Source organism: Suricata suricatta, chromosome 12 (assembly GCF_006229205.1).
Source record: "Suricata suricatta isolate VVHF042 chromosome 12, meerkat_22Aug2017_6uvM2_HiC, whole genome shotgun sequence".
NCBI classification, from domain to species: Eukaryota; Metazoa; Chordata; class Mammalia; order Carnivora; family Herpestidae; genus Suricata; species Suricata suricatta.
The window spans coordinates 76,316,237-76,458,646 of NC_043711.1; the positions used below are offsets into that span (position 1 = coordinate 76,316,237).

The 142,410-nt window shown below is 46.8% G+C and overlaps 4 protein-coding genes and 2 non-coding genes across 13 annotated transcripts in view; 2 read left to right on the forward strand and 4 right to left on the reverse strand.

Moving 5' to 3' along the window:
• Positions 1-749, forward strand: part of SLC23A2 (solute carrier family 23 member 2) — a 104,052-nt gene extending 103,303 nt beyond the window's left edge. For all 3 annotated transcript variants that reach the window (XM_029915827.1, XM_029915828.1, XM_029915829.1), the window contains one exon: positions 1-749. This exon is cut by the window's left edge and continues 3,987 nt beyond it. The gene's annotated coding sequence lies outside the window, so the exon portion shown is untranslated.
• A 22,366-nt stretch (positions 750-23,115) lies between these two features.
• LOC115275620 lies at positions 23,116-23,306 on the reverse strand. The gene has a single exon (XR_003901678.1). It is a non-coding gene; the product is annotated as a U2 spliceosomal RNA (small nuclear RNA).
• A 6,959-nt stretch (positions 23,307-30,265) lies between these two features.
• On the forward strand, positions 30,266-75,233 carry RASSF2 (Ras association domain family member 2). Of its 6 annotated transcripts, none has more exons than XM_029918291.1 (12): positions 30,280-30,312; positions 31,735-31,773; positions 56,967-57,057; positions 59,423-59,498; positions 61,775-61,926; positions 64,225-64,313; positions 65,552-65,712; positions 66,518-66,619; positions 67,966-68,017; positions 68,731-68,852; positions 70,068-70,165; positions 71,645-75,233. In XM_029918291.1, the coding sequence occupies exons 3-12, from the start codon at positions 56,999-57,001 to the stop codon at positions 71,712-71,714; spliced, it is 981 nt and encodes a 326-aa protein (XP_029774151.1). In that variant the 5' UTR covers positions 30,280-30,312; positions 31,735-31,773; positions 56,967-56,998; the 3' UTR covers positions 71,715-75,233. The 6 variants fall into 6 exon arrangements, with proteins under 6 accessions (XP_029774156.1, XP_029774151.1, XP_029774154.1 ...); XM_029918290.1 differs by lacking the exon at positions 30,280-30,312 and adding an exon at positions 31,263-31,484; XM_029918296.1 differs by lacking the exon at positions 31,735-31,773 and having other exon boundaries at positions 30,266-30,312.
• Positions 75,234-93,525: 18,292 nt separating this feature from the next.
• Positions 93,526-93,632, reverse strand: LOC115275544. Its single transcript, XR_003901615.1, has one exon. It is a non-coding gene; the product is annotated as a U6 spliceosomal RNA (small nuclear RNA).
• A 12,897-nt stretch (positions 93,633-106,529) lies between these two features.
• PRND (prion like protein doppel) lies at positions 106,530-110,264 on the reverse strand. Its single transcript, XM_029917484.1, has 2 exons — positions 110,185-110,264; positions 106,530-108,214 (listed from the first exon to the last, which is right to left on the reverse strand). Exon 2 carries the CDS (start codon positions 108,201-108,203, stop codon positions 107,667-107,669), a length of 537 nt encoding a protein of 178 aa, XP_029773344.1. The 5' UTR covers positions 108,204-108,214; positions 110,185-110,264; the 3' UTR covers positions 106,530-107,666.
• Positions 110,265-125,106: 14,842 nt separating this feature from the next.
• PRNP (prion protein) lies at positions 125,107-140,691 on the reverse strand. Its single transcript, XM_029916572.1, has 3 exons — positions 140,451-140,691; positions 137,792-137,889; positions 125,107-127,485 (listed from the first exon to the last, which is right to left on the reverse strand). The coding sequence occupies exon 3, from the start codon at positions 127,473-127,475 to the stop codon at positions 126,714-126,716; it is 762 nt and encodes a 253-aa protein (XP_029772432.1). The 5' UTR covers positions 127,476-127,485; positions 137,792-137,889; positions 140,451-140,691; the 3' UTR covers positions 125,107-126,713.
• Between the last annotated feature and the right edge of the window lie 1,719 nt (positions 140,692-142,410).

Consider the following 142,410-nt stretch of genomic DNA (forward strand, 5'->3'; position numbering starts at 1 on the left):
GGCCTCAGAGAAGTGCTCCGGGTTTTCACACGCTGTGCGTGTTGTGCTCTGTCCCCCTGAGGTTTGGACACAGAGAACAGGACGTTTCCCACCCGCCACTTCACCTGCAGTCACCTCCCAACTAGTGCGAGAAGCCCGCCTGTTGTCGCCAGCATTCGGCTTCTCCCTGTGGACGCGGAAAGCCCGTTAGCGCTGGGCACCCCCTTTCAGCAGCCTCACACACATTCCTGTCCTTCTAGGTTGTTCTGGACTATGCCCGGCCGTCCCTCCGCGGAAGGAACGCCGGCGACCTTAGACCCACCCCCGCACGCAGGGCGCCATCCCCAGTGTCGTCCTACTGACAGTTCAAGTGAATACCCCTCTCTGTTCATTGGCAACAACCTCTGTTTGACACATTAATAAATTTCTGACTGTCCTTAAAGCAGTGGGGATGCCTATACTTTCCTTGCGTTTTTGTGACTGACTTTGGCTATATACCTTTCTGGGGTTTTGTTTGTTCGTTTTTTATTTTTATTTTGCATACCGAGGGTATTTGGGGGTGGGGTTGTTTTTTGAGATGTGTAATTCTTTTATGGAGTTTTTAAAAAAGAATTTTCATATTGTTTTTCTAACATGGCTTCATTAAATGTTTAAGTATTTTAAAAATATGTAATATTTGGACCAGATGTTGTGAATAATAGTAGAGATAAAGCTATTTTATTCTGTATTTTTAAAACTGTTCCGTACAAATAAAAGCTCTGCTGGACGCAGCTCTCTGTTTACTGTGCCTCCTCCTTTGGTTGGTCTGTAGGAAATTTGTCATTAATTAAAAGTCCTCAGCCAGGGGGCAGAAATTGACTAAATAAACCCGATTCAGCAAGTCTCAGATGCGACCATTGTCGGGACCTGGGAGAGTCTACAGGAGGAAAGCAGGAGCCAAAGTGTCATCTCTCCCCATGGGCAGAGAGCCACAGTGGGCTCCTTGGGGGGGTGTCCAAGCCATTCTTCCATTATAGGATGTACCCTGTTGCACTGTGGGCAAAAACAGGCGCTTCTTGGGGTGCCTGGGTGGCTCAGTCGGTTAAGCGTCTGACTTCGGATCAGGTCACGATCTCACCGTTTGTGAGTTTGAGCCCCACATCGGGCTTTGTGTTGACAGCTCAGAGCCTGGAACCTGCTTCAGATTCTGTGTCTCCCTCTCTCTCTCTGCCCCTCTGCTATTTGTGCTGTTTCTGTCTCAATAATAAATTAACATTAAAAAACAAACAGGTGCTTCTTGTTAAGTCAGCGACATCTGGCGGCCTAACGGAGAGCCAGCCTGTCCACACGGTGGAATCAAAGTCTTCCAGAGCAGACTAAGCCTTGTGGAGTGTTTAGGCGGGGGCAAGAAATGCAGAGGCATGGGTGCCAAAGAGGCCCAGAGCCCAGCTTGAGAGCAGCTGGTGACTGCTTGTTCCATCAGACCTCGGGCGGGGCTTGAAGATGGGTGCCGACATGTTCAGGTGGATTTCTTAATGTAGAGCAAATTTTGCACTCCCCCATTCCCATCTCCAGCCCTGGTTCACCTCTGGCAGTTTGGGCCATGCGTGGCCACCCGAGCGGTTCCCATCAAGTGTGCAGCCTGCTGCCCCCTGTTCCCAGTATCCTGACCTGAGAGCTGCCACAGGGGAAATGTTCACCTTACACTATATATGTGCTGAAAAGACATATAAGGTATTAGTAGAATATCCATGATCCCACCTCCAGTGGGACAACAGCACATTACCGATACTTAGACCCTCCACACCCCCCACCCCACGGGCCTCTCTTCTGGTGCACTCCATGCATCAAGAGAGAACCGCTGTCCGGATTTGGGGTTTACTCTTTCCTTGCTTTTCTTCATTATTTTGCGATGGATATATATATATATCCATCCCTAAACAATTTACCATTTAGTTTGATTTACGTGTTTTTTTAATATCATGTAAACTAGAATAGCAGTTTATATATTATGTTTCACTATTGTGAGATTCTTTCATGTTGGTACATGTCTATAATGTAGTTTATCCATCTTCACTGCTGGGTAGTAAAATTTAAGATAAACAACGACAAAGATCATTCTGAAGTTTCCGGAGACCAAGAGCCAGAAGCAGACCCTAAAGAGCCAGGATCGATGGACGTCAGATATTTCAGCAGCAACCCTGTGTGTGGAGTTACGTTTTGAAGGAAGGAAGGACTTTGGAGGAAAAGAACTTCAAACTTAGAATTTCATGTCTAGTCACTCAAATGCCTTGACTCTATACTTCAGATAAAGTACTCGAATATGAGGAGAAAACAAATGTAGGAGGCATTGATGAGAGTGAGGTGAGCAGTAAATAACTTGGTAAACTTGACGTCTTGGTCCATTCTGGCTGCTATCACAGAAAACCATAGACTGGGGGGCTTAGAAACACACATTTCTCAGTTTGGGAGGCTAGAAGTCAAGGTACCAGTACATTCAGTGTTTGGTAAGGACCTGCCACCTGGTGCACAGATGCCATCTTCTCACTGTGTCTTCAGTGGTGGGAGAGGCAGAGGATATCTTTGGGGGGGGGGCTCTTTTATGAGAATGCTAATCCCACTAGTGAGGAGTTCACAAATCCCCCATCATGGTCATGACCTGATCACCCCAAAGGCCTCCACTTACTGGCATCGTATTGGGGATTAGGTTTTAACATGAATTTGTGGGGTAGGGGGACAGTCTATAGCACCTGTTCTCAAATTGTAATTCAAGGCCATATGAAGTCAGTGGTGGGGGAAGAGAGGAGTGTTACAGATGCCAGAGAAAGTGGACCAAAGGCACCAATAACAATTATTGGACTAAATTTGCTAATTAGAAGATGTTGGGATGGATAGGACAAAATCCTGACATATGTTAACAATACTCGTGTTCACCGGCTCTGTTGAACCTGCAAGGGGATGTTTTTGGGAGCTGATAACATCTTAGAAACTTTATAAAGCATGTGTACAATATATATACATGTATAACGTGTGTAAAAGTTTCTAAACAATTTGGCAATCGTTTTATGTGTGTTGAGTCTAATACTAAACTATCTTCCCTGTATTTTTGCATGTCTTTAATTCCAGAATCTTATAAATCTTTTAAAGCATATTTTTCTTGAAAGTCTTAGGCTATAATGGATTGGGGGGAAACAACAACAAAAAAATCCTTCACCACAGATAGATTTAGAAGCACCTTTCACCAGAAATTGGTTTAACTTAAGGATGTGCAAAATCAAAAGTAAGAGGATGGGGGGAAAATCACATGGGATAAATACTAACCATCTATTTATTATATTCTTGAACAAAATAAAGCTGGAGACAGCATTGTTAAGGGTCGGAAAGTTTATGGTGTAATGATAGGAGGGGTCAGTTTACAAAGAGTCCATTTTAGACACAGCCTCAAAATTCATGCAGTATAAATGGCTAGAACTATAGGAAGAAACTGGTAAGTCCACCTGCCGGTGGGAGATTCTAGCACTTACTTTTTGCTATGGCGGACAGGTAAAAAGTGAAGCAAAGCATAGAAGTGAAAAGTGGCCAGAGGGCATGGTTAGAACTCTCTACCCAGTGACTAGAGAATACACATTGTTCACAACCACTTGGGGATGTTTCTAAAAACTTCTTGTTCTAGGCCTTAAGCCTCAAAAAAATATCTGAAGCATAGGTATTATGCAGAACACATTCAGTAACTATGTGCAATTAAGTTGGAAGTCAGTAATTAAAAGTTGAGTTTACAAGGTTGCATATTTGGATGTTTTATACGTCTATTTAGGTGTCACCAAATAGCTTCATGGTCAAAGAAGGAACCAATGATGGAAATGTTCTTTAATGAAGTGTATTGCATATTTTCTGGTGGTTCTGTACACACCTCCTGGACTTCTGATTTTACATCCACACTGCATCTTCATATAGTTTTACTCATGTTGTCTTTTTCCATTTCCACTAAGTTCTAAGAGAATTTCCTGAACAATGATCTAGATTACTGACTGGGATTTCTAGAATACTGAATCTCTTGCTCATGTCTTCTAAACAGTTTATTTTGGTCATTTTCAAACATAAACAAAGATTGAGAAAAACATAACCACTCCCCACATTAACAGGCATTGCCTCCCTGGCCCGTCTTGTTTCATCTGCGCCCCTCAACTTTCCCTCCATTGTTCTGATCAAATCTCTGACAACTCACTTCATCTAAAAATATTTCAGCAGTTACCACCAAAAGATAGTTTAAAAACAATCTTTAAAAATTAACAGTATTTAATACGATCAAATGGTTAGTGTTCAATATTGCAATTGTCTCATAGATGTTTGAGATAGAAATGTTTGAGTCCACATAATGTTTATACTTTGTCATTGGTTAATAAGTCTCTCTCTCTCTCTTCCTTGGAGTTTATTTGTTGAGCGATTTATTTGTCCTGCAGTTTCCTACAGGAAGTGCTGAGTACAGCCGCTTAAATATGTTCTTTGGCCTGAATCTGGTGTTGGTAGGGGAGAGCACCACTTTGTAAGTGGCTGTGTGTCCTGTCAGGCAGCACACCGTCTGTCTGTTTGTGATGTTTACAGCTAGTGGTACTCCATTCCCAGATTTGGTAGTTTATTGGGGGACATTGCATTTTTTAAAATTTGGTTCTGTAATTTCATTTCGAATTCTAACACTTTCACGAGATGTCTTCATAGATGCAAGAGCCTCTCAAATCCCACCGAAAACATACCTTAGGAACTTTGTTCCCATTACATATGTTTGATTGGGAAATGTTTCTTCCAATTGCTCTAAATATGCCCTTCTTTGGGATTATTGAGTATTTTAATGTATCTGGTAATTTTTTTCTGACCACTTACGCTAAAGAAGGAGGTATGTGTTTGTTCAACAATAAGATTTATGGTGGATTTGGATGATTGCTTTTCCCCCAAAGCTTATGAGTTGAAATTAAAATCCTTTAGACCTTTTGAGTTGACCTCTCCTTGGACTTTTCATCAGTTTGCATCCATTTACTAGACTCTTATTTGTTCAGCAATAACTCACCATAGGTATTCTTCCAACATTTCCATTTTACTACAAACACCTTCATATTTATGTGAACATGTGCTTAAAGGAAAGTAACAAATATGTAGCCCAAGATCTTTGATCATTATCTTTGGGAAGTGGGGTTGCAGGTTACATTTATTCCATTTTTCTATCTTAATTTTTTTTTATTTTTAAGCTATCTTAAATGTAAATTACTCATATACATGTTTCTTCAAATAAGATGAAAATTGTATTATAAATACTCACTATTATCACAGTTGAAGAAATAGGAAAGTCCCTGTACTCTTCTAATACTAATATAAAACATTGCACTTCCTCAAATTGTACTTGACATTAACAGTGGTAGCCAAATATACCTCAGTAAAAATATGAAAGTTCTAAAGCTACCACTTGGCTGTGTTCACTACCATGTGTGTCATTTTTGCCTCATAAATGACACACGTGGCTTGGTGGACAAAATCTTCCAGAACATTCCATCCTGAGGGACCAGGAGGAGAGGTCAGTTGGGGAAAGCACAATGGGGTCTGAAAGCACGTTCAAGCTGAATGACTCTCAGATGGTGGACTTAAGGCATCTGCCCCTGAGCTGTGCACTAAGGTGTGCACTCCCATACCATGCCCTGTCCCTCCAACACACACACCAAGGCAGCACTGGTCTGAACTGGGCTGATGTGATCTCTGGACACATGCCTGGGCAGAGCAACAAGAAAACTCTCCTTCCGTTGCAGCCTCAACTTTCTACCACTACGGAGATGCTGAGCCTCAAATTCTCAGTTTATATCAACCATGAAGCAACTGCATTTGGAGTATGTACAGTTTGTTTTGTTTTACCTCTTGGGCAGCAAGTGATCCACTGTGGTCTCAGGAAAATTATGGGAATGACTTTGAAGCAAGAAGAATCACCCTCAGATATTCCTAGGAACGAGCCTCTTGGACAACAGACTTTTTTTTAATAAAAATATCTCATCTCAAGCTGGAGTCTAACTACTTTTATTGTGGTCCAGTGATCAGATAATGAGCTGTCAAGGTATATAGATCCATGCTCAGATCTCCAGAGTCCTCTTCTCCTTGTGGTAGGAACTGCCAAGTGTCCCTCAGGATCTCTTCTCCCACTCTGTCGTCCTGCAGTTTCAGGAGGGCACAGGACCACACTTCCTAGTCTTGCTTGTACTGCCTACGGGCGTGTGACCAGGCTCGGGTGAGTGAGGGGTAAGCAAGGCTGAAGGTACAACTTCTAGGTTGTGTTCTTAAAGGGTAGATGTTTACCTTTATCCTTGTCTTCCCCCACAACTCCCAACCCTCCCTGCTGGAAGGTGGAAGTGGTGGCCAACCAACGTGGCCCATTTCAACAAGGACAACACCCAGGCGGGCAATACACTATGAAAGAAAGACCCTGAAATCCTAATGACAGCAGCACAGACTGATGTGAGAGAGACACACTGGTTTAAACCATTTTTACTTGTGTATCTGTTGTAGCAAGCAAAATTGTGCCCTATTAGAGATTTTGTAGGCCAAGAACAATCTAAAATTGGACTAGCAAATCTTAACGTTTATGCCCTGATCATTGACCAGCCATATAATCTTGAGCATGTTACTCAACTGTTTTCTTCTCTCTAAAATGGAAATAATACTCATCCAGAGTATCCAAAGTATTAAAAGGTATTATAGGGGTTAAGATATAAAGTCTTAAATGGAGGTTCCAGTCTCCTCAACTCCTCTCCAGCCTTGTAGGCACACACAGATAGGTTTATTGAGCCACAATCATGGTGTGCATGCTTTCACTGGAAGAGCTGGCCAGGCCAGTGCCGAGACTTGGGAAAGTCTATCTGTAGAATCGTGGGTCCCATCCCTAGTTCTGTGTTCTCTAGACTAGAGAAGTCCTTAAGTAGCCCAGAATTTTCAAAGAATCTCATAGAAACCCAGACACATTCCCTGAATTTGACCACCACCTGGAATTTTGTGGAAGGTAACCTCAAGTCTCTCTATAAATGGGACAAGAATACCTACACATATACAAAGTGGAGTGAGATGGGGCGCGGGGTGCTGGGCTACATCCAAAGCCAAACATTCAGGACAGATGAAGATGTAAAGAGAGAGCAACCTGTTATTACTTTAGAGGTGTTTTTCCCTCCTCTATTCATGTTTTGAAACTATCAAAGTAATATGTGCTTATGTGACTGGCGAAACAGCTCAATCATAGAGAGATGTGAAAAATGAAAACTGTTCCCCCCAACCCAGCCCAGTTCTGCCCCATCTCGCATAACCATCATCACCTATCTGGTGTCTCTTCCCACAATATTCTTGTTTGACAAATGTATGTAATCATAAATAGACATAAAGAAGTGTTGCACTGGCTGATTTGTTTTTATTGAAATAGAATGGTAGCCTACTGCATTCTGAAACTTGCTGTTTTTCATTTTACAGTATAGCATGAGCATTCCTACAAAGGGGAAGAGATCTCTATTTCCTGACATTTAATGCCCTGAGATACAGCTTAACATAAGTAAGATCTTATACACAACAATTGCTTTTTAGCCCCGCCTTCTTTACATCTTTTCTGTTTGCTTGCTTTTCTTTTTCCATTCCCCTCCACCTCTGCCCATCCTTCTGCATTGCTCTAGTAATCATGTTGGCAAGCTGCTTTGTAGCATTCATATATTACTCCGTGTTCCTACAGCTATGCAAACTGTCTCCCTACCTACCTGTACACCCATCCAGGCATCAGCACCACACACACACACACACACACACACACACACACACACACACACACACACATTCATTCATGTTTTGTCAGGTTTTGCTCTAAAAAAAATCTTCTTAAACACTTTCCACACCTTGCATTATTGTTGCAAGTCTCTCATTGATGAGCTCAAGCCCTGCCTCTCTCTCTCTCTCTCTCCCTCTGTATCTCTCTACCCCTTGTGGGATGCGTTCTCTTTCTCTCTCTCCCTCTCTCTCTGCCCCTTCTCTGTGCCTCTTGCACATGTGCGCCCTCTCGCTCAAAAAAAATAAATAAGACTATGTGTGCTTTAAATATTAAGGGATCTAACCAGATTGCTTTCTAAAAGCCATAATAATTCTATTTCCATGAGCAAGGTATGAGAATACCTCACCCCTGCACTCCTGCCAGCAATGATGTTACCGTTCTCCTAATTTTTCTTAGCCTAATAATTATTAACAGGATAACTCATTGGACTTTAACTTACCTTTTCTTGACTATCATGTGTTTGAACAGCTTTTTAAAAATATTTCTCAGCCATTTTTATTTTCTTTTCTATGAATGGTCTATTTGCAGTTTTTGCTCATTTCTTCATTTAGGTTATCTTTTATTTTGTGAGTTTCTGGTGTATTATGGATATTTAACTCCTCATGGGTAGCACAGTTTCTTTCCTCAGATGTTTTTGTTTTACTATTTCTTGGCAAGAAATATCAGAAACAGTGTTAATAGACAAATAAGTTTGGGGGAGGGGAATTTCATGGTACAGATAGAGTTAAATATTCATAATACATAAAGAACTCTTATTAATGTTTATATAGTTAACTGTGTGTCTGCAGAGCGAGTGTGTTTCCTGTTTTGGTTAAGACAGTCTCCCCACCCCTCGGCTGCATGTGTAGTCCGAGATTTCCTTCTTGATTTTTACGATTTAAGTTTTTACATTTAAATGCTGAATGCCTCTGGAAGTTATTTTTACGATTGGCTATTCTACTAATCTGACTCTCCTTATTATAATAAGAAGGCAAATCCATGCCTACTATTCTTTTCTGTATATTTATTATATTTCTCAGACTTTTATTTTACTTTTAAAGACTCCATTGCATCATTACTACCAGCAGGAGTGGCCTGCATGGGGTGGTCGGTGCACTGGGCTCAGAGTTTGAAATGTGAGATGTTGGTGGGGAAGCTGGAAAGAAAGGTTTGGAGGCCACGCCCAAGGGTTCCTCGGATTGGTTCCTGGGAATGGGTAACCATGCTAAAGGAGTTCTGGCAAGCCCCCGTCGTGCCGCCACGCAGACTGAGAAACATCTGGAAATCTGGCTACCCTTCACAGCTGAGGTTCCATTTCTCCATCAGGTGGTCAAGGACACCAGGGTCTTTCTGGCTCTTTGGGAACGGAGCCAGTTTCATATTCAGGACACTTAGGAAGTTCCTCTTAGAGGGGCTTCGTTTGTTACCGTTCCTCCCAGGATACTTCTGGAACTCGGCAATCCGGGACTCAGTGCACCACTCAGTCTCTGCAGCGCTGATGATCTTTGCCTCGTTGGAGTTGAATCAGAGGCTGGGACCGGGAGCGGCTCAAAGAGCTCTGAGCAGCCTCTGCTGTTTGTTTATTAACACTGTATTAATCACAGTTTATCCAAATCCCTAAGAAACCCTGTTAAGATGCTAACTGGAATTACAGTATATTTATATATTAATCCCCAATAAAGTGATACATCCTTTCATTTGTTTAGAATCTTGTTTTTAAGACCTTCAAAAAGATTTTGTAGTTTTTTCATATATGTCTTATGCCTCTCATTTGATTTATTCATAAGAAATTAATCATTTTGTTATTGTATATGGAATATTTTATCCAGGATCTGTATCTCTATGTGTATTGTACACATCAGTTACTAATTTTTACATATTTATCTTATATCTAGCCAGCTTACTACCTTCCTTTATTCTTTTAGTTTTGATAGTCAGGTTTTGAATTCAAAGAGTGCGTTGTTGACAAAAATAAGATAGTTTTTACTTTTTCTTGACTGATGCTGGGATTCTTTTCTTTTTCTCTGATCATACTGCAAATTCTAGGGTCCAAGTCAATGTTGCATAATAATGATGAGGTCAGACATCCAATATAGTTGCAGATTTAGGTTGAGTGTCCATTTAGAATATTTGCTACTGGATCTTAGTAAATAGACTTTTTAATATATTTAATTAGTTTGCAGTTTTATTTAGCACTTTATTTTTGTTTATTTTTGAGAGAGTGAGAGAGCATGAGCAGGGGAGGGGCAGAGAGGGAGGGAGACACACAATCTGAGGCAGGCTCTAGGCTCTGAGCTGTCAGCAGAGAGCCCGACACAAGGCTTGAACCCACAAACCACAAGATCTATAAGAAATATATTCTCTACTCAAAAAAAATTAAGTAGTTGTATTATAAAATTCTATCACTTTTATTTTACAGTTATTTAGACATGTCAAAATCAAAAGTTGTATTTAAATTCCTAACAATTATTTTTAAATGGAATTCTCCTCACATTTCTTTTTTTTAAATATAATTTATTGTCAGATTGGTTTGCATACAGTACCCAGTGCTCATCCTAACAAGTGCCTTCCTCAATGCCCATCACCTACTTCCCTCTCTCCCCCACCCTCCATCTCTCCTCACATTTCTAATAACTTTTGCTTTATATGTTTAGTTTCCCTTTTTTAGAGTAATCTCTGTGCCCAAGGTAGGGTTCAAGTGCTGCACGCTCTGCTGACTGAGCCAGCGGGCACCCCAGCTTCCATGTTGTTTTGTGCTTACATGTTTGCAGCTGTTATGTCTTCTTTGTGTTCTGTGACATGTACCACTACTCTCCCTACTCTATTTAGTGCTTTACAATTTAAATTTTTATATTTATTATAAAAATTATCACTTTATTTAAAACTTTTTTATTTTCTTATTTATTTTAGAGAGAGAGAGAGAGTACACAAGCAGGGGAAACGGGCAGACGGGGGACAAAGGGAGAATCCAGGCTCAGCATAGAGTGCGACCCGGGGCTCCATCCCATGGCCCTGGGATCATGACTTGAACCGAAATCCAGAGTTGGATGCTCAGTGAACTGAGCCACCCAGGTGCCCCTATCATTCTGTTTCAACTGTGTTTTTTGTCGACAGCATAAACCTAGGTTTCACATTTTAGCTTTGACATTTTGTTATTTTCCTGGGATAATCAGTTCTGTTTGAACTTACTGTATTAAGTGATATTCTTGGTTTTATTCTTTATTTTACTTATCACTTACTTAGTTGTATCTATTTTACTTTTCTAAAATTTCTTATTAATTTGATGAAATTGTATTCATCTCCTCCTTCCTTTCCCTTCTCTGCCTGGCTAGCGAGGGAATATCGTTGAACTTTTCACAGTTTAACAAATATAATTCTACTATAAAACAAGACACCAGCCATTCCTCTCACTCCTCCCATCTCTTCCCCTCAATCAGTTGAGACAAACATAATACTTGAATTTCTTCATCTTCCCAGATGAGACATTTAGAAAACTTCTACTTCCCAAACCCCACCTATCACCCTGTTAACTCCTCTAAGTTTTGCAGAGGAAGTTTAATACCCTTCATTCTGCCTGATTCCTTGAATTTCTATTACAGTTTGTCTCTTCTATTTTTAAATCCTTGCTGAATATTTATACCACACAGTTTCACGCTGCATGTTATTCTGCTTAATTTGACAGTGTGCACTTTTAAAGGTCCACTGCTCACTACTGTTTCCTCTTTTCTTTACCCTCTCTCAACTTGAAATCTCTGTTCTGGGTCATTTCTCTTTGGACAGAGGTCTTTCTTGAGAACTTTCCTAAGGAAGGGGACATTCTGGTGCTTCTCATCTCCACAAATACCTTCATCTGCCAGTGATATCTTGGCTTAGTAAAGGATTCTTGGGTTGCTGAGGTTTTTATTTTTTAATTTAAAAAAGTTTTTTTAATGTTTGTTTATTTTTGAGAGAGAGACAGACAGAGTGTGAGCAGGGGAGGGGCAGAGAGGAAGGGAGTCACAGAATGTGAAGCAGGCTCCAGGCTCCGAGACATCAGCACAGAGCCCACTGCAGAGTTCAAACTCACAACTGTGAGATCATGACCTGAGCCAAAGGATGCTTAGCTGACTGAGCCACCCAGGTGCCCCTACTTTGTAAATTGTTACTGGTATATGTTATTCCACTGTTCATTAGCTTCCTGTGTTGCAGATTAAAAGTCTTGTGCCAGTTTGATTATTTTTTTGGTGTTAAGTGCCTAGTTCCTTCTTTCAAATCTCAACATCAGCCATCCTTCAACTCATTTACTGAAAATTTTAATTTAAAAATCACATTTTTATAATTGTGATTAGATGGTAAGATGCCCGTAATTTTTTAGAGAGTTGGCTTTAAAATACTTTTGCAAAGTAGAAAAGTAGATGAAGCAAGTGTTATGGTTAAAGAGAGCAAGTATGTATTTTTTTAGAGATGCATACTGAAGTATGTAGGGGTGATAGGACATGGTGTCTGGAATTGGTTTTAAAATATTTACTGGGGGAGGGGAACTCCTGGGTGGTTCAGTCAGGTGAATGTCTGACTTTGGCTCAGGTCATGAACTCGTGGTCCATGAGTCCGAGCCCCGCGTCGAGCCCTGTGCTGACAGCTCCGACCCTCGAGCCTGCTTCAGATTCTGTGTCTCCTTCTCCCTCTGTCCCTCCCCTGCTCGCTCATTTATTCTCTCTCTCTCTTTCAAAAAATAAACATCAAAACAAATTTTAATACTTAGTAGGAAAGAAAAGAAAGTAGATGAAGCCTGTGGCAAAATCTTTACATTGCTGCATCTGGGTAACAGACATATGAGAATTCCATGGTGCTTTCTACTTTGTATATGTGAAGATTCATAATAAGGCTCAATATTATAGTTCCGCATTTTTTTGTGCTGCCCTTACGTCTTGCTAGGTGCTGTCATTGAATTTTTTTGCTCATATTGGCGTGTGATGGCTAACTGAGCACAGTCAAGGAAGAGTGAACCGGGAGAGCAATCACAGGGAGTGACAAACAGTGTGCTGGGAGCCTTCAAGTGTGAGCCAAAGAGAAGTCAGTCATGAAAACGGAGGCTTAGGTAAGAGCTAATTAATGGACAAGCTTGTAGGCTGGCGTAGATGCTGTTTATGCTTCATTTCCTAGCCCCTGGGCCACCTGAGTTCATCTGCAGCTGCAGAGAAAGACGGTTTCCGGCACACTGACAGCTTCCTACCTCAAGCACATGTACGTTTTGCTTTTTCTCTGCTTAAAGCTTGGGTATCACTCGTGTTTGCTCCAGGGGTACCCAGAAGTGGGAGATGCAGCGATTTAACCTCAGCCCATGCAGGACTGGCAAAGGTGGGTCACGCCCCAGACTTCCGTCCTCCAACAGGATGGCACTAAGGCACGTCCCGGTGTTTCAGAGAACTCACAGGACTGAGCTCCAGTCCCCCACAGCGACAGCTTGCTTATTATTGTACCTTTAATTCACCTTCCTCTCTCCCTCATCCCACTTCCTCACTCTCTCACTTGGAGAGATTACTGCCCAAATAAAAGGTATGGTGATTTCAAAATCTATTCACAAATTCTATGACACTCCTTCCTTCAAAAAGTGGAGCTAATTTCCCTTCCTTGAGGGTGATGGCTTTCAAAATTTCTTTCTTTCTTTAAGTTAAAAAACTGTGTATTTTGAGAGAGAGGGGGAGGGAGGGAGGGAGAGAGAGAGAGAGACAGGGAGAGAGAAAGAGAGAAAATGAGTGGGGAAAGGGCAGAGAGCGAGGGGGAGAGAATCCCAAGCAGGTTCTGCCGTGTGGGGCTCAATCCCATGAACTGAACTACAAGGCCATGACCTGAGCTGAAATCAAGAGTCAAGAGTTCACCCAACTGAGCCACCGAGACACCCCCTTTTTTAAAAAATATGTATTTATTGGGGCACTTGGGTGACTCAGTTGTTTGAGTATATGACTTCAGCTCGGGTCATGATCTCATGGTTTGTGAGTTCGAGCCCCACATTGGGCTCTGTGCTGACAGCTCAGAGACTGGAGCCTGCTTCAGATTCTGTGTCTCCCTCTCTCTGCCCCTCCCCTGCTTTCTCTCTCTCTCTCTCAAAAATAAAAATTAAAAAAATTTTAATGTGTATTTATTTTGATGGGGCACTTGGGTGGCTCAGTCAGTTAAGCCTCCAACTTCGGCTCAGGTCAGATCTCACGTTCGTGGGTTCTAGCCCCGCATCAGGCTCTGTGCTGACACCTGGCTCAGAGCCTGTAGCCTGCTTCCGGTTCTGTGTCTCCTTCTCTCTCTGCTCCTCCCCCTCTCATGCTCTGTCTCTCTGTATCAAAAATAAAATTAAAAAAAATTTAAAAATGTGTATTTATTTTGAGAGAGAATGTGCACACTTGCATGAGCTGGAGAGGAAGGAGGGGGAAAAGAAAGAGAATCCCAAGCATGCTCCAAGTTGTTAGGATATAGCCCCATTCAGGACTTGATCTCATGAACCTGTGATCAGGACCTGAGCTGAAAACAAGAGGCAGATATTTCACCAACTGAACCTCTCAGGTGCCTTTTTTTTTTTTTTAAAGTTTATTTACTTTGAGAGAGAGAGGTAGGGGAGGGGCAGAAAGAGAGGGAGAGAATCCCTACAAGACTCCACATTGTCAGTGCAGAGCCTGATGTGGGGCTTGAACCCACAAACCACGAGATCATGACCTGAGCCAAAATCAAGAGTCAGACACTTAACCAACTGAGCCACCCAGGCACCCCCATAACTTATTTCTGGAAGACACACATGATCGCTGCACGTGCACCACATGCCCCGTGTTGGTGTTCCTCACGTCCCTACTCGCCATTCCCACCTAAGCAACTTGCCCTTGTCTCTGTATCTTGGGGTCTGCATTTGAGGGAGCCCAAATTCTGACACCCACCCACGGTTATCACTGAACTTCACAGGTGCCTCATCCTGGAAGCGGGAAAACGGGGAGGTTGTATAGTGCTCCGATGCTCCTTATTTTCTCAAACGAGAACAAACATCCTCTTTCCAGCCCCATGCAGGTTATCTCCTCTTTCAGCTTCTCTGAACCTGACAGAGAATTGCGCTCTCAGGTCGCAGCGTGGTGCTTCTGGAACTTAGTCACATGGGGTCTGATGTCTTCAGGGGTCTGTGTCAGGGTGTGGGGGAAGGAGGACAGATCTCCCATGGCATCACAGAGTTTGGCCACGAGCAAGTACTTCACCCCACTGGTAGGCTTCGGTAAGCTGATGGCTGGCCATTCGAAACCTTTATCCAGACCATGTCTCCAGGTTCCTGGCCTGAGAGCTGACTGCTGACCTGACATAACCACAGGCTGCCTCTCAACCCGGAGGCACCACCTTCCCTCTCCACCAAATATGTCTCTTCCAGCTTCACTGCACTCATTCACGAGTCCTCTCCTCTTGAATCTCCTGGGCCCAGTCTATCACCAAACCCTGTGGGTCCTGCCTTGCAACCATTTCCTGAATCTATCCTGTACCCTGAACACTCACTGTTACCTCTGTCACACTGCTTAGCGTTATGTGGTGTTACCACTGGTAACGCTGAGAAGGGATTGTATCTGCCTCTGCCCAGAGTACATAGCCTTTGTTATGTGACTGTAGTTCATCTCACCAGGGGTGGGGTGTTCTTCCCATGCCTTGACTTTGGGCTTGGCTGTGTGACTTACTTGGGCCAATGAGATGTTTTAAAGACTTGAAGAGTCCCTGTGGGGTGAGACATGCTCTCTTGTCCCCCGGCCATCACGATGAGGAAAACATAGCCCTGGCTAGCCCATGGGTCTCTGGAAGAGGAGAGAATGTAGAGCAGAGCTTGAGGACTACAACATGAAGCAGAGCTGTCCCAACAGCCCCCTGCAAATGATGAGTGTTCTTAGCCCTGAGTTTTTGGGGTTGTTTGTTGCACAGTAGTATTGTGGCAATAGGTGACTGACACACCTCTGTAGTTTAAATGTTCACAATTTTGCTCTTTGACTTCAATAGTAACCTTTTGACCAATTTCCACATTCTACTCTTACCCCTTGCTAATCCACTCTTTAAACAGTAGCCTGAATACAGAGGTGGCAGCCTTTTGTAGATTTCTTCATCATTTCCCCTATTTTGTGGTTTCAGTCATGGGACAGTTTCTGATCTCTCAACGACCTTCTTCTAGATGTTGCATCACCAACTTCTCCCACAAGGGCAGTGAGGCCCAATGACTACAAGAAGTCCATGATTTAAGGTTCTCACTGCAGTATGGATGCAACCCAAGCTCCTCACTGGCCTGCGGCATGTGGCCTGGCCTCTGCCACCTATCTGTGCCCATCTCCCCAAGCCCTCCCCTGGCTCATCTGCACACGGCTTTCACCACTGCCTCCCAACAAGAGCCAATTGGCAGGATTAGCTCTGTCTAGTCACTCAGCTGCATCAAGACCCAACTCCCCAACCTTTCCCTATGGCCTGGGGCTGGGGAGGAAGAGGTTAAGGTTGTTGGGAGGCCTGGACAGCCCAGGCCTGTTCTCAATCAGGGCTCAGCAGGAAGGCGTTGCTGGGTCGGGGAAGTCTCCATTGCAGGGTGATTAGGTGGAGTGTGGGAGAACACGCTGAATGTTCTGAATGTTCGTCTCTGCACAGCGGAGGGTGGGGTGGGCCAGGGCCAGGAATGAGGGGTGGTCAAGGCCTCAAAGTGGTAAAAGCCCTGAGAGTTGGCTTTGTGACTGCAGAGATTTGGCCAGCTCTGGGTGGAGGGTCAGCGTCTCACACAGGCCGGGAGAGGCTGATGAGCTGGTCCTGCTGGCTGAGCTGTCCTGCCCTCCCCTCCTTGGCTCCTTCCAGAGGTTTCTTGGCCCAGGAAGCATGTTTGTCCTCCAAGAAACTTCCCCCAGCTGGCTCCTCTCAGCCGGTCTGCATCTCTGTGAGAGAGGTGGCATTGGCTCCCAGTCTGGCCCTGCAGTATGAACAATGTTCAAGCTTAGGGGCAGGAGAGCAGTGTTCTTGAAACACCACAGGAGCTAGGGGCCTCAGCTCATCTTGAACTTTGTCTCTTGGCTGCATAAGTGGAACATAAAACACATTTCACCTCCCACCTTCTGTTCCAGCCACAGTGGACCACACACCGCTCTCTCACATGGCCAGACTCTTCATTGCTTTGAACCTGCCATAGCTCTGCCCGGAATGCCGTCACCTAAGGAACTCCTGATCACCTTGAATACTCAACCCCGATGTTCCTCCTTCCTGAGGCCTCCTTCATATACCTAGTCCTGTCTTTCTAGGTGCTTCCATATAGTCCCCGAAACTATCAAAGCAGGGACCTCTACTGTTAGCATCCACCCAGAGCACCTGGACCACGTTATTGAAACTGAGCATGGCCGGAAGGCCTGGTCCCATACTTATATTCAGCTCCTAGGTGAGTCAGTGCTGCCGGTCCATGGACCACACTCTGAGAAGCAAAGATTTAAAGCATTGATCTTGTTCTCTCACTTGAATTTTTGAGCCAAGTGCTCTGATGTGCTACACGTAAAACTTTAAAAAATACAACTTAGGGGCTCCTGGGTGGCTCAGTCGGTTGGGCACCCAACTTCGGCTCAGGACATGATCTCATGGTTCGTGGGTTTGAGCCCCGTGTTGGGCTCTGTGCTGACAGCTCAGAGCCTGGATCCTGCTTCAGATTCTGTGTCTCCCTCTCTTTCTGACCCTCCCCTGCTCATGCTGTCTCTCTCTCTCTCAAAAATAAATGAAAATAGTAAAATAAAAAATAAATAAATAAATAAATAAATAAATAAAAAATACAGCTTAGCCTCTACTTTGAACTTTCATTCAGCTATTAACAGAAAACATGCTGGTTAATTTCGGGTAAACTTGGGTCATTCCAGGTAAAATATTCCATTCTGCCTGTCCCACCCCCACATTCTCTCTAAGATCTTATCTCAATTTGCTGCTGCGGTGGCTGCTACTGGTGGTTTTACAGAACATCTTGGCCGTTGGAAGGGGTGGGGGTGTGGGAGGGAGCCTCTGATCATGGGTGTAGGTCAGGTTGGTTGTGGGTACAGAATTCCTTCCACTGGCTCCCCCAAGATGTCCGAGTTCCCATGTGGTCCCTGGCACAGCCCAGACCACTGTCTTTTTGTGGGTCCCCTTGTCCCACCTGTGAGGTAACCCTCAGGTCCCTCTGCTTTCTCCCACCTGGGTTCCATGCCCTTCTTTGGGGTCTGGGGGATGTCAGCTGCCTCTCACACACTCTGGTGCCCAGAAGCTTTCTGGATCTGCCTAGGTCCCTCCGCTCCTGAAGATGCTTAGGCAGCCCCCATCCCATGGGTACCAGCTTACTCCAGGTGCCTGATGGGAAGTGGTACAGTTCCTTCCCACTCGCAGGTCCCAATCTGGTCTGAAATCTGAGGGTCTTCTAGTCCATTCTCCCATTCTTCTGGATGTAACCCTAGAAAGGAGGCAGGTTTCAGACACCCCAGAAATCCCCACCAGTGCATAACTGACCTTCCTCACCACCAGCTCACTCTCCCTGCCCCCTCCCTACCTCCCACAGGGGTATGTTTACTTTTTAATTTTTTTCGACTAGTTAATATATGCAAATGGACAAGTAATTCATGCAGTACAAAAGAGCACTCAAATGATTGCACAATTTAATTAATCCCCTCATCTAAGGCAATATCATTTGGCTCTCCACCACAGATGACAAAATCCACGTCCTTCCACCCCGTCCCACGCCTCTCTCTCCTCTCTTCTCTCATTGCTGTTTGGTTGTTACCATTGGCTCCAGTGCTTTATTTCTCCGCGGGGATGAATTAACGTGTTTCTGTGAGACACATCTTCTTTGTGCAAGGCAGTGGAGCACTTTGCAGTTTGCTCATAAGCTTTGATCCGGTCGTGCTGAATGGAATGAGTGTTGCTCAGGCTCCAGGACCACCAAAGATGCAGACACGCCCCCTGGCTGAAAACTGATACCTAGTGGATACTTGGACTCCTTGGTCTGTATCTCTATTATCTGGGCTACCTACTTTCAACCTGTCGTTTCATCCCCTGCTGTTAAAAAAGGAAGAAGTTGGGAAACTTAGCAAAATGTCTACCTCCATTCATTTTATAGTTTCTATATCATAACAGTGTAGAACATTTATGTTGTAATTTAGAACCATAATTCCAAAAGTTGTTTTAACTTTAATCCCAAACATCAATGTATTTCGTGTTCCCTCGGTGCTTTTGCGTCTGTTTCTCTATCCGTTTGCTCACCAGCCTTTGTCTTTAACAGTGTTTTCTTCAAGATGGCTGAGGTTTTGTAGTTTTGAAATATTTGCATGTTTTATATTTGGACTACAGTTTGGGTTGGTAGAAAGCTGTTGGGTCACATTTCCTTTCTCTGTGGACACCATGGTGTTATATGAGGTACAGTTGCTTCATGGTTTTCTAGCTTTGAATGTTGCTGTGCTAAAGTTTGTAGCTAGTCTGATCTCTGTGGTTTTGTTTTTTGGGTTGTTTTTTTTTCTCCAAATGGGTGATTTGACCTTTCTGCTGGGTAACTAAAGAAATCTTTATCTTCGAAGCATGGTGACATTAATAGGATATGTCAGTGATAGTTGGTCTCTTCCCTTAGGAATTCATTCAATCAATGTTTATTGGGGATTCTGAGGTGCCAGGCGTGATTTTGAACACTGGGGACACAACAGTGAGCAAAAAGGACAAGAAGAATCCCTGTCCCTACACTTCATGGAACTTACATTTTGGTAAAAAACTTAGGAAAGAAAACTATGTCCATGTTTTCCAAAACATAATAGGCCTTTAAATCTATAAATTCAGATTTTTTGTTTAGGGAAGTTTCCTTAATTCATATATTGAATGCCAGTATACATACATGAGATGTCCTTTGTTTTTGTGCCATGTCTATTCTTTATTCCCTTCCTTTTATTTAAAATTTTTTTAATGTTTGTTTATTTTTGAGAGAGAGAGAGAGCATGCAAGCAGGGGAGAGGCAAGGAGAGAGGGAGACACAGAATCCAAAGCAGGCTCCAGGGGCGCCTGGGTGGCTCTGTCGGTTGAGCATCCAACTTCAGCTCAGGTCAAGATCTCCCAGTTCGTGGGTTTGAGCCCCGCATCGGGCTCTGTGCTGACAGCTCGCTCAGAGCCTGGAGCCTGCTTCAGATTCTGTGTCTCCCTCTCTCTCTGACCCTCCCCTGCTCGTGCTGTCTCTGTCTCTGAAAAATAAATAAAAAACATTAAAAAATTTTTTAATAAAAAAAACAAAGCAGGCTCCAAACTCTGAGCTGTCAGCACAGAACCGGACATGGGACTCAAACCCACAGACCACAAGATCATGACCTGAGCCAAAGCTGGACATTCAACAGACAAAGCCGCCCAGGTGCTCCTGTTCTCTTCCTTTTAAAATTCATTGTTAGGGCACCTGCGTGGCTCTGTCAGTCAAGTGTCCGACTCTTGATCTCAACTCAGGTCTTGAACTCAGTGTCGTGAGTTCAAGCCTGGCACTGGGCCCCACGTTGGGCTTGAAGCCTACTTAAAATAAACAAATAGATAAAATTCATTGTTATTCTCCATTTATGGCGTTCATTTTTCTGGAATTTATCTTTGACATTCTGAGCTCAATTTTTCTATTGTTTTTCTGCTTCACTGGTCCTTCATTTCTGTGAGGATTTTGTTTTTCTCTTTCACTTCTTTCCTGGATCCTAGCACCTTAGATTTCTCCTCTCTCCTTTGTCTTACTTTTTTTCCATGTGTGCTTGTAACATTTCTTTGAATTATTGTTTATATGTGATTTTTCCATTAAGCTCTTGAATTTATGAGAAAATCATCATCACAGTTTTTATCTAAGACAATTTCTTTCCCAAATGGTAGCAAGAAGTCTCTCTCTCTGGCTCATTGGAAAGCTCTGAACAACACAGGTGTGTGTGTGTGTGTGTGTGTGTGTGTAATATATATAACACTAATAGTAATATAGATTTACAGTGGTATTAACAGTAGTATATATTTATTTCTTACTTCTTACTTACTTCTTTCATACACTGCAGTAACTTGACAGGGCTTTGTCTCCTGAGTGCTGAGAACATCTCTGGCATTGTTCATATTGATCAAAAGTTTGTTGAATGAACCAGAGACTGACAGAGTCTTCTATGTCACAATGAAAGAGAAAATGGGGATGTGGGGTAGGAAGGAAAGACAGGGGTGAGGGCAGGGCCCAAGGCCAACTTCTGCCAACTCCACAATTTTTTCAAGACTGGATAGGCGTTGTTTTCTCCTGCCAAGAATTCTAAGGTGATGCTTCTTCTGCTTCCAGTGCCTAGCCCTTAGAGACTACAAAGAAGCAATAACCTGATTTTCTCCCCTCTCACCTCAGGATCTATAGCAACCTCCATTTCCCCATTTTGTTCCCAGTTTCAATTGAGGCCAGCAGGGTGAGGACCAGCAAGTGTCGTTCTCTGCCTGGCCTGGGCTGCTGAGGAGCATGAAGGCTGAGAGACACTTCGGGTAGATAGCCTCGGTGCATTTCCTTGCTCTCACTCTTGCTGGCCATGATCTCGGGTGAGTTACCTCACCACTCCATACCTCAGCTTCCTTTTCTGTAAAAATGAAGATAATAATAATACCACCTCTGAAGGTTATATGAGGATTAAATGAACTAAAGCTTGTGGCAAGTAATGTGGGAAATAATGGGATAGGATTCACTTTTTTCTTTTCCTTGATTCGTCGGGTATGCGTTGAATACTCACAGTATAGCAGACGGAGAAGGAGATGAAGTGATAAATAGGAGGCCATCTGGCCATTGGGCCGGTTGATGGGAGGAAGTGTAGATGCATTTTGAAACATTGCTGTGAGAACACTGAAGACGTGATGGAGTGGGTGGGGAAAGAAGTGTCACTTGAGCCAAGGTTCAATGAGCAGGCATCCAGAGCAGCTCTAGAATATGGGAAGGGATTTAGGCAACGTTCCAGAGGGAACTTAGGGGACACATCAGATGCTGATTGAACTGATCTTTTACTTAGATTGTATGTTTAAGTTGGGAGGATGAAGGGTGGAGGGCATTGATGGAGGTGACATCAAGTGTAATGGGAAGGGCGCCTGGGTGGCTCAGTCAGTTAAGTGTCTCACTTCCGCTCAGGTCATGATCCTATAGCTCATGAGTTCCAAGCCTGCATTGGGCTCTGTGTTGACAACTCAGAACCTGGAGCCTGCTTTGGATTCTTGTCTCCCTCTCTCTCTGCCCTCCCCTCTCTCATGCTCTTTCTCTTTCTCTCAAAAATAAATAAACAGTAAAAAAGTTTTTTAAGAGTAATGGGAGAAATAGTCCAGCAGAGAGGGGAGGTAAGGGCTTTCAGGAGAAAGGGAAGGCTTGGGCCGATACACAGAGGTGTGAGAAGGCATGGCACAGGCAGGGAGCCCAGCACCCAGGATCTCTGAAGAATGCCCAGGAGCCAGGGGCACCTGGTTGGCTCAGTCGGTTAAGCATCTGACTTTGGCTCAGGTAGTGATCTCACTGTTTGTGAGTTCAAGCCCTGAGCCAGGTTTTGTGCTAACCGCTCAGAGCCTGGAGCCTGCTTCAGATTCTGTGTGTGTGTCTCTCTGCCCCTCCCTCATTCATGCTCTGTCTCTGTCTTTCAAAAATAAAGTAAACATTAAAAAATTAAAAATAATAAATAAATAAATAAATAAATAAATAAATAAATAAATAAATAAAATAATGCCCAGGGGCCAGGATCCTGTGGACAGGGGTGATCTCGTCTGGCCACAGACCTGGGCTGCCAGGGATGAAAGGGCCAGCAGCGGGGAAATGAACAGATTCTGTGATCACTCAGAGACTCCAAGCATTTTTCCTTTCCCCCTCTGCCCACCGCTTCCTGTTCTGAGGCCGCTGATCCATCTTACATGCCCACCTGAGCCTGCTGCAGGCCACAGCTGATGACACCCAGAGACTGCGCGAGTTGATGGTGGGCACAGGATCTGTAACTGCATGTAGACTTTGGGATTAAGGCTGCCATCTGGGCAGACTGGAGCAGATATGAAGAAGAAGGCAATAAAAGAAGCAGCCAGGAAGTGGGACACCTGGGTGGCTCAGTTGGTAAAGCGTCTGATTTCCCTTCAGGTCATGATTTCACAGTTCACAAGTTTGAGCCCCGCACTGGACTCTGTGCTGATGGCTCAGAGCCTGGAGCCTGCTCTGGATTCTGTGTCTCCTCTCTGCCCCTCCCCTGCTCATGCTCTGTCTATCTTTCTCTCTCTCAAAAATAAATAAAAACATTTTTAAAAAGCAGGCAGGAAAAGTGAGAGAGGGAGAGAGGGAGACAGGTCGGGGGCAAGAATGAGAGAAAACTGTAGGTCATATTCTTTTCTTAAAAACAATTTTTTTGGGGGGGGGCACCACTCCTGGAAGCACTGCAATACCAGAGTGATGCACGGAGTGGATGGAACGAGTTCCCAGTCCAGCTCCTGGCTCTAAAAATTCACCTAATATACTGTCCCCTAATAGAAGACACGTCAGATATTAAGCTGACGTGAACAGATACTACGCTTGATCTTAGCCAAAACGCCGAGAAGCGATTCTTAAAAATTTTTAATGTTTATTTATTATTGAGACAGAGAGAAATAGAGCATGAGTAGGGGAGGGGCAGAAAGAGAGGGAGACACACAAAATCTGAAGCAGGCTTCAGGCTCTGAGCTGTCAGCACAGAGCCCAACGCGGGGCTTGAACCCCTGAACCGTGAGATCATGACCTGAGCTGAAGTTGGACGCTTAACTAACTGAGCCACCCAGGAGCCCCTGTAGGTCATATTCTAGCTGGCTCACTTTCTTCCCATGAGTTCTGCAGGAAACGTTTGTTCTTTAAAAGCAGTCTCTCTTTACTTAGTTAGGCTGGCCCAAATGGCTTTTGTTTCTTGCAGCCAAAGGGTGTAGTGAGTTGATTTCTCTAAGTCTCAATTTCTGAGTCCACCAAACATGTTGTTGGATTAGATGCTGCTTGATGCTATTTTTCGCTCCATGATTCTTATATTTCTTTTATTTCTTTCTCCATGCCTAACGTGGCACCTAGCATACCATAGATGCCTAGTAAATATCTATCAACATAATATTGAATGTGTATTCAGTTTGTATTATGACAGGATAACATTTTCACACCAAGTAATTAGTATTTCAATATATCCAAAAATGGAAGGGGTGCTTTGATGGAATGCAACCTTGGGGTTAGGAAACAAATAGATTCCTAGAAAAATTATATGAAATCTCTCGTCTAATCTACCAAATTCTGTTTATAAGCACTTCATTTAGAGGGATGGCTGCCCAGAGAATTTCACCTGCAGCTTCCTTCCAAATACTTACTGGGGGAAAAAAGCATATTTGCAAGAAATGAACCAAGTCTGAGTTATATACTTTGCTTTCCCACTTTCCTCTCACCAGCCCCTGTCTACACTTTAAGTGGAGGAGGGAAAAATCTAGAAAGATAGGTCTTCTGTGTGTGGGACCTGAGACTCGCGCACCTGAGCCTACTTAGATGCCAACTCTTTGAGAGCTTTAATCCACCCTCCCATCTCCAAGGATGAATCCAGACACTGTCCTCTATAAATATTTAAGACGCTGTGGAAATTTCTTAGCGGTGGATAAAGTGGACTCTTTTAATTAAGATAGCCCTTCTCCGTGAAAGATAAACCTGTGGGGTTCAGTGACAAAGTCTTTGTTACTCAAATTTCTGGGTCTCTCCACTTTATGAGAACAAATGGTCACATTAGCAGCCATAAATAGAACTTTCGCCAGCTCCCTGGGACTTCAGCCATCCATACGTCTATACTGCTTTGGAAGGGGCGTTTCTGTGGGGGAGGAATTTCCAGAGGCTTCTCTTACAAGCTCATAAACCGATCCAGGAGGCTCCAGACTCGTGTCCACCAACATCCTGGTCATGTAACCACAGCCACTTTATCCCATTATGTTCTTTTCCTTCCTTTGGATTAGAGGCTTTTATGTTTTGTGTTTTCCCCTCTGGCTTTACTAAGATATAACTGACATGCCACATTATATAAGTTTAAGGTGTATGTGATGATTTGATATATGTATATGTTGCAAAACAATTACTCCAGTAAGGTTCGTGAACACATCCGTCACCTCCCAGTTACTTTATTTATTTATTTTAATCCTCTTAAGTTCTTTAACAGTTAGCTGCCATTGTATAATGAACAACCAGGACTTTAGTGGCTTACAATGACCACAAACTGTTTAGCTCATGCTTCCACTGGTTGGCTATTTGGGCTAGACTCAGCTGGGCTCCTTCATGTGTCAGGGTCGCCTGTGGACTGGGTCGAGGGCTTTCCTAATTTTGGTTGGGTCTTTCACACATCTAGGGCCTTGGCTGGGACAGCTGGGTTGCCCCGGCTCTGGGTCATGGGATCCCTCACCCTCCAGTGAGCTCAGGCTTACTCACGTGGCGGAGTAATGTCCCAGTGGAGAGAGTAGAAGGGTGTAAGGCCAGCCTCTGAGGAGGTCCGGTATGACTTCTGCTGCATTCTACTGGCCGAAGCAGCTCACAGTGCCCGCTCAGATTCGAGGTGGGGAAGTAGGCTCCCCCTTTTTGTGGGAGGAACTGCAAAGTATTTGGAGGAAGGGGAATATTTGTGACCATTTTTAAAAATGTTTATTTCTTTATTTTGAAAGAGAGAGGGGGGTAGGGGCAGAGAGAGAGGGAGAGAGAGAATCCAAACAGGCTCTACACTGTTAGCACAGAGCCTGACATGAGGCTCGATCTCATGAACAGTGAGATCATGACCTGAGCTGAGATCAAGAGTCAGATGCTTAACCAACTGAGCCTTCGAGGCACCCCATAATTGTGACCATTTTGGCAATCCATCTACTACTTTCTCGGTAATGTCAACATGCCAAGCCCTTGAAATAGAGAAGCTGAGTGTAGGAGTATAGGTCCCTAAACTGTTACTTAGCAGGAGGGACCCTAAAGCATAGCTGCTTGAGCCCCAGAGTCTCCCTGTGCCTTATGAAACAGTCCTTTGAGTTGTAACTTCTAGAAACGTCTATCTTCCTAGGATCCCACAAAGGGCCAAGTTGGGGACAGAGTTGAATGACCATTTCATCTCCCTTCTGTCAACTAAAACTTTGTTACTAGACCAAACCAAACTTGGTTTCTTCTTTCCTTAGAATGAAATTATCTTCCAGGAGTTCCTTTTTATACCTCTCAAGCAAATAGATATGCAGCCCTCCTACCATGCTGTGTGCCAGACATGTCGAGATACATTCAGGTCCCCGTGGCAGGCCTCGCTTAGTCTTCTTTATTTCTCCATAACTCACTAGAGATTCTTTTGTAGATTCTTACCTCCTGGATAGCAGAGGAGGGGGAAAATGGAGTCTGAGGCAATAATTCTGTCTCTCCGGTTTCCTTAGAAACTCTCCAAGTTCTTCCTGTAGGGGCATGTGAGGTAACGCTTCTGGGTCTTGTGGGCCAACCAGGGATCATCTCTTGAAAGCAGAATGCTGAGGGGCGATGGCCCCATTCCTGAGTGTTTGGATGTCTGGCTTGTGCACCTGATGGTCTAGGTGCTCCGTGCTCATTCAGAGCTCTGCGGTGCTCCCCAACTTCCACAACAATGACGTTAACTCAGGCCTCACCGATGTTCCCTCTGAGTGCCCATCATGTCCTCCTCCCGCCAGCCCCTGACCTAGCCTCCGGGATCAACTGGCCCCTCTCCATGCCAGGTCTTGGAGCAGACGGCTTGTGTGTTCTGTGTTATATCCCTCAGCCCACCGCTCACCCCAGCTGAGGTGGATAGCTCCAGGCACAATGACTCATCCCACCTTTAGCCAGTGGCTCCTGCTCTTCTGCCTCAGATGTTTCCTTAAGGCCAAAGGGGGCCACACAACCAGGAAGTAAGAAGAAGCTTTCCTGAGTGTAATCCTCAGCTGGTGGGAGGTGAGATAAAGTCCCAGACCCCTGACTTTCAGAGAGGACAGTCCTGAGGCACGTTCCTCAAAGGGTCCCCAGAAGAATGAGGCCCCAGCTGTACACTCTTTATTAGCTTCTCCTCCCTCCCTATCTCACTTTCCTTTCTGGGATCAGCTCCAAGTAAGTGACCTGTACCTAAGTCCTTATCTCACGTTGTGTTTGTGAAAGAACTCAATTAAGACGTCCCAATGGGAAGCCTGTAACTCACAAGTTAGCTTCCTCCGGAGGCCATCGGTGCTTGAGAGGAGGTGGGAACTTCTGCATCATGTCTGTGCCTCATAGGAATTGTGGTGGTGGGGGGGGTGACTCCAGAAAGCTAAACCCAGGCCCTATCTCTGTACAACTATGGTGATCAATTAAGTTGACTTTAACGACACAGCCTCCTCTCTCTTAGGTCAGTGCCTGAGAACAGGGGAGGAAGAGGTGGGCAGCCCGTGGGGCCAAGCCCTCTATTTAGTCTCAGAACTCCCCTTAACCCGGGGACACACCTCCTCACTCTGGTCAAAGGTTGCATTCGAGGAAGCTGCAAACTTTCCTTCCAACTATTTGTCCTACTTCTTTCTCTCTTTGCCCAGAATCCACAGGGAACACAAGAGTGGGCTTTGGGGGACTTCTTTTCTTCTCTGCATACCTCCCTTCACCGCAGGCGTGTGGTAGAGCTCTCCTCCAGGGTCAGAGCCTGCCTCTTAAAATGTTCTATGGGGACATAAAGAATTTGGAAAATCATTTTCTCTCTCACCATGCTTGTCATTCCTGTTTTGCTAAAGAGAAGAGGAAAGTCGGCTTGTAGACTCTGACTGCATCAGTGGCTTCCTTGCTCTCTAAATTTGCACTGTCCCTATATGGTAGCCACAAGCTACATGTGGCCATTGAGCACTTGAAACATAGCTAGTGCCACTGAAGAACTACATTTTAAGTTCATTTAATCTTAATTAAAATTAAAATTTAAAAACTGATACTACTCAATTCAGTGACTGGGCAACTTTATTTAAACAATTTTTTTTTGAGAGAGAGAGAGAGGAGAGAGAGAGAGAGAGAGAGAGAGAGAGAATCTGAAGCAGGCTTTATGCTCAGAGCAAAGCTCCATCCCACCACCTTAGGATCATGACCTGAGCCTAAATCAAGAATCCAACACTCAACTGACTGAGCCACCCAAACAGCCCAGCTACTGGGTAATGTTAAAGTATGTTTGGAACAACTTGGGTATGTAAATCTACTTTTTTCAGATAGAAATCTTATAAAACCTAAATACAGATCAAGTATTTGTGATAAAAATTTAACCTCTGAATTGAGATGTGCTGAAGTGTAAATACACACCCGATTTCAGTCTTAGTACAAGAATAGAATGTAAAACACCTCATGAATAATGTCTTTATATTGTTTACATGTTGAAATTATATTTTGAATATATTGGGGTAAGTAAAATATAGTATTATGATTAATTTTCACTGGGCCTTTTTTTTTGTTTTTACTATTGTTACTGTAGCTAGAAAATTTTAATTGCACCTGTTGCTCACACTATTTCTAATGGAGAATGGGTTCTAGACAATGCTTACCTGCTGCTTCCCTGGGGCCATGTGCCTCTTGGTCCAGTCCCCAGAGGTCGATAGTGGCAAGAAAACATGGCTTGAGGGTGGGCTTTCATGTACCAGTTTAATAATTGGAAAGTATTAAGCCTGTTACGAGGTATTGTCCCTACACCACTGGAAGGAGAAGAACATACTCCTTTCTCTTCTGTGGCTTCTGTATGGGGAAACTGATGGGGAAAAAAGATGTTTCCTGGTATCTTGAACTAATGAATCAGTTTATTCACCAATGTGTAAAATATAAGTAGAGGGGAATGGATGGTGGTTTTTTTTTATGTTTATTTTTTGGGGGTGGGGGTGGGGTAGGAGCAGAGAGAGAAGGAGACACAGAATTGGAAGCAGACTCCAGGCTCCACGCTGTCAGCCGAGCCCAAATGCGGGGCTGGAACTCACCAACCCCAGGATCATGACCTGAGCCAAAGTCAGAAGCTTAACCAACAGAGCCATCCAGGTACCTCTGCGCTTTGTTTTTTTGTTTTGTTTTTTTGCACTGTGTTTTAAACAGGGCCGAAGGGCAGGGTACGTAGGAGCTCAGTTTGTGCAGTAGGAGTCCTCCACCCCAGTTGATTGGTCATAGGATGGTCACCTGACTCAAGCTAGGCCAATGAGCTGCTCTCTTGAGAGACTGGCGTAGAGACTAAGGAATTCTAGCTTCGCCTGGCTGCTGTTTTCAATAGCGGAGCCCCAGGCCCCTATGGGTGGAAATGGGGGCCACCCTTTGTCATGTGTCTGGGGCGCAGGGAAGACCAATCTACCATGAAAGGGAAGGGCTGGCCCCTTAGAGAAGACTTCAAGCTCTGGATTTGCCTCTTACAGAGCTCTTTCCTGCAGTTTGGACTTTGAGGTCACAGAGCAAACGCCGTGTCCTCAGAATACATTCCGCCGATGGTGTTCATGTTACCTGCAAACCAAAAAGCTTACCAATACAGAGTTCTGGCTGAGGGTCGGGGAGAACATTAACGGGAGAGCTTTGTGTTTATAGGTCATGAAGTAGTACAAGTAGATAATTTTTTTTTTTTCCCTACAGAAAACGCTGATCAGTGGCCTCCTTGTTCCAGGGTAGCTGACACAGTTCTGAGCACCACCCTACAGCTGCATTTTGGGTTCAAAGGCTTTTGTGGCTGGGCTGGGAAGCACATCACCATTTATAACATTGTTTCTAAGGGAGACACATTCCAAGATCCAAACAATGACTTTAGTAAAGAATGCTTGGCTTCCAGGAGGGATGAGCAGACCCGGTTGTACCCTGGGGGCTGGCTACCCACTAACCATTAGGCCCCCCCTTTTTTGGGCATGGAGACTCACCCTGCAGGGTTGGGGTTTGTATGTGTGTGTGGGGGTGGGAAGAATTATGATTAGAGGGAGGAAACAGATAAGGGGCCCGGGAGCTGGGGTGCTGAGAGCCCCAGGAAGTTCAGAGATGGATGAGAGAGGGAGGTGAGAGGTGGACAAAGAAACTTGGCCTTCTTCACTGTCACGTCTGCCCCCGCCCCGTTCAATCGAAGGGGCCTTGCTTAGCCCCTGCTCAGCGCAAACCCTTTTTGGAACAAGGCGGGGTGTTAGAAAATGAATCCCACATCCACTGTCTGGGGACTCCGAGGCGCTCAAGATGGGCTCAGCGGGGCAGCGTGACTGTTCCCTGGGAGTGGCTGTCACAGCGCAGGGCGAGCCATGGGGCTTGGGCCGAGACTCCATCCGGCTTGAAGAGGGCGGCGGCGAAGGGGATGAGCGAAGCCAGCCCGTCCTCCCCCACCCCAGCACTCCTACCGGCTCCTTGTCGCGCCCTCCCCCGGCCCCCGGAGCCCGGAAGAGACGCGGGCAGCCGGAGCCCCGACTCTCAAGCTGGGAAGGAGGGGACCTGCAGCCCTAGCATTGTCTGGGAGGGTGGGGAGAAGCTCCGCCCCCCAGGGGGAGGGAGGAGGGAGGGACGGCGGGAGAGGAGGGGAGGAAGAAAGGCAAGGGAAGAGGGGCGGGGGAGAGATGGAGAGCTAGAGAAAAGCGGGGAGAGAGGCCGATCCGACGCGGTAAGGACGGATAAAGGCAGAGGGGCGGGAGGGGCGGAGGGGAGGCGAGGAGGGCGGGACGCTCGACCCCCAATCGTGCGGCCGCCACCGGCATTGCCCCACTGGATTTGAGCCGGGCCCGCGGATCGCTGACCCAGGCGCGGGCTGGAGCGACCCCCGCCCCCCGCCGAGGCACCCCCACTTTTCAACTCCGCGGGCGATGCAGCCGGCTGGGGACGCAGGCAAGGCTCGGGGCGTGGGGCAGCGGGCGCGGGATGCTGGGCGCAAGGTGCCGGGCGCGGGCCAGTCCTCTCTCCCCTGCCTCCCTCCAGCCTCGCCGAAAGTTTTCCCGCGGTGTTCTCCGTCGGGTCCAGGTCAGCGCCTATGTCCTCGCCTGCCCTGGTCTTCTCCCTCCTCCCCGGACGCCGGGGTTCTTGGGCGTGCGGACTCCCTGGAGGCCGCCTAGGCGCCAAGCCCTGCACGCCCACCTTCTGGTCGGAGAAAGTTGTGGCTCCAAGCTCGTCTTCCCCCGCGACCCCTAGGGTTCCTTCCTTCTCTCCGCCCCGGGAACGGCGACAGGAAGGCGCCCCCAGCCCTTCTTCGGGGTTCCCGGGACTCCCTGGAGAGCTGGGGCGGGGCAGCAGGTGCAAGGATGGCAGGCCCGGACAACGCTGGGGAGCGCCCGACCCCAGCGCGGTCCCCATCTTCTCTGCCCCGCGGACGGTTCCCCAGAGGCGGGTTCCAGCACCCAGCGGGGGCGGGCGGCGCCCCCGCGTCTCCTCCGGGATGGCGCAGGGGCACGGGGCCCTTGGTCCTCGTGGCACTTCCCCTTTTCGGTCTCCCCGCTGGCCTACGGAGTTAGTGCTGCGGTCGTTGGGGACCTCGGCTTCGCTCCTCTCTCTCCCGAGAGAGGCGGGTGCCTTGAGCGACCCGGGCTCTTCTGCATTTCGGGTGCCTGCTTTGCATTCCGCTTTTGAGCTGGGGGGACCCTGGGGACCGCACAGAAAGGCGAGGTGGCCCGATAGGGAGACCGGGGTCTCCATCTGACTCTGGGGCTCCCTGTGGGTCCTGGGTTGTTCACAGCACCTCTGCCCCTCAGTGACAGCAGGAACTGAGCGCTAGGCTTCCCAGGTGTCCGGAATCCGGGTTATCCCAGAGGCCGGAAGCTGTGACTAGCATTGGCCAAGTTTATAGTAAGTACCTTGATGTGATGAATGAAAGTTTGAAACAGCGAGCTGACAAATAACAATTCATCCCGGGGTGAGACTCTGTTCCTGCCCCGGTTGATCTTGGTACAATGGGAGGAAAGAATTAGAAACAATGATTCTTTTAAACAGTTGTGATTCAGAGCCAGGGGCCTTCTTGCCAGACTGTCTGGAGGAGAAATGTGGGATTTATTTTACTTATCAGTCTGCATTTATTTACTGGGAACTCTTTCTGCAGGTGGTCTGAGGAATTGAAGAAAGTTCTCACGGCTAAGAGGTATTGATTGCTTTGAGGAGAAGTGTTTTGGGTTTTTTGATTTTGTTTGGTTTTTAGCTTGTGTGGAATGCAAGCGAGGAGTCAGCCTGGGAGGGGCCCACTTGGGAGCAGAGACCCTGGAGCAGCTGAAGGTGGCCACCAGCTTTCTGCTCTGGATCAGGCAGTCTCCTGGACCCTGGGAGGCTACAAGACCGCCTCAACTGGTGGCTGAGCTCAGAGAGGTGGGGTATGTTGGGAAGGACAGTAGACAGTTCTTGCCCTGGCAGAAGGAGAGGAGGCCATAGTTACAGCCTGCCTGGGCACCAGGGAGTGTGGGCTGGGACAGTTGGGGATTCCCTGTGCTGGGGACGGTGAGCAGGGAATCCTGCCTGTCCTTCAGAAGACAGGAGAGCAGGGGTGCCTATTGGGAGGCAGGATCATCTAGCCTGGGTGTGGCCTAGATGTAGCCATGCTCCACGCCCTTGTTTCTGTGCTGGTGAAATTGGGTAAAATGAGGGGTATCTTCAGAGAGCCTGGCTGAAAGGAGGCCAGGGGACCTGGCGCCTCCAGGGCTGCCCCCCTCCAGGGGAAGGTAGGGGTGTGCCCTCTGCACCTGACTGCCTGGGCCAGGACACCTGTGCCCGAGTTCCTCCGCAGGCAGCATCCCCATCTTCCTGAGAGGGTCTCCTTCTGCCTCTGGGGCTCCAAGCCTGCCCACTTCTCTGCCTGTCTACATGGCTTCTGTTTGGGGCTCCAGGCCCTCTCTCGAGTTTGTGTCCTCTTAGAAGTCAGTTAGGAGTGGTAGACACCATACACCTTCTTCTCAGTCCCTCAATCCTCCCTGTTCTCAGAGACGCTGTCCTACCTGGGGCCTGCCAGTCACCCACTGGTTTGGCTTTGACTTCTTGGTCTATTTCCTGGGGCCCCAGAGCCAAGCTTCGTGTCTGCCTTCTGTGCGTGAGCTGCTTAGGAATGGCCGAGAGAGTTGGCTGGAGCCGTGCCCAGGACTGCACATCCTGGCACCTCTGCTGGAGTGCCAAAGGCTGTCCTGAAGCACAAAAGAACATTGGCCTGATTCTTGCCTTCGGTCCATCCTGGGTACTCGGGCAGGAAGTGTCTCCACTGGGAGGAGTTGTGGAGGCAGGACCAGATTGCTGGAGAATCCCCCTGAGAGGCTAGGAAATGGACTGAGACTTGCCTGTGTCTCCCCCAGGGTGAGGAGCTGGGCAGGTCTCAGCAGTGTGCTTGGAACAGAAGACGGCCAGTTTCTCTGTCTTCAAGACATAGTTGCTGAGAGCTGCGACCATGCGGTTTACAGAACGAGGGCAGCGGTCCCCCCCTGCCGCCTCCCTGCTTCTCCCACCACTCTTTACAGTAGGGTCCAGTGATTTACTCTAATTACACATTGCCCTATTTAAGCACCTCCCTGTGTCTCCAGAAGAATTTTAAGTAAGTCCTTAAGATGGGATAAGTTCCCGCAGATCAGTGATTGCTGGTTTCATTTCTTTGGCCCGCTTGTGGGTTCCCATGGAGGAGGTATCTGGGTGAGGATGGAGGAAAGCCGGGCACAGTAAACAGAACCGGCGGGGCGTCCAGTGGGTCATTTTTGATCAGCCCTGGGATGGCAGGGAAACTCTGGAGCCTGTAATCACAGGTTGGCACAGCTGCTCAGGGCGACGGCTGGAGGATGTAGAACTCCTGTCCACGCCAGCTGTTGCTGAATCAGAGAGGGAAACCTTTCCCCGAAGTAGGGGGCAGGGAGGGCTTAGAAGGACTTTGCCTATTCATTCCATTGATAAAACTTGATAAAAAGATACCTTGTGCTGTCCTTGGGCATCTCGACCCAAAGTGATTTTGCAAGATAGGTGTACTTGACCAGCATGGTGCTTTACTCATACTTGGCACTCAGTTAAGTGTTTGTTAGATTAAGTGCTTGTTTTTATTTTTTTATTGTTTGTTTATTTTGGGGGGGATGGGCAGAGAGAGCGGGAGACACAGAATCCAAAGCAGGCTCCAGGCTTTGAGGTGTCAGCATGGAGCATGACACGGGGCTTAAACCCATGAACCATGAGATCATGACTTCAACTGAATGAAATTGGACGCTTAACTGACTGAGCCAACCAGGTGCCCCTAACTGCTCATTTCTAAAAGACCAATGCAGAATATTGGATTTGAAGTCTGAATGCTGTTTTACCATTTACAGCGGCATGATTTTGGGGCATGTAATAGACTGTCAGCATCCTTCCCGTGCTCCCTTGGCCTCAACCAGTGACTGATGACAGGAGGTGTATAAATACCCCAGTTCCCTCACTTCTCTGCTGGCGTGACTTGGGGCATGTGCTACGCTGTCTGCCAGAGTTGCCTAGTAACTGGCTCTCTTCACTGGCTGCTGTCCTTCCCTGTTTCACTTTCCCAGGCCCCTCCACTTGCACTCAGATCCTTGTTTGAGGGACAACTTCAGGTGAAATCAACCTAGGATAGGATTTAGTTCTCAGTCCTTTAACAGTAAATGTAGACAGTAATTTAATGTGTCTGAGCCTTATGTTTCCTAATTGTAAGATGGAAATTATAACTATCCCACAGTGATATTGTGATGTGTGTTCAGACAGTGGCCCACCATAGAGCAGGCATTCAGGCAGACGTTTGCTGCTCATTGATTAATATAGAGGGGCCATGGTGGGTTGGGAGTGGGTATTATGAGGGCCCATGGATGGCCAATTATAATGCTTTGGAAAGAAGCTATCCTCAAGCTAGTGAGGAAACTGAGTTCATCTGCTCATGGCTTTCACATCTAGGTTGTGACCAGTGATAAATGTTGGACAACTGGGCTCTCCAGAGGTTGGGGAGATTCCCTGCTTTGCAGTATTTGTTGATTTCTGTAGTGTAAACATTCCCACCGTAGCTGATTTCAAGTTTGGTAACTTGGCGCCATGAACACTGAGTTGAGAAGAGATGTACATAGTCAGCTCCTGAAAGCCAGTAGGAGGAGCTCCATTTCGTAGCTGATCATGACTGAACTGGGATGTGGCCTCAGTGGTCTTAATTTTCAATTTTGTATACCAAGGGAGGTGGGTAAGAATTGTACGAGGCATCCAGAACTTGGGGTAGGTTCAAGCTCTGCCCTTGAATGGCCAGCTGAATCACTTTGGGTGAGACACTTTTGGGGTTCATTTAAAGGCTATTGAAATGTTTATACAATAGTCTTTCGTGGTCTCAGGTTCCCCATCTGCAGGGTAAGGAATTAGATGATTCCATTAGGTCCTTTGACAACTGGGTCTCTTTAGGAAGAGTCCACTGCATTCTTCTTGCGTCTACTCAAGAACAAAACCTTTCACAAAGGAAAATCTTTCATGCGTCCATACTTCTGTTGCCCACCCAGGGCGCCCAGCACTGGGCCCTCAGCACTGGGCCCTCTTAGAGTCTTTTGCTGTAGTCTTCTAACGCGCTGGCTAAAAGGAATTCAGTAGAGATTAGCCCAGCCATGTTCTGCCTTCCTTGTGTACCAATTTCTCTTCATGACACAGGCAGGGTGTGTTCCCTGAGGAGGCCTGGGTGGTGGGGAGACAGGAGCTGGTATCTTATGGAAAAGACTGTCCCCACTTTCCTGAACCATAGTGCAGTGTCACAGACCCCCAAGTGAAAGCCAGTAGTCCACCTGGAGAAGGAGACTTCTGTATGACAGAATTCAACATCCCTGGTGCGATTTTACTCCTAAGTCTCTGTTGACCGTCCTCCTGAGGGAATCCCTGACTCAGCAATTCCACTGGTTGGAAGTCTTACCCTAAGGATATAATTGGACAGGTGCAGGGAAATAACGTGCACAGAGATGTCCCTGGTAGCATTATTTGTAATAATAACAACAACAACCAAAATGGAGACTAAATCCCAACAAAAGTAAGCTTGTTAATTATGGTACAGGCATCCCTCACTTTTCGAAAGTTGTTTGCCTTGTGCTGCTTGGCTTTTATGAAAGACCTATGTTAGTACCTGTTTTTTTTTCCCTAACAGAAATCTGAAAGGGATTTTCATTTTTATGAAAAAAGGGGAAAAACAAAAATAGCACTGGGAGTGGTCTTGCCAAGCTCATTCCGCGGGACCTACACTCAACATGTCGGCATCGAGCCTCAGAGCTTTGAACTGTGTCTGTGAGCACCTGTGCTGATTTCAATTTATTTTGTGTTTTCATTAGCAAGATGTGTCCTGAGGTATGGGGAAAGCCTAAGAGATGTTATTTTTGGGGCCTGGGGGTGCTAAAAAATTTTCCATACAAATTAATGAGAATTGCTTCTTCACTTTATACTTTGGCTTACAAAAGTTTCATAGGAATGTTCTACTTTTGGATGGCAGGGAAGACCGCATATCTATACATTAGAATACTGTGTGGCTACAGAAAATACAGGGTATAATTGTACATCTATTACTATGGAAAAATATGATATTTCTAAAAAGCAGGTTACCAAACTGTGCTGTTTGTAAAATGTATCATATCCTTTTTTTTTTTTTTGTCTCTGGAAGGATGTACGGCAAAATGTTCATAGTGATTGTCCCTGGTGAAATCTGGGGAGGTAGCAATCATGGTCTTTTTAAAAAAATATTTATTTGTTTGGAGAGTGAGAGAAAGCACAAGTGGGGGAAAGGGCAGAGAGAGAGGGAGAAAGACAGAATCCCAAGCAGGCTCTGCACTGACAGACATGGGACTGGATCTCAGGACTGTGTGCTCATGATCCGAGCAGATATCAAGAGTCAGACGCTTAACTGGCTGAGCCACCCACAGGCCCCTGATCTTAGTCTTTTTTTAAGTTAAATACTTATATTAAAAATTTTTAATTATGGTAAAATATATGTGATATAAAATGTATCCCTTCCATCACTTTTTTTAATTTTTTTTTTTTTTTGAGAGATAGAGACAGTGCAAGTAGGGGAGGGTCAGAGACAGGGAGATACAGAACCTGAAGCAGGCTCCAGGCTCCGAGCTGTCAGCACAGAGCCCGACGCAGGGCTCAAACCCACGAACCGTGAGATCATGACCTGAGCCGAAGCCAGATGCTTAACTGACTGAGCCACCCAGGCGTTCCCCTTTCATCACTTTTAAGTGTACAGTTCAGGGGCTGTCTAGTCTCTTTGGGCTGTTATAACATGATACCACCAATTGAGTGACTTAAAAACTACAGAAATGAAAAAAAACCTACAGAAATGTATTTCTCACAGTTCTGGAGGCTGGAAGTCCAAGGTCAGGGTGTCAGCACCAGCGGGAGAGAGCCTCTTCCAGGTCTCTGACTTCACATTATATCTTCATGTGGCAGGAAGGAGGGGGGCTCCACGGCATCTCTTTTAAAGGGCCACCAATCCCCGTTGATTGGAGCCACCCCCATGAATCATACCCAAAGGTCCCATTTCCTCATCCCATCATTTGTCTTTAAAAAATTTTTTTAAATATTTATTTTTGAGAGAGAAAGAGAGAGAGAGAGAGAGAGAGAGAGCACTAGTGGGGGAGAGGCAGAGAGCGAGGGACACACAAAATCCAAAGTAGGCTCCAGGCTTTGACCTGTCAGCACAGAGCCCAACGCAGGGCTCAAACTCATAGACTGGGAAATCATGACCTGAGCCAAAGTTGGACAGTTAACCGACTGAGCCACCCAGACACCCCCATATGCCATCACATTTTGGGTTAAGATTTTAGCATATGAATGTGGAGGGACACAAATATTCAGACAGCAGCAGTGACATTAAGTGCATTCCCATTGTTATACAACTGTCACCAGTATCCATTTCCAGAACTTTTCCATCATCCCAAACAAAGACTCTGTGCCCATTAAACATTAGCTTCCCATTCCCTATCCTCAAGCCCCTGGCAGCCTCTATTCCACTTACAGTGAATTTGCATATTCTAGGCATCTCAGAATTGGAATCATTCAATAATTGTCTTTTTGTGGATCATAATCTTTTTGCTTATCTATATTTTAAAAAGGTTTTAAATGTTTATGTATTTTTGTGAGAGAGACTGAGTGCATGTGTGGGAAAGGGGCAGACAGAGAGAGGGAGACCCAGAATCTGAAGCAGGCTCCAGGCTCTGAGCTGTCAGCACAGAGCCCAATGCAGGGCTTGAACCCATGAACCATGAAATCATGACTCAAACCAAAGTCGGGTGTCCAACCAGCTGGGCCACCCAGGCGCCCCACTTATCTATATTTTTTAAATGAATAAAGATGTGTGCTTTGCTGAGGTCATAAAAAGGAAAGAAAGAGAAAGCCTTGCGATGGAGTGGTGGCATTTGGTCCCTGGTGGTTTCATTTCACACAGGGCCACGAGGTCTTGGCCATCCTTCACGCCCCTGCCATCACCACCTGGGTGGGGGGCAGGGTCTGACCTCCCTGTCAGCCCATCTGGGCAAGAGAGGCGGCCAGGCACCGACAAATGCAGCCCTGCCAGCCTCAGGGCCGACCCCGGTTGTGGCTTGCTGGTCACTGGCAGCTGGGCCTCTTGTCGCAGATGTGGCTGCTGTGGTGGGTTTGAGGGGGTGCCCGTGGGGCTCACTGTGCCTTGAGTCTCAGAGCCGTCCTGCGGTGAGTGAGGTCCAAACCAGGTGGAGGTGGGCTGTTGAGGCCGTCTTCCTTGAAGATTGAGAATGAGACCCTCGACATTTCAATTTCAAGCATCCTTTGTGGGTCCCAGGCTCAATCTGACCTGCTAAATGCCCATCACGGTGGCCGTAGATATGGCTGCTGACTGTTCTGTCCATAGGCAGGGTGGCCTGGCTGGCAGGCAGGGAGGACTTTAGTTGGTGGGGGTCCATGAGGCCCCAAGTGCTCTGGAGAGATGGGTGGTAGTCTTAAGATAGTGGGCCCCCTCTTCCTAAAGCTCCATACGGGGTCTTACAGTTGGTCATATAGACATTTGGGTCGAGGATTACTTCCTTCACCAGGGACATGGTGTAGTGGGGTGGGGAGCGGGGGAGATGGTGCATACGCTTCAGCTTCAGGTTGAGTCTGAGGTGAGGAGTCGGGAAGCTTCGGGACCCAGCACTGAGAAACCAGGTCATGTGTTCAGGCGTCACAGGAGTGAATCAAGTGGCTTTTCTCTGGGACACCTTGTTCTGTGGGAAAGGCTTTAGGTTCCTTGGTAAGTGAGTTCCTGGAAGGGCCTGTCAGGCTCTCCAGGAAGTCAGCGATAGGATGTAGGTCTGGGAGGGACAGCCTTGCCCACTGGACTCTGGAAGTTTCTTTACCTGGCTCTGCCTGTTTTCTCTCTGCCCTGTGAGAGGCTGCTCTTTTAATCCTAGACCGTTGGGAAGGTGTGAAGAGTTTACAGAGACGGCCTTTGAAGGGCATTTTGAGGAGAAGTCCTGTTTTTCATGGTGTTGATCTTCCTTTAGGGTCATTTGGTTGGTTGTAGGGCTGGCAGAGGAGGGTGTGAATGTGGTTTCGTGGAAAACTTCCCCTTCGCCTCCTGGAAATGTTCTGGAAACCCCCAGATGAGCCATCTCTCCTGGTACTAGGAAGGGTCTGAGATCTGCTGGGCAAGAGTGAGTTTTTCCACACACACGGGGTGTTACGGGGCTTAAAGGAGGGTGGATGTGAGATGCCCCAGCATGGCTGCCCCCAGGGAGGGCCCAGCGCACACTGGACTCTTCCTTAGCCGTCCCTTCCTCGCTGCCTTTGAGTGTGAGGAACCTGCCCATTGTGGGGGGCAGGAGGGGTGAGGGAGGCCCACGATCCTGGCTCTTGGGTTTCCAATCCAGGCCCTAGGTAGCACAGAGCAGAAACCCCAAGATCTCTCCACACAAAACTCAGAATCTTAGCCTAGAGCACCAAAAAAGGAAGAACTGCTGGGGTCCCCTGAGGAAGGGGAAGTGAGGTCAGAGATGAGTCTCAGAGAAACCACTCGATAAACAGGAAGAGTGGCCAGAAAGAACCTGTGCTTGTCGGAAACAGGGAACTAAAGGCAGCCCCTCCCCACCTGCCCAGATCAGTCAGCAGGTCCCCTCAGAGCTGAGATGCTAACCACAAATAGCGAGTGGGGGCTCCAAGCTCAAGGACTCATACAGAACTTGGGCCTTCCCTGTGCCCCGGGGCTTCACCTCAACCCCATCGTTACTGCGCTGGAGGAAAGCCTAATTTGCCCTTCCTGTGGTAGGACATTAAACCACCCTATAAAACAGCTCTTGGTTCTGAGAGATGCAGGTCAAGGAACGCTCGGTCTTATTTGCTTGATTAGGGCCAGTGTTTCCTGCACCAACTTCCCATCCCTTTCCTCAGGCCAACTCCACCAGACAGAAATTTCACACATTCATGGAGTTTAGCCCCTGAACGGGTAACCTTGGCAAGGCCCCTCTGGTCTAAGGGAAGGAAGGTGCTGCTCTAGGGAGGTCGATGCAGCCAGGCCCTTCCTTGGCAGGTCTGTCAGATTGGAGGGTTAGCTTTCTAAGGCTTTGGTTTTGCTGAGCCAGAGTCTAAATTCTATACACAAGCACACATGCGTTTTTTTACTCCCTTAATGCCTTTTTTTTCTGTCCTGCTCCAATACCCTGGTTCTCTGATGTGAGCCTAAGGGCCTTTGGGTTTCCTCCTCAACATCCATCCAGAAGGTCAAAAGCTCGTGGACACCGGTGGGACTTTCCTATAAACAAGTAGTTGCTCATCCGGGCCGGGAGGTGATTGTTTGGGTGAGTACCCGCGGTGACTTTCCGGGTCACTCACCTGGCCGCCGGCCCGCTGCTGTGGAGTGGGAGGCGGTCCCTCCTGGCAGGAATCCCAGGACTATTTCCTCCTATCTGCCCCAGCCGCTCTGGGCACTCAGATCTGTGCGCAGGAGGCCTGAGAGGACAGGCCAGGGTCCCAATTGGCTGTGGGAAGAGCAGGGGTTTGTGGACTAAGCTGCTTGAGGGGGGAGCCCCATGTGGCTTGAGTCTCAGCTCTTCATCTGGAGGGTGGGCCAGGCAGGGGCTGCCTCCTGGGATGGGAGCCATATTTCTTGTCACAAAGGCCTCGTATCCGACATCAGTCAGGCCCCCAGGCTTTTTCTGGCTTGGGTGAGCAGGCGGTTTGTGGGACCCACTAAGGTAGTTCATTCTTTAGATGGAGGGTGGATGTGACTTAGGGTCTGTGGCTCTGCGATGCTGCAGGTGCCCAGGTCCCTGGCCAAGGTCTCCATCCTGGTCTCTGCAGGGCCTGCTTTACCCATGGCTTGTCTGTCCAGCCATCCACTCACTTACCTCCCCTCCCTGGGACTCCTGGACCCACCATGGCCGGTGGCTAAAACCAGCCTATTCCTGCCTGTCCTGCTCAGCCCGTTCCCCCAATATACGGTGCTTAGCCAGGGTGCCACGGAAGGAGCCCTGGGCTTCTTGTCAGCCCTGTGACTTGGGGCAAATTGTCTAACCTCTGGGACCTTCTGTTTCCTCATCTGTGAAATGATGAAAATAAAGCCTTCCCCATGGGTTCTTTCATGGGAGGAATAAGATGGAGCTTCTAGAGCTTTGTTACCGGCAAGGCCAGCATCACTTCGGAGCCTGTTAGGAATGCACATTCTCAGGGGTGTCTGGGTGGCCCAGTCGGTTAAGCGTCCGACTTCGGCTCAGGTCATGATCTTGCAGTTTGTGAGTTCGAGCCCTGCACAAGCTCTGTGCTGACAGCTCAGAGCCTGGCGCCTGCTTCGGATTCTGTGTCTCCTTCTCTCTGACCCTCCCCTGCTCACACTGTCTGTCTCTCTCTCTCAAAAATAAATATTAAAAACTTAAAAAAAAAAAAGGAATGCACATTCTCAGGCCCCATCCGGAAGTACTGAATCAGAAACCGGGGGGTGACCGGGTGTGGGGGGAGGAGGAGAGGGGGAAAGGCGTCTGTGTTTCATGAACCCTGCAGGGGATTCTGGTTCACACTCCAGTGTGAGAAGCACTCCTCTGGTTATGGCTGGGTTCGCTGATTTGTAGCTGAAAACCCTTTTTTCCCCTTCCCCTCGAGAGAGGTCTGCTCTGAAAACTCGCGGGCATCAGCCTCTGAGCCCCACAGTCATAGGTTCGACTCCAGCTCCATCTCTTTCTGGCTGTGTATTTTGGGACAGGTTACTTTGCTTCTTTGTGCCTCATTGGCTTCATCTGCAAAATGGGGATAGTAAGGTTTCTTTCTTCATGGGGTTGTTTTGGGGATTCAACGGGTTGAAGCAGATACTAGGTGGCCATAGTAAACTCTTATTTATAGTAGCTGGGTATGATTCGCATTTGGTATTTTCTTATTAGCTCAGCAATAATATTGTGATTGTTCTTTCCCCTATTTGTGGGGGAAACAGGTGTCAAGGTGCCTCCTGAGATAAGTGTTCTGCTAGTTCTCTTGAGCTAAGCCCTTTGCTACCTGCCAGCCTCTTCCCAAATACCTTCCACTCCCCCTTACGTGATGCTTAGCATGTTTTCGAGGTGGAGATTGGCAAAGCCTTTTATTCACAGCCAAATGTAAAGCTGAGAAAGTGCAGTAAACACACTTAGGACACTTGACCTTAAACCTGCCTCTCTTTGGTGGTGTTTGGTGCCAGGCTCTCAAGCAGAGTGATTGGGAGAGCTCTGTGGGTGGGTAAATGGAGGCCTAAATGCCTGAAAAAGGGGACAGAGGAAGTGCATTCAGAGAGGGGAGGACCAGTGGAGTGAATGGGTCCCAGAGAGGATGCAGCCCTGGCCAGTCAGTGGGCTTTTTATTGAATAAAGCGTGCAGGTGGAAGGCAAAGTGTGGCTGCCCTATTTCCTTCCCAGGCAGCCTGGATTTTGCCCATGTTTGGGACAGGATCAGGTTCAGTTTCAGGAACCAGGAGGTGGAATCTCTTGCAATCTCTAGAACTTGGCAGGGTCCCAGGCCACGACTCTTGTCTCCTTCCTCGTGTGGTGCAATAGGGCTGGGGTTTCCTGTTTGCCATCAACGCTTCTTCCTGCCCCTGGACCAAGGAGCTGACGTGCAGAGGGAACAGCCCTATCTCCTCTGTCACTGCTTCGTTACAAAGCAGAGTCCCTCAGCAGACCTGATGAGAAAGTCTTTAACACTATAGTATGAAGCACTGTGGCAGATAGCTTTCTACTCCAACCAACCCAGGGATTCCAGATTGTCCCCAGGAGGCAGGGCAGGACTCAGAGAAGAGGTGGGGACAGGCCCCAAAAGGGGAATCTGTGGACCTCCAGGGAGCATTTCCTTTGTATCTGGAGCCTGAAGCTGGCTTCCTGGCTTCTGTGGTATGGTGCCCTGGTTTGCACAATGGAGCCCTTTGCATCAGTGAGCTCTGGCCCTGCATACGCTGATCCTCTGCAATGCTCTACACCATCTCCTCTCTCCTTTGAAAGATTAGTAGTGGTGAGGGGGTGCTAAAGACCCAACTTAGTTTGCTTTAGAAAATCCCGTTCCTTCCATTCTTGAAAGGCTGCTTTGGGGTACATTTGGCAGTGTCCTCTGTCTACATAGCTCTGTCCCTATCAGATTTTACGATCCTTCTCAGTCCTGTTTGTCCATCGGTGGCACCACCTGGGAAGGCTTTAAAAATGCTCATACGGCGTGCCTGGGGGGCTCAGTTGGTTAAGCTAGGCATCTGACTCTTGATCTTGGCTCAGGTCATGATCTGGAGGTTTGTGGGATTAAGCCCCGTGTCAGGCTCTGTGCTGACAGCGTGGAGCCTGCTTGGGATTCTCTGTCTCCCTCTCTCTCTGCTCATGCTGTCTCTCAAAATAAATAAGCTTTTTGAAAAATGGTCATGCCTGGGCCCCTTTCAGAGGGTTTCTGTAATCAGTATGAGTTGCAGCCTGGACGTCAGGAGTTTAAAATCAACTTCTCTTACCCCCTGCCCCCCACACACCCCCTCTCCCGTCCTCAGGGAGAGTTTGATGAGTGCTAGAATGAGAACCTCTGAGATGTCACGTGTCTCAAGGCAGCTGCTTCCCCTTCCCGCCTTGCTTTCAGCTGAGGCCTGAAGACTGGCCAGAAGGCAGCTCTGTGGGTTCGCCCTCCTGGGAATTCTCTGGGGCAAGCCTTCCCCTCCCCAAGCTGGTCTCATTCTCCTAGCTATACTTTCTTAGGTACTGGGACTGCCTGGGTGTTGGAAACCGGCCGTTACCCCCCACCCCATCCTACCCTGGCTCCTGCTGTGCCACCAGGAAGAGTTTGGGAAACAAAGTGGGGCTTTTTATCTCACTCTGGACTTTCCTGCCAGGGGTTGCCAGCCTTTCTGTTCTGTATTTGCTCTTCTCTTTCTAGGGGCTTCCCAGTTCCTTCCCAGTTCTCTTCTGGTGTCTGGACCAGAAGAGACACCGTAGGGATTAGCCAGCATCCTGGGGATGCTCTGAGACCAGATTAACCATGGCATGTTCTGCAGGCTCCCTGACAGAAAGAGAGTGAGGGAACCGGAGTCTGGAGCAACCAAGAACTAAGGACACAGGAGACCTTTGGATGCCGTTTCCCACTTCCTTGAGCTTCTTCAGGGCTTAATGTTTGCCTTCCTTACAGGAAGCTGGGCTGGTGACTTTCAAGGGCTTGCACGGCCCCTCATTTATTCTCGGGGAGGCTGGAGACACCTGTGATGTGGCAGTCCGTGAACAGGAAGAGGGAGGGAGCCTTCGTGCAACAGCTGCAGGGGTTTGGCCCAGAGCTCAGGCAGCCTGCCCCCCCCCTGCAGTGTAGCCTTGAGCCTGCATCACCTGGCTGTCTGGTGCCCACAGCTGCTTCTGCCCAGCCTGACGGCGGTGGGAGAAAGTGGATTGCTCTCAAGTCTTAGCAGCTTCCTGGTCCCGGGAACTAGTCTTGGTAGGGCAGTGCCTGGGGGCTCACCCCCTCTTCCCAGGGGGGCTCTAAGCTGATGACTGACAGCTCAGGGACTGCCTAAGGTGGGACAACTCTGGGGAGATGTTCACACCCCGGAGTTCCCATGGGGTCAGGCTATGGCTGGACTCCAGCAAAACCCTGGTGACCCAGCTCCTTCCCTGGCTCAGCCCTGCTTCCCTCACTTGCTTACAGGTTTCTCTCGAAAACACTTCCTCAGTAACTCATGTGCCCAGAAATCCTTGTTTGGGGCTCTGCTTCTAGGAATCCTCTTACCCAAGACAGCAGGGACCCATTCCCTCCCTGGAAGAAATCATATAAGGGGAAGATTCACAGGCTGGGAGCTGGGGCCCAGAGGAGGGACGCTCCAGTCCCAGCGGGGGGGCGCGGGGGGGGCACCAGATGGTTGGTTTCGGTGTGGTGCTAAGTGCTGGAATGGCAGACCGGCTGAGGTGGGTGTGCCTGCCCCACAGCACTGCCCAGGGGCACCGGGGATGCTTTGAAGGAGGAGCTCAGTTTTGGACCAGGGTCTGGAGAGCATGTGAGTTTGCTTGGGTCTGTAGAGGAGCATGGATACACTCACAGAGCATGAAAAGCAGACCCAGAAAGTTCTCTGTGGCCGGGGTGCCATCCTCCAATTGCGTAGGAACCTTTCCTCAGTCAAAACATTCTCTTGGCTCTTAAGGAGGGTTGTGCCCCCAAATTGTCTTTGGTGCAAGCAGGAAGTAATGGATGGGCCTTCACGTGAAACATATTAGGTTCCACTAACGAGGTACATGGTATTGCCCTGGCAGCTGAGGGGAACCGAGAACATTCCGCCAGGGCACAATGTTGGGGCCAGTAGGAAGGACTGACTTGACTTGGCGGTGGTCCCAACGGGTCGTCAGTGTGACTAAACCCTGGGGGGGCCATGATGGGGCAAACCCAATATGCATATCTTCAGACATTTTAGCAGATGTGGTTCAACATAGGCTTTACCTACAGGGAAGTTGTACTGATTTAGAATTTGTGAGGAGCGACTATGTTCATAAAGGAAGTTCTGTAGGTGTAAATAGGATTTAGACTTCCAAGGAGCAGCTCCACATTAAAGAAATATTTTTTATAAATAATCTTTTATAAAGTTATTTTTCTAGAACATTTATGTTTGGGGTCAAAGTTGTCCTTCATTTGTGTCCCCTTCTCTCCCCTTCTTTTTCTGTGTGGGAAGCTGGGAGCTGGGAGCTGTTTCAGGTCTGTGTGGGAGATGCCACCTGCGAGGGAAGCCCCGCCCTCCTCCCCGCCTCCCTCCATCTTCCTCCAAGAGATGGTGGCCCCCACTTGCTTGTTCTCCAGGCATCCCGGAAGCGTGGCTTGTAAATGGTTCTTATGAGGCATTCTGGAGTCCCGGAGCGCTCCATAAATTCTTGATAATAACAGAGAAGGCAGAAGAATTGCAACAGCCGCTGAGCAAATCCCTCTCTCCCAGGCCACAGATATTGGCAGGCGCCCCCAGAGGAAGCGTCCAATTGAATCCACATTCCAGCCCCATCAGCCATCTTCCTCTCACCCCTCCTTGTGTAAGGAACAATACTCTGCTGAAGGAGTATCGGACTGGGCTCTAAATTTCCGGCCCTTCGTTAGCTCTGCGGCTGTGTTTGCCTTAAAGTGAATGTTAATGTAGTTGGCTCCTACCCTCTTCCCCGCATCGAACCCCCAACTAGTTGGAGTTGGCCAGTCATCTGTGGTGATAGTTGCAAAGTTTGTGGAGATGCATGTGTTGGCCTTGAGACAGACAAAGAATTGGGTCCTAGAATCAGTTTCTTTTCTTTTCTTTACGTTTATTTATTTATTTTGAGAGAGAGTGTGCAGGCAGGAGAGGGTCAGAGAGAGGAGACGGAGAATCCCAAGCAGACTCCATGCTGTCAGTGCAGAGCTGCATGTGGGTCCCAATCCCACCAACGGCCAGATCATGACCTGAACCAAAATCAAGAGTCAGATGCTCGCTCAACCCATTGAGCCACACCAAAGCCCCAGTTACCTGTAGTTTTAATTCAATGATATGGTAGGCTATGAAGTATTTTCCTAACACCCCTAACTCAAGACTTGTAAAAGTAAGAAAAAAGGTGGGGAGAGGTTCAGGTTGGAGACAAAGATGGAGGCAATATGAGCCAGTAGGTCTGATACGTAGCAATGACCTGGCTAACATCACCCAACATAGGTAGAGTAAGTAATGGGACCTTGGAGAATCCCCACATTTGGGTCATCAACTGTTCGATTCATATCAAGTAATTCGATTCATGGCAAGTAAAAAGATAGTGATTAGGGAGGTTGACCATCTTTTTATACATTTGTTAACTATTTGTGTTTATTTTTCTGTAAATTCTGTGAAAGTCTTCATGTTCTTTGCCCAATTTTCTGTTGGGTATAGAATCTTCTTATGGATTTAAAAATTTTACATATTAATGACATTAGCTAATTTTATATATTAATGACATTAGCTAATTTTACATATTAATGACATTAGCCTTTTGTCCCATGTATTGTAAATGCTTTCCCCCAATTTGTCACTGACTTTTGACTTTGGATAGGGTAAAATTTTTTTCTAAACAGAAGTTGAAAATCTTTACAGATTGGTTCCATTTTGGTTTTTTTCAAATATGCCTTCTGGATTTTTAGTCTTTCATAAGAAAGTTTTTTCCCACTTCAAGTTTATATATATATCCTACATTTCCTTCCAGCATTTTATGTTTTAATGTTGCATTTTTTTATTCAGCTATCATTTCTTTTCGTGGAAGGAGTAAAGTAGGGATTTAGCTTTCCCATCCTCCCCTTTCCAAAGGCCAACTGATTCTCCAGCAACATTTTTAAAATGTATCTTTCCCCTGCTATTTAGGTGTGACCCACATTCTATATTCCCAAATATATTTGGGTCTGTTTCTACATGCTGTATTGTTTCATTGATCTGTCTGTTCTTTCCTCAAGTACCAAATCATTTTAATAACTGTAGAGAAGACTTAAATTGTTTAATGGGGGGGGTGCCTGGGTGGCTCAGTAGGTTAAGCATCCAATTTCGGCTCAGGTCATAATCTCACAGTTCATGAGTTTGAGCCCCGTGCTGGGCTCTGTGCTGGCAGCAAGGAGCCTGCTTGAAATTGTCTCTCCCTCTTTCTGCCCTTCCCTTGCTCATGCCCTCTCTCTCAAAATAAACGAAGAAGCTTAAAAAAATTCTTTAATTGGTGTGTTCCATAGATTTAAGAGGGCATGCTCTCAAAGGGACTAGTCTTAAGAACAGGACTGATTGCCTTCAGATGCAAAACAAAATTTCCAAATTACAGCTTATGAGGCAGTGAACAAGAGAGAGTCCTACAGAAGACCCAATCTGTGAGTTAGATTAACTGTAGAATTCTTTTTTTTTAAGTTTATTTATTTATTTTTTGAGGCAGGGGAGAGAGAGAGAAAACACACATGAACATGGGGAGGGCAGTGAGAGAGAAAGGGAAGGAGAGAGAATCCCAAGCAAGTTCCCCGCCAGCATCTCAGAGCCTGACTTGGGGCTCAAACCCATGAACCATGAGATTATGACCTGAGGCCGAAACCAAGAGTTGGACGTTTACCTGACTGAGCCACCCAGACACCCCAGATTAGCTGCAGAATTCTAAGGAAAAAGAGATGGAGGTTTGAGTAAAAATGATACAAGACTTGGGGGACAGGAGTAGGGACAGATGGACAGATGGTGCTGGAGAAAGAGGATGGAGACATTGCCGAAGAAGAACCAAGAATGGAAGGAAGAGAAGAGTATCAAAGAAAGAATAGAATACCATTTCCCTGGTTGAAGAAGGACTCGAATATTCAGGGTGAGGTCTGTCCATGGTCCGGTGCCACTAATCTGGTTCCTGCTCAGCCCAGTGGTGGCACTGGCTCTGGCTGAGGCTCGGCCAAAGCTACTGTGGGTTTTCTCCTTGGGCTCCTACCATCAGCTCCCTTTTCAGGACAACTTTTCCTCTTGGTTCTCGGGGCACCGTGTCTCCCTGCTCCCCTTCTGGGACTCCTTTTCCTCGCTGACCTACTGGGTGCTTTGGAGCCCTGCCCCCTCAGCCTTCTATGTTTTCCTGACCTCCCTTTCTGGGAGCTGCATGCTGGAACTTTCCTGGGCCACAGACTGGCTGTGCTTGTGGTCATCTGCACCAGAGGGTTCCAGAGGCATGTCTCAGAGTCAGCCCGTGTTCCTCAGCTTGGCACATGTGAACATCCTTGCTGACGGCAGCCTGTGCGCATGCATCGTCCTGAACTCTGCCTTTAAGCCCACAGCAAGTCTGCCAACGTGCCCCCTTCCAATCTTTTTCATTGATGCCTCATGACTTTTCCATCTGCCTCTCTAAACGTTATAGACACTGTGACTCCACCCCCACTGTCCCCTTCCCTGGGTTAGGACCCTCTAGGGGTCCCCTTGCCACAGTTCCCTTCCATAATCCTTTCTCAAAGTAGAGGCGGGCAGTGGGGCAATTGCTCTGAAGTTCAAGTCCCATCACACCCTGTTCTTGTGTTTCTGTTGCCACTGTAAACATGATCCCAGACGCGGTGGTTTAAAACAAATTTACTCTCTTCCGTTCTGGAGGCCAGAAGTCTGGAATCGTTTTCACTGGGCCCAAGCTATGGGGTCAGGAGGGCTCTGGGAGGGAAATCACTTGTTTGCCTTTTCTGACTTGGAGAGCTGTATTCCTTAGCCCATGGCCCCTTTCTTCTCCATCCTCGGCCAGTGTAGCACCTTCAGATTTCTCTCTCTCTCTGCTGGGGTTGTCTGTAGCAGAATCTCCCTCTGCCTCTCTTAGAAGGACACGTATAGTTACATTTAGGGCCCCCCCCAGGTAATGTAGGATGGTCTCCCCATTTCAAGAATTTAATCACACCTGGGGACTCAAAGTAACATTTACAGGCTCCCAGAATTAGGACCTGGGTACCTTTGGGGCCATTACTCAGCCTACCACACTTCCCGTGGAATCCCAACTCCTTGACATGATGGTCAAGGTCCCACATGGGCACCATCCCATCTTGCTCAGCTCTAGGGTGCATGCTGCCCCTGTCTGGACCACTGTGCCCTTCACCTTTACCTTTACCGGCTGCACCTCGTCACTGAGGTCTTAGCTGAGAGGTCACTTCTCCAGAAAGCTCCTGGAAAACCCCCAAGTCCAGACTAAGCACCCTTCTGTGTGCCACTATACACCTGTCTTCCTTGCTAGAACAATCTCCTCCTGTCCATCTTCTGGAGGGCAGGGCTGTGCTTGTTGACTTTGCTATTGAATCTCCATCAGGAAAATGTGCGCAAAATGTGGCACACGTTAGGCATGCAATACACTTTTGTTAAATGTGTCCATTTAAGTCTGCATAGAGAGGTACTTAAAAAAAAAACAACTCACTAGTTATGAGTAGTTGTCTTTTATCTTTTTTTAATTTTTCATATTTTTTATTTTTGAGAGACAGAGAGAGACAGCACAAGCAGGGGAAGGTCAGAGAGAGAGAGAGAGATACAGAATTCGAAGGCAGGCTCCAGGCTCTGACCTAGCTGTCAGCACAGAGCCCAATGCGGGACTCGAACCCATGAACCAGGAGATCATGACCTGAACCAAAGTTGGACGCTTAACCAACTGAGCCAACCAGGCACCCCGAGTAGTTGTCTCCTAAAAAAATAGTAACTTTTTCACCAGTCTGATTGTCTTTTTTCCTTCTTTATTTTCCCCCTGCAGAACAGATGTACTCCTATTTTTATGATTGTTTTTCCTCTTAGGAAAACTTGAAAAATGAATATTTATAATTTAGAGAGAACAGTTGTGTTCTGAGGATTCCACTTTTGGGTATGCAGGTGGGGATTGAATTTTCTGAATGGGGCTCAGCCCTTCAGCTCCCCTCCCCGCACTGATGCCCCTCCTTTCGGGGGCCTTTTGCATTGGTTTCCTGTGGCCGCTTTAAAGTGTTGCCAAAATGTAGTCCCTTAAAACAACACAAATTTATTATCTTAGGGGTCTTTAGATCAGAACCTACGGGGTCTCACCGGGCTCAAATCAAGGTGTCAGCTGGGGCTGTGTTCTTTTCTAGGGGACCCAGGGGGAAATTCACTTGCTTGTCCTTTTCAGCTTTTCACGTTCCTTGGCGTGTGGTTGTCTGTCTCCAGCTTCGAAGCCAGCAACGGCAGATTGTGTCCTTCTCACGTTGTATCATGATAGCGCCGGCTTTCCTGCCTCCCTCTTCCATTTTGTAAAAAGTCTTGGCAAAACACACAGAAAATGTATCAGCTTCGTCATTTTTAAGTGCGCAGTCCAGTGGTATCAAGGACAGTCACTACCATCCGTCCATGTGTCACTACCGTCCATCCACAGAACTCTTAATGTTGCAAAACTAAAACTGTCCTTGCTAAACACGAATTTCCCCACCCCCCACTCCCAGTCTTGGCAGCCTACTTTCTTTTTTCTTTTTAATTTTTTAAGGTTTATTTTATTTTTGAGAGAGAGAGAGACGGGGAGAGAGAGAGGGTGGGGGGGGAGACAGAGAGACAGATCATGAGTAGGGGAGGGGCACAGAGAGAGGAAGACACAGAATCTGAAACAGGCTCCAGGCTTCGAGCTAGCAGTCAGCAGAGAGCCCAACGTAGGGCTCAAACTCATGAGCCATGAAGTCAGGCCGAAGTTGGACCCTTAACTGACTGAGCCACCTCAGGTGGCTCCTTGTGGCCCTTGGTGGTGTGGAAACAGACCTTTTGGAAAAAAGATTGTGGGGTGCCTGGGTGGCTCAGTCAATTGAGCGTCCGACTTTGGCTCAGGTTGTTATGCCCAAGTTTCCAATATTGCCCCAAAAGGAACCAGAGACTACCAGGGAGACCAAGTCACGCATGCAAAAACAAAGGCTTAAGCTTGGGCTCACAGACTCCACCAAGCCGCTGGTCACGTGGAGAGAGCCCTGAACATGGCGCTGTAGGGGCTTTTTTAGGAAGGGCCGTTACAAAAAATGACACCGGTAGGGGGATCCATTCCCTACCCCCCTATCAATACTGGCAGTAGTGGGAGCCAACCACAACATTTAGGGTATCGACCAACCACAGAGTGGGCCCAGGACCCTCACCTAGGGCTTGACTAAGACCCTCACGTAGGGCAGGGCGTGACTAGCCTCCATCTTTAGGCCCGCCCCTAGAAAGGTCAAAGGTGTTAGCCGGCCTCTCCTGATTGGGTGCCACAGGAGTTTTCTCTCCTTCCTGGGCAATGTGCACCCTTTCATTGGCCAATGATACGGAGAAGCTGGCACCTTCCCCTTTAAAGTACAGGGGAAGGCTGAATCAGACCTGCGTACCTATATGGTCATGATCTCATGATTTGTGGCTTTGAGTCCCACATCGGGCTTTCTGCTGTCAATGCAGAGTCTGCTTCAGATCCTGTGTCTCCCTCTCTTTCTGCCCCTTCCCTGCTCATACTCTCTGTCTCTCAAAAATAAATAAATGTTTAAAAAAAAAAAGATTGCAAAGGTAATACATACTTGTTATGGACAATTTGGAAAATAGAAGAGTTAGAAACCTTGTTCTGTAAGGGGGCAGACAGTAAATATTGTTGTCTGTCACAGCTACTCAACTCTGCCTTTGTAGCCCAAAATCATCCATGGGCAATGACAGTATGGAAATGAATGTTTGTGTTTGTGTTCCGATAAAACTTTATATACAAATCAGAAAAAAATTGGAGGCACCCCAGCAATCAACTTTCTACCTTATGTTTCTGTGATACTGACTACTCTGGAGACTTCACGTTAGTGGAGTCAGCCAGTATTTGTCCATTTGTGGCTGGCTTATGTCAATCAGCAGAATGTCCTTGAGGGTCATCCATATTGTAGCAGGTGTCAGTATTTCCTTTTTGGGTTTTTAATGTTTATTTATCTTTTGAGAGAGAGAGAGAGAGAGAGAAGGAGAGAGCAAGGGAGCTAGGGAGGGATAGAGGGAGAGGGAGAGAGAAATCCTAAAAAGGCTCTGTGCCGTCAGCACACAGCAGGGCTTGAACTCACAAACTGAGACCACGACCTGAGTGGAAATCCAGAGTCAGGCGCTTAGCCAAGTGAACTACCCAGACACCCGAGAATTTCCTTCTTTTTTAAGGCAGCATAATATGCCACGGAATACCACACAGATTAATCCATTAATCTGTTGATGGACATTTGAATGGCTTCCACATTTTGGCCGTTGTGATCAGTGATGCTATAGACATGGGTGTATAAATATCTCTTCAAGATCCTGCTTTCAGTTCTTCTGGATATATCCCCAGAAGTGGAATTGCTGGATCATATGGTAATACTGTTTTTAGCTTTGTGAGGAACTGCCATGTGGACATGTCCACAGTGGCAGCACCATTTGATATTCCCACCAACAGCGTACAAGTGTTCCAGTCTTTCCACATCTTCATCAACACTTGTTATCTCGTGTCATTTTTTTTTAAACATCCATTTATGTTTGAGAGAGAGAAACAAAACATGAGCAGGGGAAGGTGGAGAGAGAGAGAGAGAGAGAGAGAGAGAGAGAGAGAGAGAGAGAGAGAGAGAGAGATCCAAAGCAGGCTCCAGGTTCTGAGCTGTCAGCCCAGAGCCTGACCTGGGGCTCAAACTCATGAACCATGAAATCATGACCTGAGTTGAGGTTGGACACTCAACCGACTGACCCAGACTCCCCTCATGTGCCTTTTTGATACTAGCCATTCCAACAGGTGTGAGACAGAGGTCTAATGTCATTCTTTAGCATGTGAGTTTCCAATTTTTCCAACATTTATTGAAGAGGCTATTCTTCCCCCCTTGAATATTCTTGGCTCTCTTGTCAAATATTAATTGTATATTCATGGGTTTATTTCTGGTCCCTAAATTCTGTTTTATTGGTCTATGTGCCAGGATCATACTGTTTCGGTTATTACAGCTTTGTAGTAAGATTTGAAATCAGGAAATGTGATGCCTCCAGCTTTATTCTTTCTCAGGATTGCTTTGTCTATTTGAGTTCTTTTATAGTTCCATACACATGTCAGATTATTTTTTCTGTTTCTGTGAAAAGTACCATCGGAATTTTGATAGGGATTATGTTGATCTAGAGATGGCTTTAAGTACTATGAACATTTTAACGGTATTCTTCTGATCCATGAACATGGGATACTTTTCCATTTATCTGTATTTGTTTTCAATTTCTTTCATCATTGTCCCTTAGCTTTCAGTGTACAAATCTCTCACATCCTTGATTAAATTTATTCCTAAGTATTTTATTATTTTTGATGCTATTATAAATGGGATTGCTCTCTTTATCTCTTTTTCAGATAGTTTGCTGTTAGTGGCTAGAAACACAACCAATTTTTGCATGATTTTACATGCTGTACCTTTACTGAATTCATCGTTTTAGTCTAACAGTTTTATTTTTTTGGTAGAGTCCTTAGGATTTTCTACATATAAGATAATATTTGCAAACAGAGACAATTTTATGTCTTCTTTTTTTTATTTGGATGTGTTTTATTTATTTGGACTTCGGCTAGGATTTTCAGTACTGTGTGGAATAGGAGAGGGGAGAGTGGACACTCTTGTCTTGCTCTGGATCTCAGAAGAAAAGCTCTCAGAGTTTCACCACTGAGTGTGGTGTTTGCTGTGGGCTTGTCATTTCTGGCTTCTTTTATGTGGAAGAAGGTTCCTTCTACACTCAATTGGTGGGAGTTTTTGTCATGAAGAGATGTTGAATTTTGTCAAATGCGTTTTCTGCATCTGTTGAGATGATCATATGATTTTTATCTTTCATTCTATTAATGTGATATATCACATTTATTGATTTATGTATGTGGGAAACATCCTTGCCTCCCAGGGATAAGTCCCACTTAATCATGCTCTATGATCTTTTTTTTTTTAAGTTTATTTATTTATTTTGAGAGCGAGCACCAGTGAACAAGGAAGGGGCAGAGAGAGGGAGAAGTAGAGGGAGAGAGGGAGGGAGAGAGGGAGAATCCCAAGCAGACTACATGCTGTCAGCACAGAGCCTGATATGGGGGTTGATCTCACAAACTGCAAGGTCATGACCTGAGCTGAAACGAAGAGTCAGATGCTTAACCAGCTGAGCCACTCAAGTGCCCCTCGTGTTGTATGATCTTCTTAATATAGTGTTGAAATTGGTTTGCTAATATTTTATTGTAAAATTTAAATTAGCATTCATCGGGTATATTGGCCTGTAGTTTTGTTTTCTGGCCAGTAGTGTGCTTACCTGGCCAGGAGGGTATCAAGGTCACACTGGCTTCATGAAATGAGTTTGCATGTGTTCCCTCCTCTTCAACCTCTTTTGGAAGGATTTGAGAGGGGTGGATAATTGATTCTTCTTTAAACGTTTGGTAGAATTCACCAGTGAAACCATCTGGTCTGGGCCTTTCCCTTCTTTTCAAAACCTGGGAAATTTATAATTACTAATTCAATCTTACTCATTCTTGGTCTATTTGGATTTTCTTTTTCTTCACGATTTTGTTGATAGATTATATGTTTCTAGGAATTTATCCATTTCTAGGATATCCAATTTGTTGGCATGTAATTGTTCATAGTATTGTCTTAAGATCTTTTGTGTTTCTCTGGTATCAATTGTAATGTCTCCTTTTCATGTCTAATTCTGTTTGAGTCTTTTCTCTTAGTCTTACTAAAGTCTTGTCAATTTTATTTCTCTTTTCAAGAAACCAGCATAGTTTCATTGGTCCTTTCTATTGTTTTTCTCTTACTTCTTTCATTTATTTCTGCTCTGATCTTTGTTATTTCCTCCCTTATTCTAATCTTGGGCTTCGTTATTCTTTTTCTAATTTCCTGAGGTTGTTTATTTGGGATCTTTCTTTTCTCTTAATGTATGTGTTTATTGCTATAAACTTCCCTCTTAGAACTGCTTTTGCTGTATCCCATAACTTCGATGTGTTGAATTTCCATTTTTGTTTGTTTTGAAAATATTTTTGACTTCCATTTTGATTTCTTCTTTGATCCATTGGTTGTTCAGGATGGTGTTGCTTAATTTCCACATATTTGTGGATTTTCCAGTTTTCTTCCTTCTACTGATTTCTAGTTCATACCCTGTGGTTGGAGAAGACACTTGATATGATTTCAGTTTTCTTAAGTTATGAAACTGTTTTGTGTTTAGTCTACTTTGAAGTACATCAAAAATAAGATGGATCGTTGAATAGAAAAAGGAGTGTATAGCTGGACATATGTGTGATAAAGAAGGATAGTATAAAGGTAGAATAGCCATGCATACACGACTGTTCATTGTCTTATTCTAAATCGTTATGTTTGAAAATGCTCATAACAAAATGTTTGAAAAAAATTTCTGGTAAGCCATTACTCAGAAGAGCCAATCCTTCATTCTTTTACATACAGATATGCATATACCAGGGGTTCTAAACTGGGGGCAATTTAGCCCCAAGGGGACACTGGGTTATGTCCAGAGACATTTTGATTGTCATGACTGGGTGGTGCTGCTGGCATCATGTGGGTAAGGGACAGGGATACGGCTAAACATTCATCACTGCACTGGACAGCCTCCACAACAAATGATCTAGTCCCAAATGTCAGTAGTGCTGAGATTAGAAAGCCTGACATGTAGATGAGTATCTGAATATAGATATCCATTCATATAGATGTTTATATGTGCATATTTTATACTTACATATATTAAAAAAATTTTTTGTGTGTCTTTATTTTATTTTGAGAGAGACAGAGAGTGAGTGAGGGAGGGGCAGAGAGAGAGGGAGATACAGAATCTGAAGCAGGCTCCAGGCTCTGAGCTGTCAGCCCAGAGCCTGATGTGGGGCTTGAACCCATGGACTGTGGGATTGTGACCTGAGCCAAAGTCGGATGCTTAACTGACTGAGCCACGCAGGCGCCCCCTTACATATATTTTAAACAAAATTGGACTCAGAGTTTTATAACCTTTGTTTTCATAATGTATCGTCATGTTCCCAGGTAACTCAATTGGCTTTAATGTTGTCATATTTTAATGGCGATCATAGATGTATATGCTCTGATTTATTGGGCCCAGCTCACTCTGGGGACTTTTAGGTGGTTGACCAATCTTTAGTCTACTGCAGTAGAATTTGAGCCTTTGCTATCAGACAAATCTCTATCCTTTGTTGTGAAGATCTCTTCAGGAAAGACTCATTGGCTACCCTTGGTACCACCTTGGGTGTCAACATTCTCTGTGACTGGAACATTTGTTCTGGGGCTTTCCAAGGGCTGTCGTCTTTGGGTGTTTTCCCCAGTGGCTGAGGCCAGCAGAGGCAGTAGCTAGCAGTGTGGCATCTCACCAGCCATGGGTCAGCATTGGGCTGTCCCAGCTGTGGATCTGGGGTGGGAACAGACAGCCGTGTGCTCCCTCTCATGGTCCAAGTTCTGCTGAGTTCCTAAGGATACAACCTGACTTTAACCTGTGTCTTCTTTCGAATACAGGTCTACCCTTCTGATGAAAAGAGAAAGGAAGAATGGATTATAGTCACCAAACGTCCCTAGTCCCATGTGGACAAGATAAATACATCTCCAAGTAAGATTTTCTTGCTGTCATGTTGTGTCCCCAGAGGCCTGTCCCACATGGATGGAAGCCCCTGACACAGGAGCCTCTTCTGGACCTGGGAGAGCAGGGGCTCCTGTGCGGGGCAAGTAGCAAATCCCCTGAGTGTGAGCTAGGGAAAGCACAGCAAGGTTGGGGCTCTAGATAAAAACGCCTCCAGAGCCCGGCCATAGACAGTGAAATAAAGGAGATCTTCAAGACACAGCACCTGTGGGCGCTCAAAGGAGATGGTATCCTAGAGGGCTTCCAAGAGGAGGAGTTAATGGTGGTGGCTCACTGTGCTACCTGTGGTGTCCCCTTGGGGGAGTCTCAGCCGGGTTGTGTCCCTGTGCTGCTGGAGTTCTGACTAAAAGTTCAGGTGCCCCCTTGAACAGAAGGAGACGGTTTCATTGCTCTGGATGCGCGAAAATCTCTTGAGCTTGGATTTTTGGCTAGTGTGAGCCAAAGTGGGCTTTTTCAAGTTATATCTTTGAGGATGTATTTTTATGTCCAGCTCAGAGATTTGTTCATACTGGATGCTCTGTGTCTGAGCTAAACGTTGAGCTTATCTGACACCAAATTGTTTTAATTCCTTTACCCATATTTGGCCATATACAGACCGGCAGTTGTGTGAGATATGGATCGTTCTTATCTCTTCATTGACAGACTTCCCCAGGGACTTCTAGTGACTGGTAATTGGAGATCTGCGTTCAAAAGCACCAAACGGCTTTCGAGCTAGGTTATTTGGAGTCACATTTTTCACTAATTCACTTAGGCTTGCATAGAATTACTCTGATTTTTCTAGGTTTAACTTGGCGGGAGAGTCTTGGAATTTCAAGCCAGCTTTGACCTCGGGGTGGCCCCGCATGGCTTTGTTGAAATGACTGGAATCAGAGGGACCAAACTTCATAACCTCTTGCCTGAGGCGAGGCAAAAGCACACAGCAGCCTCTTCCCTTCCCAGCCCCCAAGCACTAGCACGCACTTTCTGATAACACCAGAGTAGACTGTTCTCAGGTTTGAGGTGGGCTCATCTTGATCATGAAGGTGGGAAGTCCTTGCTCTTTCTTGTTCAGGAGAGCTGTGTTTCCAGAAGGCCACCTGAAAACCAGGGTCTAACAGCTCAGGAGGCCTGAAACGAGGCTTCAGAGGAAGATTTGCAAGTTCAAACATTTTTTTTTATTTATTTAATCTCCATACCCAAGGTGGGGATTGAACTCATGACCCTGACATCAAGAGTCATATGTCACATGCTCCTCCAACTGAGCCAACCAAGCACCCCCAAAACATTTTTAAAACTAAACTGAAAGGAGCCACCTGGGTGACTCAGTTAGGCATCTGACTTTGGCTCAGGTCATGATTTCACAGTTCATGAGTTTGAGCCCTGCATCGGGCTCTCTGCTGTCAACGCTGAGCCTGCTTCAGATCCTCTGTCCCTACTCTCTCTGCTTCTTCCCCACTTGTACTCTTTCTCTCAAAAAGGAATAAACACTTAAAAGAATAAATAAAACGAGAAATAAACTGAAAGCATCTAGAATAGAATAAAAAGATAAACGTTTGAAAAAATAAAAGTTTGTAGATAGAATATTACCAGAGCCCAGAACTCCCTCCTGCCCCTGTGGTCACTGCTCCCTGACGTGAACCACTATCCCGAATTCCAGCATCATTTTAAACTTTATATAAATGGAACCATCCGATACGTGGTCTTTTGCGTGAGGCGTCTCTTACTCAGCATAGTGTGTGGGCGGCTCGTTCACGTTCTTGCTGCTACGTAATGTTCTACCATGAGACTCAGCCTCCTTTATTCATCCAGTCTGCTGTGGTGGGGAGTTCGTAGGTTTTTAAACATACCCTGACCTCATGTCTATGAAGCATAAGTCAGTGGGGTCCAGACCTGTTCCTTTTAACGTTTTGAAAAGCCTAGAAGTTTCTGAGTCTCATGAAGACCTACAGGGATTGTCCTGTCCTGACCACAGGGACTGTTCTGTCGTAGCTCACAGCACACGTGAGGGAGGACAGACCGTGGAGACGTTTGCCTCTGTGAATCTGTGCCTTATCGAGGACTGTGTATTTAGCTTCGGGGACTGTGGTCAGAAGGCGTGGCCTGCCTTGGTTTTCTGGAGTTGTTCCTTATGCTTGGTGTGTACTCTTGACCTCGATCTTGTGGGAACATGAGGATGGGGGTGGTGGCTCTGTGTGTGTGTGTGTGTGTGTGTGTGTGTGTGTGTGTGTGTGTGTACATGTGGACGGACACCCAGACTGGAGTGGCTGAAGGCCAGGGTAGAGGTGAGAAAAGAGGAAACAACGACATTCAGTGGCTGCAGCTGAGAGTGTTACACCTTTTGTATTTTACCCCTAAGGAATGAACTTCTTCTGCATCTGAAGACCTACAATTTGTACTACGAAGGCCAGAATTTGCAGCTCCGGCACCGTGAGGTAAGGGGTCCCCAGGGAAGACCTGTGGGCCAGCCTAGTCTTTGCCTCCACATCTCCAGGGTCTAAGAGTCCCTGCCTTTCCTACCCTGGGAGTGGCCTCTCCTTTAGGATGTCAGCGGGAGTCCCTGGAGTTCTTTGGAAGGAGACCCCAGGCTCCTTTTGTTCTAAAGAGGATGAGCGGTTCTGTTCCAAGGACATTTCTGGGGATGTGAAGTTGAGAAGGGGGTCCTCCAAAGGGAGGTTTTCATGAAACGGGCAAGCTATGTGAGGTCTGCGTGGAGACGCTCTGCCCTTCCCCACCGCTGTAGCGGTCTTCCTAGGTCGCCTTCCCGGGATGGCTATCTGTCCATCTTCCCCAGCCCCCATCCTGAATCTAAGCTTACTTATCCTGTATCCATTAGATGTTATCAGGTAGATGTTGAGTTATCTAGGAGCCTGGTAGAGTAATTTATACTCAAGTGTTCTAGACTGATAAGAAGATATGTATAATTCTAAATGCATTTTCAGGTTTTCTAGCCATGGCGATTTAATCCATAAAAACAGATATCAGATGGTAGGATTTCAGCTACTAAGACAGGCTGGCTGGGGATAGGATGTGACATACTTTGACATTTTCTGTGGCCCTTAAACCAGTCCACTTAAGCAAAGTCCTACTTTGCCTAAACCATGTAATGATGCCAGGCTTGACCATCTAGAAGACCATATATATAACCTGTTCTTTTTTTTTTAAATAAAAATTTTTAATGTTTATTTATTTTTGAGAGAGAGAGACAGAGAAAGAGAGAGAGAGAGAGAGAGACAGAGTGTGAGTGGGGGAGGGGCAGAGAAAGAGGGAGACACAGAATTCAAAGCAGCTTCCAGGCTCTGAGGTGTCAGCACAGAGCCCAACATGGGGCTTGAATACATGAGCCGTGATATCATGACCTGCGCCAAAGTCGGACGCTCAACCGACTGAGCCATCCAGGTGCCCCTATGGCCTGCTCTTAAATAAAGCTTCCCACCCATCCAAGATGGCCACACGCCTGAAAGTTGTTTCACTTCTCTCCTGTCTTCTTTTATTCTTCCCCCATTTCTCTGAGGATGACCCGGAATCCTGGTAAGTGGTTCACTGGACATGTGTCTCTTTATCCATACGACATGTCCTAAAGACATGGCCGTGGCCCAGATCTGATGTCTGGATTTTTCTGAGACTTGGGGAAGAAGGTCTAACCCTTTTATGCATTGTCCTTAAAACTTCTCTTAATTAATGACTGGGTCATTTGCAAGATTTAGGTCCTTGAACAGCTTTTCTGGGCTGTGTCTTGGAGAATAAATTCTCAGAATGCTCTATGATTAAAGGGTTTCATGGGCCTCATTTCTTTGGGATTAAACATGCAGATGCCCTTTAAAGGGTTTCACATTTAATTTTTTATCAGTCAACCACCCTTGAGTATAAATTAGGAATTCTTGCAGGATCTGTTCACCTCTTGGAGAGCCGTCATGTAGCACATTAGCTAATTAAAGGCTCTGGGAAGTTCTGTGGGTAAGAAATCTGATTAACACATCATTGCCCAAGTCATGATCACTTGACAGCCTTTTAAAGGTAATAGTTGATTTGTTAGAGGAGCTAGTTTTCTGTAGAATAAACTTGGGGAAATGTTACTTTAAATCTCCTTCAACTGGCAGGTCAGATTGGTAAGCGTATGTTATAACTAAAGACATATCATTTTCCCTGGTAAGGGAGGAGAAAGTAGCTAATGCAGGAATCTAGCTTCTGCTTGGTTAGCAAAGTGAGTCTCACTTACTTTAAGAGATGTATGCTGCTCTTTGTAAAGTATTTAAAAAATACGCCATTTAAAAAAATTATTCATTTTGAGAGAGAGAGAGCAAGAGTGAGTGAGCATGAGCCGGGGAGGGGCAGAGAGAGAGGGAGAGGGAGAATCCCAAGAAGGCTCTGTACTGTCAGCTCAGAGCCTGATGTGGGACTTGAACTCACAAACCATGAGATCATGGCCTGAGCTAAAATCAAGAGTCAGATGCTTAACTGGCTGAGCCACCCAGGTCCCTGAAAAAATACCCCATTTTTATCCTTTATGTGTGTACTTGGATTTCAAGGCAACTTTTGCGTTGACCTGTGAGATCCTCTTCAGGGCGTCAGGGATAGTTTCCTGGGGTGTGAGTATGACTGGAGTGTGCTCAGCAAGGACACATCGAGGGTGCTGTCAGCTGTCTCCAGCGTGGTGCTGGCAGGCTTTCTTTCCTAGGCAGGCTGACCGTTCCGGCTGCTCTGTGGGCAGGAGGAAGATGAATTCATCGTGGAGGGGCTGCTGAACATCTCGTGGGGGCTGCGCCGGCCCATCCGTCTGCAGATGCAGGATGACAACGAACGCATTCGCCCCCCGCCGTCCTCTTCCTCCTGGCACTCTGGCTGTAACTTGGGGGCACAGGGGTGAGTGGGGAGAGGTGGGCCTGGGGGTGACCGGGAGTATCTGGGGGTTCTGTTCTCAAGTCGGTAGATGCCACCTTCTTCCAGCAAGCCTTGACCCTAGCTCCCCGTTCTCCTACCTGCACCGTGGGTGCACCTGTTCTGGGCTTAGGAGGAAGAGGAAGGAGCAGATGTTGGTGTGATCTGGCCACCATGCCTGTTACCACAATCACCGGGTGAGAGTCAGGGGAGACACAACAGTGTCTGGCTGAGCGGTGTGTCTTCTCTTGTGGAGAATTCCCGAATCTCTGAGGGGAATCGATAGTGGCCAGCCAGGCCAACTGCAGGTTTCCGATGGGACGCCTGGTGTCCCAGCATCTCCCCATGGGGACCACTGATCATTGAATGACCCTCACCCAGAGGCACTTAGGGCTCCAACATTCTCTCCAAAGTTCTCCGTGTCCGGGGGGAGCCGGGAAGAAGAAGAAGAGCATCAGGCCTCGTCCAAACCAGGCAAGGTCAGCTAGTGGGCTGCTCCCTTCAGGCCACACCTGGAGCTGGTGACAGTGTGCGGTCAGTAGTCTGGGAGGCCCCTTCCTCCAGGTCCCCACTGGGAGGTCTGGGAAGGTCTGCTCCTTCCCTCCCTCCACTGCCAGATGCAGGCTGAGCTTATCCAGTGAGGCCCGCCCTCTTTACTGGGACTTCTTTCTGGGACTTCAGTTCTCAGTATCAAGTGACTCGCTGTGTTCCATCCAGAAACTTGTCCGTCCCTGCTGCCCTGGGGCCGGAGAGTGGGTGGGGTGTGCCCACCTCTCAGCCAAAACCACAGTGATGTGTTTTCTGTTTTAAACCAGAACCCAGCCCTCTCTGTTGGACATGCTGAACGTTCTGTTAAACTCCACAGCCAAATCAATCTTTTTGTGCAGTGGAGAGAAACCCACATCGTGGCCAGACCTTGGAGCTGATCTGCTTGCTTTGCAAGGGAGATTTAGGAGGGAATTTGTTGCCCATCCCCTCAGATGCTGCGTTGTCTCGTCAAGGTTCTCTGGTTTCATCTACCTTTGCTGGTTTCTCGCTCTATTTTGGTTTCAGCACTTTTACCATATCTGGTTTCCTGTGGCCCAAACCCTTTCCACAGCCACATGCCAATCCCTGGACTCTGCTACCTTCTGTCCCTATGTGAGAGGATTTTTGAAATGCCATTTGACCGCATGGCTTTTGGCTGAGCCTGCTGAGGGGTGCTTCACACTGCACACTTGTTTCTTCTCCCATCCCTGCAACATCAAGCGGTCTTGGATGGTTCTTGAAACTACCAGTACTTGAGAGAGTTGTCAGGAATGGTAATAATGTTAGCTCTGATGCCTGCTGTAATAAAGCCAAGTGCCTGGACCACTGTGTCCAGCAGGATGCTGAGGCCAGTTTCTGCCTTGGTGCGGGAGTGGACGGTGGCCACCGTTCCTGAGAGGCTCTGACCAGTACCACTCTGGAGTCAGAAGTCCAGAGTCCTACTACAATAGGAAGTTCTTTCAGGTTTTCAATTTTTATTGTCTTCTTTTCAAACTGTCGTCCCGGGACCGTAGGTCCTATCTCTCCCGGGTGCCAGGGAGCCCGCACTCTTCTCATTACGGGATAACTCTAATTGGTTAAGTATGATTCTCTTTTCGGGCCAAATCCTCCTTTTGGGTGTACTTCTCCGAACTGCTGTCATTATCCTTTTTGGTTTAGGGGAGTCACTTGTCAGTTACCACGGCAACACTGGGACTCTGCTCAGACTGCCTGCTTGTGGTCCTTTCTCCAGCGTGGCGGAGCATTCTGTCCAGCGACCCCAAGCACGCCATCATCAGTGACCCTTCCAGCACGGCCCTGACCCTCACGGCAACCAACTTGTTACTTTCCATTTCTTTTAGATGCCAGAAGCAGTTTTGGAGTTACTCCTCCGATAGAAAAGGGCTTGGACTGGAATTTTGTCTGGAGAAAGAAATGTCTGTTATTAGGGTTTTCCAAATAAGCCATAGGACCTGTGTGTGCTTAGAAACTCAGCGCATGCATTGCACAGATTTTGTTCTTTGGGGTTCTCCACTCTGTGCTTGATGAATTGGGTGCTTGTGTTGCTGGGAATGAGCATCTTCTCCTTTGAAATACCCCCTCCCCAGCCAGCGCTCAGCCCTGGAGCGGGGCCAGCCTCATGGGACACAGCACTGGCCGTCCATGCTGGTGTGTGCCGCTCCCCTGCCTGGCACAGGTGAAGTGCTCCCCTCGCAGGAGAGGGCGTGTCCCCTGCAGGGGCTGAGCCAGGCTCCCTTTTGTTTCCTGCCTCCCCAGCACCATCCTGAAGCCCCTCACCGTGCCCAACATTCAGATCTCAGAAGCGGATGCCCCGCCCGAGAGTGAACAGACATCAAGTCCCGCAGGTACGAGCGCGGTGGGAAGGGCTCCTGCTTCGGGCCCACGTACGTGAAGACTGATGCGGTTACAGACGTTGTACATTGAATAAGTGAAATTCACCTGGTTCAGGATTCAAAGAGGATTCCAAGGAAAGGGGTGAACAGTCCCCATTTCGTCTACTCCCCCTAGAGGTTCTCTCCCTAGAAAAAACTGGAAGTCATGGTGAAACTATCTTGCCAATATACTCTGCATGAGTACAAGCAAATACACAGCAACATAGCTTTATTGTCGGATGTCATTTCTTTTCTTCCTCGTTTCCATAAGTGGTAGCATTTTGCTCATCTCAGTTTCTATTAGTTTGTTTTGAGGACTGTTCCATACAAATCCATGAAGAACTTCTGTGTTATTTCCATTGTGTGGAGAAATGATAGGTGGCTCACTTCCTACGGATAGACATTGAAATTATTCCAGTCTTTTTTTTTAATTTTGAGAGACAGAGAGCGTGAGCATGTGAGTGGGGGGAGGGACAGAGAGAGAGAGAGAGAGAGAGAGAGAGAGAGAGAGAGAGAGAGAACCCCAAGCAGGCTCCATGCTGTCGACTCAGAGCCCCACGTGGGGCTTGGTCCCACAGAACCATGAGATCATGACTTGAGCCGAAATCAAGAGTCTGACACTTAACCGCCTGAGCCACCCAGGTGCCCCGAGTCATTCTAATCTTTTGCTGTGACAAATGAGGTTGCAGTAGGTGGCCTTGCACATGTATCTTTTCACACATTTGTCAAGTGTCTGTAGGATTCTTTAAAGTGGAATTTCTGGGTCTGAGGCTATGTGCATTTCTAATCTTGAAGATATTGTCAGCTTGCTATATCTTGCAAGTCCTTATGTCACACTTATCCTGTGCCAAGAATTATTCTAAATGCTTTGCGTGAATTAATTCACTAAACCCTCCCAACAATTCCGTGATGCCCACTTTATAGATGAGGGAACTGAGGCACAGAGGGGTTTGTGATACATGGCAATGGTGAAGTTGGGATTTGACCCTGGGAATCTGGCTCTGAACTCTGTGCTCTAAACCTTGTCACTGGATTGCTCCTCAGTACATTATATCATGTTTTGCTCCCAGGTGGGAAATATTGTTTTTATGAAATTGTTTTGGGGGATGGCAGTGGTGGGTGCCATAGCATTGGCCACAAAGAGGGTACTGTGTGCCAACCGCCACACCCCCGGTCCAGGCAGACAGAGCTCATTTCCTCCTCCCTCTTAGACTCCAGGGGCCTGAAGACCGTGCAGGAAGACACCCCACAGCTGATGCGCACGCGCAGTGATGTTGGGGTACGTCGCCGTGGCAATGTGAGGACGCCCAGCGACCAGAGGCGAATCAGACGCCACCGATTCTCCATCAATGGCCATTTCTACAACCACAAGGTAGAGAGGATGGGTGGGGGAGGGGTTTGGGAAACCTCAAGGGAATACGGCTTTTTCTTGAGCAGCTGCCACCTCAAGGCTGCAGACGTGGGAAGCTAAGTGTCTGCTGTCCCGTCTTTGGGTCGTGGGTGGGCTTTAGGCTCTGCTGGCTCCGTGAAGGATGAGGGACCCCAAATCAGGAGCCCCCCAAAGGCGGTGGGTGGGATGAAAAGCATCAGAGCCATTCCCCACTCTGGGGAAAATCCACACGTTACCCACTTCCTACACCACATGCACCTCGGCTGGTGTGGAGCCTCCCTTTTCCATGAGCTAAGGGCCGCCTCTGACACAGAGCTTCAGGACTCAAGTCAGGGGTGCCCCTGCACTGTCTGCCCCACCCAAAGCTGGCTGACTCTCTTTCTTCTTGCTGCCTGATCCAAACCCAGCCCCAGAAGCAAGTGCATCATGGGAGAGCGGTCAGAGACCTTGTGTTGAAGTCATAGCGGAAGGGGCCTTGTGGGTGTTTTATCTGGAGGGAGGGTCTTCCTATTCTGGGTCGATCACCCCCCGCCCCCCCCCCCCGCCCTGCCACCTGCCGAGCTCAGACCCCCCAGCATCCCTCGGGTGCAGTGAGTGGACAATAAGCTCCTGAGTTAGGCAAAGCCCAGGGCAGCTTGCCAGGCTGTCAGGGGGCTGTCAGGGTACACAGGGTAAGTGCCACTGTCACTGTGCCCTTTATCCCAGGTCACGGGGCCCAGACACCCAAGTTTCAGTGCCCCAGTCTTTGTCCCCACCGCCAGCCTGAACCAGACCTCTCTGTTGACAGACGTCCGTGTTCACGCCGGCCTATGGCTCTGTCACCAACGTCCGCATCAACAGCACCATGACCACCCCGCAGGTTCTGAAGCTGCTGCTCAACAAATTCAAGGCAAGTTCCTTCTGCTGGCTGGCCTGGGATGGCTGGCACGTGTGCCTGGGGGGCCGGGGGGCGGGGGGCTGTGGAGCGTGTGTGGTAAGGGGGCGCCGGGCAGGAGGTTTGGGTTCTTCAGAACCTACGGCATCAGTGTCACGTGGGAGCCTGTCAGCAAAGCAGCTTCTCAGACCCCAGGCCTGAATTAGACCTGCGGAATCCGAAGCCCAGACGTGAGACCGGGGGGCCTGTTCAGCAGCTTGTAGGAGACCCCAGGCCTGATGACTGCTTGGGGCTCTGTGCACAGACTGATTTCTGAAACACATTTGGGCAACCGACTATGGAAAAGGAACTTCAGGGGCACCTGGGTGGCTCGATTAGTTGAGCGTCTGGCTTCAGCTCAGGTCACAATCTCACAGTTTGTGAGTTCGAGCCCTACATCGGACTCTCTGGGTCAGCACAGAGCCCACTTTAGATCCTCTGTCCCCTCTCTCTTCCCTGCCCCTGCCCATGCTGTCTCTCTCTCTCTCAAAAATAAACATTAGCAAAACATCTTTTTTTAATTTTTTTAAAATTTTTTCTGTTTTTTATTTATTTTTGAGAGACAGAGAGAACCAACACGAGTAGGAGAGGGTCAGAGAAAGAGGGAGACACAGAATCTGAAACAGGCTCCAGGCTCTGAGCTAGCTGTCAGCACAGAGCCCGACGCAGGGCTTGAACCCATGATCCATGAGATCATGACCTGAGCCAAAGCCGGATGCTTAACCGACTAAGCCTCCCAGGCGCCCCGAGAAACTTTTTTAAAAAAGGAACTTCAGTAGACATGCAAATTATAGTGCACGAGTGTTTTTAAAGTCCTGTTACTCCGTTTGTTTTTCCACAATCCCTGTAAAAGGAATCATCCCCTTATCTATTGGAGTCAGAGATTCTTTTTTTGTGGAGGCCAGTGTCGCCCAGTGGCCTAAGGACACGGGCTCCTGGTTTGGATCCCTAACCATCACCTGCTGGATGGATTAGCTGAGCAAGTCAGTTAAGTTCCATGTGCTTCTCTTTCCTCATCTGTAAAATGAGGGTTAACAGGACCCCACTGAGGGGCTGTCGGGAGCATTAGAAGAGTGGACGCATGCAAAGTGTGGAACACGGTGCTTGGCAGGTGCATTAAATGTTTGCCCTGATTATCTGTCACGACTGGTGAAGTTCCCACCTGTCCCATCCCCTCGTCACCTCTGAGAGCTCTAGATAAATAGCTCCCTTCTCAAAAGTTGCCTAAAGTTGATTTAGCTTTGCGGTGTGCAGGAAGGAATGGCTCGGGGTTGGGATGTGTGTCTATCTGATCCTCCAAGCATCTTTTGTTTCTGATTCAGATCGAGAATTCTGCAGAGGAGTTTGCTTTGTATGTGGTCCATACCAGTGGTGGTAAGTCTGAAAAATACCTTGTACTCGAACACCTTTACTTCACTCAAAACAGCAAATAAGAAAACACATCTGCCTCATTTGCTTGTTGTTTGGCCTTTGGAAACTTTCAAATGTTGTTTGCCTCCAAGGCTGGTGGGCTCACTGGCTATCTCCTGGGGAATGCCATATGTGGCCAGGAAACAAGCACTAAAACCTAACTGCTGATTTTAAAAGGAACTGGATTTCCTTGAGAGGTAGAGAAAAATCAACTCCTCCAATATAATATCTTCTAAAGGATTTGAGCATGGTAGGGTTTTTTTTAATGCTTTTTATTTATTTTTGAGAGAGAGAGAGAGACAGTGCGATCAGGGGAGGGTCAGAGAGAGAGGGAGACACAGAATCTGAAGCAGCCTCCAGGCTATGAGCTAGCAGTTAGCACAGAGCCTGATGCAGCGCTTGAACCCACAAACCGTGAGATCATGACCTGAGCCGAAGCCGGAAGCTTAACTGACTATGCCACCCAGGCGCCCCTGAGCATGGTAGTTTTGTTAGGGAGAAGGGGGAGGGAATGGTTGCTTCAAACAAGGATTATTCATTCACTGTTCAGTCTCCTGACTTATGTGGCCACATCTCCTAAGGTGCCTGGGCCATTTGGACCACTGAGTTGGCTACTACTTTTGGTGAGAAGGGTCTCAGGCCAAACTCAGGGCTGCTTCTGGCTGTGTGTGTTTCAGAGAAACAGAAGCTGAAGAACACCGATTACCCGCTTGTTGCTCGGATCCTCCAGGGCCCATGTGAGCAGGTCTCCAAAGTGTTTCTTATGGAGAAGGACCAGGTGGAGGAAGTCACCTATGATGTGAGTCCCCTTTTGGTCAGGTGGTCTCTCCTCAGAAGGGCGGGGATTTGGTTGGGTTATAGCTTGACTTTTTGGCCAAGGGCCATGCCCCATTTTGCTGCCATTTCTCACTACCAGGTTTCCTGGAAGCAGTGATGGCCATGAGGCAGGGAGAATGAATGCAGAGGCTAGACTGAGGGTGTGCCCTGGGGAGTTGTTGGAGGCATGCTCAGGCACCAAGTGGTTTCCATAGGAGGAGTAAGTGCCTTCCTGGGGCACCGTAAGAGGCCTGAGATGTTTCTGCAAACCTCTCTTAGTGACTTAGCAGTGACTTTACCTTATCTTATGCATCAGTCAGTTTTTGCTACAGTAACAAACAGCTCCAAATCTTAGCTGCTTACAACAGCAGACATTTACTTTCTTTCTCAGGAGGCTGCAGGTGGTAGCAGCAGTTCTGCTATGGGCTGCGGGATGAGTTCAGGTGTGCACTGCATGTCTCATTCAGAGACGCAGGCCTCAGGGGGAGTGCCTCCCTGGGGTTCACTTCTCATGGCAGGTGCCTGGAGTGCATGAAACCAGGCCAAACCACGTAAGCTCCTTTGGAGTCTCCACTCAGTCGTATCTTATATCATGTCCATGCACATTCCATTGACCAAAACAAGTCACGTAGACATAATTGGGTAGAGAAATCCACTTGTCTCATGGAGAAGAGTTGATAAGGTAGGGTGGGGTTCTCATGGAGGGTGATGGATGGCTCTTTAACTTCAGCTCATGTCGGAACCACCCCCACAGCCTCTCCAGAACAAGTTCCATTCGGATGCCCGCTTGAGACTCTAGATGCAGACCATCATCCTGAGCCATGCTTCTGTAAATCCTCTCAGGGCCAAACAGGGAGCTTTATTGAATACCGTGGGTTCGGGTCTTCCTCTGTATCACTGCATCAAAAGAGAAGTGCTTTTCCATGTTTGATTTCACCTCGTTGTGGATTGGATACACGGGGATGAGAAACGAGAAGCCAGGAGATCTGTATCATGTGTAGGGAGCCATCTGCACCGCAAACTTGATGCCAGCCTCGAGAAGAACGAGGCGTGGCCACTGCCTTTGAGGAAATCTTGGATCAGTGTAGAAATAGGTGCTCCACGGCTTTGGGCCTTACGTAAGAGAGACACCAGAGGGAATTGGAATAGGGTTGGGAGGGGGCGTGCATGCGCCCCAGACTGACTTCTTCCTCCCCAGGTGGCTCAGTACATAAAGTTCGAGATGCCTGTCCTTAAAAGCTTCATTCAGAAGCTCCAAGAGGAAGAAGATCGGGAAGTCAAGAAGCTGATGCGCAAGTACGCTTGGCCCCTGGGCGGCTGGTTGGGCTTCTCCTGGGGCCTCAGGGAGCCCTTTCTCTGTTCAGGTGCCTTGCAGGGACGCTGCTGAGCGGCCGTGTGGGCCTGGGTCCTGTGGACTTTCTTCCAGGGCCTTCCTGTGACAAATGTGGATCTCAGATGGGGACACAAAACATAAGTGTGTTGGTCTCTTTGCTTCTTAAGTCAGCTTGTCATGTTGATGTGGGACAAAAAAGCATGCCAGAGAAGGCCATCTTAGCAGCAGAAAGTAGTCTGAGCAGCTTACCTTGAAAATGCTTTCCTCCTACCCTTCTCCCTTCCCAACATTTCTCTTCTGGAAATTGCATTTGGGTTGAAAAGCCTTGTAAAGCTTCTCTCTGGGGAGGATTAAAAAAAATTATGATTGAAGTATAGTTGACATACAATGTTACATTTGTTTCGGGCGTATGGTGTAGCGATTCAACAATTCTATGCATTATTCAGTGCTCACCGCGATAAGTGTGGTCACCATCTGTCACCATACGTTATTACAGTATTATTGACTGTATTCCCTATGCGTTTCATCCTTGTGACTTTTTATTTTATAACCAGAAGTTTGTACCTCTTAACCCCCTTCACCTGTTTGACCCTACTTCTCAGGGGTGATTTTTTTTATTATGATTCTGATTTTTTTGAGTTTTTTTATTATGACTTATGATTTTTTACCATGTTTAGTCATAAAGTGAGCTGCTTTTCATGAATATAGCAGAACGATTGATTGATTTCTGCCGCTGGCGAACAGCACTGATGCTATATTTGCTGTACCAATGACAGTAGCCGGTATGATAGCAGTTAATAATTTATTGAACACTTACTATGTGTCAAACTTTTAAGATACCTTTTGCGGTGTGGTGCCACGCCCTGGACATAAGGAAGGCCCCCGTTAGTCCTACAGGAGCACATGCTCCAGTGTCAGCGCTGCCTTATTATTCAGGGAGGGGGTGGAGACGGCATTCATCAAGTCATGGACACCCACGCTTGGTAGTTGCTATAGTTCTGCAAAACGCAGGCACTGATACTAGGTTGAACCATATGAAGTTGCCATTTTTGTAGACACCCCCCTCCCCCGCCCCAATAGTCAAATAATGGCAATTTCCTGTGGTCCAGCCCAGGTGAGGATCCTGTGCGCCTGTGTCATGAAGCCTTGAACACAGTAAGCGCTCACTTAGTGGAACCCTTACTGTTGTTGCTGTTTTGCCTTCCCGTCCTTCTTCGGCCAGAGTGTCTAACTATAGTCAAGGCGTCTGGTTCGGATTTGGTCCTTTCAGTTCCTCTCCACTGGGTGTAGAAATGAACACAAGCCACAAAGTGGCTGATGGCTGGGCTCGTGATAGAAGCAGAAGGAGCAACAGGTGGTCCCCGTGGCCCGGGTGGTGGGGAGAGATCAAGAGGAGGTGTGTGTTGCTTTCTGCTGTCCACCGCAGTTGTTCCTGTCCCCAGGTATACCGTGCTCCGGCTGATGATCCGGCAGAGGCTGGAGGAGATGGCTGAGACCCCAGCAACAATCTGAGCCACAAGAGGGAGGGGATCCAGATGCCACCGGAGCTGCCGCTGACATGAGAAGACGCACAGGAAGCTGGATACCTTCCTTCCATGGAACCGTTTAGATGCAGACCTTTCCAGCTCCCGCCAGGCCACCATTCGCCGCCCTGAGCGGGATGGAGAGGCCAGCAGACAGTTCCGCATCGTTGGATCCCTGCACCCCACTCCTTTCTTTCACTCACAGGGACTTTTGAGCTTTGTTATAAGGACCTAAAATGTGTGCGTGTGTATGTGTGTGCACGAGCATGTGCACGCAGTGGAAGCCTGTGTGCACACATGGTACATATCCACGTGCCTACCTGATATTCACATGCAGCTGAATTCTAAACAACCAGCACGAGTGCCGTGGGGCTTGCAGGTATGGTGCCCGAGTGCGGGCAAATCAGAGGCGTCACCCGTTTGAGGGATTTAAGCAGAAGACAAGATCTTCCAGTGCCAGGGCAGCCACACGTGTTTAGAAGAGAAGGGGCTCAGCAAGCTCACCATCTGGGATATTTATATGTTAGTAGAGATTCTCCCTGTACTCCTAAAAGGATTAGGGATTGGACATTAACAAAATAACAGCCCCCCACCCCTCGGGAAAGTGCGATGGAAAGAGAAGGAGAAAACGTCCTTGCGGTAGCTGCAATAAGCCCATGCGTTTTGACACTGGAAACTTTGATGGTTTTAAATAACAAAGACGTATGTGATGATCTCTGTGGATTCCGCCTCTGTCCTCGCCGCGTCTCCGTGGCCACCTCTGGGAGACAGGAGAGGAGCCTGATGCTGCGTTCAGCACACCAAGCTGCCAGCCCCAACTCTCTGGTGCCTCCTTGTGTTGAAGGAAGGGTCTCACTGCTCTGTGCATGGCAGACTGGCTCGTGTGGCCAGGGCCTGGCCTGTTCTGGGATGGTGGCCGGAGAGTTTCCCGCTTTAGGGAAATGTAGAGACGCCTGTGAGCCCAGCCGTTTTGTATCATCAGGGGATACTCCTGCGCCTGATGCTGAGGCCATGTGTTTGAAGTCAAGGCTCTAATCTTTCCAACCACTGGATTCTTGCAAGTTGTCCTCACCTTGTGTGTGGAGATGGACTCCAAGAATGAGCCTGCTATTGACTGAGTGTGGGGCTCGGGGAAGCTCTCTGGGCTGCCCCGGAAAGGTGCATAGGCAGGGTGGAGCTTCTCTTTCAGCTTCTCTGAGCAGCCACCTGGGGTGATCATTAGAACAGACCCAAATGCAGGGAAAGGGCAGGTAGTCTGTCCCCCTGGGATCCCCATCAGGAAGACTTCCAGGCAGCTGGGCCACAGTGTGGCTGACATAGGTTGAAGAGGGACAGATAGATGCCTGGGGGCGGGGGGCCTGGTTGGGGATCAACCAAGCAAGGCCAGGAGCTCCTAACGACAGGTGTCTCAGCCTTGTTGGTGGAGAGACTCCCCATCCCTTCACCTCCTCTCCAAGGAAGGTTTGGGGAGCTGGGCAGTTGGGGGAAGGAGAGCCACTGGTCAGCGCCTGCAGGGAAGTAGAGGTTAGCAGCTGAGCGGTTCCTGGCCCCTGCTCTCCCCTTGGCCCCCCCCTCCTCTTTAGATGGCTCACAGCTGTGGTCTCATTGTTGATTTTCAAAGAGATGGCCTGTGGCCACCTGGCATGGTGCCGGGGGACTCTTAGCGAGGTGACCTCCTCTTCGGGGACACGCCACCAGCCCTGTGGGCCGTGGACTGGAAATCCGGCGACCTTAGTCTCAATCACACATCTCAGTGGGCCTCTGATAGATGCACAGAAAAACCGGGGGCGGGAGAGGCTTCCTTTGTTACAGATGGGCGAGAGCCGGTGTGTGAAAGATGGGGTGGGGGCGGATTCTGGGGGGAAGTCAGGGGAAATTACATCTTACAGGATACATTCCACTTAATGTGGGCCGTACTTTGCCACTTTGGCCCACCCTGTTTAGAGATCATTTCTTACTTCCTAATAACGCGTTTGGGAATTTTGGAAAGATCCTTTGAAATAGCAGCGGCTGAAACAGAGACACTTCACCACAGCAGAGCCGGATTTTCTCACTGGTATCACATGGCCTGGTGGCTTTGAATTCCTGTACTGATTTGTGGGGGTTTATGTAATTGAGTGCAATGAACCTGAAATCGTGTGAAGAACAAAAGACCAATTTATAGGGTTTTTTTCCCCCCTAACTTGTGAAAAGCAGTATAGCCACATCTGACTTTCTTTTTCTAGGGGTTTAGGTTACAAGGTGATCAAATGAAGGAAAAGCCTGGGTCCGCTTCCCCAGGTCATGGTGAGATTAAGCACAAGGTCACATTCTCGGTGATCACGTGAGTGGACAGGTGATGAGTTAAATGGGGGTGGGGGGTGCATTGGGGAGAGACTGAGAAGCACAAACAGCAGGCTTGCCTGTGCGTGCTGGCGAGGAATGTGCGCTCCTGTCTCCTGGCTGATGGACTTGGATTCTAAGTGAGGTTGAGGAGGGAGGAGCTCAGATTAGCTACCCACTTTGGAGAAAAATACAGGGACTGAGGTTTTGGTCTGAGACTTCAAGGAGAAATATTTGCACCCTTCCCTCCTCCCTCCCAGAAAGAAAACAATAATACTCTCTCCTGGAGATGCCCAGATAAAGACATTTTATCATCCTTGCAGATTAGACTTTGAAGTATAATGACACACACACAAATCTGTTCTCGGATGCAAAACTTTCTGGCCCGAATCCTTTTCTGCAGAGTTGGGTGGTTATTTTAGAGTGTCAGGAGCGAAGAGAAGCAATGGATCCCAGAAGGGCAAGAAACTCTTAAGAGAAGCTCTCTTAAGAAAAAAAAAAAATCCAAAGCTCCTTATTAGTATGGAGAAATATGGTGTCCTAGATACATCGCCAAGAGAGAAATTTCTGTATGAACAAGGGAATTTCAGGGCCTCATGGCCAAACCATGATGTGGGGGCTGAGACAGTAAGCAGAGAAAGTCTCTAACATCCTCTATGCAGCAGTGCACATTTTTGAGTTATTGCTTAAACTGCACACAAATTCTTGAGTCAGTCTCCAAGAGGGAGAGAGGCAAAAATGAATGTAGCAACCCTCCTTTCAGCTGGGACTGAAAGTGGGACTGAAAGCGGTTCACGGGAGGTTACGGCGCCCCCTGTGTTTTACCCAAGCACAAGATGTGGACGAGCTGTGAAGGGAATGCCTCAGTTTACCCCTGGAGTCTTCCCAACCAATCACAGACCTGCTTCCTGAGGCCGGTGGTTTCTGGCGTGTTACTACTGCTCGTAACAGGGTTTCCCCACTTGTTTTAGCTTTGTGAAGTATCCTTTTCTTAATCCTAACTTGCCTTCTGCAATGGTACATGACCAGGTTCACTGCTGGTTTTTGGAACTTATAAACGGATGCATCTAGGGATCAAGATGTGATTTGACAAGGCCTCAGGTGGGGCCACGTGTTTCTGTAACATTTTGATATGTTTCCTTGCGCCTAACGTAGATCTTGTTGAAATAAAGCACTTTTTAAAGTCCCCCTGTGGATGGGGTGTGTGGCCGCCTGCACGGTGCTCTGCCCCGTGGGAGGGTGGGGGATGGGAATGCGAAGGCACATCCAGGAAATACGTTGATTGTGTTCCCCCAGAGTTTCTGGCTTGAATGGGCTCAGGATTGGCTGAATTAACTAAGCTGGGTGAAATAGATGAGCAGTTAACACTTCCAAGGCAGTGAGGTTTTTGTACTGTTCAGACTGCATGTAGATGACCAAGACAAAAGATAATCTGTCTGGGGTCCCACCCACACCCCAAATTAGGCAGCAAGGCTTATAGATGTTGGAGGACTGAAAACTACTCAGTGAATACTAATAAGCTTCTCCCCAAGGAGCCAGCAATTTTTGGCTTTCTTTACAGACACAGATTTTATGAAATAATTTGGTTTTGTCTATTTTAGGTAATGAAGCTAGTACTGAACGGAGTTTGAGCAGGAGACTGAGCTGTGAAGTTTTGAGCCCATTTGAATAGGTTTTGCTAAGATGCTTAGATGCAAGCAAATCTGAACATTGAACTTGGGTAAAACTGACATTGCCTTTTTCCATTTTAAAACTATGTAAAATAAAAATGATTACTTATGATTTAAGCATAGAAGTTATAGAAGTATAGAAGTTAACTTCAGAAGCTTTAAAACCATGGACGCATTGGTAGGGACTATGTGTTCTAGTTTGCTCAGGATAGTTTCTGTTTATGCCTGTTGGTCTGTTATAATGATCAAAAGCAGCCCCTATTTCTCTCCACATGTCCCAGTGGGGATGATAATTAGGCTGACTCCATGCATTGGCTAGAAAACAGCTTCCCATAATTTTAATGTGCAAGGTCTTCAAGATGAAGCCATAAGTTGGAACTTAAGAATTAAGTTTAAATTTTATGATAGAGGGGCACTTGGGTGGCTCACTTGGTTGAGCATCTGACTCTTAATCTAGTTCAGGTCATGATTCTAGGGTCGTGGGATTGACCCCTGCATTTGGCTTTACACTGAGCGTGGAGCCTGCTTAAGGTTTTTCTTTTTCTCTGTCTCTTTCTCTCCCTCCTCCCCTGCCCCTCCCCAGCCTAAAAAAATTTATGATAGGACACAAATCTAAACACAAGTTTTGGTGAAAGGCAAAATATAATATGGATTTTTATATGTCAATATTTTGATAACGCTGATTTAAATGTTCTTGCATTATCACAGTGAGATCCATTTTTCGCAAAGGAGTTTTATATTAGACATATTAGCATTAATTCATGCTTTATTTTTTGTCTTTTTTTCAATGTTTATTTTATTTTTGAGAGACAGGCAGAGCACGAGTGGGGAGGGGCAGGGAGAGAGAGAGATAGAGAGGGAGACACAGAATCAGAGGTAGGCTTCAGGCTCTGAGCTGTAAGCACAGAGCCCAATGTGGGGTTCAAACTCATGAACTGTGAGGTCATGACCTGAACCAAAGTCAGAAGCTTAACCAACTGAGCCACCCAAGAGCCCCTTAATTCGTGCTTTGGATGTTACTCTGCCCATGCTGCAGAGCCACCTAAAGGCTGGGCACCACCCAGATTTTGGGTCTCTTACGGTGTCCTCCACTGAGAGAAATCTGGGCCCCCAGGAGGGTAGCTGGTGCCAATGACCAGTGCAGAAAGCACAGGACAGTGTGCGTATGTCTTGCTAATGAAAAACAATTATGTCTCAGAGATGTCTGGGGTGTAATTTCAAGAATAAATTGCTGACAAGAACTCCCACTCATAGCAAATATTGAATGTCTGGGGCTGTGGAAAACCTTGAATCCAAAATGATCCCAAAGGAATATTCTAAAGGTAAGGCATATATTAAAATATGGAAAGAGCCCAAATGTCCATCGACAGGTGAATGTATAAAGAAGATGTGGTATACACAATGGAGTATTACTTGGCAATCAGGAAGAATAAAATCTTGCCATTTGCAACCACATGGAGGGGCGCCTGGGTGGCTCAGTCGGTTAAGTGCCTGACTTCAGCTCAGGTCATGATCACAGTTTGTGGGTTCGAGCCCCATGTCAGGCTCTGTGCTGATAGCTAGGAGCCTGAGGCTGCTCCGGATTCTGTGTCTCCCTCTCTCTCTGCCCCTGCCCTGCTCACACTCTGTCCCTGTCTCAAAAATAAATAAACATTAAGAATTTAAAACAAACAAAAAACAACATGGATAGAACTAGAGTGTATTATGCTAAGCAAAATAAGCCAGCCAGAGAAAGAGAAATATAACTTCACTTACATGTGCAATTTAAGATACAAAACAGATGAACATAGGGGAAGGGAAGCAAAAATAATATACAAGTAGGGAAGGGGACAAAACATAAGAGACTCTTAAATACAGAGAACAAACTGAGGGTTGTTGGAGGGGTCGTGGGTGGAGGGATGGGCTAAGTGGGCAAGGGCATAAGGAGGACACTTGCTGGGGTGAGCACTGGGTGTTACAGATAGGGATGAATCACTGGATTCTACTCCTGAAATCATTATTGCACTATATGCTAACTACCTTGGATGTAAATTAAAAATAAATAAAAATCTTAAAAATAAATGAAAAATGAAAGAAAAATAAAGGTAAGGTACATATTTACAGAACCATAACCTATCATTCAGCTTACATTGTTAAAGCTCCTTGGTCAAATTTTGTCTACACCACAAGTCACAAAACTACATTTGAGGAGTTTGCCTAAAAGCTCTTGAGTTAACTAAGCAAAAGGAGCAAAGAGAATGTAAGAATGCCCATGACCAATGCATTAAAAGAAATCAACAAGGGAAAGCTGATTTTAAATGGTCATAATAATCTTAGGGGCACCTGGGTGGCTCAGTTGGTTAAGCTTCTGACTCTTGATTTTGGCTCAGGTCATACTCACGGTTCATGAGATTGAGCCCTGCATCGGGCTTTGACTGACAGTTGGAAGCCTGCTTAGGATTCTCTCTCCCTCTCTTTCTGCCCCTCCCATGCTTGCATGCTCTCTCTCTCTCAAAATAAATAAATAAACAAAGGCACTTTTTGAGATGAGTACTGGGTGTTATATGTAAGTGATGAATCACTAGATTCTACTTCTGACATCATTATTACGCTGTATGTTAATAAACTTAGATTTAAATAAAAGTTAAACATTTTTAAAAGTAAATTTTAATAACAAAGATATTAAACATTCTTCACAAGTCAGTTGAAATGCAAATCCACTAGAAAATAAATATGTAAATAAAAAACCCCAAAAATAAATAAGTCATACTAATCTAGAAATTATTTAGAAACACTAAATGAATTTTTCGAGGTTGCCAAAATGATGTGAATATATTCAAACTTATTGTATTTCTGTGTCTCAGCAACAAAATATGAGAAACTAAAGTTTAAAAATGGAAAGGTGGTCCTTATTTATGGGTTGGAAAGATAGCAGTTCTTCCTAAATTGATCTAAATAATCTCAGAGAAGAGCCAAATATATCTCAATATTAAAAAATAGAAGCCAAGTAGGACTTTTTCGTCCTTCCTTCTGTGATAATGCTGCAGATAAAAGAGAAACCATAACCATGACTATTATTCAACCATTAACGGTATAATTATGAAGTTTTTGTAGAAACATGGAATATGTTATTTAAAATGAATAATATAGCATGTTCAAAGGACCGCAGACCTACACATAAAAGCCAATGAAAAAAAGTTACCTTAGAGCCGTAGGATTACGCTTTCTTTATGTTTCTATTACCCTGGCTTTTAGATTAAAATTTCCTGCAGGTACGTCCAAAAATATGAAGGGTCCAAAAGCATATATGTATGTACAAAAACCCCCAAAAAACCCACAACAGAGAACATTAAAGTCAGCCAGGCCATGATTTCCCTGCTGGGGTCAGTTTTCTTCGAGTCCAAGACTTCTTGCAATTGAAATGCGGTCCTGAGTGCCGAAACTATCTATGTGTGTACGTGTTATATACACTGCATGCCTGCACACTAAGGTAACAACACACAGACACACATACGCCAGAATGGAGGAATCACATCTACAGTTGTAGGGCCCTTGAGAAAACCCTTCTATGGTTGGTTTCCTCTCGTCCTGAGTGTGTATGAGTCTGAACGATGGAGCCTCCGTGTGAGGAACTGGGGAATTCCTTGTGTTTAGGCTCAGTTACCCTGGACACCAAACTCACTTTCTCATTGTACTCTCAATGCTTCTTTGAGGCATTAGAAAAGCAACAGCTTTCAAAAGAAGGGGGGGAAACCCCTATTATAAATTCTGGAAACCTGACATCACTCAGAATATGCTGTCAGACTGTTCTACTTTCGGTTTCTCACATTCTCAAGTTCACTTTATTAAGGATTGGATACCTGATGCGCTAACTAAGGCCTGTATCGTGGATTCTGGGTAACGCACACTTCACCCCACCCTGGCACACGGGATATGTCCTGTTCCTCTATCTCAGCTCACGCACCCGAGGTCTGATCCAGTAGCTCAGGAACTGATCTGACCTACATCTCCACGGAGCAGGGGCTCGCCTTCTCCAAGAGCTTTAGGGAAGAAGATATCCAGGGATGGTGACGGTGCAGATTCTTTCTGGACTCCGGTAGTTATCAAATAAACGTGATTGAAAAATAATTACCTCAGGTGTGTACCAGTCCCCTACGAAGACACGCCCACTAAGCCAATAATAAACAGCCCTCAACTAACCCAACTGATAGTAAGAGATCCTAAATGTCCTTACAATCCCCCCACCCTAGAAAACTTCAAGGATCCTGAAGACTCTTGTAAACTCCATGCCAGTGATTTTGAACTTAGAATCAGAATCACCTGGGGGATGCGTTAAACCTGGTCGCTGGGCCCCACCCCCAGAGTTCCCAGTTCAGCAGATGACTGGGATCAAGAGTTTGCATCTCTGACAAATTCTCCCAGGGCTCAGAGGCTACCGGGCCTTTGTAAGTAGCTCTTTTCTAAACCAGTATAAAGTGATGGCTTTCAACTTGGCTGAAAGTTGCAATCACCTGGAGAGATTTAAAAGCACTGATGCCTGTATTTCACACCAAGGGATTCTGATTTAATTCTTCTACAGCGTATTTCAGGCAGCAAGGCTTCTAACATTGTCCCTCCCCCACCCCTCCAGCCCCTCCCATCCCGGCGTGCACTGAATTTGAGAACTACGTCACCACACAATCCTAAAAGATTTAAATGAATCCAAACAATCTTAAGCTATTAAACATGACTCCATTTAAACATTTAAACATAATAAACAACTAGAATTATCCTAAATAACTCTAAGATTCTTATATGCTATTAATTAACCCTAAGTGATCTAAATTAATGTCAAAATTCTATACAACAAAGAAAGATCGTAAGTGGCCATAAAAATTCATAAATGATCCTTAATGGCTCCTAAAGCCTGTAGAATGCTCTAAACTTTGAAGGAACCAACTCTAAACCTAAAGAACCCACATGAAGGGCACCTGGGTGGCTCAGTCAGTTGAGCGTCCGGCTTTGGCTCAGGTCATGATCTCCCAGTTCGTGGGTTCGAGCCTTGCATCAGGCTCTGTGCTGACAGCTAGCACTGAGCCTGGAGCCTGCTTCAGATTCTGTGTCTCCCTTTCTCTCTGCCCCTTCTCTGCTCATGCTCTGTCTTTGTCTCTCAATAATAAATAAACATTGAAAAATATTTAAAAAAAAAAGAACCCACATGATATTCAGTGGCCCTAAATGACCTTTGAAAGAATGCCAGAATCTTATCTAGTCTACCTAGACTGAAATGGTCCCATCCCACCTAATCCTGGGGCGCCTTGGCTTCCACCCTTCCCCATAGTCAACGTGCTTCACGCTCTCTGGCCTTGCTGTTCCTCACGTATACCAGAGCTCTCCTACTTCTGGACTTTTGCATTCACCACTCATTTACTGGAACATTCTTCCCCCAGCTCATCTCATGCTTGGCTTCTTTTTGATTCAGGTTTGAACATCCTAGTGAGGCTTTCCCTGAGAGGCCTACCTCAATCGGCCACCTCCTACCAGTCACCCTCTGCTTTCATTTCTGTGAAAGCCCTCATCACTGTCCGAATATATTTTTTGATTTATTTGTCTCTTCCACTAGAACTCAAATGCCGCAAGGGTAACCCCAACACTTAAAGTAGTACCTGACCCTTGGTAGGCACCTAGATATATCTGTAGAATGCAAGAGTGAATAACCAGATATACCCAATGCACGAAGACCTTAAAACGCCCCAGAACGCCAATGCTCTTAACAACCTTAGGTCTTGACCCAAGTTTCTTAACAATCATAACCCCTGTAATCCCCGCTAAAATGACCTTAGACATCCCAAACTACCTAATGGGCCATAAATCACTCCAAATGCTCCCAAACCTTTGGGTAGCCTTAACTACCCTACCCAAATTGGCCTAAGACTTCAAACACTTAAAGATCCTGAAGGTGCACAAATTACTGAAAATGACTCTAGTCCTATATGATCTTCAATGACTTTAAGTGATGCCAAATGATACAAAGCATCCTTAAAAAGCTCTAAGCAATCCAAAAAGAACCTAAACCTTAGCAATCTCTAGGAGAGCTTCAAGATTTTTGAACCTTAGATGATTCTAACTCAAAATGTATAAAATATCCCAAATGAAAAAATAAATGACCCTGATTCTAAGGGCTCATAAAAACCCAATCATTTCATGGGGCGCCTGGGTGGCTAAGTCAGTTGAGCATCTGATTCTTGATTTCTGTTCAGGTCATGATCCCAGGTTCGTGGGATCAAGCCCTGAATCAGTCTGAGCATGGGGCCTGCTTAAGATTCTCTCTCTCTCCCTCTCTCTCTCTCTCTCTGTCTGTCTGTCTGTCTGACTGTCTGTCTGTCTGTCTGTCTGTCTGTCTCTCTCTCTCTCTCTCTCTCTCCCCGCACTTGCTCTCTCCCCCACTCTCTCTCTAAAAAAAAAAATGACCTAATAATTTCAATGGCCCAATGGGTAAGGTGTTAACAACCTTAGAGGCCTATGATTAGGAATGATCCCAAACCTTTTAAACCATCTTAACGAGAGGCTCTTGGTGTGGGGTCTTATTAGAATGTTGATTCAGCTTCAGCAGAACTGGGATGGGGCTGGAGATCCTATTATGAATGCCCCCAGGAATGCCAGGGCTGCTGATCTACAGGTCACAGTTTATACAGCAAGGCTAGAAGTTACATAACCCTACATGCTTCAGAAGAATCCTAAGAGAAATAAAATTACTTTATAAATTGTCCTCAAAGATCCTCAACAAAATCAAGTCCTAAATCTCAAAAACCCTAAATGCTCTAAAGTTTCTTAACTATGCTTAAACCCTAAGCCCACAATTATCCCACATGACCCTAAACTAACTCAGACAACTCTGAATGACCCTAAAGATCCCTCTAAAATAGAGCAAGAAATAGACTCTAAGAGTCTAGAGTCTAAACAGATTCCAAAAAGTCTTAAATCCTGCACCTCCCTAAATGCCTTAGAAATGCCAATTTTCTTTAAAGATTCAAAACCCCAACAGTACCAAAGATCCTAAAAGGCCCAAGAGATTCTAAATACACCTAAAATCCCAGACTCGGTAAACAATTTTAATTGGCCCCAAATTATCCTAAACCCAAATTGACCTTAAATAGTTTAAATGGAGATTAGATCTAATGAGCCTGACTTTCCCATTCTCAGTGACATTAGTGCTAACAACTTCAGTGAACTTGACACTAATGACGCAGCAATGTAATACCCTACGAGACAATGGAACAGACGCTTTGTTGATGGCCTGTCCTGACCCTGATTACCCTACACTCCAATGACTCAACACCTATGCTCCAAAGAGCAGAGCATATACCCTGTGACTTTAACCCTGACCTAGGGAGACCATTCATGCTGAACCCAAAGACTCTGAGTGCCATATGACAATGGATTCATGCAGGGTTGACTCTGAATCCCCTGAGGGGACAACGCTAATGCCTGATTACCATAAACTGATGACCCTGAACTGTAAACTCTGGAAAGCAGACTAGAGCAGATCCACATATACCTTGACCACAACCCTAACTGTAAACCCTTTTCCTTAATGATGTTATGCCTTCACTCTAATAATCCAAATGCCGTGAGAACTGTGACAGAGATCACCCCGAGGCTTATTTGGACCTAAATGTGACTTTGCTTCTGATACCCAAAGCCCTAAAGTCAAATAAGCCTGACCATAAACCCCAAACACTGAGAAAAATGAGAAAGCAGTAGTTAAGATACCCAAGTGTGCTATCAAACTCTGATTTTCCTGATACGGAACATCGCAAACCCTCCCGACACTCCTTACCCTGAGTTCCACGTGCACGCCCATCACCCCAAGGATCTGGTTAAAAAATAAGGTGAAGTAATACTTTTTTAGTTCATCCCACTTTCGAGCTGGGGCCCCCCAAATCCATCTGAGGACCGTGTGCCATGTGTATGTGTTAAAAGCAACAGTTTTGTAAATTTTTAAATTAGATGTAAATGTTTAAACTATTTCACGTTTTTTGAACTTGTTTCCCTATTTCTTCAGCTTGTGATTTTCTGGGTGCTCTAAAAAGAAAGGCTTCTCTGTTCCGCCCCAGGTGACACTCCAGAGATTTGTTTATGGCCTACCTAAATAATCCATGATCCCTTTCTCAAGAGCCTTAATCACATTTGCAAAGCCCACTTTTCCATATAAGGTAACACCTATGGGTATCTTTGGGGGCCATTTTCCCAGCCTACCTATACTATGGAAAACCTGAACTGTTTGGGAAGAGTAAAGTTAGGCAAAAAGGAGTGTCAGCAGTCAGTTGGATGACCCTGTTTAGGAGACAAGGGAATGCATACCAGATGAAGCCTGGAACATCTCCCAGTCATGAAAAACAACGGTAAGTGAAGGAAGGCTAAGGCAGGGCTGACCCCAGCCCCCCAGCCCCTAACACCTACTTCTCTGTGATCATTCTCTCCTAAGCCATCTCAAGGCTGCCACGTATTTATGGGCAATTCCCAAAGCACTTAGTGAGCAGGGAAGCTTCGGTTCTTTCCCCTTGTCATTTCTGGAACACTGGAAACCATTAGGATCTCAGACATAGAGACCAGAAAGAGGGCATTTTCATCTCTAAACAAACAGCCTCTCCCAGGGGAGGAGGCTGTTGGTAATTCAGAAGGCCAAGCCCTCCTCCGTGTAAGCCTTACTGACATGCTGAAATTGCTCCTCTGTTTTCTTGCTCCCTGCCCAAGCGATTTGCTCCAACTTGTCTCACCTTGGGTGAGGTCGGCTCCCCTAAGGAGTCCAGGCCATTGGGTACTTGCGGGCTGCTTTGAGCTGGTTTCCTTCATTATCCTCGGAGCACACAGCTGTCAAGCCAAAGGTATCTGTCAGACAGAAATAGTGAATTAGGGCCTTTTGGGGACATGCTGCTGGGTTTCCTGCCACCTGCTCACATCACATAAACCCTTTGTCCTACTGATTCAAGGTATTCTGTGGAGTTAGGCACTGCCCTTCCGTTGGTGGAATGGAGTTCCCTAGGGTGGGCAACACTCTTAGCTTTTGGGCCTGTGGGAGTGAACTCCTCCCTCTCCCTGGGCTCCACCTCACCACTTCCACATCCCACACCTGCCTGGTCTGAAGGAGCCAACTTTGGAGAGTCATAGGGTGATCAAACACAGGCCAAAAGCCAAATGTACTCATGGTAACCCTGGAGCGTGTGTGTGAGAGATTGAGTCGCAAGAGGCACCTTTCAAAATCCACTTCTGTTTAGGCAGAATGACCTGATGGAGCTTCCCCCTAAATCAGGAAGAAGGCTGACTCAGAAGGAGGTAGATGTGGAGGCAGAGGATGAGGGCGGTATCTCCAGGAGGCACCTTCTGGCTCTGGGGCTCCATGAGGATTTCATGGTCATTGCCCCATCTAGTATTAGCTATGTGTCCCAGTCTGCCTCCCTGTCCTGGGCCCAGTCCTAAGAAGGCTCTGGGGCCAAGAAAAGCAGACCTATCTGTCACGTGGGTGAGCCTGATGGTTGATGAGCATGTGAAAAGTGTACTCTGCAGAAAGCCTTGGTCGGTCTAGGTCTTCAGGTTGCCTGCACTACTGGCCGGGTCCTCTGCACCCAATCTGTGTCGGTGGTTTTGGAGCGCCCCCTGGTGGTCCAGACACTGTGCTACTTTCACTCTCCCACCGCTTCTGAGCCTGTGGTCTCCAAAGTGGGGCCAGAAAAGAAAACACAACAACCTCTATTTTAACTGTAATAATTGAATTTTTTAAATCTTAAAAGTAGCGACATTTCACCCTTGGAGGCTTAGTGTGTCAGCCCTGTATCACGTTGCATAAAATAAAAGGGGTAGGGGTACCCTGTGGGCACAGGAGGGCCCCACACCTTGGAGAGCTGTTGGCACGTGCTACCTTGACTCAGTGTTTGAGACATAAAGATTTTGACACGTCCGTGGTGTGTTTTAGTGCTTTCTGAGCCAGGCTTCTCAGGTTCAAACCCTTGCTCCACTATTATGAGCCCTTGACTCATAATATGACTGCTCTGTGTCCGCCTCCATTTCTTCATCTGTTTAATGGGGTTGCTTTGGGGATTAAATGTCTTTAAGACATTTAGAAAAGTGCCTGAGTAGGGACTATATAAGCAGAAATAACTACAACTTCTTAGTTTTACTTAGACTAAAACCCTCACAAAAGTCCTAAGAGGCTTCAAAATTACTGCAAAAAACATAGATCAAAGACAATATGAAGAATGCAGACACAAGCCGTCCAGATGACACATCACTAAAATTAGTGATTCTTAAAAGCACACGCAAGCATTTTACAAACAAGAAGTAGCACATCTGAAGAATGCTTATGGGGTGTTGTCCCCTGTGCAAAGCTTGGGGACCGCCGCTTGTAAACCTGGGTCAGCGGTGCCCAGTAGACACGTGTGTGGGCTTTGCCCTGCACATCCCCCTTGATTTGCTCAGCGTCCTTGTTTAAGTCACGCAGGGTCTGGAGGCTTCATGGTGCGATGGGCTGGACCCTGGACCCAGAGTTACTCAGGGTGGCCGCTGGCTGAGCTGGGCCTCCTAACTGTGACGGCTGCTGCTCCCAGATGCCTTCCATGACAGCGTAACTTCTGGTCTGCCCCTTTCTCCTTGGAGGCACAAGAGGAGGAACATCAGCCCTTGTAACTTACCCTCTGGCCACCTTCCACCCCACTCCCTTCTCCCAAGGATAAGCAGGGGTGAGGCCAGGGGGAGTTTCGGGACAGTCCTGCTCTGAATTTTATCAGTTCTGCCATGCTAAGAAGAGTGCCTTGCATGGTCTTTGTCCTGGTCAGGGCCGTTTTCATGGGCTTTTTGCCATTCTGGACCACAGGGTGGCTGTTGTAATTCTCAGGCCACGTCCAAAACAATTGCCAACAAGTAGGTGTGAAGCCACATGGGATTAATAAAAGCCTCCATTGCTAAGCAAAAGTTTGTGCACGTCCAAGTCAATCTCCCACAGAAGCCATTTCTGAAACTCCATCTGCCAGGATGGTTTTATGGACAACTGTTTGGGTTTCAACACGACTTTTGGTTCAGGCGTTTATTCAGAAGTGTAATGAAGGGCTGGCTAAACATCTGTCACATGGTAGACACTGTTCTAGGTGCTGAAGAGACTAAAGATACCTAAGACAGGCATGTTCTTTGCTCACTCAGAGCTTACACTGCAGCGGAGAAGAGAGGAACAAAAATACCGATCACGAATCACAAATGGTGGCAGTTGAATGACTGCTCTGATTTTGCTCCTCTCTCTGAACCTATATGCCTGCTTGGCCTTTTTATGGGTGGAGGACCCTTCTCCACTCCTTGACTTTGGGATTAATCCCAAGACTTTCTTCAGTCAGTGGAAACGTGGGTAGAGGCGACGGCGTGTCAGTTTTGAGGCTAGGTCTTATGGGATATCACACATTTCTGCTTGCTCTATTGTTCCTCCGCCGCTGCTGGAGAAAACTCGCCCGGTCTGGTCCCAGCAAGAGGGTGAGAGAGTGGAGCGGAGCTGCCCCTAACCGACTCACCGCCCGCCCACGGGGAATGCAGCTGTCCAGCTGAGCCCAGCCCTGCAGCTGAAACCCCGCCAACCCCGCAGGAGCCTGGTTTTGAGCCACGGAGTTAAGAGGGAGCTGGTTACACAGCACTAGCTAGCTGATACAGGTGCTTTGAAGGGAACGGGAAGCTGAGATAGATAAAATGCAGCTGATGTGGGCAGGATAGTCCGGGAAAGTCTGATGAGGGGCTGATAGTCAGGCTGAGGCCTGAAGGTTAAGAAGGAGCTTTTCACTCAAGGAGGGGAGTAGAGTCAAAACAGACAAGGTCCTGAGGCTGGAAAGAACTTTTTATGTTTCAGAAACTGTTAAAAAGGTCTGAGTGGCTAACACAGAGCTAGGCAGGGAAAGGGGCCAAGATGAAGAGAGGGAGAGGTACAGGGCTTTTGAAGCCAGTGTAAGAATTTTTGAGTTTATTTTCAATACAATGGAAAGTTTTAAAGAGAGAGAGGGAGAGAGAGCAAGAAAGAGAGAGAGAGAAGGCTTTCTGTTTTTAATAGGTCATCCTTATTCCTGTATGAACAGGAGCAGGGCCACTTAGGAGGCCATGCAGACATCCAGAGGAGATGAGGGTGGCCTGTCCTGATGGTGACAACGGCACTGCTGGGAAGTGAGTGGCTAATAATGCATCTCACAGTAGACATCAGGGGACCAGGACTTCCGGTTTGGGGTATGACGGAAAACTACCACCAGCTACCAGTTCCCCTCCCCCAAACCATTCCTGGAAGTGCAGAGGAGAGACAGGAGGGCAGGTGCTGGGCTCGCGGGCTGAGCGGGAGCGCAGAAGTCACAGCAGGAGCATGATCACTAAGACCTGCCGAGCACTACCGGTGTTCTAGTGCTGCCCTAAGCACTTGGCGGTCTCACACCAACCCCACGAAGCAGGTCATTATCCCACCTTCCAGATGAGGAGATGGAGACACCACGAGGAGGGATGACTTGCTCAAGAGTGTGCATGCTGACAAGAGGAGCAGAGAGCTCTGGGGTCTGCATGGTCTCTGGGTTGGATGGAGCCTGCGTCTGCAAGGCTCTCCGAGGTCCCTCATTCACTCCGTGGCACCCTGGCCTGGATGCTGGATGCCCAGGCCCCGGGGCACCTCTCACTTGTTGCTTTGTGACATCTGCCTTTTGGGACCCTCGTCTACCGATCTTTGACCCGAGTTGCAAACCCAGCTTTGCTCCCATCTCTGGATGGTGGCGAATCCACTTGAGAAGCTTTTTCTTGGTCGATAATGTTAACACACATGATTTCCCAGAGTTAACATTTGCTTTTTTATTTTTAATGTTTCTATTTTTATTTTGAGAGAGAGAGAGAGACAGATTGTGAGCAGGGGAGGGGCAGGGAGAGAGAGAGGGAGATACAGAATCCGAAGCAGGCTCCAGGCTCCGAGCTGTCAGCACAGAGCCCTACGCGAGGCTTGAACCCATGAGCACAAGATCATGACCTGAGCTGAAGTCAGACGCCTAAATCACTGAGCCACCCAGGCACTCCAACATTTGCTTTCTAGTGGGAGTTGTTTTAAAGGCATAGGGGAAAAGTCGAGTTTTTTAAAACCCAGTTTTAGGTCCTTTTTGAGACCTAAAAGCCAAATTTGGGGGCCGGAGCCTAGTTAGGTGGTGAAGGGCATGGGGCTCCCTGAGGGCTTTAGGCACATTCCCGGGCAGTGGCTTGCTGTCACATAGGTGTCCCCACCTCACTACAGTGAGCTCCGGGCCAGCTGTGACCTTGCCCAGGGAACCTCTCATTTTCTTCCGGCTCTTTGTTCAGCTTCTGTTCCTGACTGCTTTTATTCTTCCATCAGCAGGAAGAGATGACAAAACCCGGAGCCAAGGCCCCCTCCGCTGGCCTTCCCCGGGTCCCAGGTGGGCATCCTTGAGCCTCGCGGAAAACAATGGAGCTCTCTTGGCACAGGAGAGCCGTGGGTCCGCTTCCTCTGGCCCATCTTTGTCCTTCTGGGCCGTTTTGCTTCATTCTCATGATCACTGTCCATTGGAGGTTGTGCCTTAGGAGGCTATGAACGTTCTCATTTGTCTTTTGGTGCACCTGACACTCCTTTCCCTTAGGTCTGTACCAAGGACCAGAATGGACAGCCCGTCTCTGGACACCAGGAACTGAGAGTCTGCACAATTCCTAGGCCCAATTAGCCATTCCGCAGGTGGGCGAGGGGGATCTGGGCCGGGTGCATTTCCTCCTGGGCTTGTGGCCACCTCTTCACTCAGTGTCCTAGGAAGGTGTCCCAAGAAGGCGGGAGCCCCCCTCAGAGCTGTGGCCAGCCTTCTAAGAGAGGTGGCCCTGTCCACTGCTCTGCGAGGCCTGGCCGAGCTCCTGTGGGAACCGGAAATGCCCAAGTGAGAGAGGGAGGTTCCCCGGCCATGCTCTTCTCTGAGAGGATGCGGTAAATAAAACAGGGGACCGCGCAGGGACTACTTCTATGACCTGTCAGCCGAAAGCGGGATTGCAGACCCCAGGCTTTGCAAACCTCTGGCAGGGCAGCTGGGCCCAGGAATGCCATCCTATGTGGCCTTCCTGTGGGTGGGGAGTGTGACGATGTACAGCCAGGTGGGTGTCCCTACGTGAGGACCGTGACCTTCATAAAGTTGAAGACCTCAGTGGCAAGAGATGACCTTCCAATGTCATTGATGAAAATTATAAAACTTACCAAAAGGCGGCAATAACATGTGGAGATTAAAGGGTGGCCTTTGAAGCCTGGGTCCCCTGCTTACCACCAATCATGCCTGGCTCTTGAGCTTCAGTTTCTCCTTCTATGAAGCAGGCACAATTGGAATGCCCACTTGGTAAGGCAGTGCGGGTTAAGCAAGCCATGGTGACTCCTGAGAACATTCTAAGGACTCCAAAAAAGCTACCTGTTATTTTTAAAGCTTGGAAAATAATAATCAGCATCTCTGATTGTTAAATAATTTTATTTGGGTTTTCATTTTATTTTTGTTTATTTTTTAAAACTTTATTTATTTTGAGAGAGAGAGAACATGAGCAGAGGAAGGGCAGAGAGAGAAGCCCTAGCAGGCTCCACACTGTCAGCACAGAGACTGACGAGGGGCCTGAAGCCACGAACCGTGAGATCATGACTGGAGCCAAAACCAAGGGTTGGACACTCAACCGACTGAGCCACCCAGGCACCCCTCATTTTTCATTTTAAACTTTTAATTGAAATAATCACAGATCGGGATGCCAGGGTAGCTCAGTCAGTTGAGCGTCCGACTTTGGCTCTCGTCATGATTTCATGGTTCACGAGTTTGAGACCTGCATCGGGCTCTCTGCTGTCATCACAGAGCCTGCTTCAGATCCTCTGTCCGCCTCTCTCATGCTCTTTCTCTCTCTCAATCTCTCTCTCTCTCTCAAAAAAAAATCACAGATCAGTAGAAGCAAGTAAAGTGCATGAGAGAATGGATGGATACGAGAGAGAGTGTGTAATTTAATGAAGACCTAAAACAAAAAGCAGTCTTGTGTATGTCTGCTCCTTAAGCCCCCAAGTGCAGGAGGCAGTAGCCACATGCCAGACCCTGGCCTTGCCCTTGACAAACAGCAGACGGTCGGGGTTCTTTTGCAGCTGTCCTTTCTTCCAGATCCTGCTCGGCCCTTCAGTACTTCAGTCCTCATAGAACCTGCAGTTAGACTTGAGGTTCATCTGGTGTGTCCGTGGCTTGCTGCTGCAGGAAACCCACGTGTAAAACCCTGACAGAGACCCGGATGCACCACTCTGGGAGCCCCAGGTTTGGGGGTGACTCCCCTCCCCTACCACTAGAGCCCTTTCTCCTCCCCCATCTTCAGCAGATTGCAGCTGCGCCCCCTGGGGCGGCACAGGGACCAAAGCAGCTCTTTTGTCTCCAGTCTCCTGTCTCGGTCCTTGGCTGCCCCAGGAATGCAGAGGCGACTGCGGGAACCAATGTCCAGCGATCCAAGTTCCCAGGCCCGCCCTGTCCCTGTGTGTCTCTGCCTCCCAGGACAGGCATTAGCCTCCATCAGACTGAAGTTGAAGTCTTCCTGACACACAGGAGAAGCCACTTAATTTGCCCAACCCAGTGCAAAATGAAGGCGCAGGCCCTTGTTAAAAATTAAGAATTTCAAGGTGGCCAGAGCAGAGGGTTGAACCAAGTGCAGGGCCAGTCACATGCCCATGAAGCTGGCTCAGGTGACAGAGGTGCGCCCTGCTCACGGCCATGTCCTGAGATTTCTGAAGCTCCTTTCCTCTGTGTTTGTGTGTTTCTCTCCCCCGCCCCCACTTGGAACTATCATTTACACACTGTCAAATTCACCCTTTTACAGTGTACAGTTCAGTGGTTTTTAAGTACGTTTACAAACATCTCCAACCACAATCAATATCTAATTCCGGAACATTTTCATCACTCCAAAAAGAAACCCTGGGTTTGTGTGATAGTCACTCCCCATTCCTCCCTCCCTGGAACCCCTGGTAACCACGAATCCACTTCCTGCCTCTATGGATTTGCCTGTTCTGGACGTTTCACACAGTCCAGTGGAATCAGACGGTATGTGGCCTTTGGTGTCTGGTTTGGTTCACTCAGCATCAATTTTTCAAGAGTCATCCATGTTTCATTCCCTCTTCTAGCTGAATAATATTCCCTTAGATGGCTGGACCACATTTTATTTATCATTCTTCTGGGTTTTTAAATTTAATTTATTTAACTTATTAAAAATTTTTTTAAACTTATTTTTGAGACAGAGAGAGACAGAGCACGAGTTGGGGAGGGGTAGAGAGAAAGGGAGACACAGAATCTGAAACAGGCTCCAGGCTCTGAGCTGTCAGCACAGAGCCCAATGCGGGGCTTGAATCCATGAACCATGAGATCATGATCTGAGCTGAAGTTGGATGCTTAATTGACTGAGCCACCCAGGCGTCCCTTCTTGGGTTTTTTAAATTGTAAAGTTTATTTATTTGTTTTGAGAGAGACAGAGAGAGAATGCAAGTGGGTGAGGGGCTGAGAGAGGGGCGCAGAGGATCTGAAGCAGACTCTGTGCTGACAGCAGAGAGCCCAATGCAGGGCTTGAACCTGAAAACCATGAGATCATGACCCGAGCTGAAGTCAGATGCTTAACTGACTGAGCCTCCCAAGTGCCCCCTATCTTTCCTCTATTTTAATGATTCCTTTTGAAATCTCACCTTCACATCATACAGTAGATATAGCCTAGTGACTCTCATTTGCTAGTAATTATCCCATTTTCAAGGACTCACATATTCCCTCCTTTTAACCTATGTGTTTACTGATATATAGCTAATATATAATAAAGTGCACGCACCTGAAGTGTCCTGACTGATGAGCTTTTAGCTATATCTCCCCCTGAATAACCCGCCACCAGCTGCAGATAGAGGACGCTCCAGCCTTCCATCAGGCGACCTCAATACCACCGCTTCGCCCCAAATGGAAAGCACTATTCTAATTTCTATCATCCTAGATTACATTTGCCTATCCTTGAGCTTCATAATAATTGCCGTACAATATTTCCTTTTTTGTTGTTGTTGCATTTGACTTCTTTTGCTCAGCCGTGTCTATGAGATTCATTCATGTCATATTGTGTCAACAGTTGTTTCTCTTTGGTTGCTGTGCCGAATTCCATTGTACGTCTATCCGGCCGTTTAGCTAATCCACCACCGTGCACAGACATTTGGGTTGTTTCCAGGGTGAAGTATTGGGACCAAAACTTGATGAGCACCTTTGCATGTGTCATTTGGTGTTCATAAGCTCTCTCTTTGGTAGGGTATTAACCGAGAAGCAGATTTGCTGGGACTTACAGCAGGTGCTTATTGAGCTTGAATAAGATACTCCCCTAACATTTTTTTTCCAAAGTGGGTGGAGCCAACCCCACCAACTGGATTTGAAGGTCTGATTGGCCCACATCCTCATCAATATTGGGCAATGTCAGTCATTCTGGTGTGTGGTAGTGTTTCATGGTGGGTTTTTTTTTTTTAAATAGTTTATTGCCAAGTTAATTTCCATAAAATACCCAGTGCTCTTCCCCACACGTGTGCTCCTCCATGAACATCACCCCCCCCCTTCCCTTTTCGCCCTCTCTCTTCAGGCTTCAATTTGTTTTCAGTATTCAAGAGTCTCTCATGATTTGCCTCCCTCCCTCTCCTTAACTTTCACCCCCTTCCCCTTCCTGTGGTCCCCTGCTAGGTTTCTCCTGTTAGACCTATGAGTGCAAACATATGGTATCTGTCCTTCTCTGCCTGACTTATTTCGCTTAGCATGGCACCCTCGAGGTCCATCCACTTTGCTACAAATGGCAGGATTTAGAAATATGGAACACTTCACGAATTTGCATGTCATCCTTGCGCAGGGGCCATGCCGATCTTCTCTGTATCATTCCGATTTTAGTATATGTGCTGCCGAAGTGAGCACTCATGTGGTTTTAATTTGCATTTGCCTGATGCTGAAGAAGCACAAGAATCGTCCCCCATGCTTAAGGGCCATTGGATAGCCCCCCATCATTTTGAGTCGTATTTTCTGTTAGAGTCTAGTCTGGCAAAGGGATCATGCCTTTCCGTATCTCTGAGTTTTCTTTAAAATTCACTCATGTCAATTTATATTTAAATACGTAAATTTTACACGAACATATTTGTATTGCTTCCTCATTCTCTTGCTAAGACTGAATGTCATATCTTTTAAGTTGATGGGAGTAAACAATCTTATCAATATTTTCATGTATTGTGCATTTCTGAGATTCTTGGTGAGATTCAGCATTTTTTCCCTGATGTTTATCGGCCACTTGCATTTCTTCGGTGCGTTGCCTTTTCATATCTTTTGTCATTTTCTTCTATTGGCTCATCTTTTCCTCATTGATATCATGAAAGCTATTTATACATTCTGTGTAATAATCTTTTATCCGTTATATTCTGCAAATACTTTCTCTCCTGCTGCTGCTTGTATTTTTTAAAAAGGCCTTATCTTTTAGATAGAACAGTTTTAGATTTACAGACAAATCGGGAAGATAGTACAGGGTGTTCCCACAGACAGCACGCCCAGTGTTCTCGATTATTAACATCTTGCATTAATATGGTTCTTTTGTTACAATGAATGATTGTACATTATTTTGGCATGTCTCCCTAGGCGCCTCTTGGCTGTGATAGTTTCTGAGACTTCTTTTGTTTTCGATGGCCTTGACAGCTTTAAGGAGGACTGGGCAGACATTTTGTAGACAGTTCCTTTACTGGATTTGTCTGATGGTTTTCTCATGATTAGACGGGGCTTAGGAGTTTGGGGAGGGAGACCACAGTGGTAAGTCCCATTTCCCTCACACTGTCTCAGTAGTACATATATCAGCCTGGTTTATCACTGTTTTGCTGTTGACCTTGATCACCTGACTTCTCCGCTATAAAGTTAGGCTTTGCCCCCCATCCCACACTCTCCTCCTTGGAAGAAAGTCACTGTCCAAGGCCGCACTGAAGGAACAGGGAGGATGCTCCGTCCCCTTGAGGGCAGAGTATCTACATAAATCATTTGGAATTCTTCTTCCCAGGGGATTTATCTCTTCTCCCCTGTGTATTATGTATCCAATCATTTGTTTATATCAGCATGGACTCACAGGTATATATTTTATTTTATTTGGATTATAATCCAGTACTGCTTTATTTTGTTGCTCAAATTATTGCAGTTTTGGCCAGTGGGAGCTCCTTCAGTGCTCCTGTGCCCCTTTGATGTAGTCCCATGAATGTGGGTTTGCTTGTGTGTGTGTTTTTTTTTTTTGTACTTCCTTCTTTTTTAGCATTACAAGATGCTCAGAACCTTCTTGTATCTTTCTTTCTTTTTTCTTTCTTTCTTTCTTTCTTTCTTTCTTTCTTTCTTTCTTTCTTCCTTCCTTCCTTCCTTCCTTCCTTCCTTCCTTCCTTCCTTCCTTCCTTCTTTTCTTCCTTCCTTCCTTTCTTAATGTTTATTTATTTTTGAGAGAACGCAAACAGGGAAGGGGAAGAGAGATGCAGACAGCAGATCCAAAGCAAGCTCTGACAGCAGACAGCCTGGTGTGGGGTTTGAACTCACGAAACATGAGATCATGACCTGAGCTGAAGTAGGATGCTCAACTGACTGAGCCACTCAGACACCCCCTTTCTTGTGTATCTCTGTCTCAGTCGTACAATCAGGCATTTCTCCAAGGAGCCCTGGTTCCTTTTACTGGGAAATGAAATTAGAAACCAAGATCTGGGGACTAGGTTTGTCTGTTACTACTGGGGTTTTGTTTCTTTCAGGTCTTCTCATCTGAAGGAGAATGGAAAGACGTGTGTATACTAACCCGAGCAGATACACAGACGTATAAATGTTTCTACATGTAGCCTTCTATGTCTAAATGAAGTTAAACATGAAATTCATACTGGTATCTCCAACTCTGCTCCATTACCACGTGGGTCATTCTAGCCTCTTTCTCTTGCTTCTCTGAATTCGTGCTCCCAACAGTGGAGAACCTGGCACCTGCTATCCACCATCCATTTAGTTATTTGTTCAATTCTAGTATACATGTATCAGAATTGCTAGCCCGTACCCCTCTCGGAAACACCTGTATCAACTAGAATAAAGTGCCCAACATATATGATGGAGAAGTCCTTGGTGATCAAGTAAGGATGCGGTTAACTTCAATTGTCGGTGGAAGTGGGCTGCTCAACTCCAGAGGTATCTGAGAGTCTGGGAAATACTGCTGGCTAAGATGTGGATGAATTATTCTTACTCGTGATTTACAAAGTGCTTTTTAACACCTGAAACTCTCAAAAGTCTCTTGAAGATATCCTGTACTACCTACATGATTCCTTTAAAATGTAGAGATTGAAATTTACATTTGGTTTACATGATTTTCCAGCCTGATTTTAACTATGTGACCAGTAGGTATAAAAGACCCTTCAGTAAGCCTGTGCTTTGGATTCCCAAGACCGGGGTATCCCACACGTATCAAGAAGAAAGTGCTCACATGTGCTTTTGAAATGAAGAACGGGATACAGACATTTTGTCATGGTCCTGACAACGCAACAAAGAACATGCTTCAGAGTGGTGCGCTCACATGATCCCGGCAACACGTTCAGTAGCCAGTAGAACTTGAAATTATAACTTCATGGCCAAAATAACATGATTTTAGGTTCTGTGGTTTCAGTAACAGGATTTCTTATGAACCCTGAACTCTGGTACAAATGGTTAAACCCGGAGGATTTGACGCTCTCCCAACATTAGATCATTCTCTTCAGAGAAAGATAATTCATCAGAGAGAGATCTCTGGTACATTTAAAAGCATATCGAAGGGGCGCCTGGTGGCTCCGTCCATTAAGCCTCGAACCTTGGCTCATATCATGAGCTCCGGGTTTGTGAGTTCGAGCCCCGCATCGGACTCTGTGCTGACAGCTCAGAGCCTGGAGCCTGTTTCAGATTCTGTGTCTCCCTCTCTGCCCCTCCCCGACTCATACTCAGCGTCTCTCTCTCTCTCCCTCTCATAAGTAAACAATAAGACATTTAAAAAATTTTTTTTAATTTTAAAAAGAAAAACATATTGAAAAGACACATCCAAACACTCCAATAGAATACAAAGAAGTACTTTCTAGACCTCAAAGCATCAGAGAGGATTAGAAACCCATATGTTTCTGGGCTGGCGAGGTGAGGGAAAAAGGAAGAGACTGGTCAAAGGGTAAAACCTTCAGGTAGAAGACGAATCAGGTCTGAGGATGTGATGTGAAACATCATGACTATAGTTGACAGTGCTGTATGGTATTATTAAAATTTGCTAAGAGAGTAGAACTTAAATGTTCTCACCAAAAAGGATGAATCCATGAGGTGATAGATGTGTTAATTAACTAGATGCGGAGGATCCTCTCACAATGAATACATATATCAAATCATCACTGTACACACTTTAAATACCTTACAATTTTATATGTCAATTATACCTCAATAAACCTGGAGGGGAAAAGTAACCCATTTGTCTTCATCAACCAGATTAAAATATCTAATATTTTAGAGTAGTGCTCCTACTCCTGTTGTGACAGGCAAAAAAAAGAAAAAAAAAATCTTGCTGGCTCATATGTGATAACACTGTACCAAAACTCCACAATTTCTGGCCCATGTTTAATTCAAATATCTGGAACTGACTGGCAGAGCTCGCTGCCTTTCCAAAAAACCCAGAAAGTGAATTAGGATTTTATAATTTAATAGAAATAGAGAGTAAGAGAAGAATCCAGGTAAACATGGGACCTGAGGAGTGGCTCAAGCCATCTTCACAGATCAGAGATGGGCACTATCAGGGAAGATGACTCCAGGAAGAAAAGGCCTAGTTTGTGTGTTTCTGCACTGCCCCCTGCTGGTGGATACTGGAACAACATTTCCAGTCCAGGAAGAGCCATATTCTGGCGCTTGGGAGGCACCCCTCAGAGCACGTGTTGAGCTAGAGGCAGACAGATTTGGTTGAGGCCCTGTCATCACAGAAGACGAGGCCTGGGAAGTGGGCTTGAACAGCTGCAGAAGAACAATTTCCCGGGAGCATGTCACAGTAAATGCTGGTGCTTCCAAGACAAAGAGAGGCCTTAGTGGAAAAAAGGTGATTCATGGGCAGTAGAAATTGGGTGTCAGGCAGGTAGAGAGATATTGAAGACCCCATCCCGTGGGCTCTAGTGCCTTCAGACAGTCTGGCAAGATAGGGGCAGCAGCTGTGTAGAGGAGTACAAGGTGACTAAAACATATAGTTGGGTTTGGAGTCACAGTTCGCTATGGGAGATACACACGCAAGTGAATAATTAGGTCACAAAGTGACAAGGGGTCTAGTTATCTGTCCTAGAACCTTAGGGAAGGTCTCCTGGAGGTCATGTTTGAACTTGTCCTGAAGGGCGAGTAGGAATCCTGCAGGGGGAAGGACTTTGAGATGGGACTGTGAGCACGGAAGGTGAGCTTGGAGAACCAGGCACACCAGCTTCTGGAGGACCTCATGCACTTTGCTGAGACACCATGGCCTCCTTCTGGGCAAAGTGGAGCGTCTCCAGAGGATTTTGAATAAATGCGGAGGACCCTCATAAACAGCAGTAGATCTAAAACAATCTGTAGAGATTCCTTCATTGTTCTCCTTGAAGAAGGTGAAGTGTGCACAACTACATTGTTTCTGAGACATCTGCGGGATGTTCTTGTAAATCCGGCCCTATCACTTTTCAATGATTTTGTACTTTGCCTTTTTTAAAAACAAGTTTTATTTCTTTATTTTGAGAGAGAGTGAGCAAGAGAGAGAGTGTGTGTGTGAGCATGGGGGGAGGGGCAAAGAAAGAGAGAGAGAATTCCAAGCAGGCTCCATGCTGTCAGTACGGCAAAAGAGTGGCCCAGGAGTCCACTGGGCTGATGCACTCAGCTCTGCGCTAGGTGCCATGTGCAAAACAAAAGAAGCAGACAGTCCAGCTCTTATCCCTGTGGAATCTATGTCCTGCTTGGGAAAACGTAGGAGGCAATGTCAGCAAACTAAGATAGTGCAGTACTGTAGGTGAGTGTTAAAGACATTTCAACGGGATGTGGGAGATCTTTGTGGAATCTGGGATCCTGGGGTAGGGTCAAAGGTGGGTGGCCTTCTATAGGAAGCCATCAGGATCAGCACCCCAAATCCAGGAACCACCAGACCTTTGCTGGTGTAGGAATTGCATAGCAGACATCACTGCCCAGCAAATTCAGAGATCCTATCAAATCCTAGGCGGTTTGGGCCACTGAGCCAGAGCACTGCACGCTGGGTGGTTTCTTAACAGCAGAATTTTATTCCTCAGAGGTCTGGAGTTTGAGAGTCCAAGATTATGGGGCTGGCAGCTTTGGCATCTGGTGCTGGCAGATTCCTGGCTCAGAGACGGCTGGCTGTCTTCTCTCTGTGTCCTTATGTGGCCAAAGAGGGGAGAACGCTCTCTGGGGTGTCTTTGATTTGATAAAGGCACTGACTCCATTCATGAAGGCTCTACCCTCATGACCTAATCACCTCCCAGAAGCCCCACCTCCTACTACTATTGCATTGGGGGGTTAGGATTTCAACACAGGAATTTGGGGAAGGACACGAACATTCAGACTTTAGCACCTCTCATCCCCCACCTCCAGGCACTAGGCCTGGTAGGTTTGGGCTGTGCATCTGAGACAGTAGTCTCTGAAGCTAATAGCTCACTGCGTCTTCATTATCTTGAACACTCCGTCAAGATGAACTGATAAAGCACCTCTTTCCTGAACGATCTCTATAATTACAAGTGGAAGCGACTCTCATCAGAGCTTTTGATGCTTTGATGCATACTCTTTTGCTAAACAAGAACATCTTTTTTTTAAATTATTGCCCTAGTTTTTAGGTTGAATATTATATTCAATGTTTCTGGCTTATTCTTTACCATGCCTTCAAACTAAACTATGGTGCACTATTTGCAACTAGAAAAATGAACACATAAAGCATGTTTAGAGGCATTTCTTTATTTTCTGGTTTGAGCTGGAGGTAGAAGTCCCCCAGAACTTGGGCTCCGCAGGCTAAGGTGAGCTACTTGTGAGGCGTGGCTTTGTGGAATGGTCTGTCCTTTATGGAACAGGTGAAATGGCATATCGTGCTTAGTGGGATGAATGGGCACCCAGAAAGTTTGAAGGTCAGATTGGACTCATTCTCGGGGGTTAACGGGTCCTTGTCTTGTCTTGTCTTGTTTCTTACTGTGCCTTTAACTCTCACCATTAGAAGACGGAACCAGCATTGTCAGGAGCTCACTCAAACCATACAAATAGCACGCTGGACATATTAGGAATTAATGCCTTTTGGGAATGGTCCTCAACCAATGATGGGAGGTGCTGGTGTATACATTCCCCAACTCCTTTGCCCTCAAATGGGGTAACTCTGAGCACATTTTCTATGCTGCCTCCCAGAGGGTCCCAGCAGAAGGAAGTTCCGGTTGCCCACAGACCGAACTTGCTAACTCTCCCTTTACTTCTCACTTCCAATGTTTCCAGAACTCACTTCCCTAATATACTACTTGTACATGGATTCTTGTCTCAGAACTGACTTCTGGGGAAAACCAGCCTAAGACAGCAAGTAACCCTTGCAGCAACATAGTTTCCTAAATGTAAGGAAAATGAAGGAAGGCTGTGCTCTCCTTGGACATGATCAAGGGTATTTACAGTCCTGATTTTATTTATTTTTTTAATGTTTTATTTATTCTTGATACAGAGAGAGACAGAGCATGAGAGGGGAAGGGCAGAGAGAGAAGGAGACACAGAACCGGAAGCAGACTCCAGGCTCTGAGCTAGCTGTCAGCACAGAGCCCGACGCGGGGCTTGAACCCACGAACGGGAGATCTGACCTGAGCCAAAGTCGGAAGCTCAACCGACTGAGCCACCCAGGCACCCCATTACAGTCCTGATTTTAGATTCTACTTATTATCTTGTCACAGTGATACATTCATGAATTCTGATGCAATTGACCTTGATTTTCTACCAGATGTTTTCAAATCCATCCTCTTATTTGATTTTCATGAGGTAGGTGGTATTATACCTACCATTATGGATAAAAAAAACCCTGAAGTTCAAAGAGGTGAAATGATTTGCCCAAAGACCCCATGCATGGGGCAGTGCTGGAGCTCAGGGCTTCTGCCTCTCTAACTTCTTCCTTCTAACTCCACATCATCCTGGGACCTCTCTGGGCTAGAAAAGAACCCCGCAGAGCGGAGCTCAGTTGACCATTCAGATGGAGAAATTTTGTCTTATTGAGAAACTGATTTCTTCTCAAGCACAGCAACACAGAGGGGCTAAGAGGAGCCTCCTACCTCCAGACAGGCTGGAGTTCACTGTGGGTAATCTCCTGGAGAGCAGCCCAGCATCTTGACCTCTTCTTTCTCCCATCATCTAGGGGTTGGGAGGTACTGAGATGCCTTGCTGGTCTGTTCTGGAAGAGGGTGGGAGTCTGGGCAAATGGCAGCCATCAAGGTCCTCAGGGACTGGAGCTGGGTCTGGGCCCAGCTGATGAGAGGTAGATGTTCAATGGGTTGGTGACATACTTGCCCTTCCTTCTACACGGGAACACAGGGGAAGTCAGTAAGTAACACACAGAATTAACTGTGGCTAGATAGCTGTGGCAGATCCCCTGGTCAGATCTCTTTGGCTGTGGCCAATGTCCCTCACGTGTCTGCAACCTTCTCCAGGAAGCCAGCCCTGGGCAGCAGTTTATTATAAAAGCATATAACTCAGGAACAGACAGATAGAAAAGACACATGGGACAAGGTATGGGGAAAGGGGACAGAGCTTCTGTACTCTCTTGGCATGGACGACTCACCCCAAATCTCCATGTGTTCGCCGACCTGGAAGCTTCCCCAACCCTGTCCATTTTGGCTTTTATGGAGGCTTCATTCCCTGGGCACAAGGATCAACTTATTGGCCATTGGTGATTGATTCAGCCTCCAGCCCCTCCCTCTCCCTGGAAATCAGTGGGGGGGACTGCAAGTTCCAACCCTCTATTCATGATTGGTTTCCCTGGCAACCAGCCCCAATCTGCAGGTGCTTTCCAAGTCACCTCATTAACATAAACTCATGAAGGGTCTGGTTGTGAATAAGAAGGCACCCATTTCACCTTTATGGCTGGGGAGCAATTTCAGGAACTGAGGACAAGAGATCAGGTATTATAACAAAAGGTGCTTCCACTGATCTTATTGCCTAGCAAATTCCAAGGGTTTGAGGACCTGCGAGCCAAGAACCATGGATGGAGAAGATGGTCATCAAGATGACCAAAATCTTATAAATCACATCTTATAAATCACAGTGTTGCAGATGCTGTAATTCCTTCAGATGTTTTTGATTGCTAAGTAGCCCTGAGTCAAAACAGCTGGTTAAAAAAAAAATTAGAAGCCCTAATTGCAGATTTGGAAAGTTAAGTACAACACAGCTGATACAGGAATTGCCAGGACCCTACTTCCCTCTGCTTTGTCTTTGAAACTCCCTCTCGCTGGTGTTGAGCGTTGGAACCTGAAGCCCTGGGGGCATAATTCCCCACCCTGTTGGAAGCTGATGGCATCTCTGATTAAGCCTGTATGTGTAATTCTCTCCATGGATAATATTTTCTCCCAGGCCCCTGCCCTCTCCCCTAACCTCCCATTCTTCCCCACCTCCCTCTATCCAGAAAGACCAGCTGCGTTAGGTCCTCTGACCCTGACCTGTTTCTAGCTTCCTCAAGTTCCTCTCTGGCCTTTTGCCAATTTCCTTCCACAATGTATAGCAAAGCCTGCTGGAGTTAAAGCAATCTGTATTGTTTAAGAAAGCAATGCTTTCCCACGAAAAGATTTCCATTAAAATAAGATCTGGAAATTCCAAGGGCTGACCAGGTGGGCGGGTGGGTGGGTAGAGATAAGAAATTCTGACCAGGGAAGGGGAAGCAGCTTGAGGATGCGGAGACACTTAAGTGTTGGAAGATAAACTCTTTTGCGGGGGTCAGCTCTGGACTGGGTGCAGCTCCCAGGAAGGTCCCTTTAGACGGGGGAATGGTCAGTACATGGGACCTATTTCAATGTGAGGCCTCCCATGGGCCCAGGTGAAGCGTTCCATTTGACAAGAGAAACAGCTGAGTCTGTTGAGTAGGCTTTGAAAGGTCTGGGATGGGCTTAGAGATGTCCCGGAGACTGTGCCTTATTCTCATTTTGCTGAGAATGTTGGATTTATTCTCATTTTACAGGTGTCTGTCATTCCCAGTGACATGGGAGTTTGGATCCCTTCCCTTCCATGGGGAAACTGAGTGCCCAGCCACAATGGGTCTGCTGTAATGGGTCCACAGGAATTTGCCAGGATGCCTTGTCTATGGGTCTCCTGATCACTCAGTGTGCGTGGCCTGCCGTTATGCTATCGCTGCCTGCATGGGGGGACATGGGCCCTGCTCTTAGTCTTTCAGTTGAGACCATGACAGGCTCCAGACTGTGACACACCGCAACACACGGATATCTTAGGGCGTCCTTGTCCAACCGTATACAGCGCATGAAGAAAACATGTTGGGTGGAAACACAAGAAGTGACCAAACCCCAAGGTGTGAAGTAGAACTGGGGGGTGCCTGACCCAATGGGCCACTGCCCAAGCCCATCCCTTCTTATCAGAGAGCTTGAGGTAGAGTGTAAACAGCTCAAGACAAACAGTCACGGCTACTACCCGGGACGCGTCTCGTTAGGACCACAGGGCGGGGTTTCTGACTGTTGCAGAGTGCATCCTAAGCAAGATGGGGTGTGAAGGCTCCGGGGAGATGCCGGCCGTCTGCAGGGGCCCTGAAGTGAGCAGTGGCCCCAGCTACTTGAACAGGGTGCTTGACGCCCACTGCTTTTGGTTTTTATCTCCTAGAGGCCATTCTCAGTGGAATGCAGGTAATTTATTTACCGAGGATTAATAAAAAGGCCAGGACTGGGGCACCTGGGTGGCTCAGTCGGTTGAGCATCCGGCTTTGGTTCAGGTCATGATCTCGTGGTTGGTGGACTTGATCCCCACATCAGGCTTGCTGCTGTCAGCGGCGAGCCCGCTTCAAATATTCTGTCCCCGTCTCTCTCTCCCCCTTCTCCTCTTGTGCTCTCTCTCTAAAAACTAAATAAATCTTTTTTTTTTTAATTTTTTATGTTTTTTTTTTTAATTGTTGAGAGACAGAGAGAGAGAGTGTGAGCAGGGGAGGGTCAGAGAGAGAGAGAGGAGACACAGAATCTGAAGCAGTCTCCAGGCTCTGAGCTAGCTGTCAGCACAGAGTCCGATGTGGGGCTTGAACCCATGAACCGTGAAATCATGACCTGAGCCGAAGCTGGACACTCAACCAACTGAGCCACCCAGGCACCCCCCCTTTTTTTTTCTTTTTAAAAGGCCAGGACCAAACCTAACCCCATGTTTCCCTGGCCATCAGGCACTGTGCAGTTGTGCAAATATATCACCCTCTAAAGCCCAAATATACACAGCCTGCTTTCCAGGCTTCTCATCTGGATGTTTTGGACCCAAACCCAGATTTAGAATAAGAATTGCTAACAGTTTTAAGATTTTCAAGTGGTGCTCGTGGTCAGAAGTCAGTTGGTGCGATTTGGCATGCCATCTGCAAAGGAGAGAAGGGGCTTGAGTGGCGTTTGCAGAAAAGATGGGTCTTACACTTAAGTGGCATAAAAACCCTTACAGGTTAGCACCACCCACGGCAGGCAGGAAGGAGCATTGCTCCAACGATGTAGGAGCATAATCTAGTCATACCTAAAACTACTCCACGGAAATAAAAGCCACACATCATTCAAGGTTGTTTATTGTCTAGAGTAGCAAAAAAACTGAAGCCAGCTTGAAGGTCCATCAGCAAGAAAGTGATCAAATCTACCAGGGGCCATCCGCACCATGGAATATGATGCAGCAATCTAAAAGGACACTTTAGCTAACCAGCTCGCTGTTGAACTGGAAAGAGGTTCATGATGCAGTAGGAAGTTACAGAGTCCAATTGTGGGGGTGTAAATGTGATACGTACAATCATAGTGTTTTTAAAAGGAGCAATCACGTTAAAAAAAACCCTCCCTTATTCACCTAAGCACAATGAAAATGTGGGGGTTATACAGTGAGTAGAGGATGGGTTGGGAAAGGCAGAGGGGGAGGCAAGCACTAAACATCCTACAAAAATGAAAAAAGCATAGAATAAAGTTCAGAGAATATTTGGAATATAAAAGCTATAAGCGCTATATGATTATTGCAAATATGTACGCTTGTATATGAAAATGGATGAGGCCTAGGAGGTAAGGGGGTCAAATGAAAACACTGTCTTAGTCAGATGCTGGGATTGTGGGCAATGTGTTTCTATTGTCATTCGAATGTCACCCTTACAGTAAGTGCATTTTGCAAAGTCTACACTTGGAGAGGACGAGAATGCAATGTTGGTGACATTAGTCACATTTACAGTGACTGTATCAAGAATAATTCAGAGGTCCCTTACGATGTCTTACACATAGTAGGTGCTCGGCAACCTTTTGCTAAAGTGAAAAACCAGACTCATGAAGCCTTCCCTTGACCTCATACCTCGTAAGCACCAGCAAGGATGTTCAAGCCCATATAGTCTCACTTACAAGCTTCATGATTATTGTTTGCATTTGAATCACCATGTGCAAATTCTCTTCACGCCCCACTTAAATCTGGTGTCTGGAACTGTTAATGAAACGAGGAAAGATAGCAATTATAGAAAATGCACTATGGTAGTGGCCTGCTTTCACCTAAGAAATGAAGTCATTTTACTTATGTGTCTGTGTGTGCCTTTTTGGTTGCACTCAGCAGAACTGGACTGAAATTTTCTTAAAAAAATTTTTTTAATGTTCTATTTATTTTTGATACAGAGAGAGACAGAGCATGAGGGGGCAGAGAGAGAGGGAGACACAGAACCTGAAGCAGACTCCAGGCTCTGAGCTAGCTGTCAGCACAGAGCCTGACGCGGGGCTCGAACCCATGAACGTGAGATCTGACCTGAGCCGAAGTCGGAGGCTTAATCGACTGAGCCACCCAGGTGCCCTCAGACTGAAATTTTCAACAGCAGCTTAATTTCTTATTTTTCTCCCTCCCTCTTTTTCCTTCCTTCCTTCCTTCCTTCCTTCCTTCCTTCCTTCCTTCCCTCCTTCCTTTCTTTCTTCCTTTCCTTACATTCGTTCTTCTGTCATTTTCAGTTTCTTGCTATTGCTATTATTAAAAAAATTAAAAAAAAATTGACAGGCAAGAAATGACTTATATGGCTTGTACTTGTATCCTGTGCTCTGCTCAAGAATTCAACAGGACAGTGGAAGTAGAAGCTGGGCACAGTGCTGGCTGTCTGAGAACAAAGGCGCCTCTTTGATCCCACCTTCCTCCTCTGGTGCGGATTCAGGGCAGGACTGCCACCCCCAGCTCCCCAGGGGAAAGCCGCTACCCTGGGCTGCCCCACCCCCACGTCCTCCGCCAGCTTTCTGTGTTAAAACCTTCCAAAAGTATCCTTGGGAAGAACACTGATAGGAGTGGAGGCTCAGAACAAGAGGCACCATTATCAACACTCATGATTTGAAATACGTAGGATAAACTGTCTGAGAACGCACATTTTTCTCCCCTTACAGACTCTTCTTTAAGGAGAATTGATAACATTCAGCAGCTGGTGCATCCAAATATGGTTCAACAATTCCTGGGGGAGTGTGTGTCTCTACATGCACCCCAGAAGGCCTCTGAGAGCATTAGATTCACCATTTGTATCTAAGCATTAGATTCACCATTTGTATCTAAGCCATATTCATATTTTGTAATATATATATTTTAAACTGATATTAACTACGAAATATCTGTACTTAACCAATAAGAAGTAGATGATAAAAGGCATATCTAATCTTGATTAGGGCATGAGTGAATTCTTTGTTGGGTCTCCCTAAAGACATGGCTTCTCTTGAACCTTGTTGGACAAGGAATTATTTTTTTTATAGTGGTAAGTGGTTCACAGAAATGACGGCCCCTCACTGAGGTGGGGGTAAAAGAGCAGCGGGAGATTGGTGTGGTACCCGTGTAAACGGAGTATATTTAAGATTCCCATAGGTAGGTACATCGATGCAGAAAGGGCCAAGGGAACATCAGAAAGTAAACATGTCAGTTAAAAATACTTTCTCAAATCCAGGTAATATTTCAGAGACAGGAACAGCACTCGCTTATTCTTCTTATGAAGAAAAACACAAAAAACCAAAACCAAAAACCCTTTGTGCTGAGGACACATCCTGCCGTGTTTCTGGTCTGCTCTGGGAACGCGCCTGCCGAGATGGCCTTATACCATGATTTTTGGGCCTTTGTCTAGCTCAACCTCTGTGTTCTTTTAGTCCCTTTCTTGTACCTTAGTTTAATGAGAAGAATTAAATAAAACCTCCATGTAACAAGGTATTAAAGTACATGGCCATCAGTTCAGGCCGGTTCATATTTCTCAAAGTGGGGTTTCTGCGGTTTTGTCAGAAATCTATGTTTCAGTTTGGGTCTTTCGAGCAGTAAGGAAGGGATCGCAAGACGGCTCTGGGATTGCACAGAGCGGGAAAATCCGGGGTTAGACAAGCCAGGATTGAATTTTGGCTCTGCTACTCTCCAGCACTTCACCTGTTGGAGCCTCAGTTTCCTCATCTATACCGTGGGAAGAGCACCTGCCTCTAAGAGGGGTCGGGAGATGCTGTGGAGCGCGGGGTGTGGTCCCTGGCGCATTCTCTTATCTGTTCCCCCAGCATTTACTGCGGAGCACGCCGTGCCAGACACTCCACTGGGAGCTGAGAATGTGGTGATTACAAGGCCGCCTTCGGTAGAGCCTGGAGGGGACTGGTACACACACACTTATCAAACGCAAATGGATACCGGAGGGAATGCCTGGCTCTTCGGTTCCTTCGGGACACGTGGGGGTTTGGGCCTGGAGAAAGAACTGGGATCACTCAGCAGTTTGCTCCCCCTCCTGTCCCCGCAGCCGCCAGCCTGCCTGCAAGCTTAGGTCACGACGAACCAAATGAAAACCAGCAGGCAGAACATCATGGGCTGGTCTACGATGACCTGAAGTCCTGCTCCCTTTTCCAACCCAAAATCACAGTGCTTGACAGAGCAGAGCTCCCGGATCAGCCGCCACAGGACCCGCTGGTAAAGCCTGTTGTCTTGTTTCTCGCGGGACAGCTCCTCCTGGTTGGCCACCTGGGTGGCGTTGATGCAGCTGGTGACAAACTTCTCCTTGGTCACGTTGGCCTCGGAGCAGCCATTGTAGTGGATCCCATCCGGGAACTGCCAGTAGTGAGCCTCGTAGTACTTGTTGCCCTCAGCGCCAAGGTCAATATCAAGCTTTCGGCCCTGCCTGATGAAAGCTCCAGGGCGGATCTCCGCCTTCTGTGCCTCCGTGACCTGGGAGGTACTGGGCAGAGCCTTCCGGTTCCACTTGATCCTGTGCTTTATGCCTCTTGCCTTGACTGCTGAGAGCTGGCTGCACAGCAGGACACAGAAAATGGCCAGCCAGCACCTGCCCAGATGCTTCCTCATTGTGTCAGGATCTGTAAGAGCAAAGGCCGGGAGTGGTTACTCTCTCCCGTGAGTTCCTGGGCTCCACTGTCCCCCTCCCGCGTGCAGGACATTTAAGCAAGGAATGCAACCTTATGCCGTTCACATTTTCCAAAACCGTAATAGTTTTCCCATGCTCCAGTTGTACTGGCTAAGTCAATACCGGGTTTCTTGCTTTTGCCTGGAATTATTCACACTTCGGGCAGAGATCCGGTTTTCTCAGACAGATAAGAAGCTACAACTGGCAATTATAAAGCCTTTGAATACTCATGGGAAAATAAATAATGACATAATACACCTAGGTTTTCTCAGGTGCTCCCAAGTCTTTGAAATCAAGGGCTCTCTGGGGAAAAACACTCAGAAGAGCTGTAGCCACAGGCTTCTGGGTACAGATTGTATCCTTGATCTTCCCCTTGTATTCTCTATTGCTCTAAGCTGGCACTGTTTCTGGCACATTCTGCTATCCATTCTAAGGAAGTCACTGGGCTGCTGACCCTACAGGGCTTTATGGTAATGACAGAGAGGGAGATGGAAGTGTGGCCAGGAGACCCCTGCCGCCTTCTGTGTCAGGGGGTCACGATGTGTCAGGAACAAGGCTCCCAGTTTCACCCCGGGAGGCAGCATGACCCCACCCTCCCCGTCACCCAGCTTTGTAACTGCATACTTGCTACATGGGAGCCACTGGCATTGACTAGCTTAATCCTCACACGGGATAGGGACATTATTAGTCCCTTCTCATAAAAGTTGTCCTGGAATTCTAAGTAGGTAAGTCATTCACCCAAGGCTTCACACTAGTCGGTTGTAGATTTGAATCCAGCTCTGTCTGACACTAGGCATGCATCATGGCCCCTCTGGGCTGCAGGAGGGGATGGTGCTCAGATTTTGTGCTTTTGACTCACTGAGTATGATGGGCAGCACCGGCGGACCCCAAGCTGAGTAAAAAGCAGGGCCCATGAGGGATTTCAGAGGAGATGAGGGGCTGAGGGAGGGCCGAGGGTCCAGGGTCAAGGTGGCCCCTAGGAGTCTGAAGGGCTGCTGATGACATCAGGGATATCCCCCGTTCCCCCAGCCCCCCAGTCCGGTAGTTTGTCACATCTGGCTCCTGAAACCACAATAGCTATTGTGGAAATCTACTTCCCAAGGTCAACCGTTCAGGGCATTCCAAGGCCTGGACCTTTGTCGGTGTGGATCAAAAACGCAGGAAGAGTTACTAGAGCCAAGCCTGCTTACGCTGGGTCCTAGATGAAGTTTGACATGAGTCCGTCCGTGCCACAGCTGGAGGAGGTTGAGAAGTTAGCTTGCTTAGCTCCTAACACACCTTCCCTGCAGGATTCTCGAAGTGACTAGTCCACCTCCTCTAAAATATTCAACTCCAGTGTGACGCTGGTTCTTATGTAGGAAAAAGGGCACAATGCAAGCTCAGTGCAGTCATCTTTAGGTGCCTGGTGACCTTTGTTTACCTGAGGCATGGTCTAGCCTCTGGCCCCGGCTGCACCCAGGCTCTGGCACCATACCTCCCCTGTCCCCTAACCATAGTGACCTCACACCAGCCTGCTCCAAAGAGATCCAAGCATGAAGCAAACATTCGTTAATCACACCCTGTGCCCTCAGCCCATAGTCTTTGGTAGGAGAAATGATAAAATAAGAATAATAACACAAATTACAGGTGTGTCAAGAAACAAAAGCATAGAGATCTCGAGAAAGAAATTAATGTTCATAGACGAGGGCTTAAAAGCGAAAAGAAAATCCCAACCAGCCAACCGTACAGTAGCATTTTATGGTCAACCCCAGAAGCACACATGCAACACCAGTGATGCCCCAACATTCCATGTGTCCCCTTGACTGGGGACCCACGCCAGGAGGTGGGAGAAAAGAAATGACTGCACGGTTTGCAGTCTGATTGGAAATGAGCAACCCTGACCACAGTAACGGAGCCCCGCGGGGACTCTGGCTCCCTGCCTACCTTGGGCTGTCTTTGGGAGTGTGTCTCTGAAGCCTCAGCAAGCGCTGTCCAACAGCACACCGTCCTGCCTCTGTAGGGACTGCAGGGGGAGGTGGCATCCCCGCTGCTCTCCAAATATAGCAGCCCTCCCCTCCCCTCCCGGGCAGGACCAATCAGGGGTTCCCAGGCTCTCCTCTGCCTTGAGGATAGACCTCATCACTTTGTACTAATAAACACCACGTGAAGATCATGATGAAGTTCAGAAAGACTTAAGAGTGACTTTTGATTTTACTTTTTCTTCTTTTATATACATATGCATGTGTGTCTGTACTTATTTACTTAGCCCTTACCAATTTGTCACAAAGGACAGTAGAAAGGAAACGAATGAATAGCCAGATGAAGGAGGACCGTAGGGCAAGGTCTGGAGGGTTCCAGTCGTAGGCGTCCCCATGGAGTCCGGGGGTACTGTACCCCGAATGTTGGTGAGCTCATCAACCCGGAAGCTCTCCAAACCCCTCTGTGTCAGTAATGGGGATACAAGCCAAATGTTATAACAAAAGACACTTCTATCCCCCCTCTCACTCAGGAAATTCACAGGTTTTAGAAGCTCTATGCCAAGAACTGGGGACATTGTTGTCTCACAATGGCCCCAGCTGGACAGATGATCTGTCCAGAGTCCGGTCAGGGCTATTTTTAAGGCTGGTATTTTGAGAGGTGCCTCGTAGAAGCGGAATGAGCAGTGTTAGAAGGAACACTTTCCCACCAGTATCTACAACAGAGGGTGTTGCTGGGTGTAAACGCGGTCCTGGGCCTAAAATCCAGCCTCAGACAGCATGGGGAATTTTGCTGGGCAGCCTCTGTGGGATGGGTCTGGTTGGAAGAAGGTGAGATGGGCTGGACCACGGGTCCCCTCCCAGCTGAGACTGCCAGGGAGCGAGGTCCCCACTCTTTTTGCAGAGGTAGAAAAGCAGTGTTCACGTTGGCTAGAGGGACACGTCAGAGGCCTGGCCAGCATTGTAAGCTGTTGGTCCATTTGGGAATGCTTGAGCCACTGAATTAATCCAAGACCAGAAAGTCAAGATCTATGGAAACCTTCAGGACAGAGACCTATGGAGATGAAACTGACACTGTTCACAGATGGCTGGGAGGGAGTTTTCTCGGAGCAGAGGGAAGAAGATCTGGAAAACCAGCCACTCCAGGTAGTTACCCGGTGACAATTCCTTGTACAAAAGGAACTTACTCAGGTGTCCCGGTTACAGTTATCGCTGTAATGCGATATCAAAAGTAAATTCTGGAGGAAAGTGCAAGTAATATTAGCCTGTAAATAGAATGCGGTCTATATCCCGAATGCCATCCAGCGATGTTGGCTGGATTCACCTCAAAACCCTTTCTCGAATCAAGTGGAAGCTGTTGTCCCAAGATGACCAGCAGATGGCGCCATGAGGTTACAAAGGCCTCTGGCCCTGGAGGTGGGAAACCCCAGAGGTCACTGCTGCCCCTGCTAGGATTTGAGTTTTCTTGTTGGGCCTTTCTTTCTCCTCTGCCTTTACTTTTATTTTTATTTCATTTCCTTCTTTTTAAAAGCTTTCTAAATGTTTTATTTTATTTTTGAGAGAGAGAGACAGCACGAGCAGGGGAGGGGCAGTGAGAGAAGGAGACACAGAATTCAAAGCAGACATGGGGTTTCTGAGACATGGGGTTCGAACTTGTGAACCAGGAGGAGATCATGACCTGAGCCAAAGTCAGAGGCTGAACCAACTGAGCCACCTGGGTGCCTTGATTTCATTCCCTTAAAAAAAAATTTTTCCATTTTCATTCTAGAATCAGAGACTTTTTGGTCTTGTGAACACATACACTTTAGTATTGCAAACTTACTATAAACTATTTGCAAAATGCAGAAGAGAAGAAGTAAAAAAAACATGTTAATATTTCACTCTCCAGACAAAGGGTCATAATTAGGGTTTGGGGTGTTTAGAGTTGGAAAGAGCTCAGAATCCTCTCGTTCAGCTCTTTCATGCTGTGTGAAGTCATGGGGCCAGATAGGTCCAAGGTCACCCAGCCCCATGGGCAGTGCTGTCTCCCCAGCGCAGGCCCATTGCCCTGGTCTGAACTTTGTGTACCGTCCACCCTGCCTGTCCCCATCTGGTGCAAGCACCTCCAGGCCCCTCCATTCTTCTTCTTTCTGAGGAGGACTTTGCTCAGAAGGTGGTGGGAGGTTGGTACAGAGCTGATGAGGCTGCAGATTCCTCTTGTCAGCGAACAAAGAGACACAGAAGAGGGGGGAAGGCTGTGGAAATATTCTAGCTCTGGATGCTGTAAACAAGGCAAGAAAACTGTGACCCAGATGCAGAGAGCACAGCACTGTCCCAATTCTGCCTGGCGCCAGCTCCCCGCCTACAAAGATGGACAAACAAGCAGCCAAGGAATTAATGAGACAGGATTAGTCTCTATGTGAGCTGAGGGGCCAGGCTGGAGTGAACTGTGTCTTCTGGCATTCAAAGTTGTGTGAGGAATATCATTGAATGTGGTGCAACCTTGATTAAACAGGGAGAACAAGACTTATCCCACAGGGTTGGGGGCTCCATGATGCAAGGGACTCTGACAGATTTCTCTAGAATGTGTGAGCAGCAGAAAATTATGTGGATACAAAAAAAATTAACAGGGAATGGCTGAGGTCTAGAATGCATGAGTGGGTTATTATGATTTCAGTTCCTAGTTCGATTAGATCTTGACCCTTGGAGAGCATTTCTAAATAGAATGGGCATTAAGATGCAAGGCGTCTTGCCAAACTGTCCCCAAAGGGTTAGTGAGTAGGAAGATCACCCACTGTATCTTGGCTTCTTGAAGATTTATCATGTATCTGTTGTGTGCTTGGACTTCATGCTGTGCCAAAGGAGGGATAAAGCAGCTAAAACAGCTCATGGGCTAATGGCAGAGAAATAATTGAAATGTATTTCAGAAAATAATACTTATTAGATACCTGTGTAGCTGTCTAAATAACTGTACTCAATTTCTTTCTTTTTTTATTATGTATTTTTGAGAGAGAAAGAGAGACAGTGTGAGCAGGGGAGGAGCAGAGAGATAGGGAGACACAAGATCCAAAGCAGCTCCAGGCTCTGAGCCGTCAGCACAGGGCCCAATGTGGGGCCCGAACTCACAAGCCCCGAGATCATGACTGAGCCAAAGCCAGACGTTAACCGACTGAGCCACCCAGGCGCCCCATCCATTTCTTTCTTTTTACTGGAGTCTACTCTTCACAGAAAGCCGAACATATCTTAAGTGCACAGCATTATTCATTTTTACAAGCTGAACACAGCCATGTAACCTACACCTAGAAAAAGAAACTGAACGTGACAGTACCCCCAAAGCCTCTTGTCCCCCCATTGGGTACCCGCCCTCTCGTCTATGCTGACCATTGTGCTGACTGCTTATGTCCTAGAGGAGCTCTCCTGTTTTTGTACTTCATATAAATAGAATTACATGGAGCATAATCTTTCATGTCCGCCTTGCTCAGGGGTCTTGTAGAGTCACCTGCATTGTCAGTTGTCGGTCCCATTGTGAGACTACTCCACAATTTTTGTCCCGTTCCCCTGGTGGTGGGCATTTGGGTGGTTTCTGATTTGGGCTCTTACAAACAGTGTTACTATAAATATTCTGACGTGTTTTTAGTGGAGAGTGATCGCTCTTCTGTTGAGTGTGGACTCTCAGGGGTAGACTTGCTGGGTCATAGAACATGGCTGTGTGCAGCTTTTATATTCTTAGAATTTTGAATATTGCTTTGTGGAGATTTTACATTCCACCTTCCGGGGCGTCTGGGTGGCTCAGTTGGTTAGGCATCTCACTTCAGCTCAGGTCATGATCTCGAGGCTTGTGAGTTCGAGCCCTGCATCAGGCTCACTGCTGTTAATGTGGAGCCCATTTCGGATCTTCTGGCCCCCCTTCCTCTCTCTGCCCTTCTCCCGCTCATGCTCTCTCTCTCAAAAAGAAATAAAACATTTAAAAAAAATCTTTAAAAAGAACACCATCTTCTCCTACAGCTTGCCGACTTTTAATCACAGACAAGTGTCTTCCTTTGGGGGTCCCATAGCACTTGCCACATAGCCCCATAGCCATGCGGGGCACCCGTGCTGTTTATATGTTCATTTGAGCTCCCAGAAGCCAAAGGACCACGTTTCACTTGCCCCACACGCAGCTCAGTGCCTAGAATCAAGATTCAGGTAAATTCCCTTACATCCCTTCTTATCTGTGATGTGGTTGAGGACAGTATTGTCAGAGCCACACACGGATCACAGCTGCCAAGGGGGCTGTGTGCCAGGAGGCAGGCTGACCCTCCAAATGGCAGCAAGTCATATACAGAGGCAGCAAGAGGAAGTTTTACAGGGGTAAATACAACAGTTTTAGAATTCGGTTTTGAAAAATGAAGGGCAGCATGTGAAGAGCTATCATGGCAGTGGCTGGGATTCTGTTGGCATACACCTGTCTAGAAGTGTAACAGGAGGTCGCAGAGGAAGGAAATGCTTGAGTCATTTCCCCTGCAGTCCCCTGTCCGTCCCTGCCGAGTGCCTGCTGGCACCGGGTTGTGTGGAGGTGACTCAGGGCAGGGCGGTGTGATGACGTGGGCGGGGGAGGGGGCTGAGGAAGGGTTGGGGCTGAGGAATCTCATGGCAGATCAGTGACCACTGAAGACAGTTGCTCATCTTGTGTCCCCAAATGTCTGTGGAATAGGATGTTTGCAAGTGAGAAGACAGAGAGCCATCAAATCTCTAGAGCACAGGTAATGGGGTGAAGGCTTTGTTTCATGGTGGCCCAGACAAGGGTGCTTTGGAAAGGGGAGAGACTCCAGTTTGGAGACGCCGAGAAGGGCAGAAAATGCCAGCCTCAGCCGCCATGTTGGAATTCCTCACTTGGCCTCCCACCACTTTTCTCACTTGTCTCCGATGTTTTTAAGAAGAATAATTAACTCTATGATTGGATGAGCAGTTTGTCTTCTCTACCTGACATGCAGGAGAAGGTCCAAAAGCATACAGGCCTGTGCTAGGGTGAGGCTACCTGGTGCAGGTGAAAGGGGCTAGCTATTGTGTCAGGGTAGGGACCCCTTTGTTACCGGGTTGGTTTTTGTTCTCAGGGGAGACCCTGCGGATGCTCCAAAGACAGGGGTTGGGAACAAGAGACCCAGGTCCTAATCCCCACCCTGCCATCCTCTGCCTCAAGTGACTTCAGCCCTCATCTGTTAGAGCTTAGCCTTCTCTACCATGTAAGCTGCCCTTCATGTCAGAGAATAAATGGTGTATTTACCAGACATCTTTGGAGGGGGCAGAAGTTCAACTGAGAATCCATCCATGTTTGTGTCAGGGGTATCATGCCTCTCCCCAGCCCAGCACTATTAAGGCTTAGCAAACATTGCTTCACACCATTGGACTCACAGTCTCTAATACAAATCCTTCCCACGAAATAGTATAAAGGGCAGTAAGCTGAGATTTAAAAGCTTTGTTAACACCTGGACATGTGTTAACACGTTCTTTACTGGCCTGCCAGAAGTACTAATGAAGCGTTTACTGTTCATTAGTGAAGGCTACTAGTGAGACTGAAAAGGCTTGTGCCAGCAGCTGGGTCTGCGATAGAGAAAGGAGAGAGTGGAGTGCCATCGAGACAGGTCACACTCAGTGCGCAAAAGTAGCATCTGAACTGCAGAGCCAACCAAACTGGAACATGCAGGTCACTTCTTGGCAATGATGGCTGCAGGGATGAGCTTTAGCAGGAAATAGGAATGGGGGATCCATAATCTTAAAAAAAAGTGCTTTTATTGGAGTATAACGTACATACAGAAAAGTGTACATTTAAAAAAATGTTTTATTTATTTTTGAGAGAGAGAGAGAGATAGCAAGAGCAGGGGACAGTCAGAGAGAGATGGAGAAACAGAATCTGAAGACAGGCTCCATGCTCTGAGCTAGCTGTCAGCACAGAGCCTGACGCAGGGCTCGAACCCACGAACCGCGAGATCATGACTTGAGCCGAAGCCGGCTGCTTAACCAACAGAGCCACTCAGGCATCCCAAAAAGTGCACATTTTAAGTACACAATTTAATACATTTCCACAAAACGAACAGCCTTCTGTAATTAGCAGGATATTCCAAACCTTCAGAGCTACCCTCCATTCAAAGGGCACCCTTGGTCCCGACTTCTAATGCCCACTCTTGTTTTACCCACTTTCGTAACTGATACAAATAAAATCATGCAATACATGCTCTTCTGTGACTGGCTTCTTTACTCACCATTATGTTTGTGATGTTCATCAGTTCTGCTGCCTGGAGGCATTAATTTGCACTTCTCATTCCTGTACGATATACGATTGTATAAACAGACCACAATTTATTTATCTATTTACCTCTTGACGGGCATCAAGGTGTTCCCTGTTTGAGAGTATAATGGACGCAGTTGCTGTGAAAAGTCTTATGTACATCTTGTGGTGAACATAAGCTCTCATTTCTGTTGGGCATATCCTCAGGAGTAGAAATGCTATGTCTTTGGACAGGCATCTGTTTGGCTTTAGTAGAAACTGACAGTGTCCCAAAGTTGTCCAACCAACTTAGATTCCGCTGTGGAAGAGACTCTGGAGGTCCCCCTGCAGCTGCTGTGTGGCCGCTCCTCCGTATTGAAGACTTCTTTTCATTAGCAGATAAACAATGACAACAGTTGGGTGACCAGCTGTCCCAGTGTTCCAGGGATTAAGGGGCCTCCCAGGACATGGGAAATTATGGGACAAGCCAGGACAAGTTGGTCACTTTCCCTCAGATGTGTACATGCAGCAGATCTAAAAATATCCCTTACACCTACCACTGTGAAATTATGGTAGTTATTAGGTGCACCAGTGGATCTTATTTCATCGGTTTGGAAAAAATTTAAACTGAATTGGTGTGAAAAGTTTTGATAGCTATATTTCAGCATAATTGGGTTCCTGTGTAACCTCCGTATTTTTATTTAATGGATTTAAAAGCTTTATTCCGAGCAGGGACCATAGGCTTCATCAGGCTCACAAAGGGATCCACGGTAGGGATAGAAATTTCAGCTGGGCCTTAATGTATACATAGGAGTTGTATGAATACTGGAGAGGGCAGGGGAGACATTATAGATGGAGGGAACAGTGTGAGAAAAGGGCACAATAAGGCAAGATTCATGCTGTGTCTTGTAAAACAGGCTTGGGAAAATGATGGTCATAAGCTATGATTGCTGGTACTTGTGATTCATGAAACAGCCTGTTGCTTCAGTGTCTGTGTTGGGATGTACCAGGCAGGGATTATCAGAGTGTAGAGGAGGCAGCGACCTTGCGGTAGAAATCTATAGAGAGGACTGTCTGGGAAGAAGATGATGAAGCCGGTTCTTGAAGGGGTGTGAAGCCGGGGGGCGGGTAGCATCCTGTTACAGGTGTGCAAATGGAGAACTGGCCTGCCAAGGAGATGGCTGGGGTGGCGGGGGGAACAGAGGGGACAGTTGACATCTTTAGTGTTCTGTTGGATTTCTTTCACAGCCCTTTTTCCCTGCAGGTTATCCAATTCGACTCAGCTTTGTCTTGTGGAGGAAGGGCTAATACTGAACAATGCATGGATAGCCTTGATTTCAAGAGATGATTGGGTCCCCTTGCCCCTTTACTTAGCTGCCATTGGGAAGCATTTCAGATTTTCCAACTGGACACAAGCCAATGCCTCTCTTCCAACTTTTCTGATTTCCTGACCCCAAGAGGAAGTGATACATAAGTGTGCAATGACACACAGAAAAGAAGGATCAGGTCATATGTGCAAGGAAGGAAGACCAAATAGAAGGAGAGCCAGTGGACGGAAAGCCAAAACATCACATGTGTGATTCACGCGGGATGTCTGATTCACAAAGGCTCCTGTGAGGCCTCTGAACAGGTCAAGTAGGTCAAAGTGAGGAAGACAGGGATGTAATGTGGGCAGTTCCGAAGCTAAGGTTCAAAGGAGAGCTTCCATTTCTCAAAACCTGGTATTTATATCACCCAGTTTTGCCAAAGAGTTAGCACATAACATAGAAGGTGTGTCCTTACACATCCACACAACCATCCCTATGAGGTGCAGAAGGAGCATCTGGGGCTGCCTTCACGGGGCAGAGCAAAAAGTCAGGAGTTTTATGCTTAAAACAAAGGTTCACTGTGATATAATTCACCTACCATAAGACTCATCATTTCACAGTGTAAATTTAGTGATATACAGCGCAGAGTTGTTCATTAAACACCGCTATCTAATTCCAGAATATTTTTTATCAAACCAGAGAGAAACCCCATACCCATTAGCAGTCCCCTCTCGTGTCCCCACTTCTCTCCAACCTCCAACACCCAACAATCTACTTTCTGTCTCTCTGGATTTGCCTATTCGGGACTCATGCAATAAATCGACATAAATGGAATCATACAATATTTACCCGCTGGTGACTGGTTTATTTTACTTAATATCATGTTTTCAAAGTTTGCCCTCATAATAGCATGGATCAGAGCTTCATTCAGCCTTTTCATGGCTGAATAATACTATGGGGTTTTTTTATACTTTAATTTTTTTCTTATTAAAAAATTTTAGTTAACATACAATGCGATATTGATTTCAGGAGAAGAATTCAGGGATTCATCACTTACATACAACACCCAGTGCTCATCCCAGCAAGTGCCCTCCTTAGTACCCATCCCCCATCAAACCCAACCCCCACCCACCTCCCTCTGTCAACCCATAGTTTGTTTTCCATCAATGAGAGTCTCTTGTAGTTCAGCTCCCTCTCTCTTCTTTGTTCCCACCTTCCCATATGTTTATCTGATTTGTTTCTTAAATTCCACACATGCGTAAAATCACATGGTATTTGTCTTTTTTTGAAGTAATTATCTTGCTTAACATAATACACTCTAGCTCCATCTGTGTCATTGCAAAAGGCAAGATTTCATTCTTTTTGATGGATGAATAATATTTCATTGTATGTATATATACACATCACATCTTCTTTATCTGTTCATCAGTCAATGGACATTTAGGGTTTCTCCATAGTTTGGCTGATAATGCTGCTATAAACATTGGGGTGCATGTACCCCTTCAAACCTGTATTTTTGTATCTTTTGGGCAAATACCTGATAATGCAATTGCTAGACTGTAGTTTAGTATTATTTTTATTTTTTTGAGAAACCTCCATACTGTTCTCCAGAGTGGCTGCACTAGTGTGCATCCTTGCCAACACCTGTTGTTTCTTGTGTTGTTAATTCTTGGCTGAATAATACTGTTCAGTCTACACCCATCACCCTGAAGGATACAAATGTTCTCCCATTTGATATTGTGGTTTTACTATGACAGACTGGAGATGTGGAACAAAATAATACATTTGTTGTGCAGTTACTCTTCAAGTGAGTGTGTTAACAGCAAGATGGTGATTTTCATTTAGCATTTTCCGTAAGTTTGCTGGAAAGAGCCAACATCCCATCCTGGTTTATTCATTAAGTTCATTGCCTGGCAGATTCTGGGGAATGTGGCAACCCAAGCTGGTGGAAATCAGGTGTCCAACAGAACCCCAGTGGACTTCTTCCAAAGGCGGCATGCAAACGGTTGCTCCTAAAATTCTCAAAGCTAGAAATCATCTCTGATGTACTATATTAAGGGCAAATCTGGGCTTGACTGAGCATGTAATCATTCATTCATTCATCCATTCATTCATTCATTATTTTCTTCATTTATCAAAGGTCCAGCAATGTTTCTTGGGGAAACATTAGCCCTGCCCAATGGCCCTAACTGGAAGCAGGAACCCCCCTTCTGGGGCTATTTCTTCAACAGCCTTGATGACTGCATGATGCCATGGAAGTAACAAACCCATTGTGTTTCAGTACCTGCTGGAAGGCGTGTAGAGAAAAGGATCATCAGATTGGTGTGAGGGGAAAAGTCTTCTCAAAGGGCTGGGAAAAAAGGAGATTCAGAGACATACAAGGGAACAGAGAAAATTCTGGAAAGAGGGAACACAGTCTCCATCCTTGCTGGGTTCTCTGGTCTCTGAGTCTAGACAATGGTGAGGCCACCTGGCATGCGAGTAGGAGGGCCAGGAATCTGTGGCATTCTCCTGCTCTTTGGAGGTAGGGCCTTGGGAGGGTGAGCTTGGGCCATAAAGAAACCTGAATGGACGCATTCCATGTGTGGGCAGCCATTGTGAGCAGGATGATGGGCACGCCTCGCATTCAGGATTTGGCAGCACGAGGGGGTAGGATCTTGTCAGCTTTATGTAGCACCAATTGCACTGTAGCTAATGCTCATACTTATGTTAATTAACTCATAATCAGCATAACCCTAAGCCAGGTGCGTTTGTGGTGTATTTGTGTGTGGGAGGAACATTATCAGGCTTAGAGTTTCAGATCGTTATAAGTAGGAGCCAAACTAAACAAATTTGCCTGACCATGAAACTCTTCATTCTGTGCCAGCCCTGGGGGTGCCGCGGCTGGGTTTCAGGGGCTGTCTCCGGAATGGAGCCATTTCTGCTTGCAGTGTGATGGGCACTGTGAGGTAGGCCCTTTGGCAATCCTGAGTGGAGTGGTGGGCAGTGGCCCAGTCTGCTGAAGGCACACAGATGATTGCATTTCCATTATGAAACGTGAATGTGTGAATGTGGGGTCCTCACAAGGCCCTCACAGTCCTGGGAATGCCTTTGATAGTGACACTGACACAGACTGATGTTTCTAGAACATAGACAGATCATAGTATGAGCCGAGCTGTCCTCACAAAATTTATATACCAAAATCCTAGTCCCCGAAACCTCAACATGACTGTATTTGGAGGTGAGGCCTTTAAAGAGCTAATTCAAAGTTAAGTAACAATGAGGTCATGACTGGTGTCCTTATAGAAAGAGACTGGGACATGAACACGCAGAGGGAAGACCCCGTGAGGACACAGGGAGAAGACGGCCATGTCTAAGCCAAGGAGAGAGGCCCCAGGAGAAACCATCCCAGCTGAAGCCCTGATCTCAGACTTCCAGCCTCCACAACTGTGAGGAAATTATTTGTTTCTTTGAAGTCGCCCAGTCTGTGGTAATTTGTTATGGCGGCTCTAACAATCTAATAGTGGTGCTATAATCGGCATGGAAGGGAAAGGAAATGGGGTCTTGGAGCAGTTGGGTCAAGTAAGGGTGCAAAGGGATGGAGTCACTGAAGACTGGTATCTTTGTCCAATATACAAGTTAGGATAATGAGCTTGTTTTTGTTTGGTTTTTGTTTTTAGAGAGGGAGGGAGGGAGGAAAGGGGCAGATGTGCCAGGACAGTTGGGGAGAACGAGCTCCCAACCCAACCGAGGGGTCCACCACCTGTGAACAACCTTAGGGCCTGACTGAAGGTCACCTAGGAAATAATGCAAGGGGGCCATGTGTGGGACAGTGAGCAACAGAGGGACTGTCCAGGGTAAGAGGTGTTTTAGACTCAGCTTGCTTTTAGGACTGTTGACCTTTCTTCCAGGTTATCCTTGGGGTCAGCTAAGTCCCCTGGGCTGGAGCTCCACAGAAGACCAGGGGGCACCCTTCACAGAGGCCGTGAGCTGTGCACAGTGCCTCAGGCCTGGGACCTCTGAGCCGAACCTTAAATATCATCACAAACCAAAGGCAAGGAGTTTCCACAATATACTTTGAGGAATACACTATTGGTGTGACCTTGGACAAGTGACAGAATGTCTCTGGGTGTCAGGTTTCTAAAAGAGGGATCTTAAGAGGATCAGATAAGGCCTTTTATGCCCAGTGCCATGCGCGAAGCTGTTCTGAAGTCTGAGAAAACACTAGAACCCGGAAGGCATACTGGTCAGGCTGGTATGTGCCAAGAGAGGAGTTAAAAATCATAGTTACAGATCTTTTTTCTCATTACAAAAGCAATATTTGGTCATGGTAAATTTTCTGGAAAATATAAAAATACAGAGAAAAATAAAAACTCACGTGTTATCTACCATCCAGCAATAAGCACTGTAACATTAAGGTCTATATATTTCTGGTATTTTTTTCTGTGTATTTCTGTATTTTATTTCTCTGTCTTATGAAAAATGGGTAGGTTCTTATAGGTTCATACTCTGATTTTCACTTAAAATCATATTATACACATTCATGTAACAAACAATTCTTCTGAAGCGTGATAGTTGCAATGTGGGGCTCTGTTGCATAGAAACACTGAAGTGTAAACAAAAGTAACAGTAATTCTGGTTCACTGTTATTATTATTATTATTTTAATGTTTGTTTTTCAGAGAGAAAGGGAGACAGAGTGTGAGTCGGGGAGGGGGAGAGAAAGAGGGAGACACAGAATCCGAAGCAGCTTCAGGCCCTGAGCTGTCAGCACAGAGCCTGACGTGGGGCTCGAACCTATGAGAACCATGAGATGATGGCCCAAACCAAAGTCGAATGCTTAACCCAATGAGCCCAGCCAGGTGTCCCCCACTACTCTTTTTTTAATTGAATTGATGGGCCATCAATTCTGGTCCAAGAAGCAAGAGTTGGCAGATTCCCTGGTAGAAGTAAAAAGACTGCTGTCCTTTGACTCGTGGGGTCCTACAAATTTGAGCATTTGTTAACAGGAAATATCTGTAGTGCCTGCCACTTTCTAGAGGCTCATCAGAAAGGGGCGTGGACATATGGTGTGTTTGGCCCAATCACACGTGGAAACCTAGAAAGACGAGAAGAGATGCCCAGGGCGGTAGGTTGGCTGGAAGCAGCAGCAAGTACATGTCCTGGCTGTCTTCCTGGAGATACGGAAGAGGTGAACCAGAACTTCCCATGGCCAGTCCTGGCCTGAGCACTTAAAAACACTTGCATGGCTTGGGGACATTTGTACAAACTAGTGACTTTATTGCAAAATCTTTCACTGCTTTCGCCTAGAAGCCTGGGGGAAAGGTTGCCTCTAACAGCTGTAGGCCCCAGAGGAAGAAAGAGTCCAAAGGACAGCCTTCAGCCCGGGGCTGCCCTATTCTCTCTCCATCTGCCTCCAGCCAGCACCTTGTAGGGCTGCAGGTTTGTGGGTGTGGGCACTGTGGCCCATATGTCCAAGTTCTTTCTGAGCTCCCTCCCCCGACAGCCACCTCTCAGACATTAAGGTGTGTACACCTGCGGTGTCCACATGCACAAGGCCGAGCAGGTAAGAGGACTGTATGAACCCTGGACGCTGGTTTGGGGGTGGAGAATTCCAACATCCTCAGTACTCGGAACCTAGTCCAGGAAAGAGGGACAGGGGACTGTATGTGCAGGCCTTTAAAGTACATGGTGAGGGCAGGGGCCCCAGCGCTCCTGCCTCAGGGCTGTGAGAAGCCAGTGTCTCAGGTGCCCTGGGGTGGGGTGGGGGACAGGGATGGGCCCCCAGAAGCCTGACTCCCTGTCCCTCTTGGCAAGGCTGGAGTCCAGGGAAGCTTGGGCTCTGGCTAAGATTAAGGCTCCCACTAGGGTGGGAAGGAACAGATCCAAATTTCCATCCATAGGCAGAGGACACTTGTTTTGATCTCAGCCTGAGAGAGTGAGGCATAAGTTGACAAGTGACACTTCTCCAGAAGAACCCTTTCTGGGAGTTAGACTCAGTTACATGGTCAGTCATTTTCAAGTTGGTTTTTCCTTTCTTCTTTTTTTTAAATGTATATTTATTTGGGGGTGGAGGCGTAGAGAGTGAGGGAGACACAGAATCCTAAGCAGGCTCCAAGTTCTGTCAGAACAGAACCTAATTGGGGGTTGAATTCCCCAACTGTAAGATCATGACCTGAGCCTAAATCGGAGGCTTAACCACTGAGACACCCAGGTGCCCTTCCTTTTCTCTTCCTCCCTCCCTCCCTCCCTCCCTCCCTCCCTTCCTTCCTTCCTTCCTTCCAAGAGAAAATTCTTTTAGCACAACTCAGAGTTGGGAAGTAACCGGAAGAAAATATGGGAGCTGAGGTACATGGCATCACTGACTTTGGCCCTTTGAGTATCTATGCTTTGAACATTTGAAGTCTTCTCAGTGGGCCACTCTTGAGAAACTATGATTGACAGATAATGTAGTTTATTTATTTGTTTAAATATTTTTTTCAACTACTTTGAATTTATTAAAAATACAATTTGTCAAATTGTTTTTTTTTTTAGTTTTTAAATAATTAGAAAAATGGCCCAAACTGAAAAAAGTCCTAGAAATTTCTATGTTTGGGATTACGTTTGAGGTTCACTAATGGATGAGTAATGCTTTTGAGACTTAGTAGATGTTTGTTCCTGCAGTTTTGTGAATGATGAGGTTCTGACGTGTGCACTTGTATTTGCCATTTTTAGTACAAAGTTGCTGCTCTGATCACTACTGGATGTTGGCATTTCCTAAGGTATTAACAGATACTGTGATTTCAACTACTGTCACTTCTGTGATTACTTCCTGCTCTTGGTAAACTGGTTACGGGAGAAAGCCTGCCTAGGAAAATGGGAGAGCAGCACAGGACGGGTGCCTCACACTTGCGAGGAGGGCAGGAAACGAGTGTGGGACTTTGAAGGGCAGTGACAAACGAGTGACCTTTTAGACTGAAGGAGTTAAATATCAGTCCAAAGGGACTCCCAGGGCCTGGGAGATTTCATAAGCAGAGACTGGGGGTGAGGGATGTGTGTGGGACGCAATCAAGGTGGTACCTGACAGCTTGTTAGGTTTTAATTTAGTCAAGAAAATCCTCTTATTTCAAAATCCAGGGCAGAAAAGAAGCTTCCAGAGTGCCAGGACTGCCTTTTTCTGCTGCAACAGTGCCTTTGGCATCTACCCAGCACCAAGTGCACTCAAGATATTCGCGGGAACAACAAAAAGGCAGCAGGGAGCTGCTGGGGTGTGACTGGAGTACAGCTGAGGGCAGGATGGGGAGCGGGCGCAGGGGACACTGTTTGCCACAGGGGTGTGGGGTCACCCCACCATGACCCTGCCAACCCAGGGCGCTGCGCCGAACATCACCGCCAACACCACACACGCTCACTTAGCTTGTTTAATTCTAGTCCAGATATTGAACACATACAGTTTTTTATACAAGTACATGCTAAGTTACAAATATAGAAAATATAAAGTACATGCATATTTCAAAGATCCACCGTGGATCTTTATACAAAACTATTCAGTGCACACATAAGCCTGAGGACCACGTGAAAGGGTTTTCTACGTATTAAATATTTAGTACCTTACAAAAACAGGTAGTGCGATAGATTAGATAGATGTTAACTCCTCTAATCCAAATTTCTAAGTCTGTCATACACAATATATATATATATATATATATAACGGTTTTTGTACATCAAATACCCGCACAGTGCAAGCCAGTAACATTGCAGGATGGTCATTTATCAGCTAGGTGACAATATTGAACAATTCAGACAATAATTTTACTGTAAATAACAGTAAAAGAATTCCTTGTTTCTACTCTGAATGGGTATTTCTGTCATCTGCCACCTAAGATACTTTTTGGGGATGGCCTTCCATTCTTTGATTCAAAAGCCGGTTCTAGAAACAAGGACTTGACAGAATTCTGGCTTTTGACAAGTAGGACACACCAAATGAAGAAATGCAAGCACTTCTTTTGTCTACTAATGATTTTCCTCATTATGTAATGCTCTGGGAGAACGGAATTTTCACACTGCACCTTCGTCTATGTCAAAACTGTTCTGGTTCCCAGGTAAATGAACAAAGGTTTGCCCCCAGGGTCCAGAAAGTGGTTCAATTTTTTACTTCCCTAATTCTCTGTAGTTTATGTTATGAAAGCAAGGATGCCCCGAGTGTGTGCTTTAAACGTGCAATATGGGAGCTCGCCTCCAAGGGCGCCTTTCCCAAGTGTTGGGCTTTATTTTAGTCTTTTCGTATTGTTGGTTATGTTCATTCCCTGCGAAAAGCCCCTCCGCCAGGGTCTAGTGCTGCTTGAAACAGGAGCTGCTGTGTAGCCCACACTGCAAAATGCAAGACGCTGTCCCAGTTCTGTGCAGACACAGGGGCAATGCTCTCTGGCGCGCTGGGCCTGGGCCCAGGAGCTAAGTAAGGATCTCTAGTTTTGTTTTTTGAATGAGTATCATGTGGCCTCCTTTCAAATTTGCCAGAAATGCTCTTGGAACAGGGAAATGCAGTCAGGTTCTCTTAAAATGAGTGAGAAAAATGTCCCAGGTTGCTATGAAATCATTGCTAAGAGAGGGCATTAGAGTACTGAGCTCGAGCTGGGGAAGGAGCCAGAGTTATATAGGTGAAGGTATCTGAAGGCTGTTTTGAGAATTGTTTTAGCCTCACTCTGCTGTGCTAGACAAAAAAAAAAAAAAAAAAAAAAGCCCTGTATCAACCAATGATTATTTGTTGTTATTCCCAGCCCAGCACTAGCACTGGCCCATGAAGGGCTCAATCACATGGGGCTCCAATAAATAGCATCCTGGGTCTGCTCTACATTTCCCGGGGCCATCAGTGCCAAGGGTATTAGCCTAGGGGTGAGAGAGAGAAGCAGGAATGAGACACTACCGTTAAAGGGCTGTAGGTAGACACCCCCACCCCAAGCTGTAAAAGAGGAAGAAGACCAAGATGTCGGAGAAGATGGGAAGGCCCTCCTCAAGCCACGATGAGGAAGATGAGGAGCGAGATGAGGAGGATGACAGGAGGGGGGGAGAAGAGGATGGCGCTGGCCCCTCTTTGGTAGTAGGCCTGGGACTCTTTCTGGTACTGGGTGACGCACATCTGCTCCACTACGCGCTCCATTATCTTCATGTCGGTCTCCGTGAAGTTCTCCCCCTTGGTGGTGGTGGTCACCGTGTGCTGCCTGACCGTGATATTGACGCAGTCGTGCACAAAGTTGTTCTGGCTGCTGTACTGATCCACTGGCCTGTAGTACACTTGGTTGGGGTAGCGGTCCATGTTTTGGCGATAGTAGCGGTCCTCGTAGTCATTGCCAAAATGAATGATGGGCCTGCTCATGGCACTGCCCAGCATGTAGCCGCCGAGGCCCCCCACTACCGCCCCCGCCGCCGCGGCTCCGGCCACGTGCTTCATGTTGGTTTTCGGCTTACTGGGTTTGCCCCACTGGCTGCCACCACCTTGCCCCCAGCCGCCCCCGTGGGGCTGTCCCCAGCCGCCCCCATGGGGCTGACCCCAGCCGCCCCCGTGGGGCTGTCCCCAGCCGCCCCCATGGGGCTGACCCCAGCCGCCGCCCTGGGGCGGGTAGCGGTTGCCTCCGGGACTGCCCTGCCCCGGGTACCGGCTCCCCCCGGTGTTCCATCCGCCGCCAGGCTTCGGCCGCTTCTTGCAGAGGCCCACGTCACTCCACGTGGCCACAAACAGAACCAGGAGCCAGCCGCCTATGTGGCCTTTCACCATGACGGTTTATCTGCAAAATGAGAAGGGGGTCAGCATCCTACGTTCGTGCTGGATGCACTGGGCGCTTGCTGCGTAGTGAGTGCTGGTGCGAGCAAGAGCGTCTGCTGTGGCCAGAGCCTCTCCGCTCCTCTGTGGCGCTTATGACAAAACTAACATCAAATAGTGTTAACACAGCTTTCTCCTTCTCTGAGGACAAATTTGTCCTTAAGATAATTTCTGGCTCTGTTTCCTGGAAACCGGATAGAGATGGAATGTTAGCAACGCTGCTTATGGTAAAAATAACCTCTGATTGATAAAGTGCATCTCGGGGTGCTTGGGTAGCTCAGTGGGTTAAGCGTCTAGCTTTGGCTCAGGTCAGGATCTCACGGTTTGCGGGTTTGAGCCCCACATCCGGCTCTGTGCTGACACCTCTGAGCCTGGAGCCTGTTTCAGATTCTGTGACTCCCTCTCTCTCTGACCCTCCCCTGCTCATGCTGTCTCTATCTCTCAAAAATAAATAAGAAACAGAAAAAAAAAATAAAGTGCATCTCTGTCTCTCAAAAATAAATAAATGTAAAAAAATATTAAAATAAAATAAAGGGGCGCCTGGGTGGCTCAGTCGGTTGAGCGTCCAGCTTTATTTAGCTCAGGTCATGATCTCACGGTTCGTGGGTTCGAGCCCCGCGTTGGGCTCTTTGCTGAGAGCTAGCTCAGAGCATGGAGCCTGCTTCAGATTCTGTATCTCCCCCTCTCTCTGACTCTCCCCTGCTCACACTATGTCTCTCAAAAATAAATAAATGTAAAAAACAATTTAAAACAAGATAAAGTGCATCTGGTGAGTCTACTATAGCTTTGAGCATCTTTAAGTGTGATGACTGTTGTAACCAGGCATGTCCTTGTGGGGACGCTGGAAGCAGTGCCCCTTCTGGGCTGTCACAAAGGACACTGGCTCCTGCGAGGTCTGGGGCTTCTACACGAAGCGAACTCCTTACCCACCAAGATGGGCCTTACTCCCTTGTATGCAAGCAGTCGCCTGTGGGCGCTGGGAGTGGAGGCAAGTCCCTGGCGGCTGTGCGGACTGCTATGAGGATCCTGGTATGGCCCCTTCTGGAACCTCTGAGAACTTGGTGTGGCCCCTATGGAAGTCCTGTGAGCAAGGAAGCCCCCCCCCACTTGAGCTATGCAGTAATTAAATAACTTTGAAAATCGCTGTATCATTTCTTCTTTCATCGGTGGGAATCAGTGTCATTGGGAGGGAGTCCTTGGGGACGAGGGCGGCGCCTGGCGGGGCAGGCCTGCCACAGATACTTGTGTGTGGAGGAATTCACACCCTCCGAACACGTGAGAGCCAACAAGAATCTCCTCAAAGTAATTCTCAATACAACAGTTTTTGGAAATGGGAGACATGCAGTTATTTTGCAAGCCTGCTTATAAATCCATCTTTTCTTCTAGAAAAAGAGTTGCTCAAAGCAGGGCAAAAATGGCCATGCCCACAAAATTTGTGGGTACTCAGTCACTGAATGAACTTTAGTTCAGCATTGAATGGCTTATGAGTGACTTATTTTCTCCTAATTTTGGTATAAAAGGACCAGTTTAGTTTAGGACTAAACAAACCAAGTATCCTGGATAATGATGTATGAGTTCTCTACAGAATGCACGTTCATCCAACTAAAAATCTCCTCATAGATTAAATACCTCATTTCCCCTGGCTGCTTGGTTCCAAGGGCAGAGAACAAAGAAACACACGCAGAGGAAGGAGGAGGATGAAATAAATAAATGAATTCACATCTTGTTTATGCTTCTACTATTGTTACTGGAAATCTGGTGGCCGTACATGAATAAAAATATATTTGAAAGTTACAAGACAAGGGGCGTTTCGGTTGCTCAGTTGGTTAAGCGTCTGACTTCAGCTTGGGTCATGATCTCGTGGCTTGTGAGTTCAAGCCCTATGCTGGGCTCTGTGCTGACAGCTCAGAACCTGGAGTCTGTTTGACATTCTGTGTCTCCCTCTCTCTCGCCCCGTCCTTCCCTTGCTCATGATCTGTCACTCTCTCTCAGGAATGTATAAAGAAACATTTAAAAAAAAAGAAAAAAAAAAAAAGAAAGTTCTAAGCCAAGTACAATTGCTCAGGTCATGCCAGTCAGAATTTCTGGAGGCTCTTCGGGGTAGGGGCAGGGGGGCAGGGCCTGAGACATGCCAGCTGGCCTTCTTCTTGTGCCCTCAGCAAGAGTCCCTGGTACCTAGTCTTGCACAGGCCTGTTCCCCTGGGGTATTCTCCACTTGCCCATAGGCTCCAGCTCTCAGCCTCCGTGCTGCCCACACTTCTGTTCACATACCGCAGGGAACCAGACTAGGGGAGTGTGGCCCCAGTCAACAGCTCCTGATTTAATGGAGTTTTATGCCAACAACTACTTTGTTCACCCCAATGAGCCAAACCCAGCCAACACCCTGGAGTTACTCTTAAATTTCCTCTTTCTCACAGGACACAATGAATCTACCAGCAAATCTTATCAGCTTTATCTTGAAAATAAATCCTAAATCCCAAAACCACTCACATTTCCCAAACACTATTTCTTGGTTGGGGTCTTTCAATAGCCTCCAACCACCTCCCTGCTTTTCCCCTCACCCCTGCTGTGTGTTCTCTACTCAGCAGCCCAGAGGCTCACAGGACCTTTTAATATGTAGCTCACACCATGCCTCTTCCGTTCCCCCCACCTGGCACTCCTTCATGCTCAGGGTAAGACCCCAAGTCCTGACCATATGCTAGCTGAGCCCCACATGCCTCCGGCTGCCTGCGTCTCTGGCCTCCTCCTACTCCCCAAACTCAAGAAGCACTTTCCCATCTCGGGGCCTTTGCGCTTGCTGCTCCCGGGACCTGGAAGGTTCTCTATCCACAGTTACTCATGTGGCTCACGTCTGCTCTAATGTCACCTCTGCAGGGCCGCCCACGCCACTCTAAGTCAGCACCCCGCATCCTATCCCCTTATCCTGCTTCATTTTTTTTTTTTTTTGAGAAAGAGAGCAGGAGAGGGGAGGAGGGAGGGAGAGAGAGAGAAGGGGAGAGGATCTTAAGCAGGCTCCATACTCAGTGAGGAGCCCAACGTGGGGCTCAGTCCCACAACTGTGAGATCACGACCTGAACCAAAATCAAGAGGCAAACCCTCAATTGACTGAGGCACCCAGGCGGCCCTCTAGCTTCATTTTTCTCCAGAGCAGGGATGCCTACTTGATGCCTAAGATTTATTATTTGCTTCTTGCTGCATGGGAGCATAAGCCATCCCAGGGCAGGAGTTTTGTTTTGCTCACGAATGAGCACCCAGTGCTTAAACGCAGTGCCTGGCATACGGAATAAATGCAGAGTGAATGGAGGAGTGTGGATACATCTGTTATAAAGCATAAGAAATAACCAAACTAAAAATAAATTATTACAAGAGTGAACCATGTTTATGCATTTTCAAAACACTCTTTTCTGCAATGGCCAGCTGTCTAACATCTACGATCCGCTTATATAAATGACCTCACGTGCCATCCACCACGCAGACTCCGGCTGGATGGCGACATTACCTGAAATGGCCGAGGCAGGAGGAAGAGCAGGTAGAATGACACAGAGACTGGCTTTGAACTTGCCCTGTCCAAGGCTCTAAGAGTCACAGCTCCGTAAGCTCATGCAGACATGTGAGCAGATGGTGACATCACACAGTAAAGGAGGCACAGAGAGGGACTCGGTCCTCTGGAGGCCGGGCACGGGAGGTGGAAGGGGGCACAGATCATTCAGAGTGGAAGACAGGCAGTGAGAGAATCAGCAGGACTGGGGGCCACAGGTGACTTCACGGACGTGGGGCCTTCATGTGCGGTAGAGGGGCAGGTGGGGTCAGGCAGTAAAGGGCCCCACCACCACGGTGAGCAGACATCCCCAACTTCCCTGGGGCAGTTTACACTCATTGTTCCTGGTGCTAATATTAAGAGCACCCCTTTCATCCTCAAGAGTGTCCCAGTAAGTTAGCACAGGCAGCCTATTTATAGGCATATTAAGTTGTCTGAACTTGCTCCTCAAAGTACTAGGGAGCCAGTGAAGAGTTCTGGGTTCTCCCTGCGAAAGAACATCGTGGAGAATGGACTGGGGACTCTGTGTGTGTGTGTGTGTGTGTGTGTGTGTGTGTGTACACAGGGAAACTAGTTTCAAGGCTATTGCAGTGACTGAGGTAAAAGATGGCAGTGTTGCCAGGGAAGGAGATGGTCTCCTTCCATGGATGGTCTGAGTTAGCAGGTAGCTTCTGGAGGACTTGGTGTTTGATGTGGAGGGTGAGTGCCTTGAAGGGTCGAAGTGGCACCCAGGTTTCTGGACTGGAAAACAGCATGGCCAGAACACGGCAATGTGGAGCAGGTCTTGGGGGAGGTAAATGAGGGGCTTGGCCTTAGCAACACTCTCAGCCAGCTGTGTGGGCCACGGGCACGTGTTGCAGCTCAGTGCTTTATTAAAGCCAAATACTGGATGAACTAGGCTAATCACAGAATTAGGGACAAGATCATTTTGAGATCAGGCTCAGTGGAGAACGAGAGCAACATCTAGTTATGAAAAATAGCAGCTACAGTTTGAAATATGGAACCATTTCTAAAGCTAAGTGGGACTCCAAACTTACAGGAGGTCTTGGAGAGTCTCTTTCTGTTTGTGAGAAAATTGGGAAGATCTTTTATTTAATGCAAAACTTCTCACTCCACAAATTAGGCTACCAAGATTCAGAGAAGGCAGGGGACAATAGCCATGATTACAGTGCCGGGGGGTGAACTTGCTGGGGATGGAGGCTGGGATTCTGAGTTCCTGGCTGTGCTAGGACCCTATTTCTATAAGATGCTTCCCGTGAACAGGCAGGTTGTGTTCAAGACATTAAGCACTCGTCAAAGGTCAATAGCTCTTTATTACTTAAAAAAATATTCTTAGCAGACTAGGAATAGAAGAAAACTCCCCTAACCTGATAAATGTTATGTAACAACACCAGTAAACACACTTAGTGGGTAGCCTCTGAAAGCATTTCTCTCAAGATCAGAAATAAGACAAGGATGTCCATCATCACAGTACCAAAGGTGCTGTTCAATGCCACGTGCAGAGACAAAGAAGCAGCTGGGGCAAAAGGAAGGAGAGCTAGCTGTCCATTATCTGCTATTAAGGCGAACACACAACAGAAAACCCAACAGATTCATCAGAAATGACAGGAGGCCTAGTGCTAGAGTTCAGCAAGGCTGTGGGATACAAGACCGGCCTACAAAAATCTCTACACCAAGTAATAGTCGACTAGAAAAAAAAAGATTAAAAAACTACACCTTCAAAAGGAATGGAGAAGAGAAGGGAGTCTACTGCATCGGACATTAAACCCTACTACAAAGCCATAGCAGTGGAGACCGCACAGTAGAAGTCTAGGAACAAGTCAATAGACCAACGAGAGTAGAAGATAAACCCTGAACATATACTGTGGCAGGGACTCGATGTACAATAAAGCAGGCACCACAAATCAGCAGAGAAAGGAAGGTTGTTTAGGGGACACTTCTCAGAAACCGAAGAAAAATAAAATTGGATCCCTAAAACCACACGCAAGAGGGACTCTAGATGGAATACAGACCTACCCGTGAAAGGTAAGAGTCTGTCATTGGAAGAAGACACAGGGGTGCCTGAGTGGCCTAGATAAGCGCTGGACTTTGGGTCAGGTCATGATCTCATGGTTGGTGAATTCAAGGGCGGGATTCCTTCTCTCTCTCTCTCTCTCTCTCTCTCTCTCTCTCTCTCTCTATCTCTCTCCTTTTCTTTCTCTGCCTCTCCCCTACTTACTCTCTCTCTCTCTCTCTCTCAAAAAAAAAAAAAGCTTAAAAGAATAAAGGTGTATGTCTGTTTGACCTGAAGGAGGAGTAGGGGAAGGACTTTTTTTTTTTTTAATGTTTATTTATTTTTTAATTATATATGTGGGGGGAGAGGAGAGACAAAGCATAAACGGGGAAGGAGCAGAGAGAGGGAAACGCAGAATCCGAAGCAGCTGCAGGCTCCAAGCTGTCAGCACAGAGCCTGACATGGAGCTTCAACTCAAGAACTGTGAGATCACGACCTAAGCCGAATTCGGACACCCAACTGACTGCGCCACCCAGGCATCCAAAGGAAGGACTTTTTAAACAAAAAGCACACACCAAGAGTAAGAATCTTATGACATGAAAGTTAAGGATTCTTGTTTAATGCTATGAAGAACATTAGGACAAAATTAAGAGAAGGAGCGCGTAATAGTAGACAAATATGCATTGTATTTAAAACCAACAGTCTGGAACATTTCTAGAACCTACAAGGAATTCTTGCAAAGCAGTAAGAGGCAGTAATTCCAATAGACAACAGGGCCACAAGATATAAAAACTGATAATTTATAAAAGAGGGAAAGTCAAAAGGGCTTGAAAATATTCAAAATCATGAAGAATCAGATAAAATGGGACCAAAAAAAAGTCACTTACATTTAACACTCTAGCCAAAAAGAAAAAATTAACCAAACCAAACCCACAAGAGAGCTGGATGACGCCAAGAAAGCAGGGGTGGGGAATAAAGGAACCCACATGATGATCAAAGGAGGGTAGGTGGTGTAACTGAACAGAAAGAATGAAAATAAATGATTATTCAACTCAAAAAAGGAGAAAACAGAAAACTTCAAAATAAAACATCATAGTTATATAGAAATAAGAGATGAAATTAGCACTTAATAAATAAAATCCAGAAACATGAGGAATTTTTTTTCTTTTTTCTTTTCTTTCTTTCTGAGAGAGAGGGTGCAAGTGAGCAAGGGGGAGAGAGAGAGAGAGAGAGAGAGAGAGAGAGAGAGAGAGAGAGAGACAGAAAAAATCCCATAAGGGACATTCCCATGAGGGGCAGAGAGTGAGACAGAGGGCACACGTGAGCAAGAGGCAGAGAGACAGAAAGAGAGAGAATCCCATGAGGGACAGTCCCATGAGGAGGAGAGAGAGAGAAAGAGGGGGGGAAGGGGGAAGGGAGAAAGAGAAAGAGGAGCAGGGCTCATCTGAAGTAGGGCTCAAACTTCCGAATGGTGAGATCATGACCTGAGCCTAAGTCAGATGCTCAACAAAATGAACCACTCAGGAGCCCCAGGGAATTTCTAAATAAAACCCAGTGACTTGAAAACGTTAACACAAGTACACTACACAGCGCCACATGAGGAATGGGAAAGGTAAAATCACCTTAGAAAAGGAAGGCTTTAGGGGTGCCTGGGTGGCTCAGTCATTTAAGTGTCTGACGGGCTTAAGGTCATGATCTCATGGTTCGTGGGGTTGACTCCCACATCGGGCTCTGTGCTGACAGCTCAGAGCCTGAAGCCTGCTTCTGATTGTGTGTCTCCTTCTCTTTCTGCCTCTCCCTACTCAAGCTCTGCCTCTCTCGGTCTTTCAAAAAAAGTAAACATTGAAGAAAAAAAATTTTTTTTAAAAGGGAAAGGGTAACAATCTTCTATATGCAACTGTGTTTCATGAATTAAAAATCTGAGGGATGGATTGCCTTTCTGTTAAAACATAAATTACAAATATCGACTTTAGAATTAAGTTGGCCAACAAATATTTATGGAAACTGGTATGGGCCAGTTTTTAAATACATAGAAAATTTGAATTGACATTGACCATTCATTAACCGTAAGAGAAATAAAGGAAAAAGTTGTCAAAAATCACATATTAACAATACTTACAACTTATTGATTCATTCAACAAATATTTCTTTAAGGTTATTTATTTATTTTGAGAAAGAGAAATTGGGGAAGGGGCAGAAAGAGAGGGAGAGAGAATCCCAACATGGGTCTCAATTTCACCAACCATGAGATCAGGACCTGAGCTGAAATCAAGAGGTGGACACTTAATCCGACTGGGCTACCCAGGCGCCCCTCGTTCCACAAATATTTAAGTGTCATCTAACGTTCTAGCATCATGCGAGTGGATGGAGACACATTGGTGGGTGATGTCATCTACTGAAATGTGGGAAACTGGTGGGGGGCCCTGCTTGGAGAGAAACTGAGAGATATAGTTTGGACACACAAACTTGGCAATGTCTATGAGACGTTCAGTTTAGGCAGTTATTTTAAGAATTGAGCTCAGCAGAGAGAAATGTTAGGACATCATTCACCTGAGAAGCAGCGTCTATAGCCAATGCTGGCACCCCAGCATTCCCAGTGCAGCACTCGCGCCCTTGGTCACCCAGCCTCCACCAGTATGGGTGCCAAAATCCAACAGAAAATACCACCAAACTGATTTTAGCAGTTTAGTAAAAGAAGACTATACACTGTGACCAATACAGATTATTTTACGAATGTGAGGATGACTCAAAATCAGGAAATCTATTAATAGGTTAAGGAAACAAAACCATAAGATTCTCTGCAAATATTGAAACATTTTTGATTAAAATCGACCTCCATTCTTATTTTTAAAAAGGGGCGGTGGCACCTGGGTGGCTCTGTCAGTTAAATATCTGACTCTTGATTTCAGTTCAGGTCATGATCTCAACGTTTGTGAGATTGATTGAGCCCTCTAGGCTTTTTGCTGACAGCATGGAGCCTGCTTGGGATTGTCTTTCTCCCGCCCTCTCTGTCTCTCCGCCCCCCCCACCAAAATAAACAAACATTCAAATAAGTAAGATCATGTGGGATTGGTACATGAGCAAATGGCAAAGCAATAGAACTCGAGAGAAGGTACATAAAAGATCCAAGGATCACCCCATTTATACAGGGGGATAAGAGAGTCAGAACTGGTAGGATCTAGCCTAATGGTCACGTGCCAGGGGCCAAAACGAATTCTAATCCTTAGAACGTGTTATAACCTGAAACTTAACTGGTTACACTGGGGAGTAGCACCATCTTCCCCCAACCCCACAGTCCCCGGGGAAATACCCCATCTTACCAGAGCAAAGTAGAACCTGGTCAGCTTTTTGAGGTCACTGAGCCTTAAAGAATCTGATGCAAACTTGACAAAATTCTGCAGAAACACTTTGGGATGTGGTGTTCCATGGGTACCTGGACATGGGGCCCAGGCCAGGACTGAACAGGTCACAGGATCCCCAACCTGGTCCAAGGTCAGAACTGCCTGAAGAGCTTTTCAAATTTTTATTTTTTTACAGCTTATTTATTTATGTCATTTATTTTGTGTGTGTGTGTGTGTGTGTGTGTGTGTGTGTGCGCGCACGCGTGTAAGTCAGGGAGAGGCAGAGAGCGAGGGAGAGAGAGAATCACAAACAGGCTCCGTACAGAGCACAGAGCCTGACGCAGGGCTCGATCTCACGAACCACGAGATCATGACCTGAGTCAGAGGCTTAACCACTTAACCGACTGAGCCACCCAGGCACCCGCTGGCGAGCTTTTAACAAGCAACACTGCCGGAGCCTATCCCAGGCCCGGAGCCGGTGAGTGTCTAGCGATGGGATGTGGGGATCTATAAAAGCTTCCAGGGAATTTGGCTTCCAATCAGGCTTTGGAACTAGGTCCGCACTGAACCACTTTTATAATGCTTTTTGTGAAGGGGCACATGTCCCCAGAAGTGATCACACAGACAGTTGAGCAGGAGTAAGTGCGATTCTGCTGAAGAAGAAGGATGAACAAATGGGAAAAAATTAAAATGTTCCCAACAGTAAGCCCTGCTACCCACACTACACTGAGGATTGTTTTCCAGTGCAGCACCGTCACTGGTTGGATGCCAGGGCACTCTGAATGTTTAATACACGCCATTCACAGCTGATACAGCTGCCTCGGAAGAGGAAATGAGATCTGAGAGGGAGAATGGAATGAGTAAGGTCAAACTATAGCTTAGAAAGCCTTTCACCTCATAAACCTTTTGTCAGGCTGGCTGATAGTAACCTTCAGTGTTAATTTGGTGCAGAAATGCTTGTTGTGTGATGGTTTTATTATATTAAAACATTCTTTAACGTTTATTTACTTTTGTGAGACGAGAGCCAAAGTGCAAGCGGGGGAGGGGCAGAGAGAGAAGGAGACCCAGCATCGGAAGCAGGCTCCAGGCTCTCAGCTGTTGGCACCCACCAACCATGAGATCATGACCTGAGCTGAAGTCTGTCGCTTAACTGACTGAGCCACCCAGGCGCCCCATTACATTATTTTTTAAATGGCTGCTTTCTTACATTAACCCTTTTCTCTGCAAAATCCAGCTGATTTTCCAAGGAAGGATGATGCAATAGGTAGGAGTTACATATACAGACCCAAGGGGCCTCCTGTAACGGGGCCGGTGATCACTGCCTTCTCAGACCCTTATTTTCTGACAGTTGGACACTTTCAACCTTCAGAAGACCAAAGAGATTCCACAGGATACATACATCTGTCGTGGCTCAGCTGAGCTGGGTTTACGCCTCCGAGAGGACTGGCTGCTTCGGCTTGGCTGAAATTATTCAGTTTTCAGATATATTCAGGTGTCCTTGAAAACAACAACAAAAAAGAAAAACCTAGAATTGATAAATTTAAGAACTGATTCCTTAGAAGAAAAACCCAATATATAAATTACTAACCTAATATATCTAAAGAAAAAAATGAGACAATATTTGAAAAAAAAAATGAGGTCATTTTAAAAAGCAGCAAACAGGAGTGTCTGGGTGGCTCAGTCCGTTGAGTGTCCGACTTCGGCTCAGGTCATGATCTGGAGGTTTGTGAGTTCCAGCCCCACATCAGGCTCTGTGCTGAGAGCTCAGAGCCTGGAGCCTGCTTCAGATTCTGTGTCTCCCTCTCTCTGCTCCTCCCCTGCTTGCGTGCTCTCTCTCTTTCTCTCTCTCTCTCAAAAATAAACATTAAAAAAATAAAAATAAAAGGCAGCAAACATGGCACTGAGCTTTCCCTCCTTCACACACAGAAAACTGTGGCTCTGTATCATTTTAAAAATTGAGACATGTGATCAATTAAAAAAATTGTATTATTTAGTAAAAGCAAATACTACCAAAAAAGAACATTAACATCACCTGTAACTTCCTTTAAAATGTCCATTTTTTTGTGCTTTTACTTTCAAATTTCCCCATATACATCACATTTGAGTAAATAGTGTAGAAACCTGTACTGTGACTTGTCAGTTTCCCCCACTATCAGAGGCTCCAAAATCATGACTTCTGATGGTTACATAATGCTCCTTCCCGTTAATGTGCCATGATTTTCTGAGCTACTTGCCCTGCTGTTGTACATTTAGGTTGTTTCCCAGTTGGTTCTAATTTTAGACCATTTTTCACCAATCTGTGCCTGCATATGGCTTTCTTTTTTTTCTTGTTTGCTTGTTTCTTCCATTGCAGGTAAATTACTAGGAATAGGGTTTCTGGGTCACCACTTTTAACTTCCTAATGAAAGCATTAGGGTCAGTTTCACAGAAAGTTAATTTTGGCAACAAACTTGCAAGCAGGTATCATTTCCTGTTTTATGAATGGACCAGGGGAGGATTACAAAATTAGGTGACCCTCCAAACTCTGGAAGTTGGTAGGAGGGCAGTCTTTCTAAGCCCAAAGCCCCACCACATCCTCGGAAAACTGAGTATTTAAGTTTCATGGCAGTTTTCTTCCTTCTTTCCTTCCTTCCTTCTTCCCTCCCCCTCCCTCTTTCTTTCATTTTTAATTAATCTCTATACCTAAGGTGGGGTTCCAACTCACAACCCCATGATTAAGAGTCACAGTCTTCAGACTGAGCCAGCCAGGCGCCCCCTCATAGCAACTTTCCTATAGGGGTGACTGTAATTATTACTGTTATTGTTTTTGTTCATTTAGTAGATGTAAAATGATAACCCAGACTTGCTTTAATTTGCATTTTATTGTGTAAATTGTTCATTATTTCACCATTTATCTATGATAATCTTGATATTTTCCTTTCACAAATATGAAAAACTTGTGTCAGATACACACAAGATACAAATCACATTCTAGCTCTCTGTTTTCTTTCCCTTTCCAGCTAGTTCTCTTAAAGAGCTCCGGGTGGTCACGTAGGTTAAAATTTTCCTTATTGGTGATTTTTCTTTCTCCTTAATATCAGAGAGTTCTTCATTTTTTCAGAGGTCTGACCTTTTTTGTTCAATTTTCTGTTCCTATTTTTTTTTGGGGGGGGGTAATTTAATTTGTAAAAATCTTTAATCCTATTCCACCTGGAGTTTTCCGCAAGGAAAACATCTCAGATGTTCAGCACGTGGGGAAATGTTTATTAAACCGTGATGCTCTGAATGAAAGAAAAATACGCAGCCAGGAAGATAGTCATGACTAAGGCAGGAGTCGTGTGTCCCTGGCTACCTGGCACTCCAGGCCCCACCCTGCCGAGAGCCGCGCCCACGCCCGCCCGCTGCTCGGCCCACGCTCTACCGAGGGCTGGACAGGTGGGGCCGGCTCTGGGGAGGACCTCCCGGGGGAAGGGTGCCCCTACGCGTCCGGACTCCCCTCCAGCCCAGGCCCTGGCCCCGGCCCCGAGCTGGCGCCCGCTCCCCCACCCCCACTCCGCGCACCCAGGCCCGGCGTAGGGCGTCCCGGGCCTCTGCCTGCCGGGGGGAGGGCAACCAAATGGCGAGCAGCCCGGAGCCCCGCGACCCCCTGGCGCCTCTGCCCGTAGCCGTTGGCCGGTCTTCTTGGGTTCCCCAGGCGCGTTTGCGCCGGGTGATCGCCACCACCTCGCCGCACCTTCGGCCCCTCCGGCCGCGGACGCGCAGCTCGGGGCAGGACTATAGACACCGTGGCACAGCGTCATCCCTCCCCAGGGGGTCCCGGTCGCCGCCTCCGCTGCCCCCAGACCCAACCAGGAAAGCAAAACCAGGAGGCGTCACCCCAAAACCCACGAGCCCCCTGGGGCAGGCCGGACGCGTTCCGCGCCCGCAGGGAAGCCCCCTTCTCCGGCTCGCGGTCAAGGTCTGCCCCCGCCCCCAAGGCCCCGGGTTCTCGCTCTCGGACCCCGCGGCGCCCCCGCCGCGCCCCAGCGCTCCGGACCCCCGCCCCCGCCAGGAGTCGACCAGGCGACCGGTCTGTTTACCTGCCTCGGCAGCAAGGAAGAAGATCACGGCGCCGCGGCTGTCAGCGACTGGCGCGGAGGCTGGCGACGCGCACCGCCCAGGACGACGGCAGGGGGCGGGGAAGGGGGCGGTGGCGCTCGCTAGCGGAGGTCGGCGTGTGGACCAATGACCGCGCGGCCTCAGGCGCGCACCCGGGCGACGCGAGCGGGCGGCCGGGGGTTTATGCGCGGACCTGCGGACCTGCCTAGCGCTCCCGGGCTTCTGAGTCTCCCGGAAAAGACGTGTTGGGATTCGCATAAACGCTGCCACTGGCTGATACCACCTACCTGTGTCATCACTCCCTGACGTTGCTCATTGACTGTAAAAACCATCTCTAAAAGGAATTCGGTCCCAAGCCCCAACTGGCCCGTTACATAATGGAGAGAATGAGACGTTAGGGAATGAGAAAGCGATTTCTGAAACTTTGGTAACCAGAAATTTCTAAAGAGGAAAAAAATTTTGCTACCTTGGATTGAGCCCGGTTTTATGGATTTTCGCATTCTTTTTACATTCTTAAAATTTGAGGCCTAGGAAGAACATTGGCTATCACCGGTTCTTTCATGTACTCGGTTTCTGTTGTTTATTTTATGCAAGAGAGATGATTGAGGTTATGACGCTCACAGAGGAAAATGTACTCCATTTGACAAGTCCACTCCCATCATCCGTGGTGAACAGAATGTGCCTTCTTGCCCTTTATTCCTGCTAAGAAATTAGATAGAGGTTTGTCTCATGTAAAGAATGGTCAGGGATGAAGTGCTAGAAGGATGGGAATTAAGGTTTGGGGAACCATCTAAGTTATAACCCCAAATTGGGTCACTTTTAAAGTGAAATGGCACCAGTATTAACTAAGCAGGTCAGTGGACATAAACCAAGACTGTCCTGGGAGAAAATGGGACATCTAGTCTCCTTCTTATGGGCAGGAGGCTCCACTAAGTTTGTAAGAAAAGAGGTTTTAAAACATTGAGACAATCACTGGAAACGGGATTTGGATTAAGTACCCGACCCAGGGTGGATCACGCAAGTGGGAGGGGACAAGTGGGCAGGAAGGGGAGAAGCCAGAGAGTACAGGGAGGTGAAACAGTGCCCTGTGCTGATTATGTGAATGGGTGATGTTCATGTGAATGTGGGTGGGCATTTGAAAGGTCGGCTGGGAAGGGGAAATGATAGGTCTGGAAAACATGGATGGCCATCTCATGGGATGATTCAGTAACAGAGACCTGGATTTGGGCCAGTTAGAAGGGAACATTAGGCACAATGCTATGGTCATTTTCTATTTATCCGGTCTTACATAATGATTAAGATGACAGTACTTTTCGAGTCTTACTTTCTTTCTTTGGAGATGTTTTATTGCCAGGTGGTCTGGGGGCAGTGAAGCAGCTCTCTGAGTCATAGCTGGGCTGAAGCCTGGAGTGAGGTGACCAGATCAGACTGGGCAGGGGCTGGCTTCCCTCTGGCAGGAGGACTCTGGAAAACTTGGTTAGAAGACCCTAAAACTTAGCTTTTATTTTTTTTTCCTCAAAAGAATCTTGTGTCTACTAGCCAAATGCTCTCCCAGCAAGAAAAGGCTCAAAGACCGAGGATTGCTTGAGCGGATTAGGGAACCAAAAGTGATAGCCTTATGTCCCATTCTGCCTATAATTGCTACTTAGCAACTATCCATAAAACTTAGTGGTTTAAAACAACCACCAGTTCCTTATGCCCATCGATGCTTGTTGGCCAAGGAGGTGAATGGGCACAGTGGAGAGTTGGCTCCTCCCATGATGTCTGGGGCCACAGTCTGGGGGCACAGTCTGGGGGCACAGTCTTGATGGCTGGAGGTTGGAATCACTGGAAGGCTCTTTAACTTGCATGGCTGGCACCTGAGCAGGGGTGACTGGAAAATCAGGTGTGCTTATCAGAATGCCTACACATGGCTTCTCCACGTGGCCTGGCTTTCTCCCA

Coding starts and splice junctions, on each gene's coding strand:
- PRNP (XM_029916572.1), bottom strand. CDS start 127,475: ATGGTGAAAGGCCACATAGGCGGCTGGCTCCTGGTTCTGTTTGTGGCC.
- RASSF2 (XM_029918296.1), top strand. CDS start 56,999: ATGGATTATAGTCACCAAACGTCCCTAGTCCCATGTGGACAAGATAAA. Junction 57,058..59,422: donor CAAGATAAATACATCTCCAA/GTAAGATTTTCT, acceptor TTTACCCCTAAG/GAATGAACTTCTTCTGCATC. Junction 61,927..64,224: donor TGTAACTTGGGGGCACAGGG/GTGAGTGGGGAG, acceptor CTGCCTCCCCAG/CACCATCCTGAAGCCCCTCA.
- PRND (XM_029917484.1), bottom strand. CDS start 108,203: ATGAGGAAGCATCTGGGCAGGTGCTGGCTGGCCATTTTCTGTGTCCTG.